The sequence below is a fragment of the Hordeum vulgare genome, chromosome 2H (genome assembly GCF_904849725.1).
Source record: "Hordeum vulgare subsp. vulgare chromosome 2H, MorexV3_pseudomolecules_assembly, whole genome shotgun sequence".
Lineage (NCBI taxonomy): Eukaryota > Viridiplantae > Streptophyta > Magnoliopsida > Poales > Poaceae > Hordeum > Hordeum vulgare.
Window position 1 is genome coordinate 633403880 of NC_058519.1, and position 144179 is coordinate 633548058.

The 144179-nt window shown below is 44.7% G+C and overlaps 3 protein-coding genes, 3 long non-coding RNA genes, 1 other non-coding gene and 1 pseudogene across 7 annotated transcripts; 4 read left to right on the forward strand and 4 right to left on the reverse strand.

The window, feature by feature from the left end:
* Positions 1-38127: 38127 nt before the first annotated feature.
* LOC123428122 lies at positions 38128-39037 on the forward strand. Its single transcript, XR_006622482.1, has 2 exons — positions 38128-38586; positions 38703-39037. It is a non-coding gene; the product is annotated as an uncharacterized LOC123428122 (long non-coding RNA).
* Positions 39038-39102: 65 nt separating this feature from the next.
* LOC123428121 (serine/threonine-protein kinase PBL13-like) lies at positions 39103-41970 on the reverse strand. The gene is made up of 2 exons (XM_045112289.1): positions 39810-41970; positions 39103-39648 (listed from the first exon to the last, which is right to left on the reverse strand). The coding sequence occupies exons 1-2, from the start codon at positions 41584-41586 to the stop codon at positions 39104-39106; spliced, it is 2322 nt and encodes a 773-aa protein (XP_044968224.1). The 5' UTR covers positions 41587-41970; the 3' UTR covers position 39103.
* LOC123428123 lies at positions 39204-42321 on the forward strand. The gene is made up of 2 exons (XR_006622483.1): positions 39204-39285; positions 41964-42321. It is a non-coding gene; the product is annotated as an uncharacterized LOC123428123 (long non-coding RNA).
* A 17132-nt stretch (positions 42322-59453) lies between these two features.
* LOC123428126 lies at positions 59454-65070 on the forward strand. The gene is made up of 2 exons (XR_006622484.1): positions 59454-59824; positions 64423-65070. It is a non-coding gene; the product is annotated as an uncharacterized LOC123428126 (long non-coding RNA).
* Positions 60532-64416, reverse strand: LOC123428125 (receptor like protein kinase S.2-like). Its single transcript, XM_045112290.1, has 2 exons — positions 61216-64416; positions 60532-61128 (listed from the first exon to the last, which is right to left on the reverse strand). Exons 1-2 carry the CDS (start codon positions 63740-63742, stop codon positions 60569-60571), a joined length of 3087 nt encoding a protein of 1028 aa, XP_044968225.1. The 5' UTR covers positions 63743-64416; the 3' UTR covers positions 60532-60568.
* Positions 65071-81541: 16471 nt separating the features above from the next.
* Positions 81542-81680, reverse strand: LOC123433751. The gene has a single exon (XR_006625077.1). It is a non-coding gene; the product is annotated as a small nucleolar RNA Z247 (small nucleolar RNA).
* A 4417-nt stretch (positions 81681-86097) lies between these two features.
* LOC123431025 (putative wall-associated receptor kinase-like 16) lies at positions 86098-95751 on the forward strand. Its single transcript, XM_045114846.1, has 3 exons — positions 86098-86899; positions 92304-92411; positions 94550-95751. Exons 1-3 carry the CDS (start codon positions 86098-86100, stop codon positions 95749-95751), a joined length of 2112 nt encoding a protein of 703 aa, XP_044970781.1.
* A 2203-nt stretch (positions 95752-97954) lies between these two features.
* On the reverse strand, positions 97955-106270 carry LOC123431026 (annotated as a pseudogene).
* Positions 106271-144179: the final 37909 nt, after the last annotated feature.

Sequence of the window (144179 nt, forward strand, 5' to 3'; positions counted from 1 at the left end):
CTAAGTCCACTTTGAATATATTTGTGTTGTAGATCATGGCTCACGGACAGTCACCCTCAATTTTAATACGTTCCTAGAGAAAGCTAAGTTGAAAGATGATGGAAGCAACTTTGTAGACTGGGCTCGTAATCTTAAGCTAATCTTACAAGCTGGGAAGAAGGATTATGTCCTTAATGCTGCGCTAGGAGATGAACCACCCGCTACGGCTGATCAGGATGTTAAGAACGCTTGGTTAGCACGTAAGGAGGACTACTCAGTAGTTCAATGTGCAGTCTTGTATGGCTTAGAACCGGGACTTCAACGTCGCTTTGAGCGTCATGGAGCATTTGAGATGTTCCAAGAGTTGAAGTTTATCTTTCAGAAGAACGCCCGGATCGAGAGGTATGAGACCTCCGATAAATTCTATGCTTGCAAGATGGAGGAGAACTCGTCTGTCAGTGAACATGTGCTCAAAATGTCTGGGTACTCAAACCGTCTAGCTGAGCTGGGGATTGAACTCCCGCAAGAAGCTATCACTGACAGAATCCTTCAATCACTGCCGCCAAGCTATAAAGGCTTTGTGTTGAACTACAACATGCAAGGGATGAACAAGTCTCCCGGTGAGTTGTTTGCGATGCTGAAAGTCGCAGAGTCTGAACTCCGTAAAGAGCATCAAGTGTTGATGGTGAATAAGACCACTAGTTTCAAGAGAAACGGCAAAGGCAAGAAGGGTAATTCAAAGAAGATCGGCAAGCCTGTTGCCAATCCGACGAAGAAACCCAAAGTTGGACCTAAGCCTGAAACAGAGTGTTACTATTGCAAGGGTATGGGTCATTGGAAGCGCAATTGCCCCAAGTATCTGGCTGATAAGAAGGCGGCCAAAGAAAAATCAGGTATATTTGATATACATGTTATTGATGTGTACTTAACCGGCTCTCATAGTAGTTCCTGGGTATTCGATACCGGTTCTGTTGCTCATATTTGCAACTCGAAAGAGGAACTGCGGAATAGACGAAGGCTAGCGAAAGATGAAGTGACGATGCGCGTAGGAAATGGTTCCAAGGTTGATGCAATCGCCGTCGGCACAGTTTCACTTCAGTTACCATCGGGATTAGTTATGAACTTGAATCATTGTTATTTAGTGCCTGCGTTGAGCATGAACATTATATCTGGATCTTGTTTATTGCGAGACGGTTACTCTTTTAAGTCAGAGAATAATGGTTGTTCTATTTCTATGAGTAACATGTTTTATGGTCATGCACCCAATGTGAGAGGATTGTTCATATTGAATCTTGATAGGGATACACACATACATAACATTGAGACCAAAAGAGTTAGAGTTAACAATGATAGCGCCATATTTTTGTGGCACTGCCGCTTAGGTCATATTGGTGTAAAGCGCATGAAGAAACTCCATGTCGATGGACTTTTGGAGTCACTTGACTTTGATTCACTTGACACGTGCGAACCATGCCTCATGGGCAAGATGACTAAAACTCCGTTCTCCGGAACAATGGAGCGTGCAAGTGAATTGTTGGAAATCGTACATACCGATGTGTGTGGTCCGATGAGCGTAGAGGCACGCGGCGGATATCGTTATTTTCTCACCTTCACTGACGATTTGAGTAGATATGGTTATGTCTACTTAATGAAGCACAAGTCTGAAACATTTGAAAAGTTCAAGCAATTTCAAAGTGAAGTTGAAAATCATCGTAACAAGAAGATCAAATTCCTACGGTCTGATCGTGGGGGTGAATATCTGAGTTTCGAGTTTGGTGCTCACTTAAGACAATGTGGAATTGTTTCACAATTGACACCGCCTGGAACACCACAGCGTAATGGTGTGTCCGAACATCGTGATCATACTTTATTAGAGATGGTGCGATCTATAATGTCTCTTACCGATTTGCCATTATCATTTTGGGGTTATGCATTAGAAACAGCTGCATTCACTTTAAATAGGGCACCATCAAAATCCGTTGAGACGACACCATACGAACTATGGTATGGCAAAAGGCCAAAATTGTCGTTTCTTAAAGTTTGGGGATGTGATGCTTATGTCAAAAAGCTTCAGCTTGAAAAGCTGGAACCCAAAGCGGAAAAGTGCATCTTCATAGGTTACCCAAAAGAGACAGTTGGGTACACCTTCTATCTCAAATCCGAGGGCAAAGTGTTTGTTGCTAAAAACAAAGCTTTTCTCGAGAAGGAGTTTCTCTCGAGAGAATTGAGTGGGAGGAAGATAGAACTTGACGAGGTTGTCGAACCTCTCATCCCTCTGGATGGTGGCGCAGGGCAAGGGGAAACCTCTGTCGTTGCGACGCCGGTTGAGGAGGAAGTTAATGATGATGATCATGAAACTCCGGTTCAAGTTTCTGTCGAACCACGCAGGTCGACGAGATCACGTGCTGCTCCAGAGTGGTACGGTAATCCCGTCTTATCAATCATGTTGTTAGACAACAATGAACCTGCAAATTATGAAGAAGCAATGGTGGGCCCATATTCCAACAAATGGCTAGAAGCCATGAAGTCCGAGATAGGATCCATGTATGAGAACAAAGTGTGGACTTTGGAAGTACTGCCTGAGGGCCGCAAGGCTATTCTGAACAAATGGATCTTTAAGAGGAAGACGGACGCTGACGGCAATGTGACCGTTTATAAAGCTCGACTTGTGGCAAAGGGTTTTTCACAAGTTCAAGGAGTTGACTACGATGAGACATTCTCACCCGTAGCGATGCTTAAGTCCGTCAGAATCATGTTAGCAATAGCTGCATTTTTCGATTATGAAATCTGGCAGATGGATGTCAAAACGGTTCCTTAACGGTTTCCTTAAGGAAGAGTTGTATATGATGCAACCCGAAGGTTTTGTCCATCCTAAGAATGCTAACAAGGTGTGCAAGCTCCAGCGATCCATTTATGGACAGGTGCAAGCATCTCGGAGTTGGAACAAACGCTTTGATGAGGTGATCAAAGCATTTGGGTTTATACAAGTGGTTGGAGAATCTTGTATTTACAAGAAAGTGAGTGGGAGCTCTGTGGCGTTTCTAATATTATATGTGGATGACATATTGCTGATTGGAAACAACATAGAGTTTTTGGAGAGCATAAAGGATTACTTGAATAAAAGTTTCTCTATGAAGGACCTAGGAGAAGCTGCTTACATTCTAGGCATTAAGATCTACAGGGATAGTTCAAAACGCCTGATAGGACTTTCACAAAGCACATACCTTGATAAAGTTTTGAAGAGGTTCAAAATGGAACAGTCCAAGAAAGGGTTCTTGCCAGTTTTACAAGGTACGAGATTGAGTAAGACTCAGTGCCCAGCAACTGATGAAGATAGAGAGCATATGCGCTCCGTCCCCTATGCTTCAGCCATGGGTTCTATCATGTATGCAATGGTGTGCACTAGACCGGACGTTAGCCTGGCCATAAGTATGGCAGGTAGGTTCCAGAGTAATCGAGGAGTGGATCACTGGACGGCGGTCAAGAATATCCTGAAGTACCTGAAAAGGACTAAGGAGATGTTTCTCGTGTATGGAGGTGACGAAGAGCTCGCCGTAAAAGGTTACGTCGATGCAAGCTTTGACACAGATCCGGACGACTCTAAGTCACAAACCGGATACGTATTTATTCTTAATGGGGGTGCGGTAAGCTGGTGCAGTTCCAAGCAGAGCGTCGTAGCAGATTCTACATGTGAAGCGGAGTACATGGCTGCCTCGGAGGCGGCTAAGGAGGGTGTCTGGATGAAGCAGTTCATGACGGATCTTGGAGTAGTGCCAAGCGCACTGAATCCAATAACCTTGTTCTGTGACAACACGGGTGCCATTGCCCTAGCAAAGGAATCACGGTTTCACAAGAAGTCCAGACACATCAAACGACGCTTCAACCTCATCCGCGACTACGTCGAAGGGGAGGACGTAAATATATGCAAAGTGCACACGGATCTGAATGTAGCAGACCCACTGACTAAACCTCTTCCACGGGCAAAGCACGATCAACACCAGAACTGTATGGGTGTTAGATTTATTACAATGTAATTCGCATGATGATGTGAGGGCTAGATTATTGACTCTAGTGCAAGTGGGAGACTGTTGGAATTATGCCCTAGAGGCAATAATAAATATAATTATTATTATAATTCCTGTATCAAGATAATCATTTATTATCCATGCTATAATTGTATTGAATGAAGACTTATATACATGTGTGGATACATAGACAAAACACTGTCCCTAGCAAGCCTCTAGTTGGCTAGCCAGTTGATCAACGATAGTCAGTGTCTTCTGATTATGAACAAGGTGTTGTTGTTTGATAACTCGATCACATCATTAGGAGAATCACGTGATGGACTAGACCCAAACTAATAGACGTAGCATGTTGATTGTGTCATTTTATTGCTACTGTTTTCTGCGTGTCAAGTATTTGTTCCTATGACCATGAGATCATATAACTCACTAACACCGAAGGAATACTTTGTGTGTATCAAACGTCGCAACGTAACTGGGTGACTATAAAGATGCTCTACAGGTATCTCCGAAGGTGTTCGTTGAGTTAGTATGGATCGAGACTGGGATTTGTCACTCCGTGTGACGGAGAGGTATCTCGGGGCCCACTCGGTAATACAACATCACACACAAGCCTTGCAAGCAATGTGACTTAGTGTAAGTTGCGGGATCTTGTATTACGGAATGAGTAAAGAGACTTGCCGGTAAACGAGATTGAAATAGGTATGCGGATACTGACGATCGAATCTCGGGCAAGTAACATACCGAAGGACAAAGGGAATGACATACGGGATTATATGAATCCTTGGCACTGAGGTTCAAACGATAAGATCTTCTTAGAATATGTCGGATCCAATATGGGCATCCAGGTACCGCTATTGGATATTGACCGAGGAATCTCTCGGGTCATGTCTACATAGTTCTCGAACCCGCAGGGTCTGCACACTTAAGGTTCGACGTTGTTTTATGCGTATTTGAGTTATATGGTTGGTTACAGAATGTTGTTCGGAGTCCCGGATGAGATCACGGACGTCACGAGGGTTTCCGGAATGGTCCGAAAATGAATATTGATATATAGGATGACCTCATTTGATTACCGGAAGGTTTTTGGAGTTACTGGGAATGTACCGGGAATGACGAATGGGTTCCGGTAGTTCACCGGGGGGCAACCCACCCCGGGGAAGCCCATAGGCATTGGGGGTGCCGCACCAGCCCTTAGTGGGCTGGTGGGACAGCCCAAAAGAGCCCTATGCGCATTGGAAGAAAAATCAAAGAGAAAAAAAGGAGGTGGGAAAGGGAAGAAGGACTCCACCTTCCAAACCAAGTAGGACTCGGTTTGGGGGGGGGAGACCTTCCCCCTTGGCTCGGCCGACCCCCTTGGGAGTCCTTGGACCCCAAGGCAAGGCTCCCCCTCTCCCTCCTATATATAGTGGGGTTTTAGGGCTGATTTGAGACAACTTTGCCACGGCAGCCCGACCACATATCTCCACGGTTTTACCTCTAGATCGCGTTTCTGCGGAGCTCGGGCGAAGCCCTGCTGAGACGAGATCATCACCAACCTCCGGAGCACCGTCACGCTGCCGGAGAACTCTTCTACCTCTCCGTCTCTCTTGCTGGATCAAGAAGGCCGAGATCATCGTCGAGCTGTACGTGTGCTGAACGCGGAGGTGCCGTCCGTTCGGCACTAGATCGTGGGACTGATCGCGGGATCGTTCGCGGGGCGGATCGAGGGACGTGAGGACGTTCCACTACATCAACCGCGTTCACTAACGCTTCTGCTGTACGGTCTACAAGGGTACGTAGATCACACATCCCCTCTCGTAGATGGACATCACCATGATAGGTCTTCGTGCGCGTAGGAAATTTTTTGTTTCCCATGCGACGTTCCCCATCAAATAATAGTAGGAAAACTAAGAAGAACTTGCTTTCCTATAGCACTAAAATTGCCTCTTCGGCACTCAGAGTTGCTCTAAAATAATCCGTCGAAACATAACCATACGGGATCTAGTTTTGAAGAACTCATCGCAAGAAACCCAACGGTGAAAACGAATCTAAATTCTAATACGAGAACAGAAAGTAATGGATCTTTAAATTTTATAAAACCCAGATAAATACATGTACCTTTTCTTTCTTAACACATTTGTGCAACGTGGAAGCATTCGAGCACATGTGGACAAGATGCTTTCCTTTTTTGTGTAGTGTATGATGGCACGAGATGCTAATTACCCTTTATGGCTCGTCTGCTCGAATGCAGCCCGTGCTAAGTGAGTTTTTGGGGAGTTTTTTTTGTTGCATGTTGCGTTCACTCAGAAAGCCTAATTAGTGCAGTTGCACTAATAAGTATTTGGTATATATTATTATCATAAAGATATCAATTATATTCGGCCTCTGTACCAACAAGATATCCAAAGACATCAAGGATACACACAGCCAAAAAAGAAAAGAAAAGAAAGAAAAAAAGCATTTGCAAAGTACATAAGGAATTGAATATTGCAGATCCATTGACTAAACCTCTTCCACGAGCAAAACATGATCAACACCAGAACTCTATGGGCGTTAGACTCGTTACCTTGTAATACTAGTTTATTGACTCTAGTGCAAGTAGGAGGCTGTTGCAAACATGCCCTAGAGGCAATAATAAAGTGGTTATTATTATATCTCCTTATTCATAATAATCGTTTATTACCTATGTTACAATTGTATTTGATTGGAAACTCAAATACATGTGTGGATACGTAGACAATAATTGTCCCTTGTATGCCTCTAGTAGACTAGATCCTTGATCAAAGATGGTTAAGATTTTCTAGCCATAAACATGAGTAGTCATTTGATAACGGGATCACATAATTAGAAGAATGATGTGATGGACAAGACCCAAACCGTAAGCATAGCGTCTCATCATATCAAGTTTACTGTTATTGCTTTCTGCATGTCAATGTATTTGTTCCTATGACCACGAAATGATGCAACTCTCTGACACCGAAGGAATGCCTTTTGTGTATCAAATGTCACAACGTAAATGAGTGATTATAAAGATGCTCTACAGGTATCTCCAAGGTTGTCTATTGAGTTGGCATGGATCAAGACTGAGATTTGTCACTTCGTATAACGGAGAGGTATCTCGGGGCCCACTCGGTAGTACAACATAACAATAAGCTTGCAAGGAATGTGACTAAGGAGTTAACCATGTGTGACAGCCCGATGGCGACGCTCCAGAAGACCCCCCCCCCTTTTATTCGTTGTCGCAATGTGTTTTATTTTTGTTTGTTGCATTCTTCACGCATCATGCATCATCTCCATCATCTCTGGTGTGATTGCTTCCCGTGTTGTGTTCATTTGTTTTTCCGTCTTCTCCTAGCCACTCCTTGATCCTCTCTGATTTCCCTTTGCTTTCATTTATTTGAGCTGCAGACGTAGATGCTCAAATATATGCTTCTGTTGAGCCCATAAATTATATCTATAGTATAGGGTCACCATCTAAAATCTCAGTCCAATTGGGGTTGGTTTGGTTATGGATTGAATTTAGGCAAGTTTGATTTATTTCAATACTTGTCCGAATTTAAATACTGTAAAAATCTCCAAACCAATTTTGTTAAATCCTCCTTATTTTTCTGGCTCCGGGAAAATATATCTCTTGTTGTAATTCCAACGACTCCCATTGTTTTATTTCTTTGCAAGTTGTTGTAAAGAAATAAGATAATAAATAAAAGAGTAAAGAGGTGGGAAAGATAGAGGCCCAGCTGTGCCCGAGCCGGCCCAAGGCCCAGTCGGCCGCCTAAACCTAGCGCCAGGGGAGAGCTCCTCGCTCGTTCCCGCAGTGCCGTCAACCTCCCCAGCAGCCTCCCGATCCCACCTCTCCTCGTCCCCGCGTCGCCTTGGCCTCCTCTCGCCGGAGCCTCCTCCCTCATCCCGTGCTCCTTCCCTCCTCGAGGCCCCTAGCCTCCAGTCCCCGTGCTCATCCCCTCTCTGATCTCCCGTGTCGCATCGTTCCCCGTGCAACCCCCGCACCATGGCTTCGCCCCTCGCCTCGGCCTTGCCCCCGCCATGGCTGCCGCCTGCGCCCTCCGGCAGCCCCACGCGCCACCCGTCTCCTGCGTGCCTCCCGTCGCCGCTGTGCTCGTCTCCCCGCGTGCTGCATCGCCTCGCCAGCCTCCCCGCGTGCTGCCGCCCGCGCCGGTCGCCCACCGTGCTCTGCCGCCCTGGGTCTCGCCTGCCTACGCATCACCGCAGCGACCTCCCGTGTTGCCCCTGTGCTCGCCCTGTAGCTGCTGCTAAGTTTGCCGTCGGCTGTGCTGTTGGTTGTTGTGTAGATAGCTGCTTGTTGCTGTCGGCTGAACTTGCTAGGTTGTTGCTGCCATACCGATAGCTGCTGGTTGCTGGTTCCTGTTGCTGTCGCATTTGCTGTGCTAGCTGCTGCTTGGTAGCCGTTGCAGGCTGCTGTTGTCGCTGCGTGTCTTGCTAGTTGCGTTGCCGAAGCCAGCTACTGATGGATGTTTGGCATGCTTGCTGTAGATGTTGTAGATGCTGCAGCTTGTAGTTTGCTACTAGGTTGATAGCTCATGTTGCGTGCTAGCTGTTGTGTCTGCATAGCTTGCTGCTAGATGATGACCCACAAGTATAGGGGATCAATCAAAGTCCTTTCGATGAGTAAGAGTGTCGAACCCAACGAGGAGCAGAAGGCTCTGATGAACGGATTTCATCAAGGTAATAACTGCAAGCACTGAAAGTAGTGGTAACAAGTGATTGTGTAGCGAGGTGAAACGTAGCAAGCAAAGAGTAACAAGTAGTAGCAACGGTGCATCAAGTGGCTCAATCCCTTTTGTAGCAAGGGACAAGCCTGAACAAAGTCTTATAGGAGGAAAAACGCTCCCGAGGACACACGGGAATTTCTGTCATGCTAGTTTCATCATGTTCATATGATTCGCGTTCGTTACTTTGATAGTTTGATATGTGGGTGGACCGGCGCTTGGGTACTGCCCTTACTTGGACAAGCATCCCACTTATGATTAACCTCTCTCGCAAGCATCCGCAACTACAAAAGAAGAATTAAGACAAAGTCTAACCATAGCATTAAACTAGTGGATCCAAATCAGCCCCTCACGAAGCAACGCATAGACTGGGGTTTAAGCTTCTGTCACTCCAACAACCCATCATCTACTTACTACTTCCCAATGCCTTCCTCTAGGCCCAAATATGGTGAAGTGTTATGTAGTCGACGTTCACATAACACCACTAGAGAAAAAGACAACATACATCATATCAAAATACCGAACGAATATCAAATTCACATGACTATTATTAACATGACTTATCCCATGTCCTCAGGAACAAAAGTAACTACTCACAAGAAATAATCATAATCATGATCATAGGTGTAATGAATAGCATCAAGGATCTGAACATAAACTCTTCCACCAAGAAATCCAACTAGATCAACTACAAAGAGTAATCAACACTACTAGCAACCTTACAAGTACCAATCGGAGTCGTGAGATGGATATTGATTACAAGAGATGAACTGGGGATTGGAGAGGAGATGGTGCTGATGAAGATGTTGATGAAGATGCCTCCCCTCCGACGAGAGGAGTGTTGGTGATGACGATGGCGACGATTTCCCCCTCCGGGAGGGAAGTTTCCCAGGCAGGATCGTCCTGCTGGAGCTCTAGATTAGATCTGCTCAAGTTCCGCCTCGTGGCGGCGGTGAAACCACGAAAAAGCTCCCTCTTGATTTTTTCCAGACCAGGACGCTTCATATAGCAAAAGAGGAGGCTAGTGGGCCTTCAAGCAGCCCACAAGCTTGCCCACTCCCACCAGGGGGTGGTGGCGGAGTGGGGGCTTGTGGGGCCCTGGTGGCCCCCCTCCGGTAGTTTTTTCGCCCAGTATTTTTAATATATTCCAGAAAAAATCCACGTAAATTTTCAGGGCATTTGGAGATGTGCAGAATAGTGGACTAGGATTTGCTCCTCTTCCAGTCCAGAATTCCAGCTGCCTGAATTCTCCCTCTTCAAATAAACCTTGCAAAATAAGAGAGAAAAGGCATAAATATGGTACCACAAGTAATATAACAGCCCAAAAAGCAATAAATATCAACATGAAAGCATGAAGCAAAATGGACGTATCAACTCCCCCAAGCTTAGACCTCGCTTGTCCTCAAGCGAAAACCAAGTTCCATAAACATGTCCACATGTTGAGGGACGAAGGTGTCGATAAAACATAATACGAACATGAGGGCATCATGATCACACATAGAATAGCAATATATCATAAAGATTCTTATGGGAAAGTAACAATTCCTTCACAAAGCAAATCATGAAGCAAAAACCTTACCGAGAAGTAACCAACAATAGTCCATAGTCATTGAAGCAATTGCAATTTATCACAACATCAGAAAGAGTGAAATAAGAGCTTGTAAGGCAAACGCACATACTCAATCATCTCTTTTTTCCACAATTGTTACAACTCACGTGGTACTCATGGTGTCAAAGTTTCAGCTGGACACAGAGGAAGATAGGGGCTTATAGTTTTGCCTCCCAACCATTTACCTCAAGGGTAAAGTCAACAACAATAAAGCATGAGTACTCAACTCCAAGTTGATATATGAATATAGATCTTTCCCAAACATGTGACGGTAGCCAAGACAAACGCAAAAAAATGGAATTTGTGAAGATCACCATGACTCTTACAAGGGTAAAAAGTAAAGGTACAAGATAGGCCCTTCGCAGAGGGAAGCAGAGGTTGTCATGCGCTTTTGAGGTTTGAATGTGTGTCCTCTTAGTGCGGAGGAACGTCACTTTATATTGCCTCCTGTGATAAAGAACTTTATTATGCAGTCTGTCGCTTTTATGCCTTCCTCATCACAGGTTCGTACAAAGCTTATTTTCCAAACACTGATAGATCATACATATTAGAGAGCAATTTTTATTGCTTGCACCGATGACAACTTACTTGAAGGATCTTATTCAATCCATAGGCAGGTATGGTGGACTCTCAAGGCAAAACTAGTTGGAGGTTTATGGATGCACAAGTAGTATCTCTACTTGGTGCGGGAGTTTTGGCTAATATGAGGTGGAAGCAATCGTCACATGCTAAGGGATCTCTAACCATATAGCATTGTTTGGAACCAAGCAAACACAATTCATTATGTTGTCTTCCTTGTCCAACATCTACTCCTAGGCATGTAATAGTTTGGTGAGTGCTCACAATTGTAAAAAGTTTCTAAGATGATATATTTATATGTGAACCTCTCTTTCCTTATTACTTCTTATTAATTGCAACAATCACTAATGTCTATGTAGATTTATTCTCAACAAGTTTCAATCATCATACGTGTCATAAGTGAAGTTATCACTTTCCATAAGATCGTCTCATGATCTTTCATGCTATCGTTCTTTTCATACTTTTGATCATGGCACAAAGCAAAGCCCTTAACTAAGAAAGTATTTATTATATAGCTCGTAAGCTCGAATACATCGGGGGAGAGACAAAAGCAAAAGGCTCAAACTAAAAACTAAAGACTTATTCCTCTAAAAGAAGAAATAAAAACTGAAAAGGAAAGAACTAAAACAAAGGTAAAAGCAAAAGATATAAAGGTGATACGATACCATGGCAACTCCCCCAAGCTTGGCAGAAGCCAAGGGGATTGCCCATACCAATGCTTAGTTGTCTTCCTTTGATGGTGATGGTGGTGTTGTTGTCGCCTTTGATTCCAAGAGAGCTATCAATCTTTGATTTATACCTTTGAGATCTGTGACATGGTTTTCCAGCAAAACAACTTCACGAGAAAGAGAAATATTGCGAGCACGAGTTGTTTCACAAAACCTCAAGAGTTCAATCAAGGATGGAGACAACACGTGGAGGAAGGGTTGGAGAAAATCTACTCCTTCAACGTCTTCAATGTTGAACATAGGTTGAACTTCCTCCCTAGCTTGGGTTTTCTCCTTAGCTTGGTCCGTGGCTTCCATGACTTCTACTCTTTTCAAATCAGCATCTACTTCCTCATGAACTTGGTGAAGATCATTCTCCCCAACAGATTCCTGAGACATCTTTGCTCTAAATCTGCGGCACACAACAAGCTCGAAACGTAAACAGAGGAAAACTGCACGATACGGAGATCAAAACCTTCGGGCAACTATATATTGATTTTTCTGGGCCAGAAGGAGTCCTCCGCAAGAAAACGGAGTCCGGGAGGCACACGAGGTGCCCACAAGCTTGCCCACCGCCACCAGGGGGGTGGTGGCGGAGTGGGCCCTTGTGGCTGCCTCGTTCGCTCTCCGCACTGCTTTTTATTTTTCTAATTTTCCAAAAATTCCAAAACTGAGGAAATTTCCTATTGGAAAAGTATCGGAGTCCAATTTCTTGCCGAAACAGATACATCTTCGTTTTCAATGTCTGAAATAGGCTGATAAACATCCCTTATGTACTCCTCTGGAGTTATGACATTGATGATATTGGTCTCAACATTTATGGGAGTACCAGAGATGTAATGCTTGATTCTGTGCCCATTTACCACTCTAGGAAAATTTCCTTCCGTGTTATTGATTTTGATGGCACCGGAACGATATACTTCCTCGACAACATAGGGACCTTCCCATTTAGAGAGAAGCTTGCCTGTAAAGAATCTCAAACGAGAATCGTATAGCAAGACATAATCACCTACATTGAACTCTCGTTTCTGTATTCGTTTGTCGTGCCATCTCTTAACCTTTTCCTTGAACAACCTGGCATTCTCATATGCCTGGGCCCTCCATTCATCTAACGAGCTGATATCAAACAACCACTTCTCACTGGCAAGTTTGAAATCAAAGTTGAGCTCTTTGATTGCCCAATAAGCTTTGTGTTCCAGCTCAAGAGGTAGATGACAGGCCTTACCGTAAACCATTTTATACGGTGACATGCCCATGGGATTCTTATAAGAAGTCCTATAAGCCCATAGTGCATTGTCAAGTTTGCTAGACCAGTTCTTTCGAGATCTATTGACGGTCTTTTGTAGGATCAACTTGATCTCCCTATTACTCAACTCAACTTGACCACTAGACTGAGGGTGATAAGGATATGCAACTCTATGGTTGACATCATACTTAGCTAGCATCTTGCGGAAAACACCATGAATGAAGTGTGAACCGCCATCAGTCATCAAGTATCTAGGGACTCCAAATCTAGGGAATATGACTTCTTTCAGCATCTTAATAGAGGTGTGGTGATCAACATTTTTAGTGGGGATAGCTTTTGTCCACTTAGTAACGTAATCCACAACAACTAAGATGTGAGTGTTCCCATTGGAACTCGGGAAGGGTCCCATATAATCAAAGCCCCAGGCATCAAATGGTTCAATGACAAGTGAATAGTTCATAGGCATCTCTTGACGCTTACTGATGTTCCCTATCCTTTGGCATTCATCACAAGACAAGACAAACTTACGGGCATCCTTGAAGAGAGTGGGCCAATAGAAACCTGATCGCAATACCTTATGGGCAGTTCTATCTCCAGCGTGGTGTCCTCCGTAGGCTTCGGAATGACACTTCTGCAAGATCTGTCCCTGTTCATGTTCAGGGACACAACGTCTAATTACACCATCTACTCCTTCCTTATAAAGGTGAGGATCATCCCAAAAGTAGTGTCTCAAATCAAAGAAGAATTTCTTCTTTTGTTGATAGGTGAAACTGGGTGGTATGTATTTGTCTACGATATAGTTTGCATAATCGGCATACCACGGTGCACTAAGTGAAGTGCGGATGACATTTAATTGCTCATCAGGAAAGCTGTCATCAATAGGTAGTGGGTCATCAAGGACATTCTCTAGCCTAGACAAGTTATCTGCTATAGGGTTATCAGCACCCTTTGGGTCAACGACGTGCAAATCAAATTCCTATAGCAGGAGAACCCATCTGATCAGCCTAGGCTTAGCGTCCTTCTTCTGCATGAGGTACTTAATAGCAGCATGATCAGAGTGAATAGTGACTTTGGAGTCAACTATGTAAGATCTGAACTTTTCACATGCAAGCACGACTGCTAAAAATTCCTTCTCCGTAGTGGCATAGTTTCTTTGGGCACTGTCTAGAGTTTTACTAGCGTAGTGAATGACATTCAACTTCTTGTCAACTCTTTGTCCTAGAACAACACCAACAGCATAATCACTAGCATCACACATGATTTCAAAGGGCAAGTTCCAGTCAGGTGGTTGAACAATAGGTGCAGTTATCAAAGCCTTCTTAAGTATTTCAAAGGCTTCCTCACAATCCTCATCAAAAACAAAAGGAACATCCTTGTGCAAGAGGTTGGTAAGAGGCCTAGAAATCTTAGAGAAGTATTTAATGAACCTTCTATAGAAACCAGCATGACCTAGGAAACTTCGTATACCTCTGATATCTGTGGGGCAAGGCATTTTCTCAATTGCATCAACCTTAGCCTTATCAACTTCAATGCCTCTTTTAGAGATTTTGTGTCCTAAGACGATACCTTCATTAACCATAAAGTGGCACTTCTCCCAATTCAAGACGAGGTTGGTTTCTTCGCATCTCTGTAAGACTCGATCAAGGTTGTTGAGGCAATCATCAAAGGAAGACCCGTAAACAGAGAAGTCCTCCATGAAAACCTCGACAATCTTTTCACAAAAGTCAGAGAATATAGCCATCATACATCTTTGGAAGGTGGCAGGTGCATTACATAAGCCAAAAGGCATACGTCTATAGGCAAAGGTACCGGAAGGGAAGGTGAAAGTGGTTTTCTCTTGATCAGATTGTGCAACAGGTATCTGCGAGAAACTTGAATAACCGTCTAGAAAGCAGAAGTGTGTGTGTTTTGATAGCCTTTCTAGCATTTGGTCGATGAACGGCAAAGGATAATGATCTTTCCTGGTTGCCTTGTTCAGTTTCCGGAAGTCTATCACCATTCTATAGCCGGTAATAATCCTTTGTGGGATTAGTTCATCCTTATCATTAGGAACGACGGTGATACCTCCCTTCTTAGGTACGCAATGTACTGGACTTACCCAATCACTATGAGCAACAGGATAAATGATTCATGCTTCCAGAAGCTTTAATATTTCTTTTCTAACGACCTCTTTCATCTTAGGATTTAATCTCCTTTGATGATCAACAACTGGTTTAAAGTCAGGATCGGTTTTAATCTTGTGCTGACATAGAGTAGGACTAATACCCTTAAGATCATCAAGAGTATATCCAACAGCAGCGTGGTGCTTCCTTAGAGTTTTTAATAACTTCTTCTCTTCGCGCTCTGAGATGAGAGCACTAATAATGACAGGATATATCTCCTTCTCATCAAGATAGGCATACTTAAGAGTATCAGGCAACTGTTTAAGCTCGAACACAGGATCACCCTTTGGTGGGGGAGGGTCCCCAAGCAGTTCAACAGGCAGATTATTCTTGAGAATAGGATGTTGTTCTAAGAAAATTCTATCTATCTCATCTCTCTCCTCCATATGCATATCATTTTCATGCTCAAGCAGATATTGCTCTAAAGGATCCGTAGGAGGTACGGCAATAGAGGCAATAGCAATGATTTCATCTCTACCAGATGACTCTCTTTCATGGGTTTGTCTTTCAAACTTGGAGAAGTTAAATTCATGAGACACACCCTCGAAACTTACTGTGACAGTCTGCTTAATGCAATCAATGTGAGCATTGACAGTGTTGAGAAAGGGTCTACCAAATATGATGGGACAAAAGCTATGTTGTGCAGTACCAAGGACGAGAAAATCAGTAGGATACTTCGTCTTACCACACAGAACTTATGCATGTTTTAAATTCGTATTCTATGCGCAAAACTACGCGAAATCCATATCTAATTCACCGCGATCCGACTCACAGAATAAAAGTTACGGACGTTTTAATATCGTCTATTTTTCTGGAGTTTAATATAATTCCGAAAAATCAACCTAATATCTAACGGGCCGGTCAGGGGGCGCAAAATAGCTAAGCAGCGCAGGGGCGTGGAATAGTGGCTTGGGGGGTGCTCACCTTGGGCTTCGGCCCACATCTCGAGGAGGCCGGCAGAAGCGAGGCAGGCCTGGGGCGGCGAAGGAGGGCAGGCCGGTCGCTGGGCCGGTCGGGGCGCTGGCCTGGGCCGAGGCGAAAGCCGGCTCGGCCACATCGGGCGCTGTCGTGGCAGGCCCAGGTGGCGGGGCGAGCGGGGCCGGCTGGCTCGGCAGCGCCTGCCTTGAACCGTCCCGTGCTCGAGCTTCAGCCATGGCGGCCGGCTCAATGAGCAGGAGGAGAGGCCGGGGCGAGGAACCAGCAGGGGCGGCCGGGGATCGCGGGAACCGGCGAGATTTGGTGCGGCGGCGGTCGGCTCGCCGGATCCGGTCGATCTCAAGGCATCGCGGGGCTCCGGCAGCGAGCACGGGCACGAGTGGGAGGCGGCGCTTCGGGAGGACGACGGGGGCTGCGGGAGTCGGCGAACGACGGCGAGGTGCTGCCGGCGGCGGGCACGGGGAAGCTCGGGGCGCGGGAGGATGCTTCTGTTGGAAATATGCCCTAGAGGCAATAATAAATTAGTTATTATTATATTTCTTAGTTCGTGATAATCGTTTATTATCCATGCTATAATTGTATTGATTGGAAACACAATACTTGTGTGGATACATAGACAAAACACTGTCCCTAGTAAGCCTCTAGTTCACTAGCTCGTTGATCAAAGATGGTCAAGGTTTCCTGGCCATAGCAAGTGTTGTCACTTGATAACGGGATCACATCATTAGGAGAATCATGTGATGGACTAGACCCAAACTAATAGACGTAGCATATTGATCGTGTCATTTTGTTGCTACTGCTTTCTGCGTGTCAAGTATTTGTTCCTATGACCATGAGATCATATAACTCACGGACACCGGAGGAATGCTTTGTGTGTATCAAACGTCGCAACGTAACTGGGTGACTATAAATATGCTCTACAGGTATCTCCGAAGGTGTTCGTTGAGTTAGTATGGATCGAGACTAGGATTTGTCACTCTGTGTGACGGAGAGGTATCTCGGGGCCCACTCGGTAATACAACATCACACACAAGCCTTGCAAGCAATGTGACTTAGTGTAAGTTGTGGGATCTTGTATTACGGAACGAGTAAAGAGACTTGCCGGTAAACGAGATTGAAATAGGTATACGGATACTGACGGTCGAATCTCGGGCAAGTAACATACCGAAGGACAAAGGGAATGATATACGGGATTATATGAATCCTTGGCACTGAGGTTCAAACGATAAGATCTTCGTAAAATATGTAGGATCCAATATGGGCATCCAGGTCCCGCTATTGGATATTGACCGAGGAGTCTCTCGGGTCATGTCTACATAGTTCTCGAACCCGCACGGTCTGCACACTTAAGGTTCGACGTTGTTTTATGCGTATTTGAGTTATATGGTTGGTTACCGAATGTTGTTCGGAGTCCCGAATGAGATCACGGACGTCACGAGGGTTTCCGGAATGGTCCAGAAACGAAGATTGATATATAGGATGACCTCATTTGATTACCGGAAGGTTTTCGGAGTTTCCGGGAATGTACCGGGAATAACGAATGGTTTCCGGGAGTTCACCGGGGGGGCAACCCACCCCGGGGAAGCCCATAGGCATTGAGGGTGGCGCACCAGCCCTTAGTGGGCTGGTGGGACAGGCCAAAAGAGCCCTATGCGCATTGGAAGAAAAATCAAAGAGAAAAGGAAAAAAAGGGGAGGTGGGAAAGGGAAGAAGGACTCCACCTTCCAAACCAAGTAGGACTCGGTTTGGGGGGGGGAGACCTTCCCCCTTGGCTCGGCCGACCCCCTTGGGAGTCCTTGGACCCCAAGGCAAGGCTCCCCCCTCCTCCTCCTATATATAGTGGGGTTTTAGGGCTGATTTGAGACAACTTTTGCCACGGCAGCCCGACCACATACCTCCACGGTTTTACCTCTAGATCGCGTTTCTGCGGAGCTCGGGCGGAGCCTTGCTGAGACAAGATCATCACCAACTTCCAGAGCGCCGTCACGCTGCCGGAGAACTCTTCTACCTCTCCGTCTCTCTTGCTGGATCAAGAAGGCCGAGATCATCGTCGAGCTGTACGTGTGCTGAACGCGGAGGTGCCGTCCGTTCGGCACTAGATCGTGGGACTGATCGCGGGACGGTTCGCGGGGCGGATCGAGGGACGTGAGGACGTTCCACTACATCAACCGCGTTCACTAACGCTTCTGCTGTACGGTCTACAAGGGTACGTAGATCACACATCCCCTCTCGTAGATGGACATCACCATGATAGGACTTCGTGCGCGTAGGAAAATTTTTGTTTCCCATGCGACGTTCCCCAACAGTGGCATCATGAGCTAGGTTCATGCGTAGATGTCTTCTCGAGTAGAACACAAAAGTTTTTGTGGGCGGTGATGTGCGTTTTGCTCCCCTCCTTAGTCTTTTCTTGATTCCGCGGTATTGTTGGATCGAAGCGGCTCGGACCGACATTACTCGTACGCTTACGAGAGACTGGTTTCATCGCAACGAGTAACTCCGTTGCTCAAAGATGACTGGCGGGTGTCAGTTTCTCCAACTTTAGTTGAATCGGATTTGACCGAGGAGGTCCTTGGATGAGGTTAAATAGAAACTCATATATCTCCGTTGTGGTGTTTGCGTAAGTAAGATGCGATCCTACTAGATACCCATGGTCACCATGTAAAACATGCAACAACAAAATTAGAGGACGTCTAACTTGTTTTTGCAGGGTATGCTTGTGATGTGATATGGCCAATGATGTGATGTGATATATTGGATGTATGAGATGATCATGTTGTAATAGATAATATCGACTTGCACGTCGATGGTACAGCAACCGGCAGGAGCCATAGGGTTGTCTTTATAACTAATGTTTGTGCTTGCAGATGCGTTTACTATTTTGCTAGGATGTAGCTTTAGTAGTAATAGCATGAGTAGCACGACAAACCCCGATGGTGACACATTGATGGAGATCATGGTGTGGCGCCGGTGACAAGAAGATCGTGCCGGTGCTTTGGTGATGGAGATCAAGGAGCACGTGATGATGGCCATATCATGTCACTTATGAATTGCATGTGATGTTAGCCCTTTTATGCACCTTATTTTGCTTAGAACGACGGTAGCATTATGAGGTGATCTCTCACTAAATTTGAAGACAAAATTGTGTTCTCCCCGACTGTGCACCGTTGCTACAGTTCATCGTTTCGAGACACCACGTGATGATCGGGTGTGATAGACTCAACGTTCACATACAACGGGTGCAAAACAGTTGCGCACGCGGAACACTCGGGTTAAGCTTGACGAGCCTAGCATGTGCAGACATGGCCTCGGAACACATGAGACCGAAAGGTCGATCATGAATCATATAGATGATATGATTAGCATGGGGAAGCTTACCACTGAAACTATGCTCAACTCACGTGATGATCGGACTTGAGCTAGTGTAAGTGGATCATGAACCACTCAAATGACTAGAGAGATGTACTTTTTGAGTGGGAGTTCTTAAGTAATATGATTAATTGAACTAATTATCATGAACATAGTCTAATGGTCTTTGCGAATTACGATGTAGCTTGCGCTATAGCTCTACTGTTTTTTATATGTTCCTAGAGAAAATTTAGTTGAAAGTTGATAGTAGCAAACTTTGCAGACTAAGTCTGTAAACCGAGGATTGTCCTCATTGCTGCGCAGAAGGCTTATGTCCTTAATGCACCACTCGGTGTGCTGCACCTCGAGCGTCGTCTGTGGATGCTGTGAACATCCGACATACACGTTTCCGATGACTACACGATAGTTCAGTGCAAAATACTTAATGGCTTAGAAGCAAGGCGCCGAAAACGTTTCAAAACATCACGTAACATAAGTGATGTTCTAAAGAGATGAAATTGTGATTTTATGCTTGTGCCCTTGTTAAGAGGTACAAGACCTCCAACAAGATTCTTTGTCCACAAAGTAAAGGAGAAAAGCTCAATCGTTGAGCGTGTACTCAGATTGTCTGAGTACGACAATCACTTGAATCAAGTGGGAGTTAATCTTCCAGATGAGATAGTGATGGTTCTCCAAAGTCACTGCCACCAAGCTGTGAGAGCTTCGTGATGAACTATAACATATCGAGGATAGATACAATGATCTTTGAGTGATTCGCGATGTTTGACACTGCGGGAGTAGAAATCAAGAAGGAGCATCAATAGTTGATGGTTAGTAAAACCACTAAGTTTCAATAAAGGCAAGGGCTAGAAGGGATACTTCGTGAAACGGCAAAACCCTTGCTGCACTAATGAAGAGACCCAAGATTAAACCCAAACCCGAGACTAAGTGCTTCTGTAATGAGGGGAACAGTCACTCAGGCGGAGCAACTCTAGATACTTGGTAGATAAGAAGCCTGGCAAAAGTCGAAAGAAGTATATTTGATATACATGATGTTGATGTGTACTTTACTAGTACTCCTAGTAGCATGAGGGTATTGGATACCGGTTCGGTTGCTAAGTGATTAGTAACACGAAATGAAAGCTACGGAATAAACGGAGACTAGCTAAAGGCAAGGTGACGATACGTGTTGGAAGTGTTTCCAAGGTTGATATGATCAAACGTCGCACGCTCCCTCTACCATCGGGATTGGTGTTAAACCTAAATAATTGTTATTTGGTGCATGCGTTAAGCATGAACATGATTGGATCGTGTTTATTGCAATACGATTATTCATTTGAAGAGAATAATGGTTACTCTATTTTCTTAAATAATCACCTTCAATGGTTTATTGAATCTCGATCGTAGTGTTACACATGTTCATAATATTGGTGCCAAAAGATACGAGGTAATGATGATAGTACCACTTACTTGTGGCACTGCCGCTTGAGTCATGTTAGTATAAATTGCATGAAGAGGCTCCATGCTGATGGATCTTTATATTCACTTGATTTTGAATCACTAGTGACATGCTAATCATACCACATGAGCAAGGCCTTGTTTTCATTGAGATGAAACAAGATAGTAACTTGTTGGAAGTGATACATTTTGGTGTATGCAGTCCAATGGGTGCTGAGGCACGCAGTGGATATCATTATGTTCTTACTTCAATGACGACTTAAGTAGATACAAGAGTATTTAATTAATGAATCACAAGTCTGAAATATTGAAAAGTTCAATTCCGTTTCAGAGTGAAGTTCGTCGTAACAAGAGGATAAACTGTCTACGATATGATCATAGAAATGAATATCTGAGTTTCGAGTTTTGGTTCGCAGTTAAGACAATGTGGAAATTGTTTCGCAGTTCATGCCACCTGGAACATCATAGTGTGATGATGTGTGAATGTCATAGCCACACACTATTTGGTATGGTGCATGCTATGATGTCTCTTATCGAAATACCACTATCGTTTATGGGTTAAGCATTAGAGACAACCACATTCACTTTAAATAGGGCACCACGTATTTCCGTTGAGATGACACAGTATGGACTGAGGTTTAGACAAATCTAAACTGTCGTTTCTTGAAAGTTTGGGGCTTCGACACTTATGCGAAAAAGTTTCAGTCTGATAAGATCGAACCCAAAGCGGATAAATGCATCTTCATAGGATACCCAAAACAGTTGGGTACATCTCCTATCTCAGATCCGAAAGCAAAGTGTTTGTTTCTAGAAACGGATCCTTTCTCGAGGAAAGGTTTCTCTCGAAAGAATTGAGTGGGAGGATGGTAGAACTTGATGAGGTTATTGAACCATCACTTCAACCAGTGTGTAGCAGGGCGCATGAAGTTGTTCCTGTGGCGCCTACACCAATTGAAGTGGAAGCTGATGATGGTGATCATTGAGCTTCGAATCAAGTTACTACAAACCTCGTAGGTCGACAAGGTCGCGTACTACTGCAGAGTAGTACGGTAACCCTGTCTTGGAGGTCATGTTGTTGAGCAACAGTGAACCTACGAGTTATGGAGAAAGCAGTGGTGGGCCCGGATTTCGACAAATGGCTGGAGGCCATGAAATCCGAGAGAGGATCCATGTATGAAAACAAAGTGTAGACTTTGGAAGAACTACTTGATGGTCATAGGACTGTTGAGTAAAGATGGATCTTTAAAAGGAAGACAGACGATGATGGTGATAAGTCACTATTAAGAAAAGCTCGACTTGTCGCAAAGATGTTTTCAACAAGATCAAACAGTTGACTATGATGAGATTTTCTCACTCGTAGCGATGCTAAAGGTCTGTTAGAATTATGTTAGTTGTTGATGCATTATTTATGAAATATTGCACGTAGGATGTCAAAACATTGTTTCCTCGACGGTTTCCTTGAGCAAACATTGTATGTGATACAACCAGAAGGTTTTGTCGATCCTAAAGATACTAGCAAGTATGCAAGCTCCAGTGATCCTTCAATGGACGGGTGCAAGCATCTCGGAGTTGGAATATACACTTTGATGAGATGATCAAATATTTTGGGTTTGTACAAGGTTTATGAGAAACTTGTATTTCCAAAGAAGTGAGTGGGAGCACTATAGAATTTTTGATAAGTGTATGCGGTAGACATATTGTTGATCAGAAGTAATGTAGAATTTCTGTAAAGCATATAAGATTGTTTGAAAGGAGTTTTCAAAGGAATACCTGGATTGCGCTACTTGAACGTTGAGCATCAAAGATCTATGGAGATAGATCAAAAGCGCTTAATGAAAGTTTCAATAAGATGCATGCCTTGACAAGTTCTTGAAGGAGTTCAAAGTAGATCAGCAAAGAAGGAGTTCTTGGTTGCGTTGTAAGGTGTGAATTTGAGTAAGACTCAAAACCTGACCACGGCAGAATAAAGAGAATAGACGAAGGTCGTCTTCTATGCCTTAGCCATAGAATCTAAAGTATGTCATGCTGTGTACCACACCTGATGTGTGCCTTGACTCAAAGTCTGTTGAGAGGTACAAAGAGTGATCCATGATTGAATCACTAGCAGCAGTCAAAATTTATCCTTAGTAACTAATGGACTAAGGAATTTTTCTCGATTATGGAGGTGGTTAAAGAGTTCGTCGTAAAGGGTTACGTCGATGCAAGCTTTGACACTAATCCGAATAACTATGAGTAGTGAAACGGATTCGTATAGTAGAGTAGGTATTTGGAGCATTTCCGAATAGCACGTAGTAGCACCATCTATAAGATGACATAAAGATTTGTAAAGAACGCACAGATCTGAAAGTTTCAGAACCGTTGACTAAAACCTCTCTCACGAGCAAGACGTGATCATACCCCAGAACTATATGGGTGTTGGATTCGTTGGAATCACATGGTGATGTGAACTAGATTATTGACTCTAGTGCAAGTGGGAGACTATTGGAAATATGCCCTAGAGGCAATAATAAATTAGTTATTATTATATTTTTTAGTTCATGATAATCGTTTATTATCCATGCTATAATTGTATTGATTGGAAACACAATACTTGTGTGGATACATAGACAAAACACTGTCCCTAGTAAGCCTCTAGTTGACTAGCTCGTTGATCAAAGATGGTCAAGGTTTCCTGGCCATAGGCAAGTGTTGTCACTTGATAACGGGATCACATCATTAGGAGAATCATGTGATGGACTAGACCCAAACTAATAGACGTAGCATATTGATCGTGTCATTTTGTTGCTACTGTTTTCTGCGTGTCAAGTATTTGTTCCTATGACCATGAGATCATATAACTCACGGACACCCGAGGAATGCTTTGTGTGTATCAAACATCGCAACGTAACTGGGTGACTATAAAGATGCTCTACAGGTATCTCCGAAGCTGTTCGTTGAGTTAGTATGGATCGAGACTGGGATTTGTCACTCCGTGTGACGGAGAGGTATCTCGGGGCCCACTCGGTAATACAACATCACACACAAGCCTTGCAAGCAATGTGACTTAGTGTAAGTTGCGGGATCTTGTATTACGGAACGAGTAAAGGGACTTGCCGGTAAACGAGATTGAAATAGGTATACGGATACTGACGATCAAATCTCGGGCAAGTAACATACCGAAGGACAAAGGGAATGATATACGGGATTATATGAATCCTTGGCACTGAGGTTCAAACGATAAGATCTTCGTAGAATATGTAGGATCCAATATGGGCATCCAGGTCCCGCTATTGGATATTGACCGAGGAGTCTCTCGGGTCATGTCTGCATAGTTCTCGAACCCGCAGGGTCTGCACACTTAAGGTTCGACATTGTTTTATGCGTGTTTGAGTTATATGGTTGGTTACCGAATGTTATTCGGAGTCCCGGATGAGATCACGGACGTCACGAGGGTTTCCGGAATGGTCCGGAAACGAATATTGATATATAGGATGACCTCATTTGATTACCGGAAGGTTTTCGGAGTTACCGGGAATGTACCGGGAATAACGAATGGTTTCCGGGAGTTCACCGGGGGGGCAACCCACCCCGGGGAAGCCCATAGGCATTGAGGGTGGCGCACCAGCCCTTAGTGGGCTGGTGGGACAGGCCAAAAGAGCCCTATGCGCATTGGAAGAAAAATCAAAGAGAAAAGGAAAAAAAGGGGAGGTGGGAAAGGGAAGAAGGACTCCACCTTCCAAACCAAGTAGGACTCGGTTTGGGGGGGGGAGACCTTCCCCCTTGGCTCGGCCGACCCCCTTGGGAGTCCTTGGACCCCAAGGCAAGGCTCCCCCTCTCCCTCCTATATATAGTGGGGTTTTAGGGCTGATTTGAGACAACTTTTACCACGGCAGCCCGACCACATACCTCCACGGTTTTACCTCTGGATCGCGTTTCTGCGGAGCTCGGGCGGAGCCCTGGAGAGACAAGATCATCACCAACCTCCGGAGCGCCGTCACGCTGCCGGAGAACTCTTCTACCTCTCCGTCTCTCTTGCTGGATCAAGAAGGCCGAGATCATCGTCGAGCTGTACGTGTGCTGAACGCGGAGGTGCCGTCCGTTCGGCACTAGATCGTGGGACTGATCGCAGGACGGTTCGCGGGGTGGATCGAGGGACGTGAGGACGTTCCACTACATCAACTGCGTTCACTAACGCTTCTGTTGTACGGTCTACAAGAGTACGTAGATCACACACCCCCTCTCGTAGATGGACATCACCATGATAGGTCTTCGTGCGCGTAGGAAATTTTTTGTTTCCCATGCGACGTTCCCCAACAGCTTCGGTGGGGCTCCGGCTGTGGGAGCTCGGCAAGAGCAGGGCCGGGGGCGAGCTCGATGCTGCCATGGAGGAGCTCAGGAGGAGGAGGCTCGGGTAGGGAGAATGGGGCGGCGGCCGGATGGGCTTCGAGCGGGCCGCGCGCGGGCTCGGGCAGGCCCGGCGGCTGGGGGGAGGAGAGAGAGGTGGGAGGCTAGGGTTTGGTGGGGGCTGCGCGGAAAACAAGGAGGAGAGAGTGGTAGGCTGCCTTAAAAATAGGAGGGGTATATATAGACAAATGGGGGGGCTAGGTTACCCGGAATTCCGTTCCGGATCCAACCGTGCGGTCGGATTCGGACGATTCCGAAAGCGGGAACGGGTAAGTGGCCGTGTAGGGTGGTTTACTGGAGATGAGAGGGAAAACGGGTGGCGCGGCAACAATTTTTAAAACACCGATGACCGTCCAACGGTAGACCGAATACGGTGCCGCTACGGTCGACCCTTCGGGTACTAGACGAACTCCGATCGCGACGAAATTCGACAGGCGGCCTAGCTATATCTAATTACAACCGCATGCCAAGTTTCACCCCGATTATAGGAAGTTTTACGCACACTTTTAAAACAAGGTTTGACGATGCCGCGGGCGCGTGCGTGTGAGGTCGGGCTCAGAACGGACAACGACGAGAACCTGCAACTACTAACGGATGCAAGTTTTGAAAATGGGCGGCAACGGAGATGCCGATGAAATGCAGATGATGCGCATGATGCGATGATGAAGCGACAAAAGAAAATAGACACACGACGAAAACGGAAAGAGAGGGGAATCTTCTGGAACGCCGGCATCGGGCTGTCACAACCCCCTTGATAATTCGTTTTAGATTAAAGCTGGTCTGGCAAGGCCCAACATCGGTACTACATTTGCCTAACAACTAATGAACTGCATAGGGAGTAATTAACCCGAGGAAATTTAATCAACCCCCGGTCTAGTGCTCCTCATGAGTGTTCGTCCAAAACAGAGCAGCTTATTAACGCTACCCGGGGCAACTCAGCGTTTGGCGTGGTAACCATCGCTCATCCGTCGTGTCCTGAGGACGAGATACGCGGCTCCTATCGGGATCATCGAAACGTCGGGGGGCCTTGCTGGATTAGTTTTACCTTTGACGAAATATCTTGTGCATCGGGATTCTGGTGATGCTTTGGGTAATCTCAGAGTTGAGGTTTTTCACTAGGGAATCCGACGAGATCGCGAGCTTCATGATGGAGGATTTCTATGCGGCTTGTGGTAATTTGTGATGGACTAGTTGGAGCACCCCTACAGGGTTAAATCTTTTGGAAAGTCGTGCCCGCGGTTATGTGGCAACATGGAAACTTTGTTTAACACTGGTTCTAAATAACTTGAAGTTAACTTAATTAAAATATGCCAACTGTGTGCGTAACCGTGACTGTCTCTTTCGTGAGTTCCTTCTCCGATCGAGGACACGGTGGGGTTATGTCTGACGTAGGTAGGTGTTCAGGATCATTCATTTGATCATCAGTAGTTAACGTCCGTTATGCGTAGATCTTCCCCCTCTTTATTCTTGTACTCGTAAGTTAGCCACCAAATATATGCTTAGCCACTGCTGCAACCTCACCACTTAACCTTACCTCACCTAATAAGCTTTGCTAGTCTTGATACCTTTGGAAATGAGATTGCTAAGTCCCATGTGGCTCACAGATTACTACAACACCAGTTGCAGGTACAGGTAAAGGTTACTTGACGCGAGCGCGTTGATTGTTCATTTGGAGTTGCTTCTTCTTCTTCTTCTTCATCATCGATCTAGGATGGGTTCCAGGCCGGCAGCCTGGGATAGCAAGGATGGACGTCGTTCTTATTTTCTCGTTTGTTTTCGTCCGTAGTCGGACCCTGCTCTTACTCTTGATAAATATGTAATGTACTGATGTGACTCTGATGTAGCTTGTGGCGAGTGTAAGCCAATTCTATTATATATCTCTTCTTTTCAGTAGATGTACTTGTAACGATATCCATTCTTGCGACACGACGAGATGTGCTTCTATCCCTGACGAGGCCCTCGTGCCAAACTGAGGATAGGGTCGCATCTTGGGTGTGACATCATGAGATCTTGTATTATGGAACGAGTAAAGAGACTTGTCAGTAATGAGATTGAACTAGGTATGGAGATACCGACGATCGAATCTCGGGCAAGTAACATACCAATGGACAAAGGGAACTACATAAGGGATTGAGTGAACCCTTGACATCGTGGTTCGACCGATAAATATATTCTTAGAATGTGTAGGAACCAATATGGGCATCCAAGTCCTGCCATTGCTTATTAACCGTAGAGGTGTCCCGGTCATGTCTGCATAGTTCTCAAACCCGCACGGTCAGCACACTTAACGTTCGATGACGATCTAGTATAGTTGAGTTGTTGTATTAGTGAGTAAAGGTTGTTCGGAGTCCTTGATGATATCTCGGGCATGACAAGGAGCTTCGGATTGGTGCGGATGTAAATATTGATATAAGGGAAGTTGGTATTCGAGTTCCGGAAGAGTACCGGAAGGTTATCGGTTTTGTAACAGAGGATCCAAAAGAGTTTGGGGGTCCACCATCTCTATTGTGCAGGTTGCGTGGGGGGGGGGGCTGTACCTCCTTGTGGGTGGCCCGAGAAATCCACGTGATGCTACAGGAGAAAGCATCCCCTTCTATGCGTGGATAATAAAATTGGCGGAAGAGTGCTACATTGGGGACTACTCCTATGAAATTCTCGCAGAAGTGTGTGAAGACCGAGAGGGTGGTCATAGCATTGGGAGTGAAATCGAGCAGTCTGAAGCCATAGGTCATTATCTGATTTATGAAGAAGGCGGAGAATGGGGAACCAGCCCACACTAGAAGTACGCCGTGAAGAACGAGTACTTCCTCTCGCTGGGCTAGGAATCGCCAGGAATCACCTCCGGCGCATAATGCGCTGTGGTTTCTTTCCCCCACATCAGAGCGTACCTCGAGATGAGGTCGTTACCTGTCAGCATCGAGGGTAAGAAAACGATGTTATTCCTCCGCGCCATCGCTAGAGCTTCCTTCCCCGAGTCCGCGCGAGGTCAACAGTTCTCCTGGTCCTCTTCGTGGGACCCGAAGAAGTGGCACACAGTGCCCTCTTAGCGCCATGGCGATCTCGGAGAAGAATGACGACGAAGATGGTGTCATGGCGCGGGGGCTCTGCGTTGCGTGAGAGAGAAGACAGAGGAGGAGGCAGAATGAGGAACAGTCGGCTGGGATGAGCAGCACCCGTGTGAATCCCTTTATTATAGGGAGGAATGCACACATGTCGCCTCTCCCTCGTGTGACGTGGTCGCGTTTTTAGGCGCCCCCACGCGCCGTTTCGCTCCACCTCTCCCATGTTCCGCATTTAATGCATATCGTGGATGAGCTAGTAAAAATCGTCATTACAACCGCAGTAGCTTGTGACCATGTGTGTGTGTGCGCACTGCTTTGGGCCTAGCCCAACTCCATCAAGGACTCAAATGTGGCCCAAACACGGGGCTCCTGTTGGTGTACTAAGGAATATGCCCTTAACACCCTCACTTGTGCCGAGACGACAACAACCTACGGTCCGACAGGCCTTGTCGGAGAAATATCGCACTCAAGGCAACATCAAGCGAAGACCAAGCCACCGACAAGCCTCCTTGCCAGTGAAGAAGACCCGCCAGCCTTCACATCTGGCAAAGTCCCACTACCAAGCCACTACTCTACCTCGTCGGGCTGATTGTTACCATCAATGAGGTGTCGAGCGGGCAGGCGGTTTAGGCAGGGCTTGTCGGGGCATGTGGCGGCTCCTAGGAATTACAACAACTTTAACGACACCCCTCCTAATGGCGTGGCGGGATAATAAGAGGTAGCTGGGCGAACGACACAGAAGGAGAGTTAATCCTTGTGGGGGAGCGACACCTCATGATGCATTTAATGTGCATGTCCTAATCCGTCAAGGTTAGGTATTTTCCAGTGTAGCGTGTGTTGGTAGTTTGCCCACTCTTACAACCACTATTTACCCTTGTGTGTTTACCATTTTAACCACTGTGGTAACCCCTTTTGCCTATGAAAAGAGGTCCATGTCTACTTTTACAATGGTCAAAACCTTGTCTATTTGCATGCGTTGTAGCACTCTCGAGCACCTTGTCGAGCCGTTGCGCTCCTTGTAACTTGGCATACACATAGTCCACATCTATGAAAAGAGGATGTAGGGTTTTACGCCTCAGGGCGGCCCGAACATGTCTAAACCCTGGTGTACTTTGGTTGGTGTTGCTCTTTGTGTAAGTAGATCCCCACAACCAACCGAACCGCAAAGAGGCCTTGTCGGTCTCATAGATTGTCGTACCTCGATACAATCATTTGACTGTACTTTGTTTAGGCTTGGCCTAGACAAATGGAACCCTAAAATTCCAATCCTTGCCTGGCTAGGCTAAAAATACAAAAATATATTTTTATTTAAAATTACAAAGTAAATAGTTTTTAAAAGTTTATGGAATATCATTATGCATCAGCTACAAAAATGTTTTACTTAAGTTACAAAGGTAGTATATTTTAGATTATTTTATTTAAAACTAGAGCCCGAGCCCAGCCTAGTCCAACCGTCGGGTTTCAGTCTCGGGTAGACACGAGCATAGACAGCCGGCCCAAAAGCTCGACATCCGGGCCGGACTCGGGCTCAGCTTTTCCGTCAAATAAAAGCCAGAACAAGGCATAAATTACTATTTTATTAAAAATATAGCTATATCATATCTTCTAAGTATCCTAAAATTCACTATTTTTTCTCTCCCTGATAATAAAGCACCGATGATTTCTGTCGTCCGTCGTGGCATTTTTGAAGAAAGGCTCCTCTAGTTTCCTCTAATTAACCCGCAGTCCATTTATAAGTGAGACCGAACCGGTTTTTTTTACATTTTACACAAGACCCCCTTACTTTCATGCTAAATAACCCGCGGTCTAAATTGTAGTCAGAATAAATCGTTTTTTTTACATAAACCCCTCACATACGCGTTAATAACCTCAAAGTCCATTCAGAATAAATATATATTTTTGAATAACAATATATTTTAAGGCGCAAATCCAATTTAAACATGTTATATATGAAACTTGATTAGAAAAATATGTAGAGTTTGAATACGTTGTTATTTTACATGTTAAATATTTTTTTAAATATTATATAGGATACAATGGAAATCAATATTTGTCTTTATTTCTTATCGACTATTTGTATTGTAACATGTTAACTTAAGCATCAATATTTGAGAAATGTTATAACCTTTGTACATGCACTAGGTTTCTTTCTTTGTACATATTTTATAACTAAGACCTTACGTACGTTTCTTTTTTTTACAGTATCCACGCGCATTTGTACCAATGGACTATACTTTTTTATTGTTTATTTTTCTTCTGTTGCAACGCACGGACATTTGTGCTAGTAATTTAAAAAAGGTGAAGTGCCCATGTGTTTCGGGCCATAGCGTCGCACTGCTCTCCTCCCTAATGATAATGACGCTTGGTGAACGGTGCTTAGGCACCTTCCGGGAAAAGGAAAAAAAATAATGTTTCGGCAGGCTAGAGGTTGCAATCAATCACGCAGACGCCGGAAGGGAATGGATCCTGGTTTGGTTTGAACCGCAACACACGCTCGTGAGAGTGACTGACTGTCGCATGGCCATGTAACGCTCGTTGGCACGTCAACCGCTGCCCGCCACGGGTAGGTGGCCACTGGACACCATGCATGGCCAGCGGTAGGTGGTAAAGTAGTAGTAAGGGCATCTCCAACAGTTTGTTGGTAAAATATGTCATGTCATCAACCAACAACTTAACATACAACTACTCCAATGGGTTGTATCTAGTTTGTCCAATAAGATGTGATGTAATAAATAAGGTGCTCTCTCATTTTACATTGGAGCTTGTGCAAGGGTGTTGGTTAATTTACATACAACCTTGCTTTCTTTCCTCATTTATTGCATGACACATCATCAAAAATCCTATGTGTCAAAATTACCAACAACTATCTTACAACCATTGGAGATGCCGTGACACGGAAAGGATCGGCGCCGCCTGCGTGCGTGCGTAGCCGAGGTGCTGCGCTCCGTTTTGCCTGGAAAAATAAAAATAAAAAATTCCCCTTTATGACGGGGTGATGCCTTGGCAGGAGTTGTGGCCCCGCATGTCGGCGTGGGCGTGGCTCGGCAGGAGAGTGGCAGCGGACCTTGTGGTCGACTTTCTATTGAAAATCGCCCGTGAAGTTTCGTGTGTGGTTGGTGGTGGCTGGACTGACGGCAGTGATGATGACACCCCAGAGCCCAGAGCCCCAGAGGCAGAGGCAGAGGCAGAGCAGCCGGTGCCGGAGAACAGAACAAGTTGCCGTCCGTCCGTATCTGATCCGGGCCCTGGGATTCCTCGCCGGTCGCGTTGAGTGGAAAGCCTACCTTGGGCTTGGGAAGCAGGGATCCGACGGCCCAACGCACTGCAGATGGAATCAACCCGAGACAAGTTGCATTAGAATAAGAAGAATGGCGGGATCTTCGCGTCTAGGTGATCTTGTTGGCTCGCCAAAAGGAACTTTTGCTTCGTTAGTCGGTAAATTGATAAATTTGATGTAGGAGCCGAAATATTTCACAAACTAAACTATGTTTAAAAAAAATCACTCAACTAATTTTTTTTGTGTGACGTCCGACAGTCATGCGTCTGACAGTCAGGCGCCACACTACACTGTGTGACGTATTTGTTTTAGGCATCACACTGTGTAGTGTGGCGTCTATGCCTTACGAGCCACACTAGGTCTCAGACACCACACAGTGTAGTGTGGCGTCTAAGATAAAGTAGTTACATAAAATGGTTAGCTGGATTTTTTTTTCAAACATAGTTTAATTTGCAAATTGGTTTGGTTTTTAGGGTAAATTTGTCAATTTTACCGCGTTTGTCTAGCCGCCCCAGGAAGAAAATTGGCATTTGTCCGAGCTGCCAACGTGCAGAGCTCAACACCGAACAGCGAACAGTGCGTCTCGTTGGAAAAGAATAGGGACGCCAGTGGCGGCATGGCTCGTCGACAACGCAGACGGCCATGTTCATTCGAGTTTGCGTACGCCGTCGCTTCTCTAATCGACGGTTCCGGCCCTAGCACCTGCCTCTGGAGAAGGAGAACATCACAATTGGCAGTGGACTTACGATGGACTTTTCACTTTTCCTTTTCTTCTTTTATATGAAAACAAAAGGCGCCCGTGATTCAACAATCTCCGGAGCCGCCGAGGTGCATCGCGTCCACCGCATTTGTTTAGGCTTTGCACGGTATCGGGATGGGCTCCTTGCGGGTTCCAGCAGCCGATCTCCTCTTCATAAAAAATTAATTCCAGGATGGTCCGAAGGTTTGAACGGAATCAGCGGGTCAGCAGGGCTCTCTCTCTCTCTCTCTCTAATTGCATACTTCCTTCGTTCATAAATATAAGTCTTTTAAAATTTTTTACTAAGAGACTACATACAAAACAAAATGAGTGAATCTATACTTTAAATTATGTCTAAATACATCGCTATGCAGTTCTATAGTAAAACCTCAAAAAAGACTTATATTTAGGAATGGAGGGAGTACAAGAAAAGAGGCCCCCTCTCTCTCTCTCTGGTTGGGTGCACATGCACACTGTGGTGTTGAGAGTCACTCAAGTTGGGCCTGGCTATAGTAAGAGCGGTGTCAGAATCTTTCGCTTCGGGACGATCTCGTTGGATCGTGTCTTGCAGCACAAGAGAAGCTTCAGATGCATTGTATCCGGACGCTGTTGGCCCTTCCAGAGTTGGTAGTGGTAGTGTGCACCGTACACGCGCGGGGGTAAACACGCTTGACGCTTCACTGGTTCTAGGAGCATGCCCGGCCAAAAGACCACGTTTGACGTATAACTAGAAAATGTTTGCTCTGGAGGCTGTGGACTAGGAGAAACAAAATAAACGCCAGAGAGAAGGGCTGCTCTGTACACGAGCTAAATACCGGGCTTTGGAATCTGAACAATTATTGTACCCGACAGAGACATGAGAAGCAAAATGCTGCCCAGGTGCAATGGCAAGCGCAGATAGGTGATGCTCTTAAAATCAATTGTGATGGATCATACTCATCTGAAACTAAACAAGGTGCCCCGGGTTTCATCATGCGAGACAGCCAGGGTGTTGTACGAGGATGTGGTGCAGGGAAGCTGAACTGGACTGCTGGTCCTGTACATGCGGAGGCGGAGGCGGAGGCGTGTGTGCTCAAGCAATACATGCAGCTGCAAATTCGGGCATGTCACGGATCATCATTGAATCTGATGCTCCAAACGTTATTCGTGCCTTCCAAACACGCGGGTATGATTTAACTGCTGAAGGAGTAATATATAGAGACATTAGAGCTCTTATTCGTCTCAACTTTAGCTCTACGGAATTTCCATTTCGCCCAAGAATCTGTAATAAGGTTGCACACGCCCTAGCGACGTTAGGAGCTAGTGGCCATGAACCCAGACGTCTGTGGTTGGAGGAAGTGCCAAACTCTGTATTTGTGCTGGTGGATATCGATGTTTCTGTTCTGGTTTATTAATGGAATGGAGCGTTCCATCTCAAAAAAGAAAATGTTCGACGTATTATACAAGGTTCTTTGCGGCTTTAAAGAAAATGTTGGACGTATAATTAGAAAATGTTGAGCTATGTAAAACCGTTCAGCGTATATCAAAATATGTTCAATGTGTATTTCAAAATTGTTCCACATATATCATAAAAATAAAAAATGTGCATTAATAAAGATTCATCATACATCACAAAAAATTTCAACGTGCATTTAAGAATTTTTCATCGTATGTCACAAAAATATTCAATGTGTATATTTAAAATTTGTTCACCGTATATCGCAAAAATGTTCAATGTGCATTTAAAAAATGTTCAGCGTATATCACAAAAATATTTAATGTGTATTTCAATTTTTTCAATGTATATAAAAAATGTTCAATGTGTAATTTGTTCACCTTATATCACCAAAAAGTTAAATGTATATTTAAAAACTGTTCATCGTATATTGCAAAAATGTTAGTGTGCATTTAGAAAAAATCATCATATGTCCCCAAAATGTTCACTGTTTATTGAAAGTCGATCATTGTATATAATGTTTTAATGTATATTAAAAATGTTCAATAGTCGAAAATTTTCATTTTCTTTAATCTGTCACCGCATTTGGTTCTTATACTGTCGCGCGGATTATTTCGTGAGGTATCGAGTTCGATTCTTCGCTAGATGTTTGCCTTTTGACGCACACGAGCGGCAACTTGCTAGTCTCCTCATCTAGCATGATATTTGTTTCTTTGGAACGTATCCGAAATCACTAATTGAAGAGTATTTCTTTCAAAGACCATTCTTATCTTTCGAGTTGGGATAAGTGGCGCATTGCATGTGTGTCATTTTTTGCAATTTAAGAGACTTTTTTCCATAGATTCATATTTTTAAAATGTTTTCTCTATCAAACCATGTGTCTAAATTTTGAACTTTATTATCGTTGGGTTTCACACGTCGAGATATTCAAAATTAGATTTCATATTGATAGGTTTTTACAAAAAAAAATTCATGAAAAAAGCGAACAAAAAATTAGACGAACAAATCGTGCCTCTCGTGATAGAAAAAAAAACAAAAAATAAGTTTTCTTTTCGTTTCCTAGAGGCATGACCTTGCCTCTCGTGAAGGCAAAATCGTGTCTCCGACGAACGCAAAACGGTGCATCTCACAAAAGTAAAATCGTGCCTCTCACAAAAAAAACGTGTTTTTTCGTTTCTAAAAGGCATGGATGTGCCTCTAGGAAAGCAAAACCATGTCTTCCACGGAAGCACGAAAGCAAAACTGTGTCTCTCACAAAAAAATAGAAAACATGTTTTTACGCTATTCTAGTTTTTGTTTTTTCCTCGAAAAGCTAAGAAAGAGTAGTGAAAAAAAATAACCCGGAATAAATGAATCTAAAAATCTAAAACATGTGCGGAAAAATAAAATAAAAAAATCTGAAGAAAACGCTCAAAGCGTGACATCTGATGAGTAAAGAGACTTGCCGGTAACGAGATTGAACTAGGTCTAGAGATATCGGCGATCGAATGTCGGGCAGGTAACATACCGATGGACAAAGGGAATAGTATACGGGATTAACTGAATCTTTGGCATAGAGGTTCGACCGATAAAGGTCTTCGTAGAATATGTAGGAGTCAATATGGGCATCTAGGTCCCACTATTGGTTATTAACCGGAGAATGTCTCACGTGATCACGTCATGTCTGCATAGTTTTCGAACCCGCAGGGTCTGCACACTTAAGGTTCGGTGATGTTTCGATATTATTGAGTTATGTATGTTGGTGACCGAAAATTGTTCAGAGTCCCAGATGAGATCTCGGACATCACGAGGAGTTGTGGAATGGTCCGGAGGTAAAGATTGATATATAGAAAAGTTGCATTTAGCTTCCAGAAAGTTCTCGGGCATTACTGATAAAGTATCGGGAGTGACAAATGGGTTTCAGGGTTTTACCGGGAGGGACTACCCATCCGGGAAAGAACCCAATAGGTCTAAAGGTGGTGCACCAACCTTTAAAAATAGTGAAATTAATAATATAACCAAACTTATAGAATGGTAATTTACTGGCCTCATGCTAGACAAATACGGCATCACACACCGTAAGTATGATATAAATCATACCAACTGCATAGCATACTACATTCCCCTTGTAGTAATTATGTGGAAATCAACAAAGTATTTCCTATCTGTGATAATTCAGTTACATACCGATATCACCACTCCAGCATACATCAATGGGCTCTCACAGAAGGCAAACACATACCAGAAGGAATCTTTATCAAGATGAAGCGGTATTAGACTAGCATAAATTAGGGGGAGTGTTAAGGATTAATTTAATCCTAGTAATCAATGCTTAAGTCGGTTGTTTACGTCGGTTGTGGTTACCGACATTGTATCTCTAACTGCCTTGTAAGAAGGATATGAATACCCAGTTTTCAATCAATGAGAAAGATTGTTCGGTCATTTGCTTTTATTCTTTCACAAACACCAACAAGGACCCAACATATACTCCACGATTCATCCATAGCGGATGCTACATTCACACCAACATCTAGTCGACAAATAGGATAGGATGAACATGATAATGTGCAAAATCCTAGAAACGGTGAACTCATGCCATATATTTTGTTGGGATTTTGTTGCGGCTCTACCAAGGCGGCAACACCATGAAGCCCGCCTGCATGTTCCGCTCCTCTCCACCTCCTCCACCGCGACCTGGTCCTCGAGACCGTCGCAGAGGCCCGCTCCTTTCTCCTCTACCGAAAATCACTGCCCGCCCTAAAGGTGGCCGTCGTAACTTTCACGCGAGCCGAATCGCCCCACCTCCGGCTCTAAATCGAGCGTGAAATGGGCGTACAGGTCGCCGCGCACGAGGAAACCACTACCCGCCCTGGAGGTGGCCGTCGTACCTACCACGCGAGCCGAATCTCCCCACCTACGGCTGTAAATCGAACGCGAAATGGACGAACAAGTCGCCGACTGACGTGATCTAGAACGGGAGACTCGATCGCGTCGGGTTTGAGGATGGAGAATCGCCCGCGTCAGTAGGATTCGGGGCGGTGGATGGAGAATTGCCCGCGTGGTGCTGCGCTCATTCGAACTACTCGAAGCAAGACGATGAAGGAAGAAGGGAAGTGGTGGGACCCGGCACCAACGCTCGCTCCCAACGGGACACGCTAGACAAGACAACACACAGATCGCGGGATACGCCTGGGGCCCATCCTGGAGCGATGCCGATCGGACGATGCAGAGAGATGTGCGCTCGCGCGAGAGAACGAGCGCAACTGCGCCTTTTAGGATTTAGGTTGTTTTAAGGCAAAATATCGTCGTCATTCGTCATATAATATATGGCCAGCACTCTGCGCCGGCGCGTCGTCCCAACTGTTGGGCCGGTTGACCTGCAGTCGTCAGATTTGCCACTCCGAGCCGTCGGATCCCTCGTCCCCAACCTCCAGCATGCGCACGGGAAAAGGGAGAGGCCCGCCTCGCACGCGCTGACGCCCCAGTACGCGCCGACCGCCTCGCCTCACCTCCTCACCGCTGGTCGCCCTCACCGTTGGTCGCCGCCGGTCACCGCCTCGGCCGCCCGTCGAAGCACCATGGATGTAGCTCCGCGACTCAGCTCGTCCAGACCGCTCGCCGCCCCGGCTGCCCCCGCGCTCCGGGACTCAGCTCGCCCCGACCATTCGCTGCCCCCGCCGCTCGCCGGCGCACTCGCCGCTGCTCATACCCGTCGGTCTTCACCTCGTCGGTCGCATCTCACCCCCTGTGTTGCAAACGGTGGAAAAAAGGTTTCAACCGTGTATAGAAAAAGCTTCAACAGTTAAGAAAAAAAAGCTTCAATAAAAAACTTCAACGAGGGAAAGTTACAAACTTGACAGAAAAAGCTTCAACCTTATATGAAAATAGTTTGAAACGCCGCTCCGGCTGCAGCATCTCGCGTGGTCACTCATCAAAAAGTTTCAACCGTGTATAGAAAAGCTTCAACCGTTAAGAAAAAAGCTTCAACCAAATACTTCAACAAGGGAAAAGTTGCAAACGTTGACAGAAAAAACTTCAACCATATATAAAAAAAAGTTTCAACCGTCGTCCCCGCTGCAACATCTCGCTTGGTCACCTTCGGTCACCGCCGTCAGACGCAGCGGCTACCGGTGAAGAAGCTGCAGCGCTCGTCGACAGCGCCTGAGGTTGCAGGGGGAAGGGGGAGAGCAGGGAAGAAGAAGAAGGAGGAGGAGGAAGGAGAGGGAGAAAGGGGAAGAGGAAGGGAGGAAGACACGATGGCCACGCGAGATCTGAAGATCGAATGCCAGCCACGCGAACGGCCGAATATTTTGACGGGGCGCTGGCAGAAAACGTTTTGAGTAAGCCAACAAAAATATATATATAGGGCGGACCTAGCGATTAGGCAGGGTGAGCCTTTTGGGCCAGCCGGAATTCATAGAGAAAAATGAGCTGGCAAAGGCTCACTCATGACTAAGCCAACAATCCAGCCCATTGCTCGCATCTGCGTCTCTCGTCCTCCACGTCGCCCAGCCAGATAGTGCTCGACCTTTCTCTAAAAAAGAGATGGTGCTCCCCCCTCAAAAAAAAGAAAAAGAAAAAAAAAAGATGGTGCTCGACCTCGAAGCCGCCGCACGCCGCCGCTGAATGCCTGAATCCCTAATTCCCTCCGAGCTCCGACTGCTTCCGGCTCCACTCCGCGCTGCCGAGCCCACCTTGGTGGCAAGCTCCTCCACCTCCAGCGGCTCGCGCCGATGCGTCATCTCGCTGACTCTCTCCCCGCACCCTGCAGTGCATCGTCTGCTCCAGCGCTGCAGCGCCTGGCAAGCTCTTCCACGCCGGCGTCGGTGGAGCTGCTACACTAGGCACGGAGGCATATGCAAGAGGACTGCGAGAGCGCGAGTGGATTTTGTTCGGAGAGGTGGCTGGTTGGCGCTGTTCCTGCTCGACAGCTCAAGCCAGGTACCGAATATTCTAATTCTTGACTTGATATTCCATATACATCCGTAATCTGTAGACTTGATGCTTATGTTTGTGGAATGAAACAAATCGATGCGTATTTTTGTTGTAAATTGCAGAATTGGACATGAAGAGGAACGGGACACTCCCTTCTCCTGAAACATCAGCCTTTAACATGATTGCATCTTCTGCATTAGTGTATTAGTGTTTCTTCGCTGTCCATAACGTTGTAAAGAAAATCTGAAAATGTCTAGACGGATTTTATTCTTCACATATACAGTATATCTAAGCATCGCAGCATAGCTGGTACAATCATGAACCCAATGTTCTAGTTGGAATAGTGCAGAGTATATATGCCAATAACATGTAAGACAGGTGGTCAGTTACAATTTACAAACTTGCAGCGGAAAACATTCCTTTTCAGGATTGTAGTTCTCCTCGATCTGCTGCACGACATCAGACATTGCAACTGAGACCAAGCAGGTTTCACTGACTATGATCTGCGACGTTTTGGCAGGAATCAGGACTGTTGGATCTCCTCGATCTGCTGCACGACATCAGACATTGCAGGCCTCGAGCCGGGATCTTGACTGCAACAGTTTATGCCGAGCTGCAGAAGTCGCACCATGCACTCCTCTTCGCCATCCTTCTGCTCCTGTTCTCGGAGCTCAACGTCGAAAGCCTCTGCCATCCACTCCTCGGGTATAATGGAACACACCCACCGTGGCAAATCTACTCGCTCCTTATCCTGAGACTTGCGAGTGAGAAGCTCCAGCAATAGGATGCCGAAGCTGTACACATCAGATTTCTGGGAGACCCACCTATTGTGGGTGACCTCAGGTGCACGGTAGCCCGAGGAATTGGAATAATTGCCAAGTCTTATCAGGCCATGCTCCGACACACATGCGTCGTGGGTTCCGGTGAGCAGGATGTTGGAAGACTTGATGTTGCCATGATAGCTCGATGGTCCAGCTAAATGGATAGCCTGCACACCCCGGGCAGCAGCTAGTGAGATAGCCAACCGCTGCTCCCAGTCCAGTGGAGCTAGGCCAGAACCTTTTTCACCTAGACTCACACATCATGAATTGGCGATGCATCAGACACTTTAGAAATTTTAAAGGCAAGCATATGATATCATTGTAGAGTATATACATTACCATGAAGCGCTTTTGCTAGGCTACCCATGGGGATGATATCATACGCTAGCAACTTCTGATCCTTTTTACAGTAATACCACCGCAGTGGAACAATGTGCTTGTTCTGGATGGAGCCGATGAGCCTGATATGCTGCTCAAACTCCGCCTTCGGCAAGTTCACACCCCTCAGCCTCCTGACCACCAGCTCATATCCACTATCAAGTGTGGCTTTGAATGTTGTCCCGACTGTACCTTTGCCCAGAATTTCAGCCGGTGCCCGGAGCAGGTCGTCCAGCTCAAACAATTGGCTAGCCACTGTCGGCCTAACAATAAAAGTTCCCACATATTGGGTACTACTACTGTTTTCCTGTGATAGTGCCGCTTTGGCTGGGGCCACAATGACCGTTTTCGGGTTACTGGCATTGCTTTCTTGTGATGGCGTGTTTGGCGTTGTTTCTGCTGGAGCTACAGCTTCCACCAATGGTGTTTCAGCTGGAGCTTGCTTATTTTTCCTCACCGTGTTTGGCGTTGTTTCTGCTGCAGCTACAGTTTCCACCAATGGACTTTCAGCTGGAGCTTGCTTATTTTTCCTCACCGTGTTTGGCGTTGTTTCTGCTGGAGCTACAGTCAATGGTGTTTCAGCTGGAGCTTGCTTATTTTTCCTCACCGTGTTTGGCGTTGTTTCTGCTGGAGCTACAGTTTCCACCAATGGTGTTTCTGCTGGAGCTTGCTTATTTTTCCTCACCGTGTTTGGCGTTGTTTCTGCTGGAGCTACAGTCAATGGTGTTTCAGCTGGAGCTTGCTTATTTTTCCTCACCGTGTTTGGCGTTGTTTCTGCTGGAGCTACAGTTTCCACCAATGGTGTTTCTGCTGGAGCTTGCTTATTTTTCCTCACCCAAGAAAACAGAGCTAGTCTTTCTTGTACCTGATGTGGAGCCTTTCTAAGTTTACGAAGACATTCTGCAACTTCTAACATCTCAGGGCGTTTGTCGTGTTCCATCCTCAAGCATTTACATGCCAACCTAGCAATCTCTTCGATAATCTTCATGTTGCTCGATGTTACAATTTCCGGATCAAACATCTCCCTCACCCTCCTAAACCCTTTTGAAAGAGACTGAATAAAACTTTCAACCAAGCCAATCTCCCCATCCTCTGTTCTTGCTTTTTTTCTAGTAATCAGTTCCAGGAGTACAACTCCAAAACTATAAACATCACTCTTTGCTGTGAGGCGACCATTCTGAGCAAACAGAGGGTCCATGTAACCTATACTTCCTATCACATTTACAGTATATAGAGTCTTTTTAGTGTTGACTAGTCTTGATATTCCAAAGTCTGATATTTTTGCTCCGAGTCCATCATCCAGAAGTATATTAGCAGGCTTGATATCACCATGAATAACCTGAGTATACATTTGTGAATGCATATAGCCCAACGCTTCTGCACATTCAATGGCAATTCTTAACCGTGTATCCAAAGCTATGGGACTACTATCATGGTGAAGTATGTTACTCAGATTTCCTTTAGGAATATACTCCATGACCACCATCAGAGCATTTTCATCTATACAGTAGCCGACTAATCTTACTACATTCTTGTGATTGATCTCACGGTGGACGATCAACTCTTTGGCAAAATTTTCTTTTACATTGTAGATAAACCTCTTGACTGCAACCTTACTTTTGTCCTCAAGGACTCCTTGATAAACCTCTCCAAACGCACCTCTACCGACTACAGTCCCATAGTTGCTGGTAAATCTTCTTATCTCCTCTTCTGTAAAACATTTCACATTATGGTTGCTACGTGCAATCCATTTCGACCTATGCTCTTCCGGGATAAGTTGTGTCACTATATTTTTTGGATGATCCATCTTTGGAAGTACCAAGGAACCTGTTCAACCATGGCAAATAAAAAAGTGCGTAAGAGTGCTGAATTTCCTTGGATTAATTCCAAATAAATTGGTAGGGATTTCAGATCCCCATTGGGCTAATAGGTGTTGTTTATATTCCATTACAGTTCATTTAGAAACAAAACCTTTCCTCTAGATTTCTATTTTCCCTTTCTTTGGAAAAGGGGATCACTATTTTACCGTTCCAGATATTTACACAGCACTGCAGAGAATCAATTGTGTTTGTCCATGGGTTACATCGCTAGAGGAAGTACAATGCAGGATAGAGTAAGCTTAATATTTATTGTTCAGTTTTGCTATGAATTTTGAATAAAAGCTTCATGGTTGCTTCCTTGCAGGGAAAATGAAACAATGTTTTTAACATGAAGAAAACAGGTTGGAATCGATTAAACAAGGAAGTGAAGATTTTAAATCCAAATTGCTAATCTCGTGGAAGAAGACCCAGAGTGAAGTCTAACAAATGCAGTATAGACATAGGGATGGACATGGTTGAACCAAACATACCACTTCAGAAGAATGGACTCCGTAGCATAGAAGAATCAAGGGAGCCTTCTTTTGTTGGTGGACGCCCAGATCGCCCAGATCGTAACATAACTAGCATACTTTTACTCTGTTTCATGATTTGTCATCAACGACGGTCTACTCCCATGACAACTGCTACCGAGTTGAATAAGAGAAACGATTCTGTTCAGCTGAGTAATCCGATGCAGTGAGCGGACGCAACAACACACGCCGACCATGTCGAGGAGGAACTGTGGGGCCCTGCTTTTTTTAAAGTTTTATGGTTTCCTGATGTAAGTAGTTTTGGTTTCAATTTTTTTATTGCTGCTTTTTTTGCATGAGAAAGTTTCAATCTATTCAACTTCAATCATGACAGTATAAAGTATATCAGAGATAATAAAAATTACAACCATGTTTGTGGACCACCTAACGACGACTACAAGCGCGGAGTAAGCCGAAGGTGCGTCTCCGTCATAGCCGCTCCCTCGCTACGGTCGGACAAACCTTGTTGTAGTAAGCAGTCGGAAAATCGTCGTGTTAAGGCCGCATAGGACCATCATACCTGAGCAGTAACCATCGCCGATGAAGAAAGTCGTAGATCGAAAGGATCAAACCCTTTTTTCACGAATACACAAAGCTTGCATATCATTTCATTGGCAGAAGGAGTAGAAAGAGTACATATGGGTACAACACATGACACGAATGCGGACATGCGTGGTCATGTTGCCCGAAAGAGAGAGACAAGGATGCTCGACCCATAAAGAGAATACAAACACAATTAAACCTACCAAACCCAAGCCAAAAGCGGTGATGCCAAACCAACGGGAACTCCGACATCTTCCGAGCCAAAACCGGGAACATCGCGAGCGACAAGATAGTGCCTTCAGGAAGGAATACGATGTCAAGGCACCATCACTATCCGGTCTGAGAAACCCAGCCCAAGGGTTTCCCCTGAGCTTGAAGAGGGGCGTAGCTAAAGATCTTGGTAGCACCTCCAAGAAGGAAACGGCATCCATGGGTGTCGTCGCTGCCAGCATCGGCAAGCTGAGCAGGGATCTCTCTTGGCCTGAAGCTGAGCGTCCCATAGCCGTCGAATTCGAAATTGTAGATGTAAAAGCCAACGCTGGTCGAAACCACCAAGTTAGGAAGGGGTTGGCGGGGCTGCACCTGCGGTCGGAGGGTTGCACCTCCAACGAACCCACGAGCATAGGGTCAGGCAAAAGGTTGAGGCTTTGAGGCGTACGTGGTAGGGCGGGCAACAGGGCAGACCACACATGGGTTCTAAGGCGACGACATCTAGCAATGCCGACAAGCGAGGACTCGAGGCACGTAGATCCAAGTTGTTGTGGCCTTAGCTGTCGGGACATCGACGAGCAAAGTGAGCTAGAAGGGATGCAGCTACCTAGTCGCAGAGGTCGAAGCTGCCCGGTAGGGGACGCCAACAGCAAGGGACAACGGAGAGACGCTGGCCCAAGGCCGCCGAGGCAGGAATAACGTCGGTAAGGACCACTACGAGTAGCCCGAAACCAGCCACAACCACAGATGCTTCGCCGCTTTGACTCAAGAGCCGTCATCGTGGCTCGAGGGGATTGGTCTCCTGCACGGGAGGCAAGCAGTGGGCACCCACGCAACCGACCGTAGGCCCCAAGCCGCAGCCACCGCCGACCAGGCCGTGGGGTTCGGAAGCTACAAGTGGGATGGTGTTCATAGCGACGGCCAGGAGTGCTGGATTCGCCGCCAGCAGGCAGGCTCGAGCAGCAGCTGGTGGGAGAGCACCCAAGATGCGTCAGGAGGATCCCGGGGGTGCATGCTGAAGGGGTGAAGGCGCGTGGGGTGGAAGCGGCCGCTGCGACCAAGGATGTCGTGGGAGGCGCGGATAGCCGGAGAAGCGGGGCCATGGCGTCGGGGAGGGGGGACCAGATCCACCGCTGCTGGACCAGCGGGAGGTGTGGCGCCATCATGGCAGGGGATGGAGCGGGCGTGGTCGGGGGAGGGGGGTTGCGGGCGCAAGGGATGCAGATCCCCCCTGCCGCCTTCCTGGGCCCAGGCTCGGCTTCGTCGACCGCCCCTCCGGCAATGGCATGCGAGGAAGGCGGTGTCGGGGGGTGCTTCTTGCGGTGGCTAGGGTTCCCCGCGTGTCGTCAGAGGAGGGCGACCATAGATGAATAAACCCACTTCATCCGAACCTGTAACCACCCAAACAAAGACGAAGAAGAGCGAATTCAAACAGATCCATCGAAGACTAGCACCGATCCAATCTCGCAAGATCCAACGAAACACACCTTCAAACATCCTTCGACGAAGCTAAACGCACCATCGGAACAGGGATAGAACATGGGAGAATTTATTCCTACCCAGGGACATCGCATCCGACACACCACCCAACCAAGATGTTGAATCTAATAAGAACAAAAAGGGGGTCCCTCCCGCCAGCAGGGGGCCGAGGTCCTCCGCACCTCCATGGCGTAAAGGCCATTGAAGATGGGGCGGACCAGCAACGGCGCTGACGGGAAGGGAAGGAAGATCCAGGCCTTTTTTTTGTGGAGGAGGAAAAGAGATTTGTTTCCTTTTTGTATTGTTTTTTTTAAATCCTTTTTGTATTGTTGGTTTGTAATAAGATAGCTAACTTATCATGCCAAATAGTTGCTCTATCCTCGAAAGTGCCTTTCTGCTCCCTAGCTCATTTGAGCTCGGGCGAACAGTAAAATAAAAAAAAATCAAAAAATATTTAAAAAATTCTGAATTTTTTTTTGAGACCAACTTTGACGAAAGTTCTAAGTGCATGCAAAAAATTGGCATGAACTAACATTTCTACAAGGCGTGACAAAATAAACAAAATGGATGCTCTGAAAATGCGCATTTTCAGAGCATCCATTTTGTTTATTTTGTCACGCCTTGTAGAAATGTTAGTTCATGCCAAAGTTTTACATGCACTTGGAACTTTTGTCAAAGTTGGTCTCAAAAAATTTCAGAATTTTTTGAACATTTTTTAATTTTTTCCGATTTTACTGTTCACCGAGCTCAAATGAGCTCGGGAGCAGATACTCCACGTCCATCTATCCTCTCTTTTCTTTCTATCTCTCTACTAGCTAAGTACCCGTGCGTTGCCACGAAATAAAAAAAGTATATGGACACAAAAAACTATTCTAATTCAGAAATATGCATTGAGCATGGCAATATGTGATTTCAGTTCAGAAGATTTACTTCCGCTCTAGCATTTTGTTTTCCTTGTTGGACTGAATATCACATAAAAAAGGCTGGCTACAGGGTTAAATCTTTCGAAAAACCGTACCCGTAAAACAAGAACTGGGCAAAGAAAACAATAATTGATATCATCATAGAAATGTGTGGTCAATTCTAGATTACATTCTATTGTGTGTTGTCAGATCGTCATAATAAGAAAATTCTAAAATGCAGATATCATTACATAGAAAATGAAGGGTACATCTTATTCAGTAGAGGGTTCCTTCTCTCCCAGCTTACACTTTCTCCTTGGTATCCAAAAGATTCTCAAACTGATGTGACTCCTAATGGGTGTAATTAGCTTATTTTTGTTCAAACTTGTATACATATCATTAGGATATTTCAACGCTCATACACTACTTTCACTATTTTACACAACAAGACTCTTCCCTTCACCCTCCCTGCGCACGACACCATAATAGTATTATACCTTCCCGATTGGGACATGAATTTTTCATCGCCTCTTAATTGTTTTAGATCTTTCTTTGTACACAAAAGATGAAATGACACCCTCAAAGTTAGCGAAGGATCATGTGGATTTGGCTGTGACCACCAAAAAGAAACAAAATACATGAAAAGATAAAATTAACGTACACAAAGACTGGAACGGTAAAACAATAGTATCATTTTTTTTTCTATTTTCCTATGAGCTTAGACAACCAAATTAGATCAAATATCCACCTATACAATATAAAGAATACGAAGTTGAAGTTGTCGCGCCTCAGTGAGAACGGATACACAGATCATTAACATGACATATGACAGTTAAATGTAAAGTTCAGCTTTAATGCCAAACACAAATCTAGTAAAAGTGCATCTGTTCATGGATGTTATGTAACTTTCAACAATAACAAAAATACGGAGATTTGATTGTACCTGCAATAGTAAGATAGGCCAACAAGCTTTCAGTTGTCGGTAGAAACGTAGTTTACATCGCAAAAGAATTTATCTTCTTGGTCTAGAACATATGAGAAATTTACTACAAGAGCATCTTATCCTTAGTGATCCAAGTTCTTCTATTGCACGAGTGGAGAAACATGGGATATTCACTAAGACGATCAGAAACACTGCTTTGGGTGATATCTTTTCCTTGGACGTCCATATGAGAATATCACTCTGATCATATCCACCAACATCTAGTATAAATCTAAAGCATGATGTAAGATATATCAAGCGGCACATGTTTTCCTCACTTCATGATGAGCAAGCAGAAATGGCAATGCGACCATTCAAGTATATAAAAATATGTGGGTCTAGTGATCACCTAGAGGCGCATATAATGGCTGATCCCGTAGGTGATGTCCCCGAGCGACCACTTCCCTAGTACATGTTCGTACTCGAATGACACCATCCTCACGGCTCGCCGCCAAGGCCACTACTTTCCTCTAGCCGTCGGCTCCTCTTGGTCCATGTATGCCTTTTCTTCCCCCTCAACGACAATCCGCCTGTGCCACAAAGATGTAAAAGTAGATATGCGAACCTGCAAATCAATCAACATGTAGTTGTCACAATCTAGTCACTACGGTTTTACCAAAAGGCTTGATAAAAATGTTAAAGGAAAAGCAAGGTTTACAAATAGAAGTCTCTTACACTATTTTCCAAGAGTGTCTTTGAGATGTTGACATCAAGTATTTTAACAGAGCAGCATGGAGTACTCACATTAAAATAAGCAAAATGCATTCTAGAGCATTTCAATTAATAGCAGGTTGCAGATTAGTCTGTACCTGCAAAGTGTGAACTACTGAATTCTTTTGGCTTCTTGCCCATGCCAAAAGGACCATAGCCATAACTGCAAGTCCATAGGGACTGCAAATAAGTTGTTCACACGCATGTCACTTATATCACAAAAATATTGCAGTTATGCAAGATGCAGAGGTATGTTGCTAAATGATATAGCATTTTGTTAGCAAGATTGAGCAAACAGTGATTATCAACGAAGATGGAAACTAACTTTCTGGAGTAACCCTGTTTCATTTCGGTCTTATCTATTTATTGGGCACTTCAGGCAAATGCATTGATCAAGTGAAAAAAAATACATCATCACATGCTCGGTGAAAGAGTTTAATATATGTGGGCAGTTGTAGAGTGTCTTAGAGCATACGAGAACATAAGATGTCATCATGGGTATTTCCACTTTCTATAGAAAGTCTATTCTTTTGAATTCTTCGTGATGTCATACATATATGTGCATGCTTGATTGTAATAAAATTCACAATAGTAATAGCTATATGCTGACCCTGGGTATGGAAAACATGAACTTTTTGTTTCTAGAAAATTTATTAAACAACTTGTCTGCATGAAATGGAAGTGTTGCTTATGTAAAATTAAATAAAAAAGGAGCAGATAATATGTGCTTATCTTACAATGAAGGCCTTTGCAAAGCTAACATATACGGCAAAGATATATTTATATTTGTCTCATTTTCATATCCACAATTGTTGGAAGAGCTTTTCCTTTGCTTTTCTTCTCTTTTTTCCAAGCAACATCTTGAAATAGACGGAACTCAATGAAGGAAACAAAAGTTGATGTTCAAAAACCCACGAGCTTTAGCTAAAACTTTATGATAAAATTCTGAAGTTATTTTAGAACAACTCCCCAAACTACAGCTCTAGCTATTTATCCATGAAAGGGTCCACAAATTAGTCATAGCCTAAACTAATTGGTTGGGATCAGGAGAGCTAGACAAAACTTCAGAAAGCTAGTTACACCAAATTTGTATGAATAATGAATTAGTGCATGCTGAACTTGATATCTACACAAACAAAAAGGCGTTGCTTTATATACAAAAGGCACCAAATGGATGTACCAGAATAATTACTAAACTGCAGTTGCGACATGGAAGAGGTCGTGAGTGGATGTGTTTGCAAACATTGCCTGCAGGAACTCTTCCACAACAAAGCCATGATCAGTACAACAAGCTAGAACTGAAACTTATTCTCCATCCATGTGCCAATCTATGACTCTCACACAGCAGTCCTATAGATGCAAGTTATTACAGTACCTTTTCAGTTAATGTCGGATGAGGATGAGCACCACAATAGCAGTTGTTCGTGCCGCTGAGCAAGCAAGGGTGGTCATCTTCTCTTCCTTGATCTTGTATAGCGAGTTACATCAGTTTCTCATATTCAATGGATCCAATTCTATTATTTTCTATTGTGAATCCCACACGGACCTGTCACTTCCCATCTTTCCTCATGAACATTACTTCTCCTCAATCGAAAATGAACTTTTACTTCCAATCCCACACCTTATTTCTTAAATTCGTTTTCCCTTGTAAATTCAGTGTTCTATGGACAGATCCACATCCATGGCGAGTAGTTGTGTACCTAATAATTCGAGAGCCGTCACAAGCCTGATCAGACGTATATGCTCATCACCACAACAGTAAGGGGAGGTCAAACCTGGCAGGGGGCGCAGGAGCAAGGCCAAGCACGCGGCCGAGGCAGCCACGACCCCTTCGTTTTTGTCACCGTCGCCCACTGGACATTATGGTGCTCGTGCCGGACGCCCCGCACATCGTGTGCGTGCGGCCTCTGCGCACCGTTGCTTTCCGGCCTCCCCGTGAGGCGCGCGCAGCCTCCACCCTCGCCGTCTGGCCCCAGGTGATTTGCGGCCTCCACCGTTGCCGTCCCACCCTCCCGTCGGGTGCGTGCGGCCTTTATTGTTGGGGATGGGATGGCCGGAGGGGCTGGGCAGGTGGGGGGCGACGGGACGGGTGCGGGGGTGGGCAGGCGCGGCGTGGGATCAACGGGGCGTGAGGGCCGACAGGGCTGGGATGGCCGGCGGCGAGGGGGTCAGGGGTGGGCGGCGTGGCGTGGGTTTCAGCGGGGCTGGGTTCGTCGACCACGAGGGGGTCGGGGTGGGCGGGGCATCGTGTGGGCTGGCGGGGCGGGTGCGGGGGTGGACGAGCGCGGGGCTGAGGGATGGGGAAGAGGTGCGCGGGGTGGTGGGGGTTATCGTTTCGTTAACGAAGACACTTCGTTAACAATGTACGAGGTGGGAGGTTGAGGGCGTTTTTTTAGTGAACCGGTTGTTTTTTTATTTAATCGGCTGGTTTATGGAGGGTTGAAAAAAAAAAATCGATGGAAGTGTTAGCGGGAGGAGGTGGGGATTGTACGAGGTCGAACCATCACGACGACGGTAGATTCCCCTTTAATAGTAGAGATATATAGAAATGGTATTATCCGGACGGTGGTTCACAGCAAAACATGCATCTGCGTGTGCAAAAGTGGTCCGCATGAACACATGACTTGTGGTTGGGACCTGTCATTTAAAGAAATTTGTGCGTGTATTTTTTTTCTTCAGAAAGAAAAACCCCATCTTCATCTTAAAGTAAAAAAAAGATCTTTCTCACAACACGTGGACATTACATCCATCTCAAAAAAAAAACTAAAAAATTATCAAAAAGAAGAAGAAAAAAGTTTCACTTTCATCTTTCAAAAATAATCTCCAATTTTTTTTCTCAATTTCATCTTTTAAAAATAATATCCAAAAAAGTTCAAAAGGTTTCTTGCCCCGGCCAACCAGCATCCCCATGCTGGTTGGCCATCCTTCTCCCACACGTTAATGTGCTTGACGATCCCTTTTCTAACAGCGGCTTACGAGGGAGCACTTTAGTCTCGTTGTCATGGAGGTGTATATGGTAGCAATAAACAATTAAACAATCAAACAAAAATTTGAAAGTTCTCACTTATCATTTCTCCTGTGTGCTTCCTGTTATCTTTGACGTTTGGGTTTTCTTTTTGATGATGCACACAGACCCAAAGTTAGAGCAAATATAGACCCCGCAAAAACTCGATCCGCAAAATGCGTTTGCGGTTTCACGAAGATCGCGTTTGCGAGTCGAAAACATGCGCGGCCGAACAGAATCCGTATCAAAACCTGTATAGTTTGAAAAAACACTTTCGCGGAAAAATTGCACAAGCATAGTTCATCACATAATCAACAAACTACAAGCATAGTTATACTACATACTACGTTAAACTAGTAATAGAGGAGTCGGATCTGACGGCGGCGAGGTCGCGGTAAATGAACGACGCCGTGGAAGAGCCGAACGCTCAATCCTCCTCGCCGGAGCTGCACAGGTCGACGTACTTCTCCGCCTGCTCCGCGCGGATGCGAGGCCACTCCTCAGCCTTCTCGTTGGCGGCGACGTTGGCGGTGACCGCCTGCTGCCACTGAAGGGCTTCAAGCTCCTCGGCGTGGCGCCGACGCTCCGCCTCCTCGCGCACGCTCCGCTCGACGATGGCGGCAGCAACAACATCGAAGTCCGCGACGTAGTCCTCGGGCCCGACCACTCCGCGGAGGCCGAGCGGAGCGGGCTCCTCGGGCTCCTCCTGTTGGGGAACGTCGCATGGGAAACACAAATTTTCCTACGCGCACGAAGACCTATCATGGTGATGTCCATCTACGAGAGGGGATATTCGATCTACGTACCCTTGTAGATCGCACAGCAGAAGCGTTAGTGAACGCGGTTGATGTAGTGGAACGTCCTCACGTCCCTCGATCCGCCCCGCGAACCGTCCCGCGATCAGTCCCACGATCTAGTGCCGAACGGACGGCACCTCCGCGTGAGCACCAAACTCGAAACTCAGATATTCACCCCCACGATCAGACCGTAGGAACTTGATCTTCTTGTTACGATGATTTTCAACTTCACTCTGAAATTGCTTGAATTTTCCAAATGTTTCAGACTTGTGCTTCATTAAGTAGACATAACCATATCTACTCAAATCGTCAGTGAAGGTGAGAAAATAACGATATCCGCCGCGTGCCTCCACGCTCATCGGACCACACACATCGGTATGTATGATTTCCAACAAGTCACTTGCACGCTCCATTGTTCCGGAGAACGGAGTCTTAGTCATCTTGCCCATGAGGCATGGTTCGCACGTGTCAAGTGAATCAAAGTCAAGTGACTCCAAAAGTCTATCAGTATGGAGTTTCTTCATGCGCTTTACACAAATATGACCTAAGCGGTAGTGCCACAAGAATATGGCGCTATCATTGTTACCTCTAACTCTTTTGGTCTCAATGTTATGTATATGTGTATCGCTATCAAGATTCAATATGAACAATCCTCTCACATTCGGTGCATGACCATAAAAGATGTTACTCATAGAAATAGAACAACCATTATTCTCTAACTTAAAAGAATAACCGTCTCGCAATAAACAAGATCCAGATATAATGTTCATGCTCAACGCAGGCACTAAATAACAATGATTCAAGTTCATAACTAATCCCGATGGTAACTGAAGTGAAACTGTGCCGACGGCGATTGCATCAACCTTGGAACCATTTCCTACGCGCATCGTCACTTCATCTTTCGCCAGCCTTCGTCTATTCCGCAGTTCGTGTTCCGAGTTGCAAATATGAGCAACAGAACCGGTATCGAATACCCAGGCACTCTTACGAGAGCCGGTTAAGTACACATCAATAACATGTATATCAAATATACCTGATTTTTTTTGGCCGCCTTCTTATCAGCCAGATACTTGGGGCAGTTGCGCTTCCAGTGACCCATACCCTTGCAATAGTAACACTCTGTTTCAGGCTTAGGTCCAGCTTTGGGTTTCTTCGTCGGATTGGCAACAGGCTTGCCGCTCTTCTTTGAATTACCCTTCTTGCCTTTGCCGTTTCTCTTGAAACTAGTGGTCTTATTCACCATCAACACTTGATGCTCTTTACGGAGTTCAGACTCTGCGACTTTCAGCATCGCAAACAACTCGCCGGGTGACTTGTTCATCCCTTGCATGTTGTAGTTCAACACAAAGCCATTATAGCTTGGCGGCAGTGATTGAAGGATTCTGTCAGTGATAGACTCTTGTGGGAGTTCAATCCCCAGCTCAGCTAGACGGTTTGAGTACCCAGACATTTTGAGCACATGTTCACTGACAGACGAGTTCTCCTCCATCTTGCAAGCATAGAATTTATCGGAGGTCTCATACCTCTTGATCCGGGCGTTCTTCTGAAAGATGAACTTCAACTCCTGGAACATCTCAAATGCTCCGTGACGCTCAAAGCGACGTTGAAGTCCCGGTTCTAAGGCATACAAGACTGCACATTGAACTACTGAGTAGTCCTCCTTACGTGTTAACCAAGCGTTCTTAACATCCTGGTCAGCCGTAGCGGGTGGTTCATCTCCTAGCGCAGCATTAAGGACATAATCCTTCTTCCCCGCTTGTAAGATTAGCTTAATATTACGGGCCCAGTCTACAAAGTTGCTTCCATCATCTTTCAATTTAGCTTTCTCTAGGAACGTATTAAAATTCAGGGTGACTGTCGCGTGAGCCCATGATCTACAACACAAATATATTCAAAGTGGACTTAGACTATGTTCAAGATAATTATAGTTTAACTTAATCAAATTACTCGCTAAACTCCCACTCAAAAAGTACATCTCTCTAGTCATTTGAGTGGTTCATGATCCACTTACACTAGCTCAAGTCCGATCATCACGTGAGTTGAGTATAGTTTCAGTGGTAAGCATCCCTATGCTAATCATATCATCTATATGATTCATGATCGACCTTTCGGTCTCATGTGTTCCGAGGCCATGTCTGCACATGCTAGGCTCGTCAAGCTTAACCCGAGTGTTCCGCGTGTGCAACTGTTTTGCACCCGTTACATGTGAACGTTGAGTCTATCACACCCGATCATCACGTGGTGTCTCGAAACGACGAACTGTAGCAACGGTGCATAGTTGGGGAGAACACAATTTCGTCTTGAAATTTTAGTGAGAGATCACCTCATAATGCTACCGTCGTTCTAAGCAAAATAAGGTGCATAAAAGGATTAACATCACATGCAATTCATAAGTGACATGATATGGCCATCATCACGTGCTTCTTGATCTTCATCACCAAAGCACCGGCACGATCTTCTTGTCACCGGCGCCACACCATGATCTCCATCAACGTGTTGCCATCGGGGTTGTCGTGCTACTCATGCTATTACTACTAAAGCTACATCCTAGCAAAATAGTAAACGCATCTGCAAGCACAAACGTTAGTATAAAGACAACCCTATGGCTCCTGCCGGTTGCCGTACCATATTTTCTATTACAACATGATCATCTCATACATCCAATATATCACATCACATCGTTGGCCATATCACATCACAAGCATACCCTGCAAAAACAAGTTAGACGTCCTCTAATTTTGTTGTTGCATGTTTTACGTGGTGACCACGGGTATCTAGTAGGATCGCATCTTACTTACGCAAACACCACAACGGAGATATATGAGTTGCTATTTAACCTCATCCAAGGACCTCCTCGATCAAATCCGATTCAACTAAAGTTGGAGAAACTGACACTTGCCAGTCATCTTTGAGCAACGGGGTTACTCGTAGCGATGAAACCAGTCTCTTGTAAGCGTACGAGTAATGCCGGTCCAAGCCGCTTCAATCCAACAATACCGCGGAATCAAGAAAAGACTAAGGAGGGCAGCAAAACGCACATCACCGCCCACAAAAACATTTGTGTTCTACTCGAGAAGATAACTATGTTGGAATTGTGCCCTAGAGGCAATAATAAATGTATAGTTATTATTATAATTCCTGTATCAAGATAATAGTTTATTATCCATGCTATAATTGTATTGAATGAAGACTCATTTACATGTGTGGATACATAGACAAAACACCGTCCCTAGCATGCCTCTAGTTGGCTAGCCAGTTGATCGATGATAGTCAGTGTCTTCTGATTATGAACAAGGTGTTGTTGCTTGATAACTAGATCACGTCATTGGGAGAATCACGTGATGGACTAGACCCAAACTAATAGACGTAGCATGTTGATCGTGTCATTTTGTTGCTACTGTTTTCTGCGTGTCAAGTATTTATTTCTAAGACCATGAGATCATATAACTCACTGACACCGGAGGAATGCTTTGTGTGTATCAAACGTCGCAACGTAATTGGGTGACTATAAAGATGCTCTACAGGTATCTCCGAAGGTGTTAGTTGAGTTAGTATGGATCAAGACTGGGATTTGTCACTCCGTATGACGGAGAGGTATCTCGGGGCCCACTCGGTAATACAACATCACACACAAGCCTTGCAAGCAATGTAACTTAGTGTAAGTTGCGGGATCTTGTATTACGGAACGAGTAAAGAGACTTGCCGGTAAACGAGATTGAAATAGGTATGCGGATACTGACGACCGAATCTCGGGCAAGTAACATACCGAAGGACAAAGGGAATGACATACGGGATTATACGAATCCTTGGCACTGAGGTTCAAACGATAAGATCTTCGTAGAATATGTAGGATCCAATATGGGCATCCAGGTCCCGCTATTGGATATTGACCGAGGAGTCTCTCGGGTCATGTCTACATAGTTCTCGAACCCGCAGGGTCTGCACACTTAAGGTTCGACGTTGTTTTATGCGTATTTGAGTTATATGGTTGGTTACCGAATGTTGTTCGGAGTCCCGGATGAGATCACGGACGTCACGAGGGTTTCCGGAATGGTCCGGAAACGAAGATTGATATATAGGATGACCTCATTTGATTACCGGAAGGTTTTCGGAGTTACCGGGAATGTACCGGGAATGACGAATGGGTTCCGGGAGTTCACCGGAAGGGGGCAACCCACTCCGGGGAAGCCCATAGGTATTTGTGGGGGTCACACCAGCCCTTAGTGGGCTGGTGGGACAGCCCACCAAATCCTATGCGCCAAGGAAGAGAAAATATCAAAGGAAAGAAAAAAAAAGGGAGAGGTGGGAAGGGGGAAGGACTCCCTCCCACCAAACCAAGTAGGACTCGGTTTGGGGGGGGAGAGTCCTCCCCCCTGGCTCGTCCGACCCCTTGGGGTTCCCTTGGACCCCAAGGCAAGGTCCCCCTCCCTCCTCCTATATATATGGGGCTTTTAGGGCAGATTTGAGACGACTTTCTCACGGCTGCCCGACCACATATCTCCATAGTTTTTCCTCTAGATCGTGTTTCTGCGGAGCTCGGGCGGAGCCCTGCTGAGACAAGATCATCACCAACCTCCGGAGCGCCGTCACGCTTCCGGAGAACTCTTCTACCTCTCCGTCTCTCTTGCTGGATCAAGAAGGCCGAGATCATCGTCGAGCTGTACGTGTGCTGAACGCGGAGGTGCCGTCCGTTCGGTACTAGATCGTGGGACTGATCGCGGGATTGTTCGCGGGGCGGATCGAGGGACGTGAGGACGTTCCACTACATCAACCGCGATCTCTAATCGCTTCTGCTGTACGATCTACAAGGGTACGTAGATCACTCATCCCCTCTCGTAGATGGACATCACCATGATAGGTCTTCGTGCGCGTAGGAAAATTTTTGTTTCCCATGCGACGTTCCCCAACAAACTACGCATGAACCTAGCTCATGATGCCACTGTTGGGGAACGTCGCATGGGAAACAAAAATTTTCCTACGAGCACGAAGACCTATCATGGTGATGTCCATCTACGAGAGGGGATATTCGATCTAAGTACCCTTGTAGATCGCACAACAGAAGTGTTAGTGAACGCGGTTGATGTAGTGGAACGTCCTCACATCCCTCGATCCGCCCCGCGAACCGTCCCGCGATCAGTCCCACGATCTAGTGCCGAACGGACGGCACCTCCGCGTTCAGCACACGTACAACTCGACGATGATCTCGGCCTTCTTGATCCAGCAAGAGAGACGGAGAGGTAGATGAGTTCTCCGGCAGCATGACGGCGCTCCGGAGGTTGGTGGTGATCTAATCTCAGCAGGGCTCCGCCCGAGCTCCGCAGAAACGCGATCTAGAGGTAAAACCGTGGAGATATGTGGTCGGGCTGCCGTGGCAAAGTTGTCTCAAATCAGCCCCAAAAACTCCGTATATATAGGGGGAAGAGGGGGAGCCTTGCCTTGGAATCCAAGGACCCTCAAGGGGGTCGGCCGAGCCAAGGGGGGGGGGGGGGTCCTCCCCTTACAAACCGAATCCAGCTAGGTTTGGAAGGAGGAGTCCTTCCCCCTTTTCCCACCTTTTTTTTTCTTTTCTCTTTGATTTTCTTCCTATGGCGCATAGGGCCTTCTTGGGCTGTCCCACCAGCCCATTAAGGGCTGGTGCGCCACCCCCAAGGCCTATGGGCTTCCCCGGGATGGGTTGCCCCCCCCCCCCCCCCGGTGAACACCCGGAACCCATTCGTCATTCCCGGTAACTCCGAAAACCTTCCGGTAATCAAATGAGGTCATCCTATATATCAATCTTCGTTTCCGGACCATTCCGGAAACCCTCGTGACGTCCGTGATCTCATACGGGACTCCGCACAACATTCGGTAACCAACCATATAACTCAAATACGCATAAAACAACGTCGAACCTTAAGTGTGTAGACCCTACGGGTTCGAGAACTATGTAGACATGACCCGAGTGACTCCTCGGTCAATATCCAATAGCGGGACCTGGATGCCCATATTGGATCCCACATATTCTACGAAGATCTTATCGTTTGAACCTCAGTGCCAAGGATTCATATAATCCCGTATGTCATTCCCTTTGTCCTTCGGTATGTTACTTGCCCGAGATTCGATCGTCAGTATCCGCATACCTATTTCAATCTTGTTTACCGGCAAGTCTCTTTACTCGTTCCGTAATACAAGATCCCGCAACTTACACTAAGTCACATTGTTTGCAAGGCTTGTGTGTGATGTTGTATTACCGAGTGGGCCCCGAGATACCTCTCCGTCACACGGAGTGACAAATCCCAGTCTCGATCCATACTAACTCAACGAACACCTTCGGAGATACCTATAGAGCATCTTTATAGTCATCCAGTTACGTTGCGACGTTTGATACACACAAAACATTCCTCCGGTGTCAGTGAGTTATATGATCTCATGGTCATAGGAACAAATACTTGACACGCAGAAAGCAATAGCAACAAAATGACACGATCAATATGCTACGTCTATTAGTTTGGGTCTAGTCCATCACGTGATTCTCCTAATGACGTGATCCAGTTATCAAGCAACAACACCTTGTTCATAATCAGAAGACCCTGACTATCTTTGATCAACTGGCTAGCCAACTAGAGGCTTGCTAGGGATAGTGTTTTGTCTATGTATCCACACATGTATATAAGTCTTCATTCAATACAATTATAGCATGGATAATAAACGATTATCTTGATACATGAATTATAATAATAACTATATTTATTATTGCCTCTAGGGCATAATTCCAACACCTACTTCACCGGGACGAAGGCGAACGGCGCCGGCTCCTCCTCGTCCTCCGACCACTCCCTCTTCACGGGGAGAAAGCCCGCGCCGGAGGACGAGGAGGATCCGGCGTAGGAAGATCTCGCGGAGGAGAAGAATGCGCTACGGCGGTCGTACTCCTCCTTATCGCGGCGGTTGAAGCTCGCCGGCGGCAACATCCCGCGGTTGGTCCACCTCCGGGCACCGCGCTTCCTCGCGTCGTCCGCACGGATGCGCCGCTCGCGCTCCGGGTCCCTCTCACGTCCGGAGCTCTACATTCGGCCCCACATGGCGGCTGGAGGCGGGGCGGGTGGTCGCCGGCAGCGAGAAATGTGGAGAGGGGAAAGGGGAATCGGGTGGCTCGCGACGGCGGGGGGATAGGGTTTGAACTCGCAAAATGGTCGCGGAACCGCAGTTATACTGCTCGGGGCGTGCGGTTTGCGGGCTGCGGGAAAATATTTTACGGGCCGGGTGAGTATGCGGGCTCTGTTCTGGCCAAAAAATTGTGCCAAGCCCGTATATTCGGTGGAATTTTTGCGGCCGGGCGTTTTAGGGGGTGTTCTAGAGTTGCTCTTAGCTGGGGATATGTTAGAAGGTGCAGCAACATGCTTCATGTGCAGAAAATAGTCAGTTCTCGAGATCCACTTAAATTACGATCGTGAAAAGAAGGTGCACTGGAAATTCTTTAATAGCTTCATGCTTCAGACTGAAAATTCTTACATATCATCCTCATATTTCATTTTACGAAATTAAGGAGTATTACTTTCAGAGATCACTTTCATCTTTCTAGCTATTGCATGTGTGTCACTTGTCGTAACCTGTAAGTTTTTCTTTTTTTCATAGATTTGTATTTTAAAAATATTTTATCTCTTAAACCGTGCGTTCAAATCTCGAACCGTTTTCACTGTTGGATTCCTCGGGTCGAGATCTTTAAAACTATATTCCATTTTGATAGATTTTGACAAATAAATTTCAAAAAAAAATAGGACGGAAAAACCGCGTCTCTCGCGAAAGAAAAAAACATATTTTTTTCGTTCTTACCGTGCCTCTCGCAAAAAAAAAGCATGTTTTTTCGTTCTTACCGTGTCTCTCGCGAAAGAAAAAAACACGCTTTTTCGTTCTTACCGTGCCTCTCGCGAAAGAAAAAAGTATTTTTTTTTCCGTTTCCGAGCAAAAGCAAATCCGTGGTTCTCACGGAAGTAAAACCGTGCCTTCTGTACAGGAAAAAAACAGAAAATATATATTTTTATTTTTCGAGAGGTACGGTCGTGCCTCTCATAAAATGCAAATCCGTGCATCTCACGAAAAAAAAACACGTTTTTTTCTGTTTTCGAGAGGCACAGTTGTGGCTCCCGCGAAAACAAATCCGTACCTCTCGCAAAAGCAAATCATGCCTCTCGAGGAAGGAATAAATAATATATTTTTTTCGTTTTCGAGAGGCACATGCATGCCTCTTGCGGAAGCAAATTCATGCCTTTTGTGTAAGAAAAATCATGTTTTTTAATAAAAAGAAAACACATTTTCCAAGAAATTGTTTTTCGTTCAAAAGCTAAGAAAGACCGTTGAAAATCAAAACACCAAAACCCCCCAAAAAACTCACCTTAAAAACCGAAAACACGTGGGAAAAAATAAAGAAATAAAATCCAAAAAAGCTCAAAATACGAAAAATAAACATATGACGGTGGCTGAGAACGCGTCAAATGATGATGCGTGGTATTGATTGTTGGGAGCTCCCAATGAGCGTTCGTCAACTAGTTGTTCTCATTTTTCTAGAAAATCATCGTCGTCCTATACATGGGGTGGGCCTAGCGTGTAGGTCGGCTGGGCTGTAAAAAGTGAAGTGGCAAAGGCCCACTCATGACTAAGCTCGTAATCCAGCCCACTTCTTGAGAGAGAGAGAGAGAGTGCTCTAGCTCGAAGCCGCTGCACGCCGCCGCTGAATGCCTGAATCCCTAATTCCATCCGACCTCCGACTGCTTCCGGTCCCACCACTCCGGCGCCGCTGCGCCCGCCTTTCCGGCAAGCTCCTCCAGCTCCAGCGACTGGCGCCGATGCATCATCTCCCTGACTCCCTCCCCGCACCCTCCAGTGCACCGTCTGCTCCAGCGCGGCAGCGCCTGGCAAGCTCTTCCACGCCGGCGTCGATGGAGCTGCTACAAGAGTCAAGAGCTACGGAGGCGAAATGAGAGCACTGGGAATGCGTGCGTGGACTTCGTTCGGAGAGGTGGTCGGTTGACGCTGCTCCTGCTCGAGCAAGGTACCGAACATTTTAATTTTTGCCTTGATGTGATTGTGTTCTGTCCATCTTTATTCTGTAGGATTGATGCTTATTTCTGTTGAATGAAACAAATCGATGCCCATCTCTGTTGTAATTTCAGAATTGAACATGAAGAGGAATGGGACGGTCCCTTTTCTGGAAACACGAGTCATAACATTGCATCGATGTGTTTCTTCGTTGGGCATTGAGCTAATAGGCAGCGCAGCCTCGACCTCGGGCACGACCAGACCTCACAGTGAATCAGCTACAGAGGGTAAGTAAAATCCTCCCTTCGTGAATTTTGTCTGAAAAAAATATCGTTTCTGTGTGCCAGCCCTCCGCGTGGATTCAAAAATGTGTGAATTGTACTTTAATTTAGCTAATTTGTTAAATTTGCGACATTTGTAAATGACATTCAAATTGTGAGAGCTAAGCGTGGCATCCCCATCGTCAAAGTCTAGATCTGCCAGTTCTATAATGTCTACTATAAAAAACAGTATAGCAGGTTTTTATTCATTACATATAGCTAAGCATTGCAGCATATCTGGTAGAATCATGAACCAAACTTTCATTGTGGGATAGTGCAGAGTATATATGCCAATAACATGTAGGACAGGTTCTCGATTACAAACTTGCACTGAAAAGCATTCTTTTCCAAGATAGTAGTTCTCCCGGATAACAAACTGATTTGGGTGCAATTGTGAGCAACCAGCTCTTACTCAAATTGATGTGCGGGGTTCTTGGTCAGGATTGTCGGATCTCCTCAATCTGCTGCACGACATAAGACATTGCAGGCCTCCAGTCGGCATATTGACTGCAACAATTTAGGGCGAGCTGCAGAAATCGCAACATGCAGTTCACTTCCCCGCCCTTCTGCTCCTGCCCTAGGAGCTCCACGTCGAACACCTTCTCTGTCCACTCCTCAGGTGTGATGGAACACACCCACCGTGCCAAATCCATTCCCTGCTTATTCTGTATGCTCTTTGCTGGAGCCTTCCGGCTGAGAAGCTCCAGCATCAGGATGCCAAAGCTATACACATCAGCTTTCTGAGAGACCCACCTATTGTGGGTGACCTCAGGTGCGCGGTAACCGGAGGCATTGTAATACACACCAAGTGTTATCAGGCCGTGCTCTGACACACATGCGTCGTCAGTGCCGGTGAGCAGGATGTTGGAAGACTTGATGTTGCCATGGCAGCTCGATAGTCCAGCTAAGTGGATCGCCGCCAAACCGCGCGCAGCACCAAGTGAGATGGCTGACCGCTGCTCCCAGTCCAATGGAGCTGGGCCAGAACCTTGGTCACCTAGATTCACACATCATGAAATTAGTGATGCATCAAACACTTCAGAAAAATGTAAAGGATGACATCATTGTACAGTGTATACATTACCGTGGAGTACTTTTGCTAGGCTGCCCATGGGGATGGCATTATACACTAGGAACTTCTCGTCCTTGCTATAGTAATACGTTAGAAGTGGCGCTACGTGTTTGTTCTGGATGGCACCAAACAGCGTGACAAGCCGCTTAAAGACCGCCTCCCCCAAGTCCACATCTTTCAGCCTCTTGACCACCAGCTCATATCCACTATCTAGTGTTGCTCTGTATGTTGTCCCGACTGTACCCTTGCCCAGAACTTCAGTCGATGCCCCAAGCAGGTCTTTCAGGTGGAACAATTGGTCTGTCATTGTCGGCCCAATGATAGAAGTTCCCACATTTTGTGTACTATCACGGCTTACCTGTGATAGTGTCACTTTGGATGCAGCCACAATTCCCGTTTTGGGGCTACTGCCACTGCTTTCTTGTGATGACGTCTTTTCAGCTGGAGCTACAGTTCTCACGTTTTGGCAACTGCTACTGCTTTCCAGAGATGGTGTTTTGGCTGGAGCTAGTTTACTTCCTCTTTCAATCTCTTCGATTTGCTGCACAACTTTAGGCATTGTAGGCCTCTTGTTGGGATATTCACTGCAACAGTTTAAGGCAAGCCACAAAAGTCGCACCATGCACTCTTGTTTCCCGTCCTTCTCCTGTCCTCGGAGCTCCGCGTCGAAGACCGACGCTGTCCACTCAGCATGAACAACGGAACGCACCCACTGTGCCAAATGAACTCCCTCCATATCACTATTTGCCGGAGCCTTGCAGGTCAGAAGCTCCAGCAGTAGGATGCCAAAGCTATACACGTCGGTTTTCTGAGAAACCTGCCTATCGCTAGTGAGTTCAGGCGCACGGTAGCCCGAGGCCTTGGAATACATGTCAACTAGTGTTATCAGGCCGTGCTCCGACACACATGCATCGTGGGTTCCTGTGAGCAGGATGTTAGAAGACTTGATGTTGCCATGGCAGCTCGATGGTCCAGCTAAATGGATAGCCTGCACACCCCGCGCAGCAGCTAGTGAGATAGCCAACCGCTGCTCCCAGTCCAGTGGAGCTGGGCCAGAACCTTTACCATGAAGTGCTTTTGCTAGGCTGCCCATAGGGATGATATCATACACTAGCAACCTCTCATCCTTTTTACAGTAATACCACTGTAGTGGCACAATGTGCCTGTTCTGGATGGAGCCGATAAGCGTGATTTGCTGCTCAAACTCCACCTTCGGCAAGTGCACACCCCTCAGCCTCTTGACCACCAGCTCATATCCACTATCAAGCGTTGCTTTGTATGTTGCCCCGATTGTGCCTATGCCCATGCCCAGAATTTCAGCCCGTGCTCGAAGTAGGTCGTCCAGCTCGAACCTTTGGCTAGTCACTGTTGGCCTAAAAATAAAAGTTCCCACACTTTCCTGTGATAGTGCCGCTTTGGCTGGAGCCACAATGCCTGTTTTCGGGTTACTCGTATTGTTTTCTTGTGATGGTGTGTTTGGCGTTGTTTCCGCGGGAGCTCCAGTTTTCATGTTTTGGCTACTGCTACCGCTTTTCAGCGATGGTGTTTCAGCTAGAGCTTTTCTCACCCAAGAAAACAGAGCTAGTCTTTCTTGTACCTGATGTGGAGCCTTTCTAAGTTTTCGAAGGCGTTCTGCAACTTCTAACATCTCAGGGCGTTTGTTGTGTTCCATCCTCAAGCATTTACCTGCCAACCTAGCAATCTCTTCGGTAGTCTTCATGTCGCTCGATGTTACAATTTCAGGATCAAACATCTCCTTCACCCTGCTAATCCCTTTTGAAAGGGATTGAATAAAGCTTTCAACCAAGCCAATCTCCCCATCATCTGTTCTTGCTTTTTTTCTGGTTATCAATTCCAGGAGCACAACTCCAAAACTATATACATCACTCTTTGCTGTGAGGCGGCCATTCTGAGCAAACAGAGGATCCATGTAACCTATACTTCCTATCACATTTAGAGTATATAGAGTATTTTCAGTGTTGACTAGTCTTGATATTCCAAAGTCAGATATTTTTGCGCCGAGTCCATCATCCAGCAGTATATTAGCAGGCTTTATATCACCATGAATGACCTGAGTATACATTTGTGAATGCATATAGCCCAAAGCTTCTGCACATTCAATGGCAATTCTTAGCCGTGTATCCAAAGCGATGGGACTACTATCGTGGTGAAGTATGTTACTCAGATTTCCTTTAGGAATATACTCCATGACCACCATCAGAGCATTTTCATCTATACAGTAGCCGACTAATCTTACTACATTCTTGTGATTGATCTCACGGTGGACGATCAACTCTCTGGCAAAATTTTCTTTTACATTGTAGATAAACTTCTTGACTGCAACCTTACTTTTGTCCTCAAGGACTCCTTGATAAACTTCTCCAAAAGCACCTCTACCAAGTATAATTCCATAGTTGTTGGTAAATCTTCTTATCTCCTCTTCTGTAAAACATTTCACATTATGATTGCTACGTGCAATCCATTTCGACCTATGCTCTTCTGGGATAAGTTGTGTTACTATATTTTTTGGATGATCCATCTTTGGAAGTACCAAGGAACATGTTCAACCTTGCCAGACAATTTGACCTACAAAATAGTTTGGTAGTGCTAAAAGTCAAATTTAATCCAACATAAGGAAACAAATAAAAAAAGTACATAAGACGGTAAGAGTGCTGATTTTCCTTGGGTTAATTACCAATAAACTGGTAGGGATTTCAGATTCCCATTGGGCTAATGTAGGTGTTGTTCATATTCCATTAGAGTTCATTTAGATACAAAACATCTCCTCTAGCCGTCGAAGACAACCGATCTAGGTTGATGTTTTGCTTCTTCCTTTTTGGAAAAAGGGGTCGCTATTACTGTTCTAGATATCCCCCGATATGCCGATAAATCGGCCGATTTATCGCTTACCGGTGTGTGACTGATAAGATAAATCGATCGATAAGCTGACCGATATGCCGATAAATCGGACGATTTACCTCTTATCCTAGGTCGACCGATAAGTTCCTGATAAGCGATATCCCCAACATGTTTTTACCACTCCGGATATTTACACAGCACTGCAGAGAATCAATTGTGTTTGTTCATGGGTTCCATCGCTAGAGGAAGTACAACGTAGGAGAGAGTAAGCTTAATATTCACTGTTCAGTTCTGCTATGAATTTTGAAGAAAAGCTTCATGGTACGTTCTGAGTAACTGTGCATGGTTGCTTCCTTGCAGGGAAAATGAAACAATGTTTTTAACATGAAGAAAACAGATTGGAGTCGATTAAACAAGGAAGTGAAGATTTTAAATCCAAATTGCTAATCTCGTGGAAGAAGACCCAGAGTGAAGTCTAACAAATTCAGTATAGACATAGGGATGGACATGGTGGAACCAAACATACCACTTCAGAAGAATGGACTCTGTATAACATATAACGCAATCAATGGAAGCTTCTTTTGTTGGTGGTCGCCCAGATCTCCATGGAATTGATCAGCTGGTCTACAAGAAAGAACATGTACTATATACTTTTACTCCGTTCCATGACAACTGCTACCGAATTGAATAAGAGAAATATTTATGTTCAGCCGAGTAATCCGATGCAGCGAGCGGATGCAACAACACACGTCGATGATGTCGAGGAGGAATTGTGTGGCCTTTTTTTAAGGGTTCCCTGACGTAAGTAGTTTGGGTTTCATCTTCTTTTCTTATTGTCCGTTTGTATGGTAGCTAACTGATCATGCTAAACGGTGACCAAAGGGGTCCGCATGAAGACAGCTTACTTGTACATGATCCCTTTTTCTGACAGAGGCTGAGCAGTGAGCACTTCAGTCTGATTGCCTTTTTTTTTGCAAAAGATTTCAGCCTGGTTGCCATGGAGCTGTATATACCCATTTGTTTCTAAATATAAATCTTTTTAGAGATTTTTCATTAAGGAACTACATACGGAGCAAAAAGAGTGAATCTACACTTTATAATATGTTTATATACATCCGTATGTATTTTTTTAGTGAAAACTCTAAAAAGACTTGTACTTCGTATTTAGGAACAAAGGGAATAATAAACAATTACTCCATCCGTCCAAAAATACTTGTCGTAGGAACGGATATATTAAGATGTATTTTAGTTCTAGATACATCTATTCATTTTTGTGACAAGTAATTTCGGACGGAGGGAGCATTAAACAAGCAAATAAGAACTCAAAAGTTCCCTCTTATCGTCTATCCTGCGTACTTGTTTTGGCATTTGGGTCTTCCCTTGGATGATTCAAGGAAAAACCAAAGTTAGCTGGGGATATTTTACAAGGTGCAGCAACATGCTTCATGTGCAGAAAATATTTGGCTGTCGAGGTCCATTTAAATTAAGGCGGCAAATACACAAGGTGCACTGAAAATTCTTGATGGTTTCACGCTTAGGACTGAAAATTCTTGCAAATCATCGTCATATGCATTTTTTTAGGCAAAATATCATCGTCACTCGTCAATATACATTTTCGTTAAGAATTACTTGTCATATACTCCCTCCTCTCAAAATAAGTGACTCAAAAGTGATTGAACTTTGTACTGAAGTTAGTGCAAAATTAAGTCATTTTGAGTCACTTATTTTGAGATGGAGGGAGTACATTTATACATTTTCTTTAAGAATTATTCGTCATATACATTTTTTTGACGGGTACTCGTCAATATACAATTTCTTTAAGAATTACTCGTCATATACATTTTTTTTAGATCACTCGTCATATAAATGGGGCGGACCTAGCGTGTAGGCAGAGTGGGCTTGGCTCAGCCAGAATTTATAGAGAAAAAATGAACTGACAAAGGGCCCACTAATGAGTAAACCCACAATCCAGCCCATTGCTCGTGTCTGCCTCCACGCCGTCCTGCGAGATAACGCCCCAGCTCGAAGCCGCCGCTGAATGCCTGAATCCCTCCGACTGCTTCCGAATCCTCTCCGGCGCCGCCTCGCCCACCTTGACAACAAGCTCCTCCACCTCCCTGCAGTGCCATCTCCCTGAATCCCTCCCCGCACCCTGCAGTGCACGGTCTGCTCCCCCGCGGCAGCGCCTGGCAAGCTCTTCCACGCAGGCGTCGGTGGAGATTAGGATGACCCCGTCCTCTACATCATCTGGAAGATGCATGCAGCCATTGTATTAAAGAAAAATCTATCCAGAAGCGCCGCATTCTCAACATCCCGGACGGCGGGTCATGCATGCATACATGATGTCATCACGTTTATTCTAAATGATCGGAATTCAAAAACTTTTATCTCTTAAACCGTTAATTCGATCAATGATCCGTTTTTGTCGTTGACTTTGTTTCGACGAAATCTTCAAAACTAGATCCCATCTTAACATGTTTTGACAACTTTTTTTTCTCGTACTTACCACATTTGTTACACTTACTTATCATATTAGTAAGTAATTACTTGTCTGATAAAAATAACTTAATCATCAATTTTTTTAAAATTACGTATAAATATTACATCTCGACATAATCAAAATGACAAGCACAAACAACTTTTTTTAAGCGATTACAGGTAAAAATATGACAACTCAATATATTTAGAACCGGTGATCAAAAGAAATCTTTTTTGATCATCGTTTTTAAATATGACAACTCGGCATAGTTAAACTAACAAGCACACAAAATAGTTTTCTGACAAAGTTGTATGTAAATATGACAAGTTGATATATTTAAATTGGCAAACACAACCCATGACATTTTTTTACATCATGTATAATGAAAACTGCTGCAAGGTTTTGTACGAAACAATATTAAAAAGTGTCAATCAAGTTATTTTTCTCACACAGGTAAGTGGTTAATAATATGGCAACTGAGTCAAAAAATGTGGCAAGTATGAATGAAAAAAAAATTGACGAAACATGTCAACATGGGATCTAGTTTCGAAGAACTCATCGCGAGAAAGTCAATGGTGAAAGCGGATCATCGATTGAATTAACGGTTTTGTAAATAAAACTTTTTGAATTTCAAACATTAATGAAAATCTTTGTTGATTTCATCCCATGCATGCATAGGAGAGAGAGAGAGGGGACTAGCCGCGTTATGGCAATACTTAGCTTTTTTTTTTAAATGATGACAATACTTAACTTAGTAATACTAATGGATCATGGATTTGCAATGCATGTGTATGCATGTGTACAGCAGCCGCTGCACGGGAGCGCCAAGGTGCGGCGCCACTGCATAGTCCATCCCTTTTATTAATTATCCACAAAGATCTTACAAAGCAATACATCAATATATCTGAAGCCGTCCTCTTGGCAATATCTGTCGCTACTCCTATCCAATGATGAAGGGGTGCAGAAAGTGTGAGCCATATACCCAGACCTCTCACCTAGCCTAACATCTAAAGTAGGAGGGCCCGACCGAGCCACATACCGGGTCAGGGGCACAAACCAGTCCAACGCACCCTCATAGGTCGTCGCCGCCGCTTTCCATCAATCCATCTTCAGAAGAATTACTGACGCATCGACCTTGCAAGGCCTGCCGTCGATGCCCCCACGGCGCCAGACATCGCCTCCTCCCTACGCGCGCTCATCATCACGCATCCGTCGTCGAGACTTTGCTGCGCCTCGCCGCCGAGACTCCACGACGTCGATGTGTCACAAGGAACGCCACTCCATCGTTGATGCCGACCAATGATCCCTCGAGCCCGTGTGTACCTCCATGAATGACGCCTCCAAGAGGGAAACGACACCAGAGCATCGCCGTCATCCGATCTACTGATCTAGGGTTTCCCCCGGAGGTAGCAAAGAGTGGCCTTGAACTTCTCCTCGGCGATGCCTTCAGGAAGGAGACGACGTAGACAACGCCACCATCGCCGGCTTTGGCAGTAGCCGAAATCAAGCTTTTACCCAGATCTGTTCGAAGAACCCATCTCTCCTGCACGGGCCACCACATCCTGCGACGTCCCCGGGAGCGGGATCCCAAGATCCGCCGCCACCGGCAACGCCACAAGGACCCACCACCTGACCGTCATCCCTGACGAAGGGGATGGCGCCACCACTATGTTCAGATCCAGCATCATCCGAGAAGGAGAACCGATCTGGGGTTGTGAACTCCAGATCCACCGGCAGCCCCCGCAGCGCCGCCAGGATCCCACCGGGCCGCCGTCCGAGCACGCAAACTCCGCCTCCATGCCGTACGCCCAGAAACGCCGTCGCATCTCAGCCAGAGGATCCCTTCATGAAGAAGGGAGGAAGGCCCGCCGTCCGCCGAGCGAGCTTCGCTCGTCGGCCTCCTCCGGCGGCGGCGGGGAAGCAGTGGAGGAGGGAGGTCGAGGGCGGCGGCGGCTAGGGCGCCCGAGTCGCCCCGGGGCGACGCGAGCGGTTCTGTCTCCACTACTCCTCGGTGGAGATGATCCACAAGGCACGGTGGCGTAGGAGAGAGGACTCGGAGAGCGCGCATGCGTAGCCTTCGTTTGGAGACGTGGTCGCTTGGCGCTGCTCCTGCTCGACAGCTCAAGCAAGGCACTGAACATTCTAATTCTTGGCTTGATGTGCTCCACTATTCATCTGTGATCTGTAGAGTTGATGTTTATTTCCGCTGTATGAAACAATCCGATGCGTATTTCTGTTGTAATTGCAGAATTGAACATGAAGAGGAACGGGACAATCCCTTCTCCTGAAACATCAGTCTAAAGAAAACATGATTGCGTTTCTTCATTAGTGTTTCTTCGCTGGCCATAACTTTTGGGGAAAAAATTCGTATATCTAAGCATTTCAGCTTAGCTGGTAGAATCACGAACCCGATGTTTCATTTTGGAATAGTGTAAGAGTATTTATGCCAATAACATGTAGAAGAGGTGATCCATTACAAACTTGCAGTGAAAAACATTGTTTCCCAGGGTAGTAGTTCTCCAGGATAACCAGCTGATGTTGGGGAACGTCGCATGGGAAACAAAAATTTTCCTACACGCACGAAGACCTATCATGATGATGATCATCTACGAGAGGGGATTTCCAATCTACGTACCCTTGTAGATCGCACAACAGAAGCGTTAGTGAACGCGGTTGATGTAGTGGAACGTCCTCACGTCCCTCGATCCGCCCCGCGAACCGTCCCACGAACCGTCCCGCGATCCGTCCCACGATCCGATCCGATCTAGTGCCGAACGGACGGCACCTCCGCGTTCAGCACACGTACAGCTGGACGATGATCTCGGCCTTCTTGATCCAGCAAGAGAGACAGAGAGGTAGATGAGTTCTCCGGCAGCGTGACGGCACTCCGGAGGTTGGTGGTGATCTAATCTCAGCAGGGCTCCGCCCGAGCTCCGCAGAAACGCGATCTAGAGGAAAAACCGTGGAGATATGTGGTCGGGCTGCCGTGGCAAAGTTTTTGCAAATCAGCCCTAAAACCTCTGTATATATAGGTGGGAGAGGGGGGGGGGCTTGCCTTGAGGCTCAAGGAGCCCCAACGGGGTCGGCCGAGCCAAGGGGGGAAGTCCTCCCCTTCCAAACCGAATCCAACTAGGTTTGGAAGGTGGAGTCCTTCTCCCTTTTCTCACCTCCCTTTTTTTTCTTTTCTCTTTGATTTTCTTCCTATGGCGCATAGGGCCTTCTTGGGCTGTCCCACCAGCCCACTAAGGGCTGGTGCGCCACCCCCAAAGCCTATGGGCTTCCCCGGGATGGGTTGCCCCCCCCGGTGAACACCCGGAACCCATTCGTCATTCCCGGTACATTCCCGGTAACTCCGAAAACCTTCCGGTAATCAAATGAGGTCATCCTATATATCTCCGGACCATTCCGGAAACCCTCGTGACGTCCGTGATCTCATCCAGGACTCCGAACAACATTCGGTAACCAACCATATAACTCAAATACGCATAAAACAACGTCGAACCTTAAGTGTGCAGACCCTGCGGGTTCGAGAACTATGCAGACATGACCCGAGTGACTTCTCGGTCAATATCCAATAGCGGGACCTGGATGCCCATATTGGATCCCACATATTCTACGAAGATCTTATCGTTTGAACCTCAGTGCCAAGGATTCATATAATCCCGTATGTCATTCCCTTTGTCCTTCGGTATGTTACTTGCCCGAGATTCGATCGTCAGTATCCGCATACCTATTTCAATCTCGTTTACCGGCAAGTCTCTTTACTCGTTCCTTAATACAAGATCCCGCAACTTACACTAAGTCACTTTGCTTGCAAGGCTTGTGTGTGATGTTGTATTACCGAGTGGGCCCCGAGATACCTCTCCATCACACGGAGTGACAAATCCCAGTCTCGATCCATACTAACTCAACGAACACCTTCGGATATACCTGTAGAGCATCTTTATAGTCACCCAGTTACGTTGCAACATTTGATACACACAAAGCATTCCTCCGGTGTCAGTGAGTTATATGATCTCATGGTCATAGGAACAAATACTTGACACGCAGAAAACAGTAGCAACAAAATGACACGATCAACATGCTACGTCTATTAGTTTGGGTCTAGTCCATCACATGATTCTCCTAATGATGTGATCCCGTTATCAAGTGACAACACTTGCCTATGGTCAGGAAACCTTGACCATCTTTGATCAACGAGCTAGTCAACTAGAGGCTTACTAGGGACAGTGTTTTGTCTATGTATCCACACAAGTATTGTGTTTCCAATCAATACAATTATAGCATGGATAATAATCGATTATCATGAACAAAGAAATATAATAATAACTAATTATTATTGCCTCTAGGGCATATTTCCAACAGTCTCCCACTTGCACTAGAGTCAATAATCTAGTTCACATCACCATGTGATTTCAACGAATCCAACACCCATATAGTTCTGGGGTCTGATCACGTCTTGCTCGTGAGAGAGGTTTTAGTCAACGGTTCTGAAACTTTTAGATCCCGTGCGTTCTTTACAAATATTTATGTCATATCATAGATGCTGCTACTACGTGCTATTCGGAAATGCTCCAAATATCTACTCTACTATACGAATCCGTTTCACTACTCATAGTTATTCGGATTAGTGTCAAAGCTTGCATCGATGTAACCCTTTACGACGAACTCTTTAACCACCTCCATAATCAAAAAAAAAATTCCTTAGTCTATTTAGTTACTAAGGATAACTTTGACCGCTAATCAGTGATTCAATCCTGGATCACTCTGCGTACCTCTTAACAGACTTGCTGCAAGGCACACATCAGGTGCGGTACTCAGCATGGCATACTTTAGAGTCTACGGCTAAGGCATAGAAGACGACCTTCGTCTATCCTCTTTATTCTGCCGTGGTCGGGTTTTCAGTCTTACTCAAATTCACACCTCAAACTTTCAAGAAACGACAGTTTAGATTTCTCTAAACCTCAGTCTATACTATGTCATCTCAACGGAAATACGCAGTGCCCTATTTAAAGTGAATGCGGTTGTCTCTAATGCATAACCCATAAACGATAGTGGTAATTCGATAAGAGACATCATAGCATGCACCTTACCAAATAGTGCGTGGCTATGACGTTCAGACACATCATCACACTATGATGTTCTAGGTGGCATGAACTGCGAAACAATTTCCACATTGTCTTAACTCCGTACCAAAACTCGTAACTCAGATATTCATTTCTATGATCATATCGTAGACAGTTTATCCTCTTGTTACGATGAACTTCACTCCGAAACAGAATTGAACTTTTCAATATTTCAGACTTGTGATTCATTAAGTAAATACTCTTGTATCTACTCAAATCGTCATTGAAGTAAGAACATAATGATATCCATTGCGTGCCTCAGCACCCATTGGACTGCATACATCAAAATGTATCACTTCCAACAAGTTACTATCTTGTTTCATCTCAATGAAAACAAGGCCTTGCTCATGTGGTATGATTTGCATGTCACTAGTGATTCAAAATCAAGTGAGTATAAAGATCCATCAGCATGGAGCCTCTTCATGCAATTTATACCAACATGACTCAAGCGGCAGTGCCACAAGTAAGTGGTACTATCATCATTACCTCGTATCTTTTGGCACCAATATCATGAACATGTGTAACACTACGATCGAGATTCAATAAACCATTGAAGGTGATTATTCAAGCAAATAGAGTAACCATTATTCTCTTTAAATGAATAATCGTATTGCAATAAACACGATCCAATCATGTTCATGCTTAACGCAAGCACCAAATAATAATTATTTAGGTTTAACACCAATCCCGGTGGTAGAGGGAGTGTGCGACGTTTGATCATATCAACCTTGGAAACACTTCCAACACGTATCGTCACCTCGCCTTTAGCTAGTCTCCGTTTATGCCGTAGCTTTCATTTCGTGTTACTAATCACTTAGCAACCGAACCGGTATCCAATACCCTCGTGCTACTAGGAGTACTAGCAAAGTACACATCAACATCATGTATATCAAATATACTTCTTTCGACTTTTGCCAGCCTTCTTATCTACCAAGTATCTAGAGTTGCTCCGCCTCAGTGACCGTTCCCCTCATAACAGAAGCACTTAGTCCCGGTTTGGGTTTAATCTTGGGTCTCTTAATTAGTGCAGCAACTGTTTTGCCGTTTCACGAAGTATCCCTTCTAGCCCTTGCCTTTCTTAAAACTTAGTGGTTTTACTAACCATCAACTATTGATGCTCCTTCTTGATTTCTACTTTCGCAGTGTCAAACATCGCAAATCGCTCAAGGATCATTGTATCTATCCTTGATATGTTATAGTTCATCACGAAGCTCTCACAGCTTGGTGACAGTGACTTTGGAGAACCATCACTATCTCATCTGGATGATTAACTCCCATTTGATTCAAGCGATTGTCGTACTCAGACAATCTGAGCGCACGCTCAACGATTGAGCTTTTCTCCTTTACTTTGTGGACAAAGAATCTTGTTGGAGGTCTCGTACCTCTTAACAAGGGCACAAGAATGAAATCACAATTTCATCTCTTTAGAACATCACTTATGTTCCGTGACGTTTCAAAACGTCTTCGGCGCCTTGCTTCTAAGCCATTAAGTATTTTGCACTGAACTATCGTGTAGTCATCAAAAACGTGTATGTCGGATGTTCACAACATCCACAGACGACGCTCGAGGTTTAGCACACCGAGTGGTGCATTAAGGACATAAGCCTTCTGCGCAGCAACGAGGACAATCCTCTGCAAAGTTTGCTACTATCAACTTTCAACTAAATTTTCTCTAGGAACATATAAAAACAGTAGAGCTAGAGCGCAAGCTACATCGTAATTCGCAAAGACCATAAGACTATGTTCATGACAATTAGTTCAATTAATCATATTACTTAAGAACTCCCACTCAAAAAGTACATCTCTCTAGTCATTTGAGTGGTACATGATCATCACGTGAGTCGAGAATAGTTTCAGTGGTAAGCATCTTTATGCTAATCATATCAACTATACGATTCATGCTTGACCTTTCGGTCTCATGTGTTCCGAGGCCATGTCTGCACATGCTAGGCTCGTCAAGCTTAACCCGAGTGTTCCGCGTGTGCAACTGTTTTGCACCCGTTGTATGTGAACGTTGAGTCTATCACACCCGATCATCACGTGGTGTCTCGAAACGAAGAACTGTCGCAATGGTGCACAGTCGGGGAGAAAACAATTTCGTCTTGAAATTTTAGTGAGAGATCACCTCATAATGCTACCGTCGTTCTAAGCAAGATAAGGTGCATAAAGGATTAACATCACATGCAATTCATAAGTGACATGATATGGCCATCATCATGTGCTTCTTGATCTCCATCACCAAAGCACCGGCACGATCTTCTTGTCACCGGCGTCACACCATGATCTCCATCAACGTGTCACCATCGGGGTTGTCGTGCTACTCATGCTATTACTATTAAAGCTACGTCCTAGCAATATAGTAAACGCATCTGCATGCACAAACGTTAGTTTAAAGACAACCCTATGGCTCCTGCCGGTTGCCGTACCATCGACGTGCAAGTCGATATTAACTATTACAACATGATCATCTCATACATCCAATATATCACATCACATCGTTGGCCATATCACATCACAAGCATACCCTGCAAAAACAAGTTAGACGTCCTCTAATTGTTGTTGGATGTTTTACGTGGTGACCATGGGTATCTAGTAGGATCGCATCTTACTTACGCAAACACCACAACGGAGATGTATGAATTGCTATTTAACCTCATCCAAGGACCTCCTCGGTCAAATCCGATTCAGCTAAAGTTGGAGAAACCGACACTCGCCGGTCATCTTTGAGCAACGAAGTTACTCGTAGCGATGAAACAAGTCTCTCGTAAGCGTACGAGTAATGTCGGTCCGAGCCGCTTCGATCTAACAATACCGCGGAATCAAGAAAAGACTAAGGAGGGCAGCAAAACGCACATCACCGCCCACAAAAACTTTTGTGTTCTACTCGAGAAGAGATCTACGCATGAACCTAGCTCATGATGCCACTGTTGGGGAACGTCGCATGGGAAACAAAAAAATTCCTACGCACACGAAGACCTATCATGGTGATGTCCATCTACGAGAGGGGATTTCCGATCTACGTACCCTTGTAGATCGCACAACAGAAGCGTTAGTGAACGCGGTTGATGTAGTGGAACGTCCTCACGTCCCTCGATCCGCCCCGCGGACCGTCCCATGAATCGTCCCACGATCCGATCCGATCTAGTGCCGAACGGACGACACCTCCGCGTTCAGCACACGTACAGCTCGACGATGATCTCGGCCTTCTTGATCCAGCAAGAGAGAGAAAGAGGTAGATGAGTTCTCCGGCAGCATGACGGCGCTCCGGAGGTTGGTGGTGATCTAATCTCAGCAGGGCTTCGCCCGAGCTCCGCAGGAACGCGATCTAGAGGAAAAACCGTGGAGATATGTGGTCGGGCTGCCGTGGCAAAGTTTTTGCAAATCAGCCCTAAAACCTCCGTATATATAGGTGGGAGAGGGGGGGCCTTGCCTTGAGGCTCAAGGAGCCCCAAGGGGGTCGGCCGAGCCAAGGGGGGGAAGTCCTCCCCTTCCAAACCGAATCCAACTAGGTTTGGAAGGTGGAGTCCTTCTCCCTTTTCCCACCTCCCCTTTTTTTTCTCTTTGATTTTCTTCCTATGGCGCATAGGGCCTTCTTGGGCTGTCCCACCAGCCCACTAAGGGCTGGTGCGCCACCCCCAAGGTCTATGGGCTTCCCCGGGGTGGGTTGCCCCCCCCCCCGGTGAACACCCGGAACCCATTCGTCATTCCCGGTAACTCCGAAAACCTTCCGGTAATCAAATGAGGTCATCCTATATATCAATCTTCTTTTTCGGACCATTTCGGAAACCCTCGTGACGTCCGTGATCTCATCCGGGACTCCGAACAACATTCGGTAACCAACCATATAACTCAAATACGCATAAAACAACGTTGAACCTTAAGTGTGCAGACCCTGCGGGTTCGAGAACTATGCAGACATGACCCGAGTGACTTCTCGGTCAATATCCAATAGCGGGATCTGGATGCCCATATTGGATCCCACATATTCTACGAAGATCTTATCGTTTGGACCTCAGTGCCAAGGATTCATATAATCCCGTATGTCATTTCCTTTGTCCTTCGGTATGTTACTTGCCCGAGATTCGATCGTCAGTATCCGCATACCTATTTCAATCTCGTTTACCGGCAAGTCTCTTTACTCGTTCCGTAATACAAGATCCCGCAACTTACACTAAGTCACTTTGCTTGCAAGGCTTGTGTGTGATGTTGTATTACCGAGTGGGCCCCGGGATACCTCTCCGTCACACGGAGTGACAAATCCCAGTCTCGATCCATACTAACTCAACGAACACCTTCGGATATACCTGTAGAGCATCTTTATAGTCACCCAGTTACGTTGCGACATTTGATACACACGAAGCATTCCTCCGGTGTCAGTGAGTTATATGATCTCATGGTCATAGGAACAAATACTTGACACGCAGAAAACAGTAGCAACAAAATGACACGATCAACATGCTATGTCTATTAGTTTGGGTCTAGTCCATCACATGATTCTCCTAATGATGTGATCCCGTTATCAAGTGACAACACTTGCCTATGGTCAGGAAACCTTGACCATCTTTGATCAACGAGCTAGTCAACTAGAGGCTTACTAGGGACAGTGTATTGTCTATGTATCCACACAAGCATTGTGTTTCCAATCAATACAATTATAACATGAATAATAAACAATTATCATGAATAAAGAAATATAATAATAAGTAATTATTATTGTCTATAGGGCATATTTCCAATAGCTGAAAGGGGTGGGGGTTCCGAAAATATATGACAATTGAATGCAAATGTGACCAATCAACTTTCATTCACTACGATGTGCAAGTTTCTTGGTCAGGAGTCAGAACTATGTGGATTACCTCGATATGCTGCACGACATCAGACATTGTAGGCCTCGAGTCGGCGTCTTGACTGCAACAGTTTATAGCGAGCTGAAGAAGTTGCATCATGCTCTCCTCTTGCTCGTCCTTCTGCTCCTGTCCTAGGAGCTCCATTTCGAACACCTTCATTGTCCACTCCTCACGTAGAACGGACGACACCCACTGTGCCAAATCTAATCCCTCCTTGTGCTCTTTGCTGGGTCCTTGCGGGTGAGAAGCTCCAGCAGTAGGATGCCAAAGCTGTACATGTCGGTTTTCTGAGAGACAGACCTATTGCTGGTGACCTCAGGCGCAGGGTATAGCCAGAGGCATTGGAATACACACCAAGTGTAATAAGGCCATGCTCTGACACACATGCATCGTGGGTGACAGGAGATAGGAAGCACCGGCGATACGGAACGATAATTTTTAAAAACAGCAATACGGCAATATGACAAGCATATATAAATAATGATAAAATAACATGTAATAAAAACTAACATAATAAAATGTGTGAGATAAAATCAAAATACTGCCCCATTCATTGCCTAATTGCTTCCAAGCCTACTTGTTTTTCATTTTAAAAATCTCACTATCATCAAAAGGAAACACGACCATAGACTACCCCAATCGAATTTGGATTGTAATATCTGTTAACATGACAACATAAAATTCACAAGCCTTTTAAAGTTTAGAACTTGAGATTGTCAAAGGACAAACATATATAAAGAGCAACCTTGAATTTCATGAGTGAGCCAAATAATAAAGGAGGTACTACTCTTTTTTAACGTTTTAAAAGTTTTTTCTTGATAACAATATAGAGAACACAATGTTACCTATGAACATGACGATAATTAAAATAAGAAAGCAATACACACCAATAATGTTGAACTAATGACGAAGAAAGCTAAAATATGCCATAATTTATAGTTGTATCTCTTTCCATAGCAATAGGAGGCAGCAACATTTTACGTCATCAAAATCAACAAGCAGCAAGCCAACAACATCACAAGTAATTTTACCTAACAAGCAACATCCTTAGCAAGCACTTTTATTCAACTACTATGTCAGTACAGTACACGTCCACTATCTATATGAACAGATCAACTATACATCAAGGCGTGAGCAATACTGAACGACGATTCTTCAGGAATACCCGTATCGGCATTTTTTCTTCTTTTATTTTTAAATTAAAAAAACAATACTTCAGGGATACTCGTATCGAAGGCGTATCTAAAGTATCGGAGTATCGGTAAAGTACTGAACGACGATACATAGATTTTTGAAGTATCGGTGGCGCTTCGTAGATGAGCAGGATGTTGGAAGACGATGTTGCCATGGCAGCTCGATGGTCCAGCTAAGTGGATCACCGCCACACCGCGTGCAGCAGCAAGTGAGATGCCTAACCGCTGCTCCCGACTCCCAGTCCAGTGGAGCTGGGCCAGAACCTCGTTCACCTAGGTTCACACCTCATGAATTAGTGATGTACTTCCTCGTTTCTTAATATAAAACTTTTTAAAGATTTTACTATATACTACTCCCTCCGTTTCATAATATAAGTCTTTTTAAAGATTCCATCACAGGACTAAATACAGATGTATATAGACATACTTTAAAGTATAGATTCATTCATTTTGCTTCGTATGTATAGTCCCCTAGTGAAATCACTTAAAAGACTTATATTTAGGAACAGAGGGAGTACATATGAATGTATATAGTCATATTTTAAAAAATAGATTCATTTATTTTATTTCGTATATAGTCTATAGTCAAATCTAAGGTTTTATATTTCGGAACGGAGGGAGTATCAAAAACTTTAGAAATTGTAAAGACAAGCGTATGGTAGCATCGTACAGTATATGTATTACCGTGAAGTGTTTTTGCTAGGCTACCCATGGAGATAATATCATACACTAGCAACCTATCATCCCTTTTACAGTAATACCATCGCAATGGAACAATGTGCTTGTACAATGGTTTAGTTGTGGTGGAGATAAGAAAGGTCACTCGGAGGAAAATTAATGTCCTGGGTAAAAACTTACTCCTGGGTAAAATTAATGTCCTAGTTAACTTGCTATTTATGTTGTCATCACTATGTTTAAGGACAATAATTAGTTTCCTTAAATGTAGTCCGAAGACCTAGCGTTGTACTCCAATTCACTTTGGGTGAGAAAGCAACAACAGAGGTATGTCGACCACATGTGCAGATGTCCATTGCATTGTATTGCTTGCTATAATGACGAAAAAGAGTTTTCCTCGTTTTGTATTACAAAAACCAGTCAGAACATCCAAGGATAGGCGTTGGGACAGAAACAACACAGTCACGTTCAAAAGAAATGAAAAAAAAAGTATAAAAGAAACAAATGCCGACATCAGCGCATCAACAAAAAACACAAAAGACTCGCGACTGCTGCGCCCATCAAGAGTCTCCCACCAAGCTCCAGGACTCCAAAGCACCGGTACCCATCAACACCTCCAAGAAGGAATGCGACGATGACAACGCTGCTGCCAAGGGTTTCCCCCGGTACGCGACAAGGCGAGAGGAAGGGTAGCCCCCGACGCCCTCCAGGAATGTTCAGTGACACCCAAAGACGTCACCACGTCAGTGTCGACCGAGCCGACACGGGTTTCCCCCGATCCCAACCTGCACCTCGAGCGCTCCGGAGCCTGCCACCAAACCAACCTACACCCTGCACCAACACGGTCTTGAGGCCCCCGCGCCATCTCACCATGACACCATAAGAAGAGGCCTGCACATCAACGAAGAGGAGCCCGGACTAGAAGCAACAGCACAGTCGGCACGCAAGAGGGCTCAACCTCCACCGTCAACGACGGTAGCCGACCGGACGCAATAGCAGGAGGATACCAGGTCCATGGCCCACAGGCCCGACCTTGTATTCCAACAATACCGCGGAATCAAGAAAAGACTAAGGAGGGCAGCAAATCGCCCATCACCGCCCACAAAAACTTTTGTGTTCTACTCGAGATGACATCTACGCATGAACTTAGCTCATGATGCCACTGTTGGGGAACGTGGTACGGGAAACAAAATTTTTCCTATGCACACGCAATACCTATCATGGTGATGTCCATCTACGAGAGGGGATTTCCGATCTACGTACCCTTGTAGACCGCACAACGGTAAGCGTTAAGAAACGCGGACGATGTAATGAAACAGCTTGTGTGATTGAAATCACCGTAGTCGTACTCTTCGTCCCACGATCCAATCTAGCGCCGAACGGACGACACCTCCGCGTTCAGCACACGTACAACGCGACGATGATCTCGGCCTTCTTGATCCAGCAAGAGAGACGGAGAGGTAGATGAGTTCTCCGGCAGCGTGATGGCGCTCCGGAGGTTGGTGGTGATCTATCCCAGCAGGGCTCCGCCCAAGCTCCGCAGAAATACGATCTAGAGGAAAAACCGTGGAGGTATGTGGTCGGGCTGCCGTGGCAAAGTTGTCTCAAATCAGCCCTAATACCCCAATATATATAGGAGGGAGGGGGAGGGACTTGCCTTGAGGCTCAAGGGAGCCCCAAGGGGTCGGCCGAACCAAGGGTGGAGGAGTCCACCTGCAATCCTAGTCCAACTAGGATTGGAAGGTGGAGTCCTTCCCTTCCTTCCCACTTCCCTTTTTTTCCCTTTGATTTCTTTATCTCCTGCTCATAGGGCCTCTTGGGCTGTCCCACCAGCCCACTAAGGGCTGGTGCGGCACCCCTAAGGCCTATGGGCTTCCTCCGGGTGGGCTGCCCCCTCCGGTGAACATCCGGAACCCATTCGTCACTCCCGGTACATTCCCGGTAATGCCCGAAAACTTTCCGGTAATCAAATGAGGTCATCCTATATATCAATCTTCGTTTCCGGACCATTCCGGAAACCCTCGTGATGTCCGTGATCCTATCCGGAACTCCGAACAACATTTGGTAACCAACCATATAACTCAAATACGCATAAAACATCGCCGAACCTTAAGTGTGCAGACCCTGCGGGTTCGAGAACTATGTAGACATGACCCGAGGAACTCCTCGGTCAATATCCAATAGCGGGACCTGGATGCCCATATTGGATCCTACGTATTCTACGAAGATCTTATCGATTGAACCTCAGTGCCAAGGATTCATATAATCCCGTATGTCATTCCCTTTGTCCTTCGGTATGTTACTTGCCCGAGATTCGATCGTGAGTATCCGCATACCTATTTCAATCTCGTTTACCGGCAAGTCTCTTTACTCGTTCCGTAATATAAGATCCCGTGACTTACATTAAGTCACATTGCTTGCAAGGCTTGTGTGTGATGTTGTATTACCGAGTGGGCCCCGAGATACCTCTCCGTCACACGGAGTGACAAATCTCAGTCTTGATCCATACTAACTCAACGGACACCTTCGAAGATACCTGTAGAGTATCTTTATAGTCACCTAGTTACGCTGTGACGTTTGATATACGCAAGGCATTTCTCCGGTGCCAGTGAGTTATATGATCTTATGGTCATAGGAATAAATACTTGACACACAGAAAACAGTAGCAACAAAATGACACGATCAACATGCTACTTTCATTAGTTTGGGTCTAGTCCATCACATGATTCACTCAATGATGTGATCCAGTTATCAAGCAACAACATCTTGTACATAGTCAGAAGACCTTGACTATCCTTGATCAACTGGCTAGCCAACTAGAGGCTTGCTAGGGACAATGTTTTATCTATGTATCCACACATGTATCTAAGTCTTCATTTAATACAATTATAGCATGGATAATAAACGATTATCTTGATACATGAATTATAATAATAACTTATTTATCATTGCCTCTAGGCATAATTCCAACAAAACCACTGCCACCGCTGGTGTTGCCGGAGGACCCACCGTAGCCTCCACCAGTAGGGCGACCTCCATCATCTGGAGAGGCACCTCGACTACCGCCGCGTTGGTTCCCACGCCCGCGACCACGACCGCGGTAGGCCGAGTTAGCAGACGATTGGCGAAGATTAGTGCCATGGAGGAGGGTGAGGCGGGCATCAAAGCTCAGGAGTTGACTGTATAACTCCTGAACCGTGACAGACTCCACCCGAGCCGCGAGCACCGACATGACTGGATTATATTCCAGGTCGAGGCTGGCGAGGATCTTGGACGTGATCTTCGCATCATAGAGGGCGATGCCGGTACAAGCAACTTCATCTGTGAGAGTTTTAATTTTTCCAAGGTACTCAGCCATAGTCATAGTACCTTTTTTGCAGATTCGTGAGCTCAATGCGAGTATTGATCGCATGAGCTTGACTTTGAGCATTAAACATGGCATGGATGGCGCGCCACACCTCGGCCGACGTCTGTAGCATGACGACCTGGGAAAGGATATCGCGGAAAGTGACCCCATCAGATACCCTTGGAGTTGTTGCTGTTGTGCATACCAAAGAGATCGGGCGAAGTTGGCGACTTGCTCTTCTTTCCCGTCCTTGGTGATGGTGAGAGTCTACGGTGGTGCCGGGCTCTTCACGTCGAGGTGGTGCTCCATCTGTGCACCCTTGATTTGGGGGTAGCACGATGGCCTTCCATAGCAGGAAGTTGCTCCTCGTGAGCTTCTCTTGAGGTGGCGGTCCGAGAGGTGTGGTGGTGGCTGTGGAGGAGGAGGCAAAGATGGATGATGAGGTGGTGGAGAGCGCGCCCATGGTGCTGGGAGTTGTGGCGGCGCTCGACATCTACTAAGCCATGGAGGGTATCTAGATGCGATCTCTTTCAATCTATTGAGGAAGAGGCGCTGTTACCATGTAAAATATTGTGGAAGCGTTAAACCCTTTGCTCGGGCCGCATTGGTATTTATACAAGGACTGCCTTGGCTTACAAGTTGATGAGAAGATCGTTTACAGAGATAGAAAGTCAGAGAGATAAAGACGACAGGATAGAGAGATAGAAGTTTGAACTACTCTTCTATACAATATATTCTAACAGTCAAGTTTTCTCACTGAAAGACTACCTGATAGTCAAGTATAGTAGTCTGACGAGACTGAATTCAGAAAGACGTTTGCTTGTTGCAGCTACTCTAGTTTACCTGTGTTTTTGCCCGTAGCTGGCACTGTATTTTAATTCTCCTTGTGGATTTGGTGAGGTGTTTTTGTACCAAATTATGACTGAAAGACTACCTGGTAGTCAAGTATAATAGTCTGACGTTTGCTTGTTTTCATGCATGTTGTTTCACCCGGAGATCTTATTACCATTACATGATCATGTGACAACATTGCATTAGCCAGCACGGCCTGCACCTTAATGCGCACCAAAGGTGATCATTGCCGAAGCACACCATGGGTGAGCCATAACCATACTGTTGACAACACCGGCGAGGGTGAGGAGAAATTGCATAGTATCATGTTTATTCTAATTAAAAACCTGAGAACGGAGAGACATATCTAATACAGTATGCAAAATTTGTAAAGCTCGCATACAAATAGTTGAGATCAAGTTAGGCAAGCACGTTCTTGCAAGCAATGCGTTTTCTCACTTATGAGAAGTATTGGTCGCATATATAATATGGGAAAATTTACTTTTTGCCACTAGCTTTTGCCATTTTTCCTTATGCCACTCTAAATGTTAACATTTCACCTTTTCTATTCTTAGCTTTTGACAATTATCATAATTGTCGTTTCATGGCATAAACAAAATTTTCAGAGTGGCAATTGTGATACATTGTCAAATTCTAAGAGTGGAAAAAGTGAAATAAAATTATTTTGATTTTGCCATAAAATGGCAATTGTGATAATTGTCAAAAGTTAGGAATGGCAAAAGTGAAATGACAAAATTTAGAGTGGCATGAGGAAAATTGGCAAAAACTAGAGTGGCAAAAAAGGAAAAATTCCCTTATAACACACGGTAGTAGCCTATATTCATAAACTTCTCTCTTTGCTGAACAGTTCATGATCAATAATGTTTTTTTTAAAGGAAGCCACTTGAACTTAGTGTGAGCTCTCATGTTGTTGAATGAATCAGCAAGTATGTTTTTCCGTTGCTTTTATAAATTATGTTTTTCCGTTGCTTTTATAAGTTGACACGGTGTTTTTGATTTCCAGCTTAACAAAAAATATCAATTCTGTCCATAATGTTCCAATCAATTTTTTACACCATCATGTAATCAGCTCACGTGACAATAGTATCTTCATTGTTGTTCTCATGATCATTTCCTTTCTCAGGTTGCTGGTCTACGGTCTTCTTCTTCCAAATTTCTCATCATTATTTACTTTCTCAGATTGCTAATCTATGATCTTCATTCTTCGAGATTTCAGTGATGACTCGAATCCTGCTAGGAGTTGAATGAGATAATCTGTTGTATTTTAATGCCAATAGGTGTGAATTCGAAATGCCGAATGCTATGTTGTTCATGGCCGTTGTAACCAACGCGCATCAGTCTAGCGCTGGACCAATTTCAGGTATTCGTTACAATGAAGATGATGGAAGCTACCATTCCAAGGCGGCAATGAATCGGCGCAGAACTAAAGAACATGTCGTGTGGCTGGTGAAGCTTGAAGCTCCATGTATTGGGGTAATGTGTTTTGAATTTACTTGTTGTTTAGCTATGTTTTAGGATGTGAGCGGTTATCCTTAGTAAATCATGATTTTAGCACTTTATTATTAGTTCTTCCAACTCTCAGTATTGCCGTGTTAGGGGCTATAAAAGGTATCAGTGCCACACCTTTGTCTCATTTTTTTTGGAGGAACTCAAGGTTCCAACTTGATATGCCCTCTCTTTCATTTCGTTTATTGGAGCATATAATTGGCAAAATTGGTGACCTACAAATAGTTGTAGATATAACAGATAGAAAGATAGAAAATGAGGGGAATAAATTTGTACCACAAATTAGGCATGTGCACACGAGGGAGGGAAGATGAGGGAAACATAGACATTTTCATGCTTTGGGTGAACATTTCTATTCATAGCTTTCTTGTTTTGTGGCAATGCATGAGGTGGCGTCGTCATGCTAGAGCAGGGGATGACAGGTGAGTCTAGTATGGAATGAGGAGGTACTAGGACTAAGATAGGAAGGTAATTGCCGCCCTTGCCCTTTGCCTTTGGTCTGCCATCGTGGCATCGAAGATCACTGGCTCACTTAGAACACAAATTAGTGGATTTTGTGATAAAATTGAGGGCCGAGAGTGAGCGGGATGGGGCTGGGGTTGGTTTGTTCAGTCATGGTTGTCTGAGCGGAATAATTTCCCTAATTTAGAAAATGTGGAAAATTGCATGTAATTAGAGATGACTTTGCACTAAATTGCATGAGCGGGCGGTTCGTGTTGTTTTTCATCGAGTCATCCATTTTTTTGGTCAGAATAGAAGGATAAACGCAGTGGTTGGTTTCTTTAAGAGTTATTAACGGACACAAGGACGTGTTAGTTGCATTCCCAACAACGAAGATTGTATTTATTTTTTCTTGCTAATGCATGACATTCAACTGTATGTTACAACGTACCAATGGCTCAGGAGACATCATGTGTGCTCTGTTTGATGAGAAATGTCCCATTATGGCGAGAAAACGAGCGGAAAGGGAAGGGTCTGGCAGGAAAAGAGAAGCGTCGTCGCATGATGGAGTTTTTATGTGTCCGCGTGTTGAAGATAACATGGCGAATAGTCTACACAACAAAATTTCTAACCGATAAATGGACTAGATTTTTGGGAGCCCGGACTATCTAGACGGTTGGATTTTGGGGAGCCCGCTAGGCACTTGTTTGATGTCCAAACACGCCCGAACGAGAGGGAGAAATGAAGTTCAACGATAGAGACAATCTTAATCGTTCGTTTGAATCATTTGTATGCATTATAGTTCGCAGCAACGCACGGGTGTTCTACTAATAGATAGAAGATTGCATTGTAGTCACAAGTTCCTTTGGTTTGATTTTGAGTCCCCCGCCGTGCAGGCGAGCTGTTTGATGAAATTATCAAGCGAGTTCCGGCCGATCGGGGGTCGATGGCGGGGCCGAGCAGCATTGAGGTAATTTGCTTCCTTCTCTGTCTTCGAAATTGCCATTGCCTGGTTGCCTGGAAACCTAGGGCGAGGCTGCTTCCGCGAGGGCTTCATCACAAGTTGCCGAACACGCCCCATCCACGGAACCCCGATGGCACTGTGTGACTCCGAGTTGGACACGAGTTTGGGTTTCCGCACAAAACAGAAGGTTGTCACATCATTGATTATGCCACACTCGTTTCCCCTTCCTTTCTTACTACGGCATAGACTTTTCCTTACCAAAGAATCTGTAGCTTGAGGATTGTTCTAACTCAGCTACTACACATGCAGCATGCTTATATTGATTAGTCTACATCCGTGTACCTAGCCGGCGTTGAAGTACGTAAACTGAGAAGACCAAAGGCATGGCTAGTCTAGCCTGGAGTAGATGATGGATTCAACCGAGAAGACCCAACTTTTGTTTCTTCTATATAAGAGGAGGTTGATTACCGGCCGGTACGAGTATCACCAAGCCTACGGCTAGCTAATTCCATGCTCAAGTTGCAGGAGAAGATGGCCCTTCTCCTTCCCTCCGTTCCTTCCCCACGGCCACAGGCAAATCTCGTCATGCCGATATTAATAGTACTGATGGCCCTTGAGCTCCTCATGGCAACAGTCGCCGCTGCCCCGGTAGCCTTGCCCGGCTGCCCGGAGGCCTGTGGCAGCGTCACCGTCCCCTACCCTTTTGGCTTCCGGCAAGGCTGCTTTCACAAGGGCTTCAACCTCACCTGCGACGAGACGGGCCATCCGCCGAAGCTGTTCCTGCATGACGACGTGGAAGTGGACGCCATCTCACTGGTGGGCGGCACGGTGCGTGTCCAGAGCAAGATCGTGAACGGCGAGTGGGACTACAGGAACGTGCCACACCAAGCGCTTAACCCAAACAGGAGCGTTCGGTCTGGGAAGCCATATATCGGCTACGACGGCTCGTGGTCTGGCGGCCTAACGGTGTCGACCGAGCACAACGTCTTCGTGGCCATTGGATGCAACTTCATCGGCTACCTCGCTGCGGGCAGTGACCGGGGTCCCGTGTACGTCAGCGCATGCGCCGCGCTGTGCGACACGGGTTATCCGCCGCCCGGGGACACCTCGTGCTCGGGCGTCGGCTGCTGCCGGACGACCATCTCGCAGGGTTTGCCAGCGTACGGGGTGCAGCTCAAGGATTTGAACCAGACGGAGGCCGCGTACGCAGGCAAAGGCAAACCCGTCAGTTCACGCCTTTTGTCCGGGGCCGCGTTCATAGTCGATCGCGAGTGGTTCACCGGGACTAACGTAGGCGCCATGCAGAATAACACTTTCGGTGATTTCGGAAGCGCGTATCGATCTCGTCGGAGCAGTCCCAAGGTGACCAGGGTACCCACCGTGCTGGAATGGTGGCTGGATGTAAAAAGCGACAGTGACTTGGTCGTGCTGGATCCCCAGTCTGTATCAGGTTGGAGATGCATGAGCTTGAACAGCTTCGCTGCCAACATCGACGGTGCAGTGAACAAAGTAAGGTGCAACTGCTTGGATGGATACCAAGGCAACCCTTACATCATTCACGGATGCCAAGGTAACGCCACTCTGCCGAGTGCCGACTCTCCTTTGTTCTCTCCCTTTGATTTTTGATTTTTGATTTTTTATTTTTTACACCTCCGTTGTTCAAGAGATTTGAAATATAGTACTCCCTCCGTTCTTAAATATATGTCTTTTTAAACATTTCAATAGGCGACTACATATAAGCAAAATAAATGAATCTATACTCTAAAATATGTCTATATACATCCATATATAGTTCAATAGTAGAATCTCTACAAAGACTTATATTTAAAAACAAAGGGAGTAATATTTAAGTTTCACATACGGGACTTCAGTCCACCTTAAGGGGTCGAAGACTTAGATGGTGTAAGCAGGCCATGTGCTTTGAATCGAGTCCATGGATAAGTTGGGTGGGTACCGAAATTATTGATACCGTTCACATAGGGCGGCGCCGAGAAGCATTGAGGTCTCCTTTTTCAAAAAAAATAATCAAAACTAGCACCAAATTTATAATAAATTCGAAATGAATGATAGCGTTTCTAAAAATGTTAAAAGTACCACCCGGTCGGCCTGTGAGTGGCTGACGGAGGACCTGTCGGCCTTTGGGTGGCCGATGGGCCACCTGTCGGCCTGGGGTTGGCCGAAGAGTGTCAGGGGCGTAAAACGTGATTAAGATGACCTCAAATGAAAACGTTACCAACATAAAAAAAATCTTCGCCTCGTCGAAACGGTTGATTTTGATATAAATATCATCTTAATCCGAGGTCGTATGCGACCTGTAGAGCCAAAACTAGGTCAGGGACACAAGCTGTAGAGTTACTTCGGACAGACCGAATGAATGTCAGAAAATTTGTCACGGGACACCCGCTGCACTCGGTGAGACCGCGTGAAATACAGAAGAGTACACAAGTTTTGTCACGTTCACTCGGTTCAGACCGTTTTTAGAAGTTTATGTGCGGTTTTTGGTGTGTGTTTATGTGTTGGTTTTTCTTTTGATTTTCTATACTATGTGTTTCTTAACCAGTTTTATTCTTTTTTTATTTTTTTAAAAATACATGTCTAATTTTTTATTCGGTTTTTTTAATTTTTTAAAAATACATGACTATTTTTTAATACACGTTGTAAATTTTTCATATACATATGGACTATTATTTTGATACATGCTTAACAGCTTTTAATTACATGATGAATATTTTTAACATATTTAATACTCCCTCTATAAACTAATATAAGATCCTTTAGTCACTGAAGTAGTGATTAAAAGATGTTATATTACTTTATAGAGGGCATGCATGTTACTCGTTGAACAAATTTTGGACTGACATGAAACTTATTTTGGACTACACGTACAGTTTTGGTGTACATTGTATAATTGTTTTTCTAAATATCAAGTATATTTTTCGAATATTACAAGAAAATGTATTTTGAATTACATGAACATTGTTTGAATTCTATAAACTTTTTCGTAAAATTCATGAACATTTTTAAATTTAACAAAGATTTATTGAAAGCCATCAACATTTAAAAACAATTCTTAAATAAAAAATTTACACCGTGAATTAAGAAAAGTTAATGAAAGTCGAAATGTATGTTTTTGCAAGGTTGTAGAAAATATAAACAAAGTAAGAAAAAACAGAACTAATGAAGAAGCAGAGAAGAGGAGCTCCTACCTGCGCCTTTTGCGGCAGGGAATCCCTGGGTCGCACAGGGAGGTCGCCCGACTGAGCCGGCCCAGTTCCTTTTCTTTGGTTTCTTTTTTTTCCTTTTGTGCTTATTTTCTTTTTTTTTTATTTTTTGGTTCGTTTTTTTCTTTTTATCATTTGTTTATGAAAACGAATTAAAGTTGAATTTCCCAATCCTTTTCAGAAAACATGAATTTTTTGAAACTACCAAAATGCGAACAAATTTGGGAAAACATTTTTTTTAATATTGGTCAAATTTTTGTAAATAATAAGTATTTGTTTTGAAAATTCTGAACATTGATTGAAAATTCGGAATATCTTCTAAAAAAACATTTCTCAAATTTTAGGAACATTTTTTGAAAAAATATTGAACATTTTTGTTTTGATCTACATGTCGCATACGACCTCGGATTAGGACGATTGTTATATCAAAATCAACCGTTTCAACGAGACGAAGATTTTTCATGTTGGTAACTTTTTTTATTTGAGGTCATTTTAATCACGTTTTACGTCCCTGACACTATTCGGCCTCGTGGAGGCCGACGGACCCTCTTCGGCCAACCCCAGGCCGACCGGGTGGTACTTTTGATATTTTTAAAAACGCTACCATTCATTTCGAATTTATTAGAAATTTGGTGCTAGTTTTGAAAAAAAATCCATCAAAACTATGATTACCTGGTTGGACTTGAACCATGGAAGCAGTTCGTGGTCATCTCCTTGCCCGGGATGGCACGGAACGACCAATTAACCAACACAGCGATCGACCGATGCCTCCAGTCCATGAAGGTCACTATAGGCATGAACAAGTTGGACATGACTTTTTCAAATAAAACACAAAATCATCAGGCCACTGATTATGCCCAGGGTGGCACGGTAAGACCAAGTGACCGATGCCTCCAGTTCACAAACATGAATATAGCCTATTTTCTTCGAAACAACGGGTCCTCCCGGATTATTACCATATAGCCTATAGGCATAGACAAGTTAGGCAACTAGATTTTCACAAGCACGTCTTCACTGGTTAACCATGCCACCTTCCTTCCACTAAACAAGAATAAGTAAAATGGGCAATGGCTAGATATAGGAGTATTTTCCTTGTGCCAACGATATATTTTCCTTGTGCTATTCGTGGTGTGAAAGTGGCTAACATATGTCTGGCCGATGGCACGGTGCGAATGCTAGTCTGCGAGGTTGGCGTGCTTCGGTTGGGGACGATGGGCGAACCACGGGGCTGGCTACGCTGGTCAAGCTCGCTCGGGGAAGCTGAGTCATTCGGCCAGGCTCCGCGCGCAGTGTTGGCACAAAGCGGGTTGGAAAGCTTTCTATCAAGCCTTGATTGACACTGGTTCCTATTCCGCAACTCCTGTCGATGAGTTCGGTCGAAGATTACGGAACGAAGCAAGTGCCGTAATCTATTACATATAGGTACAGAAAGTAAATTAAGATAGAGAAGTAGTGAGAAGTCTTTCTTTATTATTTATTGACCAACGATGCATACAAAGGGTGATCTTCTCTTTATATAGTTAGGGGATGGGGGATAAATGCCCACTTTAACGTTAAGTGAAGTGACTTGGTTCATAATGACCAAATGACTTTTTCCATACAAGGCCCAAGTTTCCCAACAATTCCATTGCTTTCTGATGGTCGTATCTTCGAATCAACTTTGAATTCAACTGGCGGTTGATCTTACGTGGAGATGCGTGTGGGTATTATTTTTTTCTTTTTATCCATGATTTAGTCATTTAGATGTGCAATAACTATGTCACATCTAGATGTGTTTGAGGAGAAAATCCCGTCCCCTCCCTCGTCGCCCCGCCTGTGACGGGGAGGGCGTCTGCGCCGCCGCCGCCAGGAGCGCTCCCCTCCCTACTCCCCTTCCTCGCCGCCGCCACAGGGCGTGGCCGGGCAAAGCCTGGCCGCCGCCGGCGGCGGCGGCGGGGCACTCATCGGCTCCTCACACGACTGCTCTGGTGCGGGACAGGGAGGCCATGGTGGGATGCGGCGCTGGCTTCGAGCGTCGCGGCGTGGCGGCTCTCCGGGACTGTTTCGGCGGCGGTTGAGCTCAGGCCATGTGTTGGGCAGAGCTTTGGTGGCGGGGATGATCGGTGATGGTGGATCCCCTCGTCCCAGATCTGGATCGGGTGCGGGGCACCGGCGGATGGCAGCGGTGGCGTTAAGCCCGGATCCGGTATTGGCGGTGGCGACGGCTAACCCGGATCCGAGTGGTGGCGACGTCCCCTTCGGCGGGGTACTGGCTGCGAGTCGGGGGACATTGTTGCGGTGAAAACCGAGCCGACGGCGGACGATGACGACATTCTGTGCCGTTACCTTGATGAAGGCTTCGACATGTAACTATTGTCGATCCACTCGTGCTACTCGAGGGGAAACCCTAGGATCTGGTTTTCCAGATCGGACGATGGCGGCATTGCGGTGTCGTTCCTCTCTAGGGAGCATCGTTTTTGGAGCAGAGCTGAAAGACAGAGGCAGGAGGTGGAACTTCTTCGTCCTGCACGGAGCCCCGATGGTGATGTCAGGTCATGCCTGGCTGACAGGTGCTACGCTTTGTCATGCCTGTTCGGTAGGTGGTACGCACAACAGATCTTACAGAGTCTTCACGTCTGGATGGAGGAGCACACGGAGGTCGATCCACTAGTGCTGCTCCAGGGGAAACCCTAGGATCTGATTTTCCAGATCGAACGATGGCGGCATTGTGGTGTCATTCCTCTCTAGGGACCGTCGTTTGTGGAGCAGCGCTGGAAGATAGAGGCAGGAGGTGGAGCGTCTTCGTCGTGCACGGAGAGCTTCGGTGGTGATGTCAGGTCATGTCTGGCCGACAGGTGTTACGCTTTGTCATGCGTGTTCGGCAGGTGCTATGCACGACAGATCTTACAAAGTCTTCGCGTCTGGATGGATGAGCGCAGGGAGGTGGCGCCGTTGGGCGCCGTGGTGGCGTCGACGGATGGCCGGACTGGCATGGATGATGCAGATTTCTCTCCTGAAGATGGGTCAGCGGTTCGATGATGATGACTGCTTCTAAAACGTGTGCATGTGGTGTACGCTTTAGTTCTGCTGCACCGGCTGTTAGTTCCGATACGTTATGTGGATGGATCGACGATGACACCGGTTTTAGATATGAGGAGTGAGAGCACTCCACATTATCGCATTTTAGAGGTGCGAGTGGAGGCTTCGGGTGGCTTGATGTATGTTTTTTGAGACCTTTGTTGAATAAGTAATAAAGATGAATGTATGCATCGATTGATGTAGAGGCCGGGGTTCTTTACCTCCTTTTCCAAAAGAAAAAACAACATCTAGATGTGTTCGAGACACCCCTTATTCTAATACAACTCTCTCCGTCCCAAAATAAAAGACTTGGTTTTAGTAAAGTGGTTCCATTGCTTCCTCGAGACTCGAGAGAGTATTTCTTTTTCTCCTCCCTTTTAATTTTTTGATTTTGTAATGTACCATGAATTTTAGTATTTGTGTTAATCTTATTGAGGCTTCAACTGCATTTGAAACTTACTTGATAAACATCAGTACATTTTTTATTTATAACGTCACCCTGGTTTTGAGCTTTTCTTTTCCTCCCCCTTCTAGATATCGATGAGTGCCAACAGCCGGTTTATCCATGCGTGCATGCGACCTGCATTAATATGCCGGGTACATACCGATGTGCAACAAAGAAACGTATCATCAGCCTCCCAGGTACAAATACAACTCATTTCCTTGGTATAAAGAGTTTCTCTAGTCTAAATTAATTTAAGTTTTGGTTCGACTTAAGTCAAACTTGTTTAAGTTGACCAAGTCTATCGAAAAATGTACCGATATTTTTATGTTGCACATCCATGTACTACCTCCGTCACGGTTAAATTTACGTGCATTTTCATAATAGATAAGGTTTAAGACGCATTGCATTTACTCCTAGCATCTAATTAGTAGTACGTTGTACTATTTTTATATGCATGCGTAGTGTGAATGCTATTTTTAAACTCATTTCACAGTCAATCAATAACCACCTTGATTATAAAGAATTTTCATGCACGTCTTCTAAACCATGACGAAGGGAGTACATGTTTGCGTACGCATGATCAAACTTAAATGTGTCGCCATCGGAGAAGCATAAAACTTCAATTAATTAGCTGTTAATCTCTTATATAATACTCCCTAGATCTCAAAATAAGTGTCACGGAGGAATACTTCTACTGCATCTTTTGATTTTAAAATCAGTTTTCCTACTATTTGAAAATTGAAATCATCAGTCGGTTGACCATTCAAAAAGAAAGACAAAATGGAATAATATAAATAAATAAAAGTGTTGTAGGAATAATCAATAATGCCGTGGGTTCCTACTTAGAACATCTTTAGCAGACCCCATATAACGTCGATCCATAAAACGCGTTTACAGTTCACGGAAAAATGGTTTTACAGGCCGGCACGGGCAAGGCCAAAGTAAGACCCTGCAAAATGAACGTGTAAAAAAGATATTGGTAAAAGAGCATGTTTTACGAGGCGGATCGAACTGAGGCGGAATAGACCCCTTAAACTTAAAATGTGAATTGAATTTTCGCTTACATTTTTTCTTAGATCTTCTTCTTCCTCTCGTCCGTGCTCATGGTCAACTAAATTTATTTCTAAATACGAAGTAGCTCCTTCTTCTACGAATCCATCCAGAAACTAGCTAGCTCCGGTGTTCACGAATCCATCCAGAGCAAGCTAGCTAGCTCCGGTCGTGGAATCGATCCAGGAGCCCGGAGCTTCCGTCGCCAACGCCGAATCCGGCCAGGACGAGCAGGCCGGCCGTCAGGACGGGCAGGGCCGCGTCAGGGGACGGGTGGTCGGCGTTCGGGGACGTCCGGGTGACATCCAGAATGGCGTACGGTGGATGTGGACATCGGATGCAGAAGTTTCCGTGGCAGTTGGAATTCCGTCAACCTGATCGGATAACTTTTTGCAGATTGAAAGGAGCTTTTTATCATGCCCCGCAAAAATATTTACAGGTCAGACTTATTTGCAGGGTCTGATCGAATAACTTTTTTTATGTGACCTGTATTATAAGAATTATTTTACGGATCGGAGCATTATACGAGATCTGCTAGAGATGCTTTTAGCCCGACAAAACACACTCTAAGTTGATTATCGAGAAACAACCAAGTGAACACAAGCCAAGCCTTGGTCGATTACTGATAATGGAAAAAGAGCTTGGGAAGGGCACCGAGGAGCCCGTCCGACTTGGGGCCCGTGACCAAACCTCTCTTGACAACTTCCTAGACTAGTTGAAGACATCACGTGTTAATCTTGTCGGTGTATAACGACCTTTGCCATACAGCTGTTGAACACCTTCTTAATTAAATAATGGATGTGTCTAGATCACATCTAGATGTAGATGTGACATAGTTATTACACATTTAAACAACTAAATCAAGCATAAAAAAAATACCCACATGAATTTTCACGTAAGATCAATAATATATGACTTAGATGTGCAATACTTTCTCACATCTAGATGTATTTTAGCAAAACCGTCAAATATCCATTGTTCTTGCCTTACCAAACACATCCAGGATAATCTTGATTACAAACAGTTTGCTAAAGACACCCCTAATCACACCTTCTTTACTGCAAGAACAAATAAACAAAAGAAATAATGACTATTATGTGCTTAACTAGTAAACCATGTGATCACTCCTAAAATATTGTTTGTTACTCCCTATATGTTTGCTCTGTTAAATATTCCAAAAAATTCATTGACATAGTATTGTTGAGCAGTCTCAAACTTCCATTTCAAATTTTTAGATGTGTGTGTCATATTATGTACTATCAAACCTCACTCCCATTCTCTGCAGGTTTAATTACCATAATTGCAATAAGTGCTGGTTTTGGGTTACTGTTTTCACTTTTGGGTGTTGCCAAAATCACTAATAAACTCAAGCAACGCAGAGCCAAAAAGTTGAGACAAAGATTCTTCAAGAAAAATCATGGATTGCTTCTACAACAGTTAATCTCTTCAAACAACGATATGGCTGAAAGAACAAGAATTTTTAGCTTGGAAGAACTGGAGCAAGCAACCAACAAATTTGATCATAATCGCATCCTTGGTGGCGGTGGCCATGGCACGGTGTACAAAGGCATCTTATCTGATCAACGTATTGTGGCCATCAAGAAGGCCAAAATTATTGTACAAAGGGAAATCGACCAGTTCATCAACGAGGTTGTCATACTTTCACAGACAAACCATAGGAATGTGGTGAAGCTTTTGGGTTGCTGCCTCGAGACAGAAGTTCCTCTACTTGTTTACGAATTCATATCAAATGGAGCTCTTTCATTTCATCTCCATGGCCAAAGTGAGAACCCATTATCATGGAAAGATAGGTTGAGGATTGCACTAGAAACTGCAAGGGCCATTGCATATCTACACTCTGCTGCTTCAATATCAGTATACCATAGAGATATCAAATGTGCAAATATACTACTTACTGATACCTTAACATCAAAAGTATCAGATTTTGGAGCTTCAAGGTCTATTGCAATAGATGAGACAGGAATACTTACAGTTGTCCAAGGAACCTATGGTTACCTTGATCCTGAATACTACTACACTAGTCGACTCACGGAGAAAAGCGATGTTTACAGCTTTGGTGTCATCCTAGCAGAGCTACTCACAAGGGTGACACCAGTTTTTTCTTCTCATTCATCAGAAGGGACAAGCCTAGCATCACATTTTGTATCGCATATAAGAAACAACCAATTTTCAGATATTCTAGATGCACAAATTGTTGAGGAGGGAGGGGCTGAAGATGCTGAGGTGGTTGCAAGACTCGCAGAAGCATGCTTAAGTTTAAAAGGTGAAGAAAGGCCTACAATGAGACAAGTGGAGACAGTACTTGAAGATGTTCATAACTCAACAGTCAATATTAGTTCTCAGATCACAAGAGTGAACCGAAATGCTATAAATGATCAGCCATACAAGGGAAATAAAGGGGGAGAAGAAACTAGACTGTACAGCTTGGAAAAGGAGTTTATCGAGTCATCTGAAATTCCAAGATGATTTTACTTACATGGTGAAGAGTTACATTTGCTATTATTTATTAGTTTGGGTATCAATTTGGAACTCTGAATTATAACGTGTATGTAGTTGATATATTAATGGGTCATGTATAACTCAATATGTGAAAGTAAATAGAATGATTCCGGGTACAACATTTACATTTGAAATATCTACTACCTCTGTAAACTAATATAAGATCGTTTAGATTACTATTTTAGTGATCTAAACGATCTTATATTAGTTTACGAAGGGAGTAGTTCTTAACATAAAGTTTCAAAAGCTTGCGATAATTTATGTTGACACGTATCCATGAATGTGAATGTAAATACTTCGCATCCAAATGCTGAATTTGTGTCACAGAGACTTGATGAGCGATGGATATTAGCTACTCCCTCCATCACGGTTTAGAAGGCACAGTTAGACTTGCGTGCGTTTCTAAAATAGATAAAGATTAAGACGCGTTGCATTTACTCCTAGCAGCTAACTAGTATTCCGTTGTACTATTTCTATTGCATGCGTAGTGTGAATGCTATTTTTAACTCATTTCACAGCCAATCAATAACCACCTAGGTCCTAGAGAATTTGCATGCACGCCTTCTAAACCGTGACGGAGGAAGTACTACTCTGGAATGCTTTATTGCTGGTACTTTCATTAATGAGAACTTGAGAAGGCAAGACAAACTTAGTATTTCCTTGGGAAACCCATAATTCGTGGATTTTGATTTATTTGAGGCATGGAAACTAATCTCGCAGAGGTGCTGGTGGTGATTTTGATTTATTTGAGAGAAATTAACCTCCCCAAGGGTGGCGTTGCGGAACTGGTAAAGAAACTTAGGATCGACGTCGCGAGACCAACCGCTCTAGCTAATACCATGTAAAAAATGTGGGATGGCTGAATATTATGTTGTTGTTGTTCTAACCCTTGTAGGGGTATATATAGGAGTACATGAGGGATAGAGGCTTGGAGTACAAGACAAGTTACATGTGATTGAAACTAATTCTACCTTTATCTCCTTATCTCTAACTTAAGACCACATATATTTCTAACAAGAATATCATACGAAAACCAATATTCAATAAAAACTTCGTGAAAATCATATTTTTATGTGTCAAAAAATCTGAAAAAAATATAGGATGTTAAGAGGATGATGTTTTGTTGCCACACAAAATTTCAAGTTGAAACACATTACAAGATATGAGCTAAGAAAAAGACAAATTTCAGCCCTGAATAGTAATATTACTATTTGGCACTGTTCAAAGCTGATTTTATCTTTTTCATAGCTCACGTCTCATAATGTGTTTTAATTTAAAATTTTGCGTGATTATAAAACATCATCCTCTTAACTTCCTGTATTTTTTTTCAAATTTTTTCGAAACTTCAATATATTTTTCTTTTGTTGTTTTCGTTGGTTTCCACCGGATGTTGGTTTTCATACGATATTCTCTCGAATGGGCTCCGCTCAGCCAGAATTTATAGAGAAAAAATGAACTGACAAAGGGCCCACTAATGAGTAAACCCACAATCCAGCCCATTGCTCGTGTCTGCCTCCACGCCGTCCTGCGAGATAACGCCCCAGCTCGAAGCCGCCGCTGAATGCCTGAATCCCTCCGACTGCTTCCGAATCCTCTCCGGCGCCGCCTCGCCCACCTTGACAACAAGCTCCTCCACCTCCCTGCAGTGCCATCTCCCTGAATCCCTCCCCGCACCCTGCAGTGCACGGTCTGCTCCCCCGCGGCAGCGCCTGGCAAGCTCTTCCACGCAGGCGTCGGTGGAGATGATCCACGAGGCACGGCGGCGTAGGAGAGAGGACTGGGAGAGCGTGCATGCGTGGCCTTCGTTCGGAGACGTGGTCGCTTGGCGCTGCTCCTGCTCGACAGCTCAAGCAAGGCACTGAACATTCTAATTCTTGGCTTGATGTGCTCCACTATTCATCTGTAATCTGTAGAGTTGATGTTTATTTCCGCTGTATGAAACAATCCGATGCGTATTTCTGTTGTCATTGCAGAATTGAACATGAAGAGGAACGGGACAGTCCCTTCTCCTGAAACATCAGTCTAAAGAAAACATGATTGCGTTTCTTCACTAGTGGTTCTTCGCTGGCCATAACTTTTGGGGAAAAAAATCGTATATCTAAGCATTTCAGCTTAGCTGGTAGAATCAGGAACCCGATGTTTCATTTTGGAATACTGTAAGAGTATTTATGCCAATAACATGTAGAAGAGGTGATCGATTACAAACTTGCAGTGAAAAACATTGTTTTTCCAGGGTAGTAGTTCTCCAGGATAACCAGCTGAAAGGGGTGGGGGTCCCGAAAATATATGACAATTGAATGCAAATGTGACCAATCAACTTTCATTCACTACGATGTGCAAGTTTCTTGGTCAGGAGTCAGAACTATGTGGATTGCCTCGATCTGTTGCACGACATCAGACATTGTAGGCCTCGAGTCGGCGTCTTGACTGCAACAGTTTATAGCGAGCTGCAGAAGTTGCATCATGCTCTCCTCTTGCTCGTCCTTCTGCTCCTGTCCTAGGAGCTCCATGTCGAACACCTCCATCGTCCACTCCTCACGTAGAACGGACGACACCCACTGTGCCAAATCTAATCCCTCCTCATTCTGTGTGCTCTTTGCCGGATCCTTGCGGGTGAGAAGCTCCAGCAGTAGGATGCCAAAGCTGTACATGTCGGCTTTCTGAGAGACTGACCTATTGCTGGTGACCTCAGGCGCGGTGTACCCAGAGGCATTGGAATACACACCAAGTGTCATCAGGCCATGCTCTGACACACATGCATCGTGCGTGCCGGTGAGCAGGATGTTGGAAGACCTGATGTTGCCATGGCAGCTTGATGGTCCAGCTAAGTGGATAGCCGCCACACCGCGTGCAGCAGCAAGTGAGATGCCTAACCGCTGCTCCCAGTCCAGTGGAGCTGAGCCAGAACCTCGTTCACCTAGATTCTCACCTCATGAATTAGTGATGCATCAAACACTCACGAAATTGTAAAGGCAAGCATATGATAGCATAGTACGGTATATTTATTACCGTGGAGTGCTTTTGCTAGGCTACCCATGGGGTTGATATCATACACTAGCATCTTCTCATCCGTGTTGTAGACTTGTAGTAATACCACCGCAGTGGCAAAATGTGCTTGTTCTTGATGGTGCCAATCAGCGTGACATGCTGCTCAAAGTCGGCCTTTGGCAAAACCACAGCCCTCAGCCTCTTGATCACTAGTTGATGACCAGCTTCAAGCGTCGCTTTATATGTTGTCCCAACTGTACCCTTGCCCAGAACTTCAGCAGATGCCCGAAGCAGGCTGTCCAGTTCGAACGATTGACTTGTCACTGTCGGGCTAATGATAAAAGTTCCCACATATCGGGCACCACTACTGCTTTCTTGTGATAGTGTCGCTTTGGCTGGAGCCACAGTTCTCATTTTTGGGTTAGTGGCATTGCTTTCTTGTGATGGCGTGTTTGGCGCCATTTCTGTTGGAGCTACAGTTCTCACATTTTGGTTACCGCTGCTGTTTCCAAGCGATGATGTTCCAGCTGGAGCTAGTTTATTTTTCCTTCCCCAAGAAAACAGAGCTAGTCTTCCTTGTACCTGATCTGGAGCCTTTCTAAGTTTGCGAAGACGTTCTGCCACTTCTAACATCTCAGGGCGCTTGTTGAGTTCCATCTTCAAGCATTTACCTGCCAACTTAGCAATCTCTTCGATAGTCTTCATATCGTTCGGCATTGCAATTTCAGCATCAATCATCTCCCTCACCCTCTTAAACCCTTTTGAAAGAGATTGAATAAAGCTTTCAACCAAGCCAATCTCCGCATCCTCTGTTCTTGCTTTTTTCCTGGTTATCAGTTCCAAGAGCACAACTCCAAAACTATAAACATCACTCTTTGCTGTGAGGCGACCATTCTGAGCAAACAGAGGGTCCATGTAGCCTATACTTCCTATCACATTTACAGTATATAGAGTATTTTCAGTGTTGACTAGTCTTGATATTCCAAAGTCTGATATTTCTGCTCTGAGTTTATTATCAAGAAGTATATTAGCAGGCTTGATATCACCATGAATGACCTGAGTATACATTTGTGAATGCATATAGCCCAACGCTTCTGCACATTCAATGGCGATTCTTAGACGTGCATCCAAAGTAATGGGAATACTATCCTGGTGAAGGATGTTACTCAGATTTCCTCTAGGAATATACTCCGTGACCACCATTAGGGCATTTTCGTCTACACAGTAGCCGACTAGTTTGACTACATTCTTGTGATTGATTTCACGGTGGATGTTAAATTGTGATCCAAATTCTACCGTATTGGACTAGACGTAGTACAGACGGTGTGGGCCTTTGCGTTGGTACCGGCGCGTACGAGTACAACTCGTTTACTTGTCCTCCAAGGACTCTTATGTATTGCCCCTCATATATACTCCATGTAGTCGCACCTAAAGACGGCCTGTCGTCTCGTGCTTGTAATACTCCTCCTCATAGTGATTGCGCCTTCGTGCGTCCGTGGTTTTCTCCCGCAAGGGTTTCCACGTAAAAATCTGTGTCTCTCGTGTCTCGTTGATCTCGTTTTATCTAACAAGTGGTATCAGAGCTGAGGTTCTGCGTATACGAGATTTCGGATCAAGAGAAATTAGGGTTCTAACGCGTGCGCCGTCGCACGCGTCTCGGATCCGAGACCGACAGGAATTTCTTCTGTTGCTGCGTCATATAAGCCGAGGCCGCCACTGTTCCCCGCCTCGATCCGGTGTTTTTTCCACTCGCCAGCTTGCCCCTCGGTTCCATCGCGCGCCTCGTCGCGACCCGATCCGTTTTTTCGCTCGCGAGGAGGCCGCCGCTGTTACTGCAAGTGCTGCTGCTCCACGCAACCAAGATTCGTGGCTGTAGCTGCTCATCAGATCGGAGTACTGCCGCAAGTCGCTGCTGCTGCTACTTTCCAGCCACAGAGCAAAGTCCATCAAGCAAGTTGCTGCTGCTACACGTAACACAGATTTTTTGTTTGGTTCGTTCTCAATTACTACATCCACAACCGAAGCTACCAGGGGCTATTGTTTCTAGTTTTTTGCTCCGCATATTAATTCTGTCCGGATTTTCTCTACTGGCTTGTACTACTTTGTGTACACAGGTTTATCTACTCATGGCTTCCATGAAGTACGGTCTTCCGCTGCTGGACCGTGACACAAGGTTTACCCTATGGCAAGTCAAGATGCGGGCGTTCTTGGCGCAGGCCGACTATGATGATGCACTGGATAGTTTTGGGAAGAATAGAATTGAGGATTGGACTGCTGAGGAGAAAAGAAGGGATCGTAAGGCTTTGTCACAAATTCAACTCCATTTGCATAATAATATTTTGCAGGAAGTTTTGAGCGAGAAAACTGCCGCCGCTCTATGGTTAAAGCTGGAAGGGATTTGCATGACTAAAGATCTCACCAGCAAGATGCATCTGAAGCAAAAATTATTCATGCACAGGTTACCCGAGGAGGTAACGTTTTGAATCATATTTCAGAATTTAAAGAGATCATATCCGATCTAGCTGCAATGGAGGTTACGTATGATGAAGAAGATACTGCTTTAATGTTACTTTGTTCGCTGCCAAGTTCTTATACCAATTTTCGAGACACCATATTATACAGTCGTGATACTCTCACGCTTAATGAAGTTTATGAAGCTTTGAACTCTAAGGAGAAGATGAAATTAATGGTGTCTCATGATGGTTCGAGTTCATCCCAAGCTGAGGGATTATCTGTTCGTGGCAGGACAAAGGAGAAGAGCTCACATAATGGAAACCGTGGCAAAAGTAAGAACGGCCAGAGGGGCCGGTCGCAATCTAGAGACAAGAAGCAGTCTTGCAGGTATTGCAAGAGAGACGGGCATGACATCTCAGAATGTTTCAAGTTGCAGAACAAGGAAAAGAGGAATGGCACATACAAACCGAAAGGTAACAAACAAGGTGAAAATTCTGCTAATGTTGCTCGTGATGAAAGTTCCGATGATGCTCTTGTTGTTATTGCTGGATGTGCTGAGACCAATGATGAGTGGGTACTTGACACTGCGTGTACTTTTCATATGTGCCCGCATAGAGATTGGTTTACTACTTTTGATTCTACTACTGTTGCTGGTTCCGTTTTGGGTTTTGATAATTCACCATGCAAGATTGAAGGCATTGGTTCCATTCGAATCAAGATGTTTGATGGCACAATCAGAACTTTGACAGATGTTCGGTATATTCCGAAGATGAAGAGAAATCTTATCTCTGTGAGTGCCCTTGATGCAAAGGGGTACAAGTATTCAGGTGGAGATAGCGTTTTGAAGGTCACCAAAGGTTCTCTCATTGTGATGAAAGGTGACTTAAGTTCGACCAATGGTCTTTATTACCTTCGAGGTTCTACCGTTTCAGGTAACGCTACTCCAGTTATTTCAAAGAATTCTGGTTGTGATGCTTCTAACCTTTGGCATATGCGTCTTGGACATATGAGTGAACTTGGTTTGGCAGAGTTAAATAAGTGAGGTCTTCTTAAAGGATACCAAACTGGTAAATTGAAATTTTGTGAGCATTGTATCTTCGGCAAGCACAAGAGGGTGAAGTTCAACACTTCGACTCATACAACTGAAGGTATTCTTGATTATGTGCATTCTGATTTATGGGGATCATCTCGCAAAAGGTCATTAGGTGGTGCTCGTTACATGTTGACTATTATTGATGATTATTCGAGAAAGGTTTGGCCTTATTTCTTGAAGCATAAATGGCAAGCTTTCTCAGCTTTTAAGGAGTGGAAGATTATGATTGAGAGACAAACTGAAAAGAAGGTAAAAATACTTCGCACTGATAATGGTATGGAATTCTGTTCTAAGCAATTTGGGAATTATTGCAAGTCTGAAGGCATTGTCAGACACCACACCGTTCCTTATACTCCTCAACAAAACGGTGTTGCTGAGCGTATGAACAGGACCATTATTTCCAGAGCCCGTTGCATGTTGTCCAATGCAGGTTTGCATAGGCGTTTTTGGGCTGAGGCCGCTTCCACTGCTTGTTATCTCATCAACCGCTCACCATCTATTCCTCTTAATAAGAAAACTCCAATTGAGGTATGGTCTGGTTCACCTGCTGATTATTCACAGTTGAGAGTTTTTGGTTGCACTGCTTATGCTCATGTTGATAATGGGAAGTTGGAGCCTAGGGCTGTTAAGTGCATCTTTCTTGGTTACAAATCTGGTGTTAAAGGTTTTAAATTGTGGAATCCTGAAACACAAAAGATTGTTATTAGCAGGAGCGTTATCTTTAATGAATCTGCTATGTTACATGATGTTGCATCTACTAATGTTCCAATTGAGAGTGAACAGCAGTCTACTATTCAGCAGCCTACTGTTCAGGTGGAGCATGTTATTGATTCAGGTGATACTTCTGATAAGGAAAATGTTTATGCACATGATGAACCCGTCTTTGATGATGAACATGTCACTCCAAATCAGCCTATTGTTCCACCCAGTTGGAATCTCGCACGTGACAGAGTTAGGCGGGGTATTAATGCACCTGAGAGGTTAATTGAGGAGTGCAATATTGTTTCTTTTGCTTTATCTGTTGCAGAAGAAATTGAAGGTAATGCTGAGCCTTCTTCATATTCCGAGGCTATTATTTCTGGTGATAGTAATAAGTGGATGACTGCTATGCATGATGAGATGGAATCACTTGAAAAGAATGGCACTTGGGATTTGGTAAGATTACCTAGAGAGAAGAAACCTATTCGTTGTAAGTGGGTTTTCAAGATAAAAGAAGGTGTTTCTCCCAATGATGAGACAAGATATAAAGCAAGGTTAGTTGCTAAAGGTTATAGCCAAATTCCAGGTATTGACTATAACGAAGTCTTTTCTCCTGTTGTGAAGCATAGCTCTATTCGCACTTTACTTAGTATTGTTGCCATGAATGATTTTGAGCTTGAACAATTGGATGTTAAAACTGCATTCTTACATGGAGAATTAGAAGAGGATATTTATATGGAACAACCTGAAGGTTTTGTTATTCCTGGAAAAGAAAAGCTTGTCTGTAAGTTAAAGAAATCTCTTTATGGATTGAAGCAATCCCCTCGACAGTGGTACAAGAGATTTGACACCTTTATGCTCTCTCAAGGTTTCAAACGGTCTAATTATGATAGTTGTGTTTACTTGAAAACTGTCAATGGTTCAGCTATTTATTTGTTCCTTTATGTTGATGATATGTTAATTGCTGCAAAGAGCATGTCAGAGATTGATGAACTAAAGAAGCAATTGAGTAATGAATTTGAGATGAAGGATTTGGGTGCAGCAAAGAAAATACTTGGCATGGAAATATCCAGAGATAGACCATCTGGAAAATTATATCTCAGTCAGAAGGGATATATTGATAAAGTTCTTCGTCGTTTTAATATGCATAATGCCAAGCCTGTAAGTACTCCATTAGCTGCACACTTCAAATTATCATCAGCCTTATGTCCCGAGTCAGATGCAGATATTGAGTACATGTCTAGAGTTCCCTATTCGAGTGCAGTTGGTTCACTTATGTATGCCATGGTTTGTTCTCGTCCGGATTTATCTTATGCACTGAGTGTTGTTAGTAGATACATGGCTAATCCTGAAAAAGAGCATTGGAATGCAGTTCAGTGGATTTTCAGATACCTACGAGGTACTTCTAATGCTTATTTACAATTTGGGAAAACTGGAGATGGACTTGTTGGTTTTGTTGATTCTGATTTTGCTGGTGATTTGGATAAGAGAAGATCGCTCACAGGTTATGTTTTCACCATTGGTGGTTGTGCTGTGAGTTGGAGAGCAACTTTGCAGTCTATTGTGGCTTGTTCCACTACTGATGCCGAGTATATGGCTATTTATGAGGCATGCAAAGAAGCTGTCTGGTTGAAAGGTTTGTACACTGAGCTTTGTGGAGATTCATCTTGCCCTAGCATATTTTCTGACAGTCGAAGTGCTATATATCTTACAAAGAATCCAATGTATCACGAGAGAACAAAACACATTGATGTCAGATTTCACTATGTTCGAGATGTTGTTGCTAAAGGTGATTTGAAGGTATGCAAGATAAGTACTCATGATAATCCAGCTGATATGATGACAAAGCCAGTTCCTACCAATAAGTTTGAGCTTTGCTCAGGCTTAGTTGGTATTTCTCACTAGTCCTATGGACTTTGACGCACAAGGTGTTTAAGCTGATTTGGATGGAGTTATTCACTTTCTTCGACTACTGAAGGGAATTTGGCTCAAGGTGGAGATTGTTAAATTGTGATCCAAATTCTACCGTATTGGACTAGACGTAGTACAAACGGTGTGGGCCTTTGCGTTGGTACCGACGCGTACGAGTACAACTCGTTTACTTGTCCTCCAAGGACTCTTATGTATTGCCCCTCATATATACTCCATGTAGTCGCACCTAAAGACGGCATGTCGTCTCGTGCTTGTAATACTCCTCCTCATAGTGATTGCGCCTTCGTGCGTCCGTGATTTTCTCCCGCAAGGGTTTCCACGTAAAAATCCGTGTCTCTCGTGTCTCGTTGATCTCGTTTTATCTAACAGTGGACGATCAATTCTTTAGCAAAATTTTCTTTTACATTGTAGATAAACCTCTTGACAGCAACCATACTTTTGTCGTCAAGGACTCCTTCATAAACTTCTCCAAAGGCTCCTCTACCGAGTACAATTGTATAGTTGTTCGTAAACCTTTTTATCTCATCTTCTGTGAAACGTTTCACATTGTGATTGCTGCATGCAATCCATTTTGATCTGTGCTCTTCCTGGATAAGTTTTGTCAGTGTATTTTCTGGATGATCCATCTTTTGAAGTAGCTGGGAACTTATTCAACGCTGGAAAACAGTTTGGCCTAGAAAACAGCTTCGGTAGTGCTAAGTGTCAAATTTAATCTAGCATGTAAATGACGGAAAAAATGAACAAAGTATGTAACAGCGTTTAATTTCCTTGACTAATCTTCAATGAATTAGCAGGGTTTTCACATGCCCATTGGGCAACATATTGATGTTGTTTATAGAGCCTCTAGCTGCCGAGGGATAACCAATCTAGATATCTATTTTACTGTTTTATTTACAGAGCACTGCAAAGAATCATTTATTGTTCAGTTTTGCTGTGAATTTAGAATAACAGCATCATGGTACGATCTGGGTAATTCACTAACTTTACGCAATTGCTTCCTTACAGAGAAAATGAAACAATGTTTTGAAGATGAAGAAAACAGGTTTGGGTCGACTAAACATAGTGAGGAGTTCAAATACAAATTGGGCAATATCTGGGCGAAAAACCAAGAGAGAAGTCTAACAAAAGTGCTAAAGACATAGAGATGGGTATGGTAGAATCAAACGTACCACTTCAGAGTTCAGAGTGGACGCCGTAACATGACACGATCAGTGGATCCTTCTTTTGCTAGTGGTTGCACAGATCGCCAGGGATGGATTGGTGGTCAACTCTCGGAGCATGAATGAGGCGGCCCTATCCTTGGAGGTTGGGATGCTTAATGACAACTGCTACCAAATTAAATAAATATGATCATGCCAAACAATTTATGTATTATCTAGGAGTGTCCCGATCAAATGATTGCAAATGTACAAAAACATCAAATTAGATACTAATCCTTCTGTTCACTAATATAAGATGTTTTGGATATTTTAATATGGACTATATACACACTGAAATGAGTGAACAGACAGACTAAAACATGTCTGTATACAACTGATTTAGAGAAAACTTAATTTTTTTTATATTTGTGAACGGAGGGAGCACATCCACAAAACTTATTTTATGTACCGTTAAGTGTTCATATGCTCACATATTTACCTAATATTAAAAGGGGGCTGCTACGCATCCATTTATGGATTTTTATTAAACATCCGCCACCTGGACAGCCACTGGACAGCCTTCCGATCTATGTGCGCAGCCGTCCGTTCCGCTCCGGCCGGGCACCCAATAATTTCCGAAACCAAGATCGAGTTGCAGAAACAATCGCTTTGTTGCAAAAAAAAAACTTTGGACCCATTAATTCCTGAAACAACGGTCGAGTTTTAGAAACAATTGCTTTGTTTCAGAAATTTTTTCTTCGTCTTTCTGCAAACATAGGTGCTGTTGCAGAAGAATTTTTTTTACAACAAAGGTCATGTTTTCAGAAACTTTTGCAACAAAGGTCAGGTTGCAGAAAATTTTGCAACCCTGTTCGTGGTGCGGCTGGTGGCGGGCGGATGGCCGGACGGCGTCGGGGGCGAGCGGCTGGCGGCGCGAGGGGGTGGGGGGAGGGGAGGGCCGACCGGCATCAGGGGCGACGAGAGCGGCTGACAGCGTCGTGCGAAGGGCCGACCGACGTCGGGGCGAGCGGCTGGCGGCGTGAGGGTGGGGAGAGGGCCGGCGGCGCCGCCTGTCCCCGCCATCGTGCCGCCATCGACGAGCTTGATGTGGTGGTGGCCATGGCGCTGCACGAGTTGAGGAAAAAGAGGCGTGCGGAGGGCCGGCCAGCGTCGGGGGCGAGCGGCGGGGCGGGGGGAAGCGAGGGTCGGCCGACCGGCATCGGGGGCAGAGGAGCTACGGACGTGCGGTGTTGCAGTAGCTTGATGTGGTGGTGCCCATGACGTTGCAGGTTGCAGGAGTTGGGGAAGAAGATAAGGAAAGAAGGATGTGATGGTATGGACACGCGTTGCATGTTGGAGGCGGTAGATTGATAGCGTCGGATCAGCCGAGTGAAGGAGATACTTTCCCATATTAAAATGGGGATCATTTCTTCACTTTTTTTCATCAAAGGTTTTTACCTTAAAGCCCCTTCGTACATCACAGTGATTTTTTTAAGATGTACTCCAGTTTTCTTTAGATCGAAGAAAACCAGTTTTAAGTAGAGGACGTGCAAACGGGCCGGCCCAACTCGCAGGCTTGAAACGAAACACAAAAATTGAAATTGCAAAATTGACTTCCAACCTAAAGCTGGATGGTAGCGAGTCTAGCCAGCTGAGCTAGAAACCCCATATGTCTGGAAATCAGCACTAAATTTAAAGTCACGACAACGGGAGATCCATTTTTCGACATTTTTGCGAAGAAAATGGAAAAACAATTATTCAAAAATTTGAACAAATGTTTCAAAGTCGTGTTTTTATTAAATTCTAATAACATTTTCTTGAAAAAAAGTGAACATAATTAAAAAACACAAACAATTTTTTCAAGAATGTGATTTTTTTTGAAATTGTTGAAATAAATTCGAATTCTGAACAATTGTTTTGAAGTTTGAACAATGTTTTTAAAATAATTTGAAATACGCACTAACAATTTCATAGTATACAGTAAACAATGTTTAAACACACACTTCAGTTTTAAAATATACGGTGAATTTTTTTCAAATGCATGCTGAAAAAATTTCTATACAAGATGAACATTATTTTATACACAATGTACATTTTTGTCAATGTGGTGAACTTCTTTTAAAACATGAGCATTTTTTAAAAGATGAACAAAATTTGTAATTCCGAACATACTACCTCGAGTTGGCGACACACAACGGTTCCTCTGAGTGGCCGGTGACGAACACACGCGTGCCGTCCTTCTTGGATCATTCGTCTACTTAGCGATGTCTCGTAGTTCCTCCGCACAACCGATTACAAGGAAGCCAAAGATATTGTTCCTTTACGCCATGGTGATGCACAAGGTACTGCCCTGCCCTCCACATCATGCCACGTGAACGCCTAGGGGAGGCACGGTGGTTGAGGGTGCAACATGCACTAGTAGGAAATAGGCCTTTGGATCAAAGCATCAGTCCGGTTGGTTTTTGGACCGGGACTAATGTTTTCACTAGTCCTAGTTCATGAGGCGAGTCTTTAGTTCTGGTTCATTTTTGGCCAACCGAGACTAAAGGGGTGGTGGCAGACTGGTGTCAGACTGGCCCCCTCGAGAACCCCTTTAGTCCCAGTTTGTAACACCAACCGAGACTAGAGGGGGACATTAAGTCCCGGTTGGTTATACAAACCGGGACTAAAGATCTTTCTATATAACCCCTTCGTCCAAACCGAGCCCATTGCTCTGTTTTCTCCATTTCCCTCTCTGTTCTTCCCCTTAGCTCGAGCTCATCCTCCATTTTTTGCCAAGATTTGTCAAGATTTGAGGTACCCCATCTCTCCAAGTGTTCACAAAGGTTAGCAACTTTGTACTTTCATCTCTCATTGGTAGATTAGCTCGTGCAATTCTGTAGAAGTATAGTGATTTGTGGGTTTTAGTTTGGATAGTAATTTTGTGGGAGTTTATTTAATGTATATGCAATTTGAGCTCAAATTAACTTCTTATTTGCATATGTGTAGGTATTGTTTACTTAGTGCCTTCCCGTCCCCGTCCTAACTACCATCAATCGCGCGCACCTTCCGGTCGCCGGCACCACCTTGGCGATCCTCTTATTCTTAAGCTTTTTATACAAGAAAAAACTTATTTGTATGATTTAGATAGTTTTCTTACCTTTATGATTATTTGTTATACATAGTGCCACGATATTGATATCCGTTCCCGTTGGCCCTCGTCCGGTTTATGATTCGGATGTGGTATATTTTCTTTTATAAGTATGTGTTGAATTTCTCGTTTATGACAATTATGTCCATCAAATTGACATAGATATTTTTATCTAGGAGCTATGTGAACCAAAAATTACAACCGATCCTTGTCAAGAAGTTAAATTTAGTTGAAAAAGGAAATGAGTATTTGAAAGAAAAATTGAAGAAGAGAATATGAAATTGGAGTTGTATATTGCCGATGTCCTCGATGATCACAACATCAAGATGGATGGAATGCGCTTGAAGATTAGAAAGTTTAAAAAATATGCTATTAATAAAGAGGCTTGGTATCACTATGATGTTGGATCACTTGTTACCTTAGTAGCGATATTGATCGCATTTGTTATTGCATTTAAATGATTTAGTAGATACTCTTGTATGTTGCTTTTATGAGAATAACTATGTATGAATTTTATGTGTGAACTTGTATAAATTTGGTCTTTTCGGTCTTGTGTAATGAAGATGAACCGGCAATGGATGTACGATGACCGACGTTCTCCCCAGTTCATTGATGGCTTGTAGAATTTTCTGCGTGCGACTGAGGCAGACTAATGGGATGGTTTTATGTCTTGTTCATGTGGTGTCTGTAAGAATGATAAAACTTACTCTAAGTCAAGAGTCATTTACATCCACCTGTTTACGTCCGGTTTCATGTTCACGACCAAGCACGGAAAAAGACGGGTGCTAATGGAAGAGAATGAAGAAGAAGAGGATGATGACGACTATCGTTTATTCCCTGAATATAATGGTACTACAATGAGGGAAGAATCTCAAGTAGAGGCAGCAAATGAACCCGCTGATGATCTTGGTCGGGCCATTGCTAATGCAAAGAGAAACTGCGCAAGTGAAAAGGAGAAGCTAAAGTTGCAGCGCATGTTAGAGGATCACAAGAATTTGCTATTTTCCATCCATTTAGTGATTTGTTTTGAGCTAAATGACCCTGAAATTAAAAAGCACTATAAATGAACTCTGAAAAGGCTGAAACTTGGCATGGTATCATCATTTCACCCACATAACATGTGTTAAAAAGTTGGGAGGGTTACAACAAAAATTGGATGCACTTCGTGTACAAACTGAACAATCTCTTTCGAAGTATCAGGGTTTCACACGAATACTCATCTCTTACAAAGAAATGTCATTTTCTAATCTTATTTCAACTGCAGACTTTTTTGCACTCAATATGCATCATTCAAAGCCACATCATCAATTTTCAACCCTTTGTGACCTCATTTGCTATTTTTCGTGCATTTAATGATTTTTTTTGATCTAAATGACCATGAAATTGAAAAGCACTACAAATAAACTCTGAAAAGGCTGAAACTTGGCATGGTGTCATCATTTCACCCACATAGCATATGCTAAAAAGTTGGGAGTTACAACAAATACTTGATGCACTTCGTGTACAAACTGGACAATCTCTTTCGAAGTATTAGGTTTCGGACGAATACTCATCTCGTACAAAGGCATTTCATTTTTTAATAACCTAAGAATTACCAAATTCAATTGAATGATAAAATAAACTAATATTAAATATTAGAAAAAAGAATGACTAAAAATCTATTTTTAAAGTAAAGTTATTCACAAACTAGTGATTCACACAAATAAAAAAAAACAAATTTAAACTATGAAAATTTGAAAAATACTAGCACTAATGGAAATTTTGTAGCGTTTTTTACCTAAACCAAAAAGATTCATTCAAAAACTATAAATAGTCTAACAGTTATTCCAAATTTAAAAACAGAAAATATCCAGTTTAGAAAAACAAAAACAACAAAAAAGAGAAAATAGACCTTTAGTCCCGGCTGGATCCACCAACCGGGACTCAAGGTCCCTTCCCGCGCGGAATTTGGGCCGCCGAAAATATACCTTTAGTCCCGGTTGGTGGCTACAACTGGGACTAAAGGTGCGTGCGAGCGGGCCAGGCGCCCCACCTTTAGTCCCGATTGGAGCCGCCAACAGGGACTAAAGACCCTTTAGTCGCGGTTCATAGCTCTAACCGGGATTAAAGGTCTCTTCATATAATCCGCGCCCGCTTTCGGCACCGATCTCTCCCATTCGACCCCCCGGGGCTGAAGCCCTGCCCCGATGCCACGAGGCTGCCAGAGCTCGCCGCAGCCCCCGATGACGTCCTCGTCGTTGCCGCCGCCCAAGCCGGTCGCCCGTGCCTCCTCCACGAGCCCCTCCTGCCCGCCAGCGAGCCCTTGCCGCGCCCCGGCCCTCCTCCCATGGTGAGCTCCGCCGGCCTCTCCTTCCCTCCTCGATCTGTTGGCCCCGGCCCCTTGCCATGCCCGAGCACAGCGGCGCCATGGCCACCGGCCTACCCGACCGCGGCGGCGCCACACTGCTAGGAAAAAGCTTATGCACAGAATATTAGCAATAGCGCTTGTTAAAACAAAGCGCTACTGCTACATAACAGTAGCGCGTGGCGAACAAGCCCGCTACTGCTACCCAAATAGTAGTAGCGTGCTTAGATAAAACGCACTACTACTATGACTGTTCTAACCGTTGCTGCCAGGCTTGGTATAGTAGTAGCGCTCTTCTTGGAACCGCGCTACTACTAAGTTTTACAGCAGCAGCGCGTTTAAAAAACGCGCTATAGCTAAGTAGCTATAGCGCTTGCTGGGTAAGAGCGCTACTACTAAGTTTGACTTCCCCCTGCGCGGGCGTCCCTCCCTCAATTCCTCATTCTTGTCGCACGCGTCTCCAACTTCTCCCTCGCCGCTCCTCCTCACTCGTCGCCCTCAACCTCTCCCTCCGTCGCCGTCACCGGAGCCGTGCGCCCCCGGAGCCACTCTCCGCCGCTCCTCGCCACCCCTGCCTCCCTCGCCGTCACCAGAGCCGCCGTAGACACCACCGAAGCCACCCTCGACGCCCTCCGTGCCACCGTCTCCCCTGAGCCACCCTCAACGCCACTGCCTCTCGGTAAGCCCCACCCCTCCTCTCTAGCTAGGTTAATTAACTTAGGTGAATTTAGTTATGAACCCTAGGAATTAGCTAGCTTAAGTAGGTTAACTATGTAGGGTAAGTAACTAAGTGAACTAGCTAGGTTAATTTGGAACTAACTAGGTTAATTTGGTTAACTAACTAGGTGCTGCTAGTAGTATATATAGTGGTACTAGTAGATGTTAATTAGGTTAGGGCAGTAGTGGTACTAGTAGTTGTTAATTAGGTTAGGGCAGTAGTGGTACTAGTAGTTGTTAATTAGATGTTTTTTAGTTAGGGAAGTAGGGTTTTGCTAGGTTAATTAGGTCCAATATGGCTTGGACCAGTTCATAGGCGTAGAAGCCTCTAAGATGATGATTGATGGAATCATGGCACAACTGGACATACCCCTGGCGGGTAATAGGGTAAGGCAACATGTAGGGACGCGCGGCCATCAGAAAAAACATGTAATTGGAGATAACCTTTGTTGCTTTAGGAAGACCAAATGTTGTCGACACTAGTTCCAATACCTTGTGAATTATATCTTCTGATGCACGGGTCGACGAGGAGTAGAACGTGGAGTCCCATAGGTCCTCCCTCCCCATTTGCTTGGCAATTTTGCTGCCTATACTATGATGAGTGTGATGGAACACCTTAAACCAACATGTTCACGCACGTGGTCCGACCAATATTATTTCCTTTGTAAAAGTACCATCATTGGCTTAGTGACGAACAGAAATTCAATTGCTTGAAACAAACAACCAAGCTTATACCAAATTTGTATATGCTTAAGTACTTAACTAAATATACGTAAGGGTTCTAGGTTTCTAGGGTTCATCCATCTATATTTGGTTTTTGAATTGACTTTGAGAGAGCATGAGATTTGTGTAGATTTTCTTGAAGTGTCAAACACTAGGAGATGCAAATTTGAAGTGGTCATGTTATATGCAAATTCCTAAATAGTGTTTGCTCATGTTTATCTACTGTTGTAGTTGCTCATGTACATGTTCTTAAGTGGTCCTACTATATGCAACATTCAAGTGGTTCGATTGTGTCCAAGTGGCCTTTTGTTGTTTCCTGGATAAATGAAGCCGAGTGTCCTATATTTTGCCGGAATGTTGATTCATTTCCATTCCGGCAAATTTCAGATGCTCGATTTGTCCACTTTTTAGCAAAGGTCATGCCGAAACTTTCTGTGAATTTCGGCATGACTTGTGCTACAAACTAGGACATATCAAGTCTCCAGGATTTGCCACACCGGGAATGAATCAACGTTCCTGCAAAACATAGGCCTTTTTTTATGTCATTATTCATTTCATTAGGTCTAGAATTAATTGACTAGATTTAATCGTAGGAAACATGGCTAGCAACGATGAAGGACAGGGTTCTAGTGATTGCAATGTCTACGAGGAGGTAGACACTTATTTGAACCTTCTCGACGAACAATGGTTGTTGCAGGGCCCACCTGTCACATCCGAGACTGAGACCAACATCGAGACTGGCGCCAAGACTAGCGCTGAGACCCAGACCGGCAACGAGACTGGCGAAGCCGGTATAGAACGAAAAGTGAAGAGGATACGATGCCCAAACAAGCTCATCACTACTAGACTCGTGGTCACGGAGGTGGACTCCGGCAATTTTGAGCCAAAATTGCCTCCGGAAGCGCGCGCATGCTACGACAATCAAATAGGATGCATCCTATGGACAACCGCCACCATCAACGATGAGAAACTAAAGAAGATACCAGGTATGGAGCACTCCCTTCCAAGGAAGTTCCACCATGTATTCTTGTTCGTGGGCCGAGATGAACAAGAATATACTGATCCAGATAAATACCCAACAATGAAGAAGATAAACAAACGCTCCATGGGCAAGTTTAGCGGCGCGTTGTACGCCTGGAAAGTAAGGGTGAAAGCAAGGATCATTGACAAAAAGTGGTACTCTTAGTGATGGATTCTATGTCCTCCACCACATTCTGGAGTACAAACGGGATCAGCAGATCCTTCGCATGTCACCTAGATCTGACGATGCTCATATTCTGCAATGGGCAAAGAACCTAGGAGATATCCCGGATCATCGATTTCGAGCTAAGTTCTATCACATCCAGTGTGAACTTGCCCAAATCAACATGAAGAAGGTCATCGAAAAAACAGGGATGTTCTACGAAGAAGGGCAAATGTCGCGGGAAGACGTCCAAACACGCTATCGGCTCAACATCTCGACATGAAGCCTTTCACCATGCTCGGGGACTATCTCCCTGACTTTGATGGATGGCACAATGATGTTTGCTGTGTACCCCTGGAAGTTGTGCCAGAAATACTCCTACTACGGCACGTTGGTATTCCCTCGAAGCGGAAAGGGTGATGTAGCACAACGACGGTAAGTATTTCCCTCAGTTTGAGAACCAAGGTATCAATCCGGCGGAAGAGTATCTCACCAACCTGCACAAACACAAAAGCTTGCACCCAACGCTATGAAGGGGTTGTCAATCCCTTATAGATTGTTTGCCAAGTGAGAACTGAAAGTAACAAAGTAACAAAGCAAAGTAAAAGCGGAGTTGTAAACGATGGATGTGAATAGACCCGGGGGCCGTAGTGTTTACTAGTGGCTTCTCTCATGAAAGCAAGTAGATGGTGGGTGAACAAATTACTGCCGAGCAATTGATAGAACTGTGCAGAGTCGTGACGATATCTATGCAATGATTATTTCTATAGGCATCACGTCCGAAACAAGTAGACCGATACTTTCTGCATCTACTACTATTACTCCACACATCGACCGCTATCCAGCATGCATCTAGTGTATTAAGTCCATAAGAACAAAGTAACGCCTTAAGCAAAATGACATGATGTAGAGGGATAATATCAAACCAATGATAAAAACCCCATCTTTTTACCCTTGATGGCAACTGCTTGATGTGTGCCTTGCTGCCCCTTCTGTCACTGGGAAAGGTCACCACATGGCAGAACCCAAAACCAAGCACTTCTCCCATTGCAAGAATCATAGATCTAGTTGGCCAAACAAAACCCAAGACTCAGAGAGACTTACAAGGATATCAAATCATGCATATAAGAAATCAGCAAAGACTCAAATATATATCATAGATAATCTGATCACAAGTCCACAATTCATCGGATCTCGACAAACACACCGCCAAAGAAGATTACATGAGATAGATCTCCATGAAGATCATGGAGAACTTTATATTGAAGATCCAAGAGAGAGAAGAAGCCATCTAGCTACTAACTACGGACCCGTAGGTGTGAAGTGAACTACTCATGAGTCATTGGAGGGGCGATGATGATGATGAATAAGCCCTCCACCCCCAAAGTCCCCTCCGGCAGGGCGCCGGGAAGGGTCTCCAGATGAGATATCGCGGAAACGGAAGCTTGCGGCGGCGGAAAAGTATTTTCGAGGCTCCCCCGATTTTTTGCGGAATATTTGGGAATATATAGGCGCAAAACCTAGGTCAGGAGGCGGCCAGGGAAGCCACAAGCTTGCCCACCGCCGCCTCCCCCTGGTGGCGGAGTGGGCCCTTGTGGGCCCCCTGGGGCCCACCTGGCCTGGCCCAAAGTCTCCCTGGACTTCTTCCGTTCGGGAAAAAATCATTTCGGGGGTTTTTCTTCCGTTTGGACTCTGTTCCAAAATCAGATCTGAAAAGAGTCAAAAACATGGAAAAACAGGAACTGACACTTGGCACTGAATCAATAAGTTAGTCCCCAAAAAGATATAAAAAGGTACGTAAAACATACAAAGAAGACAAGATAACAGCGTGAAACCATCAAAAATTATAGATACGTTTGAGACGTATCAAGCATCCCCAAGCTTAACTCCTGCTCGTCCTCGAGTAGGGAAGTGATAAGAATGAATTTTTGATGCTTTCATGCTACCTAGCATAGGTGTCCTTTGTAATTCCTCTTATGTGACGTGAATGTTCAGATCCATTAGATTCAAAACAATAGTTTGCTATTGACGTGGAAACAATAATAATTCAAGCAAACTAGCAAAGTAATCATGAACTTTCAAAATAGCAAGGCCAAAAGAAAGTTATCCCTACAAAAGCATATAGTCTGGCTATGCTCTATCATCATTGCACAACAAATTTAAATCATGCACAACCCCGGTATTGGCCAAGTAATTGTTTCACACCTTTACTTTCTCAAACATTTTCAACTCTCACGCAATACATGAGCGTGAGCCATGGTTATAGCACTATATATGGTGTGGAATATGGTGGAGGTTGCAAGACAAAAAGGAGAAGATAGTCACATTAACTAGGCATATCAATGAGTTGTGGAGATGCTCATCAATAGATATCAATGTGAGTGAGTAGGGACTGCCATACAAATGATGCACTAGAGCTACAAGTAAGTGAAAGCTCTTAAAGAAAACTAGTGGGTGTGCATCCAACTTGCTTGCTCAAGAAGACCTAAGGCAATTTTTGAGGAAGCCTATCATTGGAATATACAAGCCAAGTTATATAATGAGAATTTCCCACTAGCTATATGGTGGTGACAAAACGAGAGACTCTCAATCATGAAGATCATGGTGCTCAAAATGCACAAGTGTGGAAAAAGTGGTAGCATTGTCCCTTCTCTCTTTTTCTCTCATTTTTTTTATTTTGGTGGGCTCTTTGGCCTCTTTTTTATGGGCTTCTTTGGCCTATTTTATTTCCTCACATGGGACAATGCTCCAATAATGATGATCATCACACTTTCAACTCAAAACTTAGAGCAATTATAACTCTATATGGAATGCCTTTGGTAGTGTACCGTGGCAACGATCTAGCATGGCATAGTCATCAATGGAAACATCATGCTAGCTATCTTATGATCATGCAAAGGCAAGTAGACGTGGTGGAACATGTCATGGTGGTAGTTGCATGGCAATATATCTCGGAATGACTTTGAAAAAGCCATAGTAGGTAGGTATGGTGGCTGTTTTGAGGGAGGCTAATGGTGGGTCTTGTGCACTGGCGAAAGTTGCACGACATTAAGAAGATAGTGATGGTGGAAGGTGAAAGTGCATCTAAACCATGGACTCAACATTAGTCATGAAGAACTCATATACTTGTTGCAAAAAGTTTTATTAGTAATCGAAACAAAGCATTCAACGCATACTCCTAGGGGAAGGGTTGGTAGGAATAAACCATCGCGCGATCCCGGCCGCCACACAAAGGATGACAATCAACATGCTTAGATTTCATCACATAGCAGTTCACCATACGTGCATGCTACGGGAATCACTAACTTCAACACAAGTATTTCTAGATCCACAACACCTTACTAGCATGACATCAATATTACCATAACCACAACTCAAAACTAATTGAGATGAATCAAACTTCTCCAACTATTCAATGCACATGAAGGAGGAAGTTTTCGTATCCCTTTGGATAACTACCCCTTTTGAGACTAATTTCAAAGCATAGATCAACTACCAAGCCACGCACCGCTGCGCTCTAAAAGATATAAGTGAAGCACATAGAGCAAAAGTATCTAGCTCAAAAGATATAAGTGAAGCACATGTGAGCTGAATTGTCTACCAAAAGATATAAGTGAAGCTCGACAAAATCACGGCGTGTGCGTGTCTCTCTCTCTAGGTGTGCAGCAAGGATGATTGTGACACAACAAAAATAAAATACTCCTAAGATACAAGACGCTCCAAGCAAAAACACATAACATGTGGTGAATAAAAATATAGCCCCAAGTAACGTTACCGATGGATTGAAGACGAGAGAGGGGATGCCTTCCCGGGGCATCCCCAAGCTTAGGCTTTTACGTCATTCTTGAATCTCTTGGGGTGCCTTGTGCATCCCCAAGCTTGAGCTCTTGCCACTCTTTATCTTTTTTTCCATAAGAACTTCACCCAAAACTTGAAAACTTCACAACACGAAACTTAAACAGAAACTCGTGATAACATTAGTACAAGAAAGCAAACCACCACTTCCTTAGGTACTGTAGAAAACTTAAATTCTACTTGTGCTGATGTTGGGTTACTATACTTTCAATATTCCATGGCTAATACCCCCCGATACTATCCATAGTTTCATCAAAATAAGCAACCAACACAACAAAAACAGAATCTGTTAACAGCAGACCAGTCTGTAGCAATCTGTATGTTTCATATACCTATGGTACTTCAAAAATTCTGAAACATTACGACAGTCTGAAGAATTTGCGTAGAAATCAGCAGAAAAAATAATAAACTCAAAATCTCTTACATAAAAAAAATGTAAATTCTTTTCGTGAGCAGAAAGTTTCTGTCTTTCCCAGCATGACCAAACGATCATCCTCAAGACTAATCATAACGGTTTTGCTTGGCAAAAACACAAAAAGAAACACAAAAAACACAATCATAACAGAATTATGAAAGTGTGGAAAACACAAAATAGAAAGAAAAAGGATAGATTCGTTGGGTTTCCTCCCAACAAGCGCTTTTGTTTAACGTCCTTAGCTAGGCATTGATTTCAATGATGCTCACATAAAAGGTAAGGATTGAAACACAACGAGAGAATCATGGAGCATGTGAAAATCACATCTAAGTCTAACATACTTCCTATGCATAGGTATTTTATAGGGAAACAAATTGGCAAGACAACCAATAGTTACCAAATGCAAGGAAGAAGAAAGAGACAATACCAATCTCAACATAACGAGAGGTAATTTGGTAACATGAAAGTTTCTACCAAAATATTTTCCTCTCTCATAGCAATTACATGTGGGATCATATTCGAATTCAACAATGTAACTATCACAAAGGATATTCTTTTCATGATCCACATGCATGCAAAGTTGACGCTCTTCAAAAATAGTGGGATTATCATCAACTAAAGTCATGACGTCTCCAAACCCACTTTCAATATCATTGCAAATATCATATTCATCATGAGGTTTAAACAAATTTTCAAGATCATAAGAAAGATCATCACCCCAATCATGATTATTGCAATAACTAGTGGACAAAGCAAAACTAGCATCCCCAAGCTTAGGGTTTTGCATATTTTTAGCATGATTGTCACTAATAGGATTTATAGTGAAATGATTGCAATCATGCTTTTCATCCAAGGAGCCCTCGTGAATCACTTCATGAATTTCTTCCTCACAATTTTCAGATTCACGCATCTTACGCAAAACTCCAAAGACATAGGCAATTTCCCTCAACTCAATAGCAATTTGTTCCACACGAGTGGGTCTCTTAAAGAGACTAGCAAGTGGATGAGGATCCATATCACTAGATTTTCAGCAAGCGAAGATGCAAGCATATTGAGGGCACATGGCACACAAGCGAACAGAAAGCAAGCGAGAGAAAAAAGACGAACGAAAAAGGCAAAGGAGAAAACAGCGAAGGAGAAAGGCGAATGAAAACGACAAATGTGAGGTGGGGGAGAGGAAAACGAGAGGCAACTGGCAACACAAGTAAATGCAAGAGAAGAGTTTGTGAGACCTACTTGGATAGATCTTGATTTCTCCTCCCTGGCAACGACGCCAGAAATAAGCATGTTGTCGGGAGAATATTCTTCACGATCCTCCTCGGCAAGCGATCCTCTTCCCCGGCAACGGCGCCAGAAATACTTCTGATGTTTGTTGTGTACCCGTGGCAATTGTGCCAGAAATACTCCTACTACGGCACGTTGGTATTCCCTCGAAGCGGAAAGGGTGATGTAGCACAGCGACGGTAAGTATTTTCCTCATTTTGAGAACCAAGGTATCAATCCGGCGGAAGAGTATCTCACCAACCTGCACAAACACAAAAGCTTGCACCCAACGCTATGAAGGGGTTGTCAATCCCTTATAGATTGTTTGCCAAGTGAGAACTGAAAGTAATAAAGTAACAAAGCAAAGTAAAAGCGGAGTTGTAAAGGATGGATGTGAATAGACCTGGGGGCCGTAGTGTTTACTAGTGGCTTCTCTCATGAAAGCAAGTAGATGGTGGGTGAACAAATTACTGCCGAGCAATTGATAGAACTGTGCAGAGTCGTGACGATATCTATGCAATGATTATTTCTATAGGCATCACGTCCGAAACAAGTAGACCGATACTTTCTGCATCTACTACTATTACTCCACACATCGACCGCTATCCAGCATGCATCTAGTGTATTAAGTCCATAAGAACAAAGTAACGCCTTAAGCAAGATGACATGATGTAGAGGGATAATATCAAACCAATGATAAAAACCCCATCTTTTTACCCTTGATGGCAACTGCTTGATGTGTGCCTTGCTGCCCCTTCTGTCACTGGGAAAGGTCACCACATGGCAGAACCCAAAACCAAGCACTTCTCCCATTGCAAGAATCATAGATCTAGTTGGCCAAACAAAACCCAAGACTCGGAGAGACTTACAAGGATATCAAATCATGCATATAAGAAATCAGCAAAGACTCAAATATATATCATAGATAATCTGATCACAAGTCCACAATTCATCGGATCTCGACAAACACACCGCCAAAGAAGATTACATGAGATAGATCTCCATGAAGATCATGGAGAACTTTAGTGAACGCGGTTGATGTAGTGGAACGTCCTCACATCCCTCGATCCGCCCCGCGAACAATCCCGCGATCATTCCCACGATCTAGTACCGAACGGACGGCACCTCCGCGTTCAGCACACATACAGCTCGACGATGATCTCGGCCTTCTTGATCCAGCAAGAGAGACGGAGAGGTAGAAGAGTTCTCCGGCAGCGTGACGGCGCTCCGGAGGTTGGTGATGACCTTGTCTCAGCAGGGCTCCGCCCGAGCTCCGCAGAAACGCGATCTAGAGGAAAAACCGTGGAGGTATGTGGTCGGGCTGCCGTGGAAAAGTCGTCTCAAATCAGCCCTAAAACCTCCGTATATATAGGTGGGAGGAAGGGGACCTTGCCTTGGGGCTCAAGGAGCCCCAAGGGGGTCGGCCGAGTCCAAGGGGGAAGGCTCCCCCCCCAAACCGAGTTGGACTTGGTTTGGTGGGTGGGAGTCCTTCCTTCCCTTCCCACCTCTTCTTTTTTTTCTTTTTTCTTTGATTTTCTTTCCTAGGCGCATAGGGCCCTTTTGGGCTGTCCCACCAGCCCACTAAGGGCTGGTGTGCCACCCTCAAGGCCTATGGGCTTCCCCGGGGTGGGTTGCCCCCCCCCCCCGGTGAACTCCCGGAACCCATTCGTCATTCCCGGTACATTCCCGGTAACTCCGAAAACCTTCCGGTAATCAAATGAGGTCATCCTATATATCAATCTTCGTTTTCGGACCATTCCGGAAACCCTCGAGACTTCCGTGATCTCATCCGAGACTCCAAACAACATTCGGTAACCAACCATATAACTCAAATACGCATAAAACAACGTCGACCCTTAAGTGTGCAGACCCTGCGGGTTCGAGAACTATGTAGACATGACCCGAGAGACTCCTCGGTCAATATCCAATAGCGGGACCTGGATGCCCATATTGGATCCTACATATTCTACGAAGATATTATCATTTGAACCTCAGTGCCAAGGATTCATATAATCCCGTATGTCATTCCCTTTGTCCTTCGGTATGTTACTTTCCCGAGATTCGATCGTTAGTATCCGCATATCTATTTCAATCTCGTTTACCGGCAAGTCTCTTTACTCGTTCCGTAATACAAGATCTCGTAACTTACACTAAGCTACATTGCTTGCAAGGCTTGTGTGTGATGTTGTATTACCGAGTGGGCCCCGAGATACCTCTCCGTCACATGGAGTTACAAATCCCAGTCTTGATCCATACTAACTCAACTAACACCTTCGGAGATACCTGTAGAGCATCTTTATAGTCACCCAGTTACGTTGCGATGTTTGATACACACAAAGCATTCCTCCGGTGTCAGTGAGTTATATGATCTCATGGTCATAGGAATAAATACTTGACACGCAGAAAATAGTAGCAACAAAATGACACGATCAACATGCTACGTCTATTAGTTTGGGTCTAGTCCATCACGTGATTCTCCTAATGACGTGATCCAGTTATCAAGCAACAACACCTTGTTCATAATCAGAAGACACTGGCTATCTTTGATCAACTGGCTAGCCAACTAGAGGCTTGCTAGGGACGGTGTTTTGTCTATGTATCCACACATGTAAATGAGTCTTCATTCAATACAATTATAGCATGGATAATAAACGATTATCTTGATACAGGAATTGTAATAATAACTATATTTATTATTTCCTCTAGGGCATAATTCCAACAGTCTCCCACTTGCACTAGAGTCAATAATCTAGCCCTCACATCATCATGTGAATTACATTGTAATAAATCTAACACCCATACAGTTCTGGTGTTGATCATGCTTTGGCCGTGGAAGAGGTTTAGTGAGCGGGTCTGCTACATTCAGATCCGTGTGCACTTTGCATATATTTACGTCCTCTCCCTCGACGTAGTCGCGGATGAGGTTGAAGCGTCGTTTGATGTGTCTGGTCTTCTTGTGAAACTGTGGTTCCTTTGCTAAGGCAATGACACCCGTGTTGTCACAGAACAAGGTTATTGGATTCAGTGCGCTTGGCACCACTCCAAGATCCGTCATGAACTGCTTCATCCAGACACCCTCCTTAGCCGCCTCCGAGGCAGCCATGTACTCCGCTTCACATGTAGAATCTGCTACGACGCTTTGCTTGGAACTGCACCAGCTTACCGCACCCCCATTAAGAATAAATACGTATCCGGTTTGCGACTTAGAGTCGTCCGGATCTGTGTCAAAGCTTGCATCGACGTAACCTTTTACGGCGAGCTCTTCGTCACCTCCATACATGAGAAACATCTCCTTAGTCCTTTTCAGGTACTTCAGGATATTCTTGACCGCTGTCCAGTGATCCACTCCTGGATTACTCTGGAACCTACCTGCCATACTTATGGCCATGCTAACATCCGGTCTAGTGCACAACATTGCATACATGATAGAACCTATGGCTGAAGCATAGGGGACGGAGCGCATATGCTCTCTATCTTCATCAGTTGCTGGGCACTGAGTCTTACTCAATCTCGTACCTTGTAAAACTAGCAAGAACCCTTTCTGGGACTGTTCCATTTTGAACCTCTTCAAAACTTTATCAAGGTATGTGCTTTGTGAAAGTCCTATCAGGCGTTTTGATCTATCCCTATAGATCTTAATGCCTAGAATGTAAGCAGCTTCTCCTAGGTCCTTCATAGAGAAACTTTTATTCAAGTAATCCTTTATGCTCTCCAAAAACTCTACGTTGTTTCCAATCAGCAATATGTCATCCACATATAATATTAGAAATGCCATAGAGCTCCCACTCACTTTCTTGTAAATACAAGATTCTCCAACCACTTGTATAAACCCAAATGCTTTGATCACCTCATCAAAGCGCTTGTTCCAACTCCGAGATGCTTGCACCAGTCCATAAATGGATCGCTGGAGCTTGCACACCTTGTTAGCATTCTTAGGATCGACAAAACCTTCGGGTTGCATCATATACAATTCTTCCTTAAGGAAACCCTTGAGGAACGCCGTTTTGACATCCATCTGCCAGATTTCATAATCGAAAAATGCAGCTATTGCTAACATGATTCTGACGGACTTAAGCATCGCTACGGGTGAGAATGTCTCATCGTAGTCAACTCCTTGAACTTGTGAAAAACTCTTTGCCACAAGTAGAGCTTTATAAACGGTCACATTGCCGTCAGCGTCCGTCTTCCTCTTAAAGATCCATTTGTTCTGAATAGCCTTGCGGCCCTCAGGCAGTACCTCCAAAGTCCACACTTTGTTCTCATACATGGATCCTATCTCAGACTTCATGGCTTCTAGCCATTTGTTGGAATCCGGGCCCACCATTGCTTCTTCATAATTTGCAGGTTCATTGTTGTCCAACAACATGATTGACAAGACGGGATTACCGTACCACTCTAGAGCAGCACGTGGTCTCGTCGACCTGCGTGGTTCGACATAAACTTGAACCGGAGTTTCATGATCATCATCATTAACTTCCTCCTCAACCGGCATCGCAACGACGGAGGTTTCCCCTTGTCCTGCGCCACCATCCAGAGGGATGAGAGGTTCGACAACCTCGTCAAGTTCTATCTTCCGCCCACTCAATTCTCTCGAGAGAAACTCCTTCTCGAGAAAAGCTCCATTTTTAGCAACAAACACTTTGCCCTCGGATTTGAGATAGAAGGTGTACCCAACTGTCTCTTTTGGGTAACCTATGAAGACGCACTTTTCCGCTTTGGGTTCCAGCTTTTCAGGTTGAAGCTTTTTGACATAAGCATCACATCCCCAAACTTTAAGAAACGACAACTTTGGCCTTTTGCCATACCACAGTTCGTATGGTGTCGTCTCAACGGATTTTGATGGTGCCCTATTTAAAGTGAATGCAGTTGTTTCTAATGCATAACCCCAACACGATAACGGAAAATCGGTAAGAGACATCATAGATCGCACCATCTCTAATAAAGTACGATTACGACGTTCGGACACACCATTACGCTGTAGTGTTCCAGGCGGTGTTAACTGTGAAACAATTCCACATTGTCTTAAGTGAGCACCAAACTCGAAACTCAGATATTCACCCCCACGATTAGACCGTAGGAATTTGATCTTCTTGTTACGATGATTTTTAACTTCACTCTAAAATTGCTTGAACTTTTCAAATGTTTCAGACTTGTGCTTCATCAAGTAGACATAACCATATCTACTCAAATCGTCAGTGAAGGTGAGAAAATAACGATATCCGTCGCGTGCCTCCACGCTCATCGGACCACACACATCGGTATGTATGATTTCCAACAAGTCACTTGCACGCTCCATTGTTCCGGAGAACGGAGTCTTAGTCATCTTGCCCATGAGGCATGGTTCGCACGTGTCAAGTGAATCAAAGTCAAGTGACTCCAAAAGTCCATCAGCATGGAGTTTCTTCATGCGCTTTACACCAATATGACCTAAGCGGCAGTGCCACAAAAATATGGCGCTATCATTGTTAACTCTAACTCTTTTGGTCTCAATGTTATGTATGTGTGTATTGCTATCAAGATTCAATATGAACAATCCTCTCACATTGGGTGCATGACCATAAAAGATGTTACTCATAGAAATCGAACAACCATTATTCTCTGACTTAAAAGAGTAACCGTCTCGCAATAAACAAGATCCAGATATAATGTTCATGCTCAACGCAGGCACTAAATAACAATGTTTTAAGTTCATCACTAATCCTGATGGTAACTGAAATGAAACTGTGCCGACGGCGATTGCATCAACCTTGGAACCATTTCCTACGCGCATCGTCACTTCATCTTTCGCCAGCCTTCGTCTATTCCGCAGTTCCTGTTTTGAGTTGCAAATATGAGCAACATAACCGGTATCGAATACCCAGGCACTACTACGAGAGCCGGTTAAGTACACATCAATAACTTGTATATCAAAGATACCTGATTTTTCTTTGGCCGCCTTCTTCTCTGCCAGATACTTGGGGCAATTGCGCTTCCAGTGACCCATACCCTTGGAATAGTAACACTCCGTTTCAGGCTTAGGTCCAGCTTTGGGTTTCTTCGTCGGATTGGCAACAGGCTTGCCGCTCTTCTTTGAATTACCCTTCTTGCCTTTGCCGTTTCTCTTGAAACTAGTGGTCTTATTCACCATCAACACTTGATGCTCTTTACGGAGTTCAGACTCTGCGACTTTTAGCATCGCAAACAACTCCCGGGAGACTTGTTCATCCCTTGCATGTTGTAGTTCAACACAAAGCCTTTATAGCTTGGCGGCAGTGATTGAAGGATTCTGTCAGTGATAGCCTCTTGCGGGAGTTCAATCCCCAGCTCAGCTAGACGGTTTGAGTACCCAGACATTTTGAGCACATGTTCACTGACACACGAGTTTTCCTCCATCTTGCAAGCATAGAATTTATCGGAGGTCTCATACCTCTCGATCCGGGCGTTCTTATGAAAGATAAACTTCAACTCCTGGAACATCTCAAATGCTCCATCACGCTCAAAGCGACGTTGAAGTCCCGGTTCTAAGCCATACAAGACTGCACATTGAACTACTGAGTAGTCCTCCTTACGTGCTAACCAAGCGTTCTTAACATCCTGATCAGCCGTAGCGGGTGGTTCATCTCCTAGTGCAGCATTAAGGACATAATCCTTCTTCCCAGCTTGTAAGATTAGCTTAAGATTACGAGCCCAGTCTACAAAGTTGCTTCCATCATCTTTCAACTTAGCTTTCTCTAGGAACGTATTAAAATTCAGGGTGACTGTCGCGTGAGCCATGATCTACAACACAAATATATTCAAAGTGGACTTAGACTATGTTCAAGATAATTAGAGTTTAACTTTAATCAAAATTATACGCTAAACTCCCACTCAAAAAGTACATCTCTCTTAGTCATTTGAGTGGTTCATGATCCACTTTACACTAGCTCAAGTCCGATCATCACGTGAGTTGAGTATAGTTTCAGTGGTAAGCATCCCTATGCTAATCATATCATCTATATGATTCATGATCGACCTTTCGGTCTCATGTGTTCCGAGGCCATGTCTGCACATGCTAGGCTCGTCAAGCTTAACCCGAGTGTTCCGCGTGCGCAACTGTTTTGCACCCGTTGTATGTGAACGTTGAGTCTATCACACCCGATCATCACGTGGTGTCTCGAAACGACGAACTGTAGCAACGGTGCACAGTCGGGGAGAACACAATTTCGTCTTGAAATTTTAGTGAGAGATCACCTCATAATGCTACCGTCGTTCTAAGCAAAATAAGGTGCATAAAAGGATTAACATCACATGCAATTCATAAGTGACATGATATGGCCATCATCACGTGCTTCTTGATCTCCATCACCAAAGCACCGGCACGATCTTCTTGTCACCGGCGCCACGCCATGATCTCCATCAACGTGTTGCCATCGAGGTTGTCGTGCTACTCATGCTATTACTACTAAAGCTACATCCTAGAAAAATAGTAAACGCATCTGCAAGCACAAACATTAGTATAAAGACAACCCTATGGCTCCTGCCGGTTGCCGTACCATCGACGTGCAAGTCGATATTATCTATTACAACATGATCATCTCATACATCCAATATATCACATCACATCGTTGGCCATATCACATCACAAGCATACCCTGCAAAAACAAGTTAGACGTCCTCTAATTTTGTTGTTGCATGTTTTACGTGGTGACCACGGGTATCTAGTAGGATCGCATCTTACTTACGCAAACACCACAACGGAGATATATGAGTTGCTATTTAACCTCATCCAAGGACCTCCTCGGTCAAATTCGATTCAACTAAAGTTGGAGAAACTGACACTTGCCAGTCATCTTTGAGCAACGGGGTTACTCGTAGCGATGAAACCAGTCACTCGTAAGCGTACGAGTAATGTCGGTCCAAGCCGCTTCAATCCAAAAATACTGCGGAATCAAGAAAAGACTAAGGAGGGCAGCAAAACGCACATCACCGCCCACAAAAACTTTTGTGTTCTACTCGAGAAGACATCTACGCATGAACCTAGCTCATGATGCCACTGTTGGGGAACGTCGCAAGGGAAACAAAAATTTTCCTACGCGCACGAAGACCTATCATGGTGATGTCCATCTACGAGAGGGGATGAGTGATCTACATACCCTTGTAGATCTTACAGCAGAAGCGTTAGTGAACCCGGTTGATGTAGTGGAATGTCCTCACGTCCCTCGATCCGCCCCGCGAACAATCCCGCGATCAGTCCCACGATCTAGTACCGAACGGACGGCACCTCCGCGTTCAGCACACGTACAGCTCGACGATGATCTCGGCCTTCTTGATCCAGCAAGAGAGACGGAGAGGTAGAAGAGTTCTCCGGCAGCGTGACGGCGCTCCGGAGGTTGGTGATGACCTTGTCTCAGCAGGGCTCCGCCCGAGCTCCGCAGAAACGCGATCTAGAGGAAAAACCGTTGAGGTATGTGGTCGGGCTGCCGTGGAAAAGTCGTCTCAAATCAGCCCTAAAACCTCCGTATATATAGGTGGGAGGAAGGGGACCTTGCCTTGGGGCTCAAGGAGCCCCAAGGGGGTCGGCCGAGTCCAAGGGGGAAGGCTCCCCCCAAACCGAGTTGGACTTGGTTTGGTGGGTGGGAGTCCTTCCTTCCCTTCCCACCTCCTTTTTTTTCTCTTTGATTTTCTTTCCTAGGCGCATAGGGCCCTTTTGGGCTGTCCCACCAGCCCACTAAGGGCTGGTGTGCCACCCTCAAGGCCTATGGGCTTCCTCGGGGTGGGTTGCCCCCCCCCGGTGAACTCCCGGAACCCATTCGTCATTCCCGGTACATTCCCGGTAACTCCGAAAACCTTCCGGTAATCAAATGAGGTCATCCTATATATCAATCTTCGTTTCTGTAGCATTCCGGAAACCCTCGTGACGTCTGTGATCTCATCTGGGACTCCGAACAACATTCGGTAACCAACCATATAACTCAAATACGCATAAAACAACGTCGAACCTTAAGTGTGCAGACCCTGCGGGTTCGAGAACTATGTAGACATGACCCGAGAGACTCCTCGGTCAATATCCAATAGCGGGACCTGGATGCCCATATTGGATCCTACATATTCTACGAAGATCTTATCGTTTGAACCTCAGTGCCAAGGATTCATATAATCCCGTATGTCATTCCCTTTGTCCTTTGGTATGTTACTTGCCCGAGATTCGATCGTTAGTATCCGCATACCTATTTCAATCTCGTTTACCGGCAAGTCTCTTTACTCGTTCCGTAATACAAGATCCCGTAACTTACACTAAGCTACATTGCTTGCAAGGCTTGTGTGTGATGTTGTATTACCGAGTGGGCCCCGAGATACCTCTCCGTCACACGGAGTGACAAATCCCAGTCTTGATCCATACTAACTCAACTAACACCTTCGGAGATACCTGTAGAGCATCTTTATAGTCACCCAGTTACGTTGCGACGTTTGATACACACAAAGCATTCCTCCGGTGTCAGTGAGTTATATGATCTCATGGTCATAGGAATAAATACTTGACACGCAGAAAACAGTAGCAACAAAATGACACGATCAACATGCTACGTCTATTAGTTTGGGTCTAGTCCATCATGTGATTCTCCTAATGACGTGATCCAGTTATCAAGCAACAACACCTTGTTCATAATCAGAAGACACCGACTATCTTTGATCAACTGGCTAGCCAACTAGAGGCTTGCTAGGGACGGTGTTTTGTCTACGTATCCACACATGTAAATGAGTCTTCATTCAATACTATTATAGCATGGATAATAAACGATTATCTTGATACAGGAATTATAATAATAACTATATTTATTATTGCCTCTAGGGCATAATTCCAACAAGAATGCGGTTCATGGAGTCGTACTCGCGGCGATCCAAATCGCGGTGTGATTCCGATCTAGTGTCGAACCACGGCACCTCCGTGTTCAACACACGTGCAGCCCGGTGACGTCTCCCGCACCTTGATCCAACAAGGAGGAGGGAGAGGTTGGGGAAGATCTTTGACAGCACGATGGCGTGGTGTCGATGGAGAGACGAAGTCTCCCGGTAGGGCTTTGCCAAGCACCGGCAGAGAGGAGGAGAAAGAAGAGCAGGGCTGTGCCGAGGGAGATGGAAAACTGTGTGTCAAACAGCCCCGAAACCCCCACTATATAGGAGGAGGGGAGGGGGTGCCACCCCTAGGGTTCCCACCCTAGGTGGTGCGGCAGCCCCCCAGATGGGAGGTGCGGCGGCCACGGCAGGGGGAGGGGGTGGCGCACCCCTAGGTGGGCCTTAGGCCCACCAGCGCCTAGGGTTCCCCCCCTCTCCACCTCCTGCGCCTTGGGCTGAGTGTGGGGGGCACACCAGCCCACCTAGGGGCTGGTTCCCTCCCGCACTTGGCCCATATAGCCTCCCGGGGTCGTGGCCCCCTTCCGGTGGACCCCCGGGGCCACTCCCGGTGGTCCCGGTACGCTACCGGCGACGCCCGAAACACTTCCGGTGTCCAAAACCATCCGTCCTATATATCAATCTTTAACTCCGGACCATTCCGGAGCTCCTCGTGACGTCCGGGATCTCATCCGGGACTCCGAACAACTTTCTATAACCTCGTATAACAATTCCCTATAACCCTAGCGTCATCGAACCTTAAGTGTGCAGACCCTACGGGTTTGGGAGACAGGCAGACATGACCGAGACACCTCTCCGGCCAATAACCATCAGCGGGGTCTGGATACCCATGGTGGCTTCCACTTGCTCCATGATGATCTCATCGGATGAACCACGATATCAAGGATTCAATCAATTCCGTATACAATTCCCTTTATCTGTCGGTATAGAACTTGCCCGAGATTCGATCGTCGGTATACCCGTACCTTGTTCAATCTCGTTACCGGTAAGTCTCTTTACTCGTTCCGTAGCACGTCATCATGTGACTAACTCCTTAGTCACATTGAGCTCATGATGATGTTCTACCGAGTGGGCCCAAAGATACCTCTTCGTCACGCGAAGTGACAAATCCCGATCTCGATTCGTACCAACCCAACAGACACTTACAGAGGTACCCGTAGTGCACCTTTATAGTCACCCAGTTACGTTGTGACGTTTGATACACCCAAAGCACTCCTACGGTATCCGGGAGTTGTACAATCTCACGGTCGAAGGAAAAGACACTTGACATTAGAAAAGCCTTAGCATACGAACAATACGATCTAGTGCTACACTTAGGATTGGGTCTTGTCCATCACATCATTCTCCCAATGATGTGATCCCGTTATCAATGACATCCAAATGCCCATGATCAGGAAACCATGATCATCTATTGATCAACGAGCTAGCCAACTAGAGGCTTGCTAGGGACACATTGTGATCTATTTATTCACACATGTATTATTGTTTCCTGTTAATACAATTATAGCATGAATAATAGACAATTATCATGAACAAAGGAATACGATAATAACCATTTTATTATTGCCTCTAGGGCATATTTCCAACAGTCTCCCACTTGCACTAGAGTCAATAATCTAGTTACATTGTGATGTATCGAACACCCATAGCATTGTGGTGTTGATCATGTTTTGCTCGTGGAAGAGGTTTAGTCAACGGGTCTGCAACATTCAGATCCGTGTGTACTTTATGAATCTCCACTCTGGACATGGTCCTGGATGGAGTTGTAGCGGCGTTTGATGTGCTTCGTCTTTAGGTGAAACCTGGGCTCCTTGGCTATAGCAATGGCCCCAGTGTTATCACAGAAGAGTGTCATTGGACCCGACGCGCTTGGAACCACTCCAAGGTCGGTGATGAGCTCCTTCATCCAAATTCATTCATGAGCCGCTTCTGAAGTAGCTATGTACTCCGCTTCACATGTAGATGCTGCCACGACTTCTTGCTTGCTGCTGCACCAGCTCACTGCCCCACCATTCAAAACATATACGTATCCGGTATGTGACTTAGAGTCATCCGGATCTGTGTCGAAGCTAGCGTCGACGTAACCCTTTACGACGAGCTCTTCGTCACCTCCATAAACGAGAAACATTTCCTTAGTCCTTTTCAGGTACTTAAGGATATTCTTGACCGCTGTCCAGTGTTCCATACCGGGATCACTTTGGTACCTTCCTACCAAACTTATGGCAAGGTTTATATCAGGTCTGGTACACAGCATGGCATACATAAGAGAGCCTACGGCTGAAGCGTAGGGGATAGAACTCATCTTCTCTCTATCTGCTGTCGTGGTCGGCGACTGAGTCTTACTCAATCTCATACCTTGCAAAACTGGCAAGAACCCTTTCTTTGAGTTTTCCATATTGAACTTCTTCAATATCTTGTCAAGGTATGTACTTTGCGAAAGACCTATGAGGCATCTCGATCTATCACTATAGATCTTGATGCCTAATATGTATGCAGCTTCTCCAAGGTCCTTCATTGAAAAACTCTTGTTCAAATAGGCCTTTATGCTCTCCAACATCTCTATATTATTCCCCATCAATAATATGTCATCCACATACAGTATGAGGAAAGCAACAGAGCTCCCACTCACTTTCATGTACAGACAGGCTTCTCCGTAAACCTGTATGAACCCAAACGCTTTAATCACCTCATTAAAGCGAATGTTCCAACTCCGAGATGCTTGCACCAGCCCATAGATGGAGCGCTGGAGCTTGCACACTTTGTTAGCACCCTTAGGGTCGACAAAACCTTCTCGTTGCATCATATACAACTCTTCCTTAAGGTTCCCGTTAAGGAACGCTGTTTTGACGTCCATTTGCCAAATTTAATTATCATAAAAGGCGGCAATTGCTAACATGATTCGGACTGATTTCAGCTTCGCTACGGGAGAGAAAGTCTCTTCGTAGTCAATTCCTTGAATTTGTCGAAAACCCTTTGCGACAAGTCGAGCTTTATAAACGGTTACATTACCGTTTGCATCAGTCTTCTTCTTGAAGATCCATTTATTTTCTATGGCTCGCCGGTCATCGGGCAAGTCCACCAAAGTCCATACTTTGTTCTCATACATGGATCCTATCTCGTATTTCATAGCTTCAAGCCATTTGTTGGAATCCGGGCCTGCCATCGCTTCTTCATAGTTCGAAGGTTCACCGTTGTCTAACAACATGATTTCCATCACAGGGTTGCCGTACCACTCTGGTGCGGAGCGTACCCTTGTGGACCTTCGCGGTTCAGTAGTAACTTGATCCGAAGCTTCATGATCATTATCATTAACTTCCTCTTTAGTTGGTGCCGGCGCCACAGGAACAATTTCCTGCGCTGCGCTACTTTCCTGTTCGAGAGGGGTGTAATTACCTCATCAAGTTCTACCTTCCTCCCACTTACTTCTTTCGAGAGAAACTCTTTCTCTAGAAAGGATCCGTTCTTGGCAACAAAGGTTTTACCTTCGGATCTAAGATAGAAAGTATACCCAATAGTTTCCTTAGGGTATCCTATGAATACGCATTTCTCCGCTTTGGGTTCGAGCTTTTCTGGTTGAAGTTTCTTCACATAAGCATCGCAGCCCCAAACTTTAAGAAATGACAACTTAGGTTTCTTGCCAAACCATAGTTCATACGGTGTCGTCTCAATGGATTTAGACGGTGCCCTATTCAAAGTGAATGCTGCAGTTTCTAATGCGTATCCCCAAAATGATAGCGGTAAGTCGGTAAGAGACATCATAGATCGTACCATATCTAATAAAGTGCGATTACGACGTTCAGACACTCTGTTGCGTTGCGGTGTGCCAGGCGGCGTCAGTTGTGAAACGATTCCACACTTCCTTAGGTGTGTGCCAAACTCGTGACTCAAATATTCTCCTCCACGATCAGATCGTAGACACTTAATTTTTATGTCACGTTGATTCTCGACCTCACTCTAAAATTCCTTGAACTTTTCAAATGTCTCAGATTTGTGCTTCATCAAGTAGATATACCCATACCTACTCAAATCATCGGTGAGAGTGAGAACATAACGATAGCCACCGCGAGCTTCAACGTTCATTGGACCACACACATCAGTATGTATTATTTCCAATAAGTCGGTTGCTCTCTCCATTATTCCTGAGAATGGAGTCTTAGTCATCTTGCCCATGAGGCACGGTTCGCATGTGTCAAATGATTCAAAGTCAAGAAACTCTAATAGTCCATCAATATGGAGCTTCTTCATGCGCTTAACGCCGATATGACCAAGGCGGCAGTGCCACAAGTATGTGGGACTATCATTATCAACTTTACATCTTTTGGTACTCACACTATGAATATGCGTAACATCACGATCGAGATTCATCAAGAATAAACCATTCACCAGCGGAGCATGGCCATAAAACATATCACTCATATAAATAGAACAACCATTATTCTCTGACTTAAATGAGTAGTCGTCTCGCATTAAGCAAGACCCTGATACAATATTCATGCTCAAAGCTGGTACTAAATAACAATTATTAAGGTTTAAAACTAATCCCGATGGTAGATGTAGAGGTAGCGTGCCAACGGCGATCACATCGACCTTGGAGCCATTCCCGACGCGCATCGTCACCTCGTCCTTGGCCAGTCTCCGCTTATTCCGCAGTTCCTGCTTTGAGTTGCGAATGTGAGCAACAACACCGATATCAAATACCCAGGAGCTACTACGAGCGTGGTAAGGTACACATCAATAACATGTATATCACATATACCTTTAACGTTGCCGGCCTTCTTGTCCCCTAAGTATTTGGGGCAGTTCCGCTTCCAGTGACCCTTTCCCTTGCAATAGAAGCACTCAGTGTCACGCTTGGGTCCATTCTTTTTCTTCTTCCCGGCATCTGGCTTACCGGGCGCGGCAACGGCTTTGCCGTCTTTCTTGAAGTTCTTCTTACCCTTGCCCTTCTTGAAACTAGTGGTCTTGTTGACCATCAACACTTGATGCTCTTTCTTGATTTCTACTTCTGCAGACTTGAGCATCGAGTACAACTCGGGAATGGTCTTCTCCATCCCTTGCATGTTGTAGTTCAGCACAAAACCTTTGTAGCTTGGTGGGAGAGACTGGAGGATTCTGTCAATTATAGCATCATCCAGAAGTTCGACTCCAAGTGAAGTGAGACGACCGTGTAACCCAGACATTTTGAGTATGTGCTCACTGAAGGAACTGTTCTCCTCTATCTTACAGCTAAAGAACTTGTCAGAGACTTCATATCTCTCGACACGGGCATGATCTTGAAAAACTAGCTTCAGCTCTTGGAACATCTCATATGCACCGTGTTGCTCAAAACGCCTTTGGAGCCCCGTTTCTAAACTGTATAACAGGCCACACCTAACCAGAGAGTAGTCATCACTCCGCGTTTGCCAGACGTTCAGAATGTCCTGGGCTGCTGCGGGAGCGGGAGGGTCACCTAGCAGCGCATCAAGGACATAAGCCTTTTTAGCTGCTTCAAGGATGAGCTTCAAGTTGCGAACCCAGTCCGCATAGTTGCTACCATCATCTTTCAGCTTGTTTTTCTCTAGGAATGCGTTGAAATTGAGGTTGACGTTAGCCATCCACAATATTTATAAAGACAACTTTTAGACTAAGTTCATGACAATTAAGTTCATTTAATCAAATTAAGTATGAACTCCCACTTAAATCGACATCCCTCTAGTCATCTAAGTGATACATGATCCATGTTGACTAACCCGTGTCCGATCATCACGTGAGATGGACTAGTCACCATGGTGAGCAACTTCATGCTGATCGTATTCAACCATACGACTCATGTTTGACCTTTCGGTCTCTTGTATTCGAGGTCATGTCTGTACATGCTAAGCTCGTCGAGTCAACCTAGGTGTTTCGCGTGTGTAAATCTGGCTTACACCCGTTGTATGCGAACGTTAGAATCTATCACACCCGATCATCACGTGGTGCTTCGAGACAACGATCTTTCGCAACGGTGCACACTTAGGGGAATACGTTCTCGAAATTTTAAGAGGGATCATCTTATTATGCTACCGTCGTTCTAAGCAATAAGATGAAAACATGATAAACATCACAATGCAATCATATAGTGACATGATATGGCCATTATCATCTTTGCTCTTTCGATCTCCATCTTCAGGCATCGCATGATCATCATTGTCACCAGCGTGACACCATGATCTCCATCATCGTGTCTCCGTGAACTCGTCACGCCAACTACTACTATCACTACCACTATAGCTAACCGTTAGCAATGAAGTAAACGTAGTAAGAACATGGCGTTGCATCTCATACAATAAATTAAGACAACTCCTATGGCTCCTGCCGGTTGTCATACTCATCGACATGCAAGTCGTGAAACCTATTACAATAACATGATCATCTCATACATCATACATGGAACATCACAACTTTGGCCATATCACATCACATGTCAAACCCTGCAAAAACAAGTTAGACGTCCTCTAATTGTTGTTGCAAGTTTTACGTGGCTGATTTGGGTTTCTAGCAAGAACGCTTTCTTACCTACGTGACAGCCACAACGATGATATGCCAAAGCTATTTACCCTTCATAAGGACCCTTTTCATCAAATCCAATCCGACTAGATTAGGAGAGACAGACACCCGCTAGCCACCTTTATGCACGGTGTGCATGTCTGTCGGTGGAACCAGTCTCACGTAAGCGTACGTGTAATGTCGGTCCGGGCCGCTTCATCCCACAATACCGCCGGAAAAGAATAAGACTAGTAGCGGCAAGCAATTGACAAATCATCGCCCACAACCTTTTGTGTTCTACTCGTGCATAGAATCTACCCATAGAAAACCTGGCTCGGATGCCACTGTAGGGTAACGTAGCATAAATTCAAAATTTTCCTATGCATGTTCAGATCTTCCTATGGAGAGACCAGCAACGAGAGAGGGTGTGAGTGCATCTTAATACCTTTGAAGATTGCTAAGCGGAAGCGTTGCTAGAACGCTGTTGATGGAGTCATACTCGCGACAATTCAGATCGCAGTGTGATTCCGATCTAGTGTCGAACCATGGCACCTCCGCGTTCAACACACGTGCAGCCCGATGACGTCTCCCGCACCTTGATCCAGCAAGGAGGAGGGAGAGGTTGGGGAAGATCTCCGGCAGCACGACGGCGTGGTGTCGATGGAGAGACGAGGTCTCCCGGCAGGACTTCACCAAGCACCGGCACAGAGGAGGAGAAAGAAGAGCAGGGCTGCGCCGAGGGAGATGGAAAACTGTGTGTCAAACAGCCCCGAAACCCCCACTATATATAGGAGGAGGGGAGGGGGGTGCCACCCCTAGGGTTCCCACCCTAGGTGGTGCGGCAACCCCCCAGATGGGAGGTGCGGTGGCCAGGGCAGGGGAAGGGGGGCGCACCCCTAGGTGGGCCTTAGGCCCACCCGCGCCTAGGGTTTCCCCCCCTCTCCACCTCTTGCGCCTTGGGTTGAGTGTGGGGGGCGCACGTGTTGGAAATATGCCCTAGAGGCAATAATAAATTAGTTATTATTATATTTCTTTGTTCATGATAATCGTTTATTATCCATGCTATAATTGTATTGATTGGAAACACAATACTTGTGTGGATACATAGACAAAACACTGTCCCTAGTAAGCCTCTAGTTGACTGACTCGTTGATCAAAGATGGTCAAGGTTTCCTGGCCATAGGCAAGTGTTGTCACTTGATAACGGGATCACATCATTAGGAGAATCATGTGATGGACTAGACCCAAACTAATAGACGTAGCATGTTGATCGTGTCATTTTGTTGCTACTGTTTTCTGCGTGTCAAGTATTTATTCCTATGACCATGAGATCATATAACTCACTGACACCGGAGGAATGCTTTGTGTGTATCAAACGTCGCAACGTAACTGGGTGACTATAAAGGTGCTCTACAGGTATCTCCAAAGGTGTTAGTTGAGTTAGTATGGATCAAGACTGGGATTTGTCACTCCGTGTGACGGAGAGGTATCTCGGGGCCCACTCGGTAATACAACATCACACACAAGCCTTGCAAGCAATGTAACTTAGTGTAAGTTGCGGGATCTTGTATTACGGAACGAGTAAAGAGACTTGCCGGTAAACGAGATTGAAATAGGTATACGGATACTGACGATCGAATCTCGGGCAAGTAACATACCAAAGGACAAAGGGAATGACATACGGGATTATATGAATCCTTGGCACTGAGGTTCAAACGATAAAGATCTTTGTAGAATATGTAGGATCCAATATGGGCATCCAGGTCCCGCTATTGGATATTGACCGAGGAGTCTCTCGGGTCATGTCTACATAGTTCTCGAACCCGCAGGGTCTGCACACTTAAGGTTCGACGTTGTTTTATGCGTATTTGAGTTATATGGTTGGTTACTGAATGTTGTTCGGAGTCCCGGATGAGATCACGGACGTCACGAGGGTTTCCGGAATGGTCCTGAAACGAAGATTGATATATAGGATGACCTCATTTGATTACCGGAAGGTTTTCGGAGTTACCGGGAATGTACCGGGAATGACGAATGGGTTCCGGGAGTTCACCGGGGGGCAACCCACCCCGGGGAAGCCCATAGGCCTTGGGGGTGACACACCAGCCCTTAGTGGGCTGGTGGGACAGCCCAAAAGGGTCTATGCGCCAAGGAGAAGAAAATCAAGAGAGAAAGAAAAAAAAAGGAGGAGGTGGGAAGGAAGGGGGACTCCTTCCCACCAAACCAAGTCCAACTCGGTTTGGGGGGGGGGGAGAGTCCTCCCCCTTGGACTCGGCCGACCCCCTTGGGGCTCCTTGAGCCCCAAGGCAAGGTCCCCTCCCTCCCACCTATATATACGGAGGTTTTAGGGCTGATTTGAGACGTTTTTTCCATGGCAGCCCGACCACATACCTCCACTGTTTTTCCTCTAGATCGCGTTTCTGCGGAGCTCGGGCGGAGCCCTGCTGAGACAAGGTCATCACCAACCTCCGGAGCGCCGTCACACTACCGGAGAACTCTTCTACCTCTCTGTATCTCTTGCTGGATCAAGAAGGCCGAGATCATCGTCGAGCTGTACGTGTGCTGAACGCGGAGGTGCCGTCCGTTCGGTACTAGATCGTGGGACTGATCGCGGGATTGTTCGCGGGGCGGATCGAGGGACGTGAGGACGTTCCACTACATCAACCGCGTTCAATAACGCTTCTGCTGTACGGTCTACAAGGGTACGTAGATCACACATCCCCTCTCGTAGATGGACATCACCATGATAGGTCTTCGTGCGCTTAGGAAATTTTTTGTTTCCCATGCGACGTTCCCCAACAGTGGCATCATGAGCTAGGTTCATGCGTAGATGTCTTCTCGAGTAGAACACAAAAGTTTTTGTGGGCGGTGATGTGCGTTTTTCTGCCCTCCTTAGTCTTTTCTTGATTCCGCGGTATTGTTGGATCAAAGCGGCTCGGACCGATATTACTCGTACGCTTATGAGAGACTGGTTTCATTGCTACGAGTAACTCCGTTGCTCAAAGATGACCGGCGAGTGTCGGTTTCTCCAACTTTAGTTGAATCGGATTTGACCGAGGAGGTCCTTGGATGAGGTTAAATAGCAATTCATATATCTCCGTTGTGGTGTTTGCGTAAGTAAGATGCGATCCTACTAGATACCCATGGTCACCACGTAAAACATGCAACAACAACTAGAGGACGTCTAACTTGTTTTTGCAGGGTATGCTTGTGATGTGATATGGCCAACGATGTGATGTGATATATTGGATGTATGAGATGATCATGTTGTAATAGTTAATATCGACTTGCACGTCGATGGTACGGCAACCGACAGGAGCCATAGGGTTGTCCTTAAACTAACGTTTGTGCTTGCAGATGCGTTTACTATATTGCTAGGACGTAGCTTTAGTAGTAATAGCATGAGTAGCACGACAACCCCGATGGCGACACGTTGATGGAGATCATGATGATGGAGATCATGGTGTGACGCCGGTGACAAGAAGATCGTGTCGGTGCTTTGGTGATGGAGATCAAGAAGCACATGATGATGGCCATATCATGTCACTTATGAATTGCATGTGATGTTAATCCTTTATGCACCTTATCTTGCTTAGAACGACGGTAGCATTATGAGGTGATCTCTCACTAAAATTTCAAGACGAAATTGTGTTCTCCCCAACTGTGCACCGTTGTAACAGTTCTTCGTTTCGAGACACCACGTGATGATCGGGTGTGATAGACTCAACGTTCACATACAACGGGTGCAAAACAGTTGCACACACGGAACACTCGGGTTAAGCTTGACGAGCCTAGCATGTGCAGACATGGCCTCGGAACACATGAGACCGAAAGGTCGAGCATGAATCGTATAGTTGATATGATTAGCATAGAGATGCTTACCACTGAAACTATTCTCGACTCACGTGATGATCGGACTTGAGATAGTGGATTTGGATCATGTACCACTCAAATGACTAGAGAGATGTACTTTTTGAGTGGGAGTTCTTAAGTAATATGATTAATTGAACTAATTGTCATGAACATAGTCTAATGGTCTTTGTGAATTACGATGTAGCTTGCGCTATAGCTCTATTGTTTTTTTATATGTTCCTAGAGAAAATTTAGTTGAAAGTTGATAGTAGGAAACTTTGCAGACTAAGTCTGTAAAACCGAGGGTTGTCATCGTTGCTGCGCATAAGGCTTATGTCCTTAATGCACCACTCGGTGTGCTGCACCTCGAGCGTCGTCTGTGGATGATGTGAACATCCGACATACACGTTTCTGATGACTACACGATAGTTCAGTGCAAAGTACTTAATGGCTTAGAAGCAAGGCGCCGAAAACGTTTTAAAACGTCACGGAACATAACTGATGTTCTAAAGAGATGAAATTGTGATTTCATGCTTGTGCCCTTGTTAAGAGGTATGAGACCTCCAAGAAGATTCTTTGTCCACAAAGTAAAGGAGAAAAGCTCAATCGTTGAGCGTGTGCTCAGATTGTCTGAGCACGACAATCACTTGAATCAAGTGGGAGTTAATCTTCCAGATGAGATAGTGATGGTTCTCCAAAGTCACTGCCACGAAGCTGTGAGAGCTTCGTGATGAACTATAACATATCAAGGATAGATACAATGATCCTTGAGCGATTCGCGATGTTTGACACTGCGAAAGTAGAAATCAAGAAGGAGCATCAATAGTTGATGGTTTGTAAAACCACTAAGTTTCAAGAAAGGCAAGGGCTAGAAGGGATACTTCGTGAAACGGCAAAACAGTTGCTGCACTAATGAAGAGACCCAAGATTAAACCCAAACCCGAGACTAAGTGCTTCTGTAATGAGGGGAACAGTCACTGAGGCGGAGCAACTCTAGATACTTGGTAGATAAGAAGGCTGGCAAAAGTCGAAAGAAGTATATTTGATATACATGATGTTGATGTTTACTTTACTAGTACTCCTAGTAGCATGAGGGTATTGGATACCGGTTCGGTTGCTAAGTGATTAGTAACACGAAATGATAGCTATGGCGTAAACGGAGACTAGCTAAAGGCGAGGTGACGATACGTGTTGGAAGTGTTTCCAAGGTTGATATGATCAAACGTCGCACGCTCCCTCTACCATCGGGATTGGTGTTAAACCTAAATAATTGTTATTTGGTGCTTGCGTTAAGCATGAACATGATTGGATCGTGTTTATTGCAATATGATTATTCATTTAAAGAGAATAATGGTTACTCTATTTTCTTGAATAATCACCTTCAATGGTTTACTGAATCTCGACCGTAGTGTTACACATGTTCATGATATTGGTGCCAAAAAATACGAGGTAATGATGATAGTACCACTTACTTGTTGCACTGCCGCTTGAGTCATGTTGGTATAAATTGCATGAAGAGGCTCCATGCTGATGGATCTTTATACTCACTTGATTTTGAATCACTAGTGACATGCAAATCATACCACATGAGCAGGGCCTTGTTTTCATTGAGATGAAATAAGATAGTAACTTGTTGGAAGTGAAACATTTTGATGTATGCAGTCCAATGGGTGCTGAGGCACGCAGTGGATATCATTATGTTCTTACTTCAATGACGATTTGAGTAGATACTAGAGTATTTACTTAATGAATCACAAGTCTGAAATATTGAGAAGTTCAATTCTGTTTCGGAGTGAAGTTTGTCGTCACAAGAGGATAAACTGTCTACGATATGATCATAGAAATGAATATCTGAGTTACGAGTTTTGGTACGCAGTTAAGACAATGTGGAAATTGTTTCGCAGTTCATGCCACCTAGAACATCATAGTGTGATGATGTGTCTGAACGTCATAGCCACACACTATTTGGTATGGTGCATGCTATGATGTCTCTTATCGAATTACCACTATCGTTTATGGGTTATGCATTAGAGACAACCGCATTCACTTTAAATAGGGCACCGCGTATTTCCGTTGAGATGACACAGTATAGACTGAGGTTTAGAGAAATCTAAACTGTCGTTTCTTGAAAGTTTGGGGCTTCGACACTTATGTGAAAATGTTTCAGTATGATAAGTTTGAACCCAAATCGGATAAATGCATCTTCATAGGATATCCAAAACAGTTGGGTACATCTCCTATCTCAAATCCGAAAGCAAAGTGTTTGTTTCTAGAAACGGATCTTTTCTCGAGGAAAGGTTTCTCTCGAAAGAATTGAGTGGGAGGGTGGTAGAACTTGATGAGGTTATTGGACCATCACTTCGACCAGTGTGTAGCAGGGCGCATGAAGTTGTTCCTGTGGCGCCTACACCAATTGAAGTGAAAGCTGATGATGGTGATCATCGAGCATCGGATCAAGTTACTACAAGCCTCGTAGGTTGACAAGGTCGCGTACTACTGCAGAGTGGTACGGTAACCCTGTCTTGGAGGTCATGTTGTTGAGCAACAGTGAACCTACGAGTTATGGAGAAAGCAATGGTGGGCCCAGATTCCGACAAATGGCTGGAAGCCATGAAATCCGAGAGAGGATCCATGTATGAAAACAAAGTGTAGACTTTGGAAGAACTACTTGATGGTCATAGGACTATTGAGTAAAGATGGATCTTTAAAAGGAAGACAGACGATGATAGTGATAAGTCACTATTAAGAAAAGCTCGACTTGTCGCAAAGATGTTTCCGACAAGATCAAACAGTTGACTATGATGAGACTTTCTCACTCGTGGCGATGCTAAAAGTCTGTTAGAATTATGTTAGTAGTTGCTGCATTATTTATGAAATATTGCATGTAGGATGTCAAAACATTGTTTCCTCGACGGTTTCCTTGAGCAAACATTGTATGTGATACAACCAGAAGGTTTTGTTGATCCTAAAGATACTAGCAAGTATGCAAGCTCCAGTGATCCTTCAATGGACTCGTGCAAGCATCTCGGAGTTGGAATATACACTTTGATGAGATGATCAAAGATTTTGGGTTTGTACAAGGTTTATGAGAAACTTGTATTTCCAAAGAAGTGAGTGGGAGCACTATAGAATTTCTGATAAGTATATGTGGTTGACATATTGTGGATCAGAAGTAATGTAGAATTTCTGTAAAGCATACAAGGTTGTTTGAAAGGAGTTTTCAAAGGAATACCTGGATTGAGCTACTTGAACGTTGAGCATCAAAGATCTATGGAGATAGATCAAAAGCGCTTAATAGAAGTTTCAACAAGATGCATGCCTTGACAAGTTTTTGAAAGAGTTCAAAAATAGATCAGCAAAGAAGGAGTTATTGGTTGCGTTGTGAGGTGTGAATTTGAGTAAGACTCAAAACCCGACCACGGCAGAATAAAGAGAATAGACGAAGGTCGTCTTCTATGCCTTAGCGGTAGAATCTAAAGTATGCCATGCTGTGTACCGCACCTGATGTGTGCCTTGACTCAAAATCTGTTGAGAGGTACAGAGAGTGATCCATGATTGAATCACTAGCAGCGGTCAAAATTTATCCTTAGTAACTAATGGACTAAGGAATTTTTCTCGATTATGGAGGTGCTTAAAGAGTACGTCGTAAAGGGTTACGTCGATGCAAGCTTTGACACTAATCCGAATAACTATGAGTAGTGAAACGGATTCGTATAGTAGAGTAGATATTTGGAGTATTTCCGAATAGCACATAGTAGCAGCATCTATAAGATGACATAAAGATTTGTAAAGAACACATGGATCTGAAAGTTTCAGAATCGTTGACTAAAACCTCTCTCAAGAGCAAGATGTGATCAGACCCCATAACAATATGGGTGTTGGATTCGTTGGAATCACATGGTGATGTGAACTAGATTATTGACTCTAGTGCAAGTGGGAGACTGTTGGAAATATGCCCTAGAGGCAATAATAAATTAGTTATTATTATATTTCTTTGTTCATGATAATCGTTTATTATCCATGCTATAATTGTATTGATGGGAAACACAATACTTGTGTGGATACATAGACAAAACACTGTCCCTAGTAAGCCTCTAGTTGACTGGCTCGTTGATCAAAGATGGTCAAGGTTTCCTGGCCATAGGCAAGTGTTGTCACTTGATAACGGGATCACATCATTAGGAGAATCATGTGATGGACTAGACCCAAACTAATAGACGTAGCATGTTGATCG

Bases quoted from the DNA above. Each gene is read 5' to 3' on its own strand.
- LOC123428121 (XM_045112289.1), bottom strand. From the start codon at position 41,586: ATGGATCATCCAAAAAATATAGTGACACAACTTATCCCGGAAGAGCAT. The intron at 39,649-39,809 runs GTAAAAAGGATC...GTGTGAGTCTAG, and splicing joins TCCACTGCGGTGGTATTACT to GTGAAAAAGGTTCTGGCCTA.
- LOC123428125 (XM_045112290.1), bottom strand. From the start codon at position 63,742: ATGGATCATCCAAAAAATATAGTAACACAACTTATCCCAGAAGAGCAT. The intron at 61,129-61,215 runs GTAATGTATACA...GTGTGAATCTAG, and splicing joins CCTAGCAAAAGTACTCCACG to GTGACCAAGGTTCTGGCCCA.
- LOC123431025 (XM_045114846.1), top strand. From the start codon at position 86,098: ATGGCCCTTGAGCTCCTCATGGCAACAGTCGCCGCTGCCCCGGTAGCC. The intron at 86,900-92,303 runs GCGACAGTGACT...TCCCCCTTCTAG, and splicing joins ATGGTGGCTGGATGTAAAAA to ATATCGATGAGTGCCAACAG. The intron at 92,412-94,549 runs GTACAAATACAA...CATTCTCTGCAG, and splicing joins ACGTATCATCAGCCTCCCAG to GTTTAATTACCATAATTGCA.